Genomic DNA, 144,179 nt, shown 5'->3' with positions numbered 1-144,179 from the left:
CCACCTCAAAAGAGCGGCCAGACCACCCGTTCACCAGTGGGAAACTCTCTGCCCCGGCATACAAGATCTTAAGCCAATTCCCAAAAGTACTCGGTAAACCATATCTCAGGAGGACGGACCAGAGGTACTCGTGGTTCACCCGATCAAATGCTTTGGCCTGATCCAAGGACAGCAAGTACCCCTTCCAGAGACCCGCACTACTCCGCTCCACTGCCTCCCTGACACTGAGGACAGCACTTAAGGTGCTTCGGCCTGGAAAAGAGCAGTGCTGAGCCCCTGAAAGGAGCCGGGGTGCAAACTTCACCAGCTGATTAAACAGTATCTTGGCCAGAAGCTTCCTGTCCGTATTGAGAAGAGCTATGGGCCTCCAATTCTCAACACGGCTAGGATCTTTACCTTTTGAGAGAAGAATCAGGGCTGACCTCCTCATTGACTTCGGCAGAGTGCCCGAGGAGAGACACTCATTGAATACCTCAGTCAAGAGGGGAGCTAAAGACTCCTTAAAGGTCCTGTACCACTCGGATGTTAAGCCATCTGGACCTGGCGACTTCTTGGGGGCGAGCCCCTCGATCGCCAGTCTCACTTCCTCTTCCCTGATATCTTCTGCCAAAACATCAAGAGAGGGGTCTACCCCTGGCTCAGGAATGGTTTCAGCCAGGAAAACCAACATCCTGTCTCGATCTAGATCCTTCCTCCCCAAGAGGTGTGAGTAGAAGGATCTGACGACCTCCAGGATCCCTGATCTGGACCGATTCAGAGATCCTGTACTATCAACCAGTCCTGAGACTACTTTACTACTCACTGACATCTTACAGTTCTTGTAAGGGTCGGGCGAGCGGTACTTCCCGTAATCCCTCTCAAAAACCAAAGATGCGTGCCTATCGTACTGACACCTCATCAGCAAGGATTTCACTCTGGAGATATCCTCTCGGCTACCTCCAGTCGAGACAAGAAGCTCGAGTTTCCTCCTCAGACCCTGATACAGGCGATACCTATTCAGGGACCTGAGGCTCGAGAGCTGGCGGAAGAACCCCGCAACCCGCTTCTTGAATATCTCCCACCACTCTGACTTACTACTACAAAGGCCCAGTAAAGGTACCTGACTCTGAAGAAAATCCTCAAAGGACTGTCTTATCTCCGCTTCCTCCAGGAGGGACGAATTCAGCTTCCAATAACCTTTACCCATCCGGGGGGTCTCTAAAACATTCAAGGAAAACAAAATCAGACAGTAATCAGAGAACTCCACCTCAACCACGGACACTGCGGAAGAGACGGTTTCCTCCTTTAAATAAAACCTGTCTATCCTAGACCTGCGACTACCTTGATGATAGGTGAAACCTGCGTGGCCTGAGGGGCTCCGGATGTGGGCATCCTCTAGGCGAGCTTCCCTAACTATATTATTAAGGGCCACACTATCGCAATCTAGCGGACCGTTGGAGCCTCTCCTATCTTGGGACCTTGTGACATTATTGAAGTCCCCTCCAAAGATCACCAGCCGGCTAGTAAAAAGGAAGGGCTTAATCCTCATAAAGAGATTTTTACGGCCCAGCTTTGTTTGTGGGGCATAGATGTTTATGAGCCGGAGCTCTTGTCCCTTCATGAGGACATCTAAGATCAGGCACCTCCCCATTTCTAACTCAATAACCCGTCTGCATTCAACCGGAGCGGTAAAAAGGACCGCCACCCCACTATACGGCTCAGCCGCAAGAGACCAGTGGGAGGGCCCGCGCTTCCACTCTCTTCTGGCTTTCACCAGAGAGGCTAGATCTGACAACCTGGTCTCCTGTAAAAGGAAAATGTCGGCTTCAACACGGCCGAGAAAATTGAAGGCTGCGAATCTAGCCGTATCCGACTTTATACTGGTACAGTTAATAGATGCCAGCATCAATGGGGTGAGTGCCGCCATCATTGGTGATTGAGTTAGACGGCCACACCTTTACTTCTGCTTCCCCTTCTTTTTTGCCCCCTCACCCCTGAAGAAGAGGAAAGGGCAGGACCACTTTTCGACCTTTTCTTAGACTCTGATTGGTCCATGGGGTCCCCGTCTCCGTCCGGCCCCAGTCTAGCCCTGCCCTCCGAGGAAGGTGCCTCCGCAGGACAGGGCCCAGTTCCCCTCAGAGGCTCTCTCACCCTAGGCACCCCGCCCTCACCTTCCCCCTCCAAGGAGGGGGAGGAGATGGTATCGAGGACGAGGTACCGGTTTGACAGGTCAATCAGAGGGGGGGCAGTCAGGCTTCCGTTTTGGACCTGGCCCGTAGTACAAGGCTTAACAGAGGGCTCCGACCTCTTCTTTCTCCCTTTCCTTTTGCCCTTGTCTTTCTTTTTTGGCCTCTCCCCACTCTCCTCATCCACACTTTCATAGTGGGAGGAATCGGAAGGGTCGGCCATATTGCCTTCCTCTCTGCGCAGCCTCCTGATCTCCTCATTCAGCACATTCGCCCCCAGAGCTTCAGTGGTTACAGGGCCAGCTTCAGGACCAGGGGCCGGAGCTACCCCAGTCACCTGGGCACTCTCCAGCTCCCTACTCCTCCTACGAGTTTCCTCCCGCCTTAGTTTGGCGGGGCCCTTTATCCTCGTCACTAGCCCTGTTGCGCCCCCATCCCTGCTCGTACCCTCCCCAGCCGAGGCAACTTCACAGCTCCCCCCGGCCGGAGCAGTCGCAGCACGGGCAAAAGCACTCGGACAACGGCTGAAAGGGTGTCCCCGAGGACACCACACAGGTGGCACCGGATCTGCCTACAGGATGCGGCCAGATGACCCACCCCACCACACAAAGCACAGACCTGTACAGTACAGGCTGCGCTAAAATGGGTGGGGCTGCTGCACCTGTGACAGACCTTAGGCTGCCCCTGGTTGTAGACCTGGATCCTGTCACGTCCAAGGAAGGCGGCTGACGGAATGTGGGCAACTGTACTACCTGAACGTTTGAGTTTGACGGAAAACGTCCAGGCCCCGGACCAGATCCCGTGCTCATCAAAATTTTTTTTGGGCATGTCCGTCACATCCCCATATCGACCGAGTCAGGTCATGATGTCATAACAAGAAAGTGACTCATTACGGGTCAAAACTGTCACTTTCTTGACTGAGTTCTGACGGGAAATCGCCTTTACAGCAAAATCCCGCCAGCCGGGCTCGTTCTTCGCCACTTCGTAGTTTGACCAGAAGAGTTCGAGACCCTCCGGCAGAACGAAACTGACGTCAAACTCAGACGAACCGTAGTGGTGGATCAGGGCAAAGATGTCACTCGCCCTGAATTCCATCTGGAGGAGCTCAACCACTTTAGCGCGAGGTGGGCACGCATCCTCGCCCCTCCAAATCAGACGGACCACATTCCTACGGTTATTGTCCTGCCCGGGTGTCGGGAGGGACCAGACCACCTCCCCATTCTGCTCTCGGAAAGCCCCCAAACCGTGCCTCTCTATCCAGAAAGACAGGTCGACCTCACCCCTTCCATCTACCTGGATCGACCTGTCGCCCCTACGCAGAGCCTCCAGGAGGCGCTGTTGCAAGTAACCCCCGGGGCCGGACGGAGATGGGGACCCCACCGAATCCCAGCCGGACCAGACCCAGACCCAGGAGCACCATTCACACCACAACTCCCATCATCCATACCAGATGTTGCATTCACACCACCACTACTCCCACCACTACTCCCACCATCATTCACTCCACTGGCACTCCTCCCAATCACAACACTACCACCCCCATCATTCTCACAACCTGCACTCACTTCCTGCCTAACATATCCTGGGCTGGCTGGGACCTGTAGTACCGCCGGTTTTAATACAGGTTTTTTTGCTGGCTTAGCTGCCGCTGGGGTCAACGTTGATGGCTCCTCCTTCATAGGCGATGTTACCACCTGAGTCTGGGGCTGCCCCACCAGGCGCACCCCAGCTCCTCCCACAATGCCACCACTAGGCTTGCCGCTAGACCGCTCAGGCTCTGCTGATAACACTGACGCCCGGACACTCCCCCCCCTCACAGAGGAGTGCCCCGCTGCACCCACAGAAACCACAGTACTGGGGGGACCGCCCCCCGAGCACACGGACCGACCTTTCTCTGCTTCCGACGCCCGGACACTCCCCCCCCTCACAGGAGAGTACCCAGCAGCGTCGGTAGTGCCCACAGCACTCGGGGAACCGCCCCCCAAGCACATGGCAGCATAGCTATTCTCTGGCATTTGGACATGCCCCCCGCCACCCTGGGGCGTCCCAACAGCGCCAGAGTTGCCCAACATGAGCCCATCCTGCCCTTCCCTACCAGCAGGACGGATGGGCTTCACATCTATTGCATCCATAGCCATTTCAGACGCCATTCTATACCCCCCTTGCTGGCCCCGCTCCACCACAGGAACGGCGTCTTGCAGTTTGGGGGGCTCAGCAGCCTGAACCAGCTTTGCAGCTGACCCACACTGCTGGAAAGGTATGAACATGTACTGCACAGATTGTTGGGTCTTCTGCTTCTTTGCTTTACGCCTGACTTTTCCATCCTCGCACTGATCTTCACCGAAGGTGAAATTCTGGAGGTGGACTGGGGATTCCTGCATGACAATTGCCCTCAATAAACTCCCAGCCTCACTCTCCACATCGTCCTCCTCACTGTCAGTCACAGGGAGCGCCACTTGGGCCGGCTCTATGTAGCTGTCCTGGGTGTCACAGGGCATAGGAACAGACACAGCATCCTCCACCACATGCGCTCCTTCCTCTACCTTCTCCTTAACTCCTTCACTGCCATCCTCACTATCTTCACCGCCACTACTCTCCCCATCATCCACCTCAACCTCCACCTTACCTGGGGATTTCATGGCGGCAAACCTTTCATCATTTGCCAGCTTCTCTCTTAGGAGACCGCTGCCCTCCAGGATCTCTGCCTTCCTCTCCTCCAGCTTGGCAATCTGGGCTTTCAGGGCTGTGATCCTTTTCTTCAGCTCAGGCTTGCTTCTCCTGGACCCAGAGTTTGCCAGACTCTGAGTCCCACGCAGATCTTCTCTTGCAAGCCTGAGCTCTTTACTGCAGCGGTCGTATTCCGCAAAGCGCGCGGCCATGCGGGAGCAGTAGGTCTCACTTGATTCTTTGGGGCCTCTTTCAGCCCACATCTCCAAACTCTTCCTCCTTGTTTTCCTTCCACCACCAGATCTCTGGCTGGCACCCGTTGCCGGAGGAGCAGAGCTTGCATTGCTGCAGACTCTGCTGGATCTTCTGCCTCCGACTGGAACAATGGCTGTAGCAGTTTTCTCTCCACCCCCCGCCAGCCTTGAAGAACGGGGAATGGAGGCCTGAGGCTCCATGCAGGAAAGCTCTCCCAGGGAGCCTGCCACACCCCTGGGAAAGCCTTGATGTAAAATGCTGCTTCTCTGGAAGTCTGGAGCTCAAAAGAGACACACCCGACAGCTTCTCACACAGAACTCCTCTGGACTACAGGATGTGCTCTCTGCTGACACCTCTGTCCATGTCAGGAACTGTCCGGAGTAGGAGAAGTTTACTATGGAGATTTGCTCCTACTCACAGAGAGCACTGTAGTCAGACCGAAAAGAACTATACAACTTCCTCTATAGCATACGGCAGCTGATAAGTACTGTAAGGATTAAGATTTTTAAGAAGTAATGTACAAATATGTTTAAATTTCTGGCACCAGTTGATATAAAAAATTAAAAAAAATGTTTTCCCCCGGTGTACCCCTTTTACGTAACACCTGTAAATTCTGCACTACGAATATCAGCAGCCACTGAAGAGAGAGGTCATCCAACAACTGAAGTCCCAAAAAAATCTGCCACTAAATCCCTCAAGCAACTGTTCAGCCCCAGTCCAGAACCATCTGACCAGACCACAGGGACCAGTGTGGAGGAGAACAGAATGCCCTGGAAGGGAAAGCATTGGACTGTAGGGGCACATGACAGGGGGATTAGGCAGCGAGGAAAGGGTTAATGGGTTAGAGTGGGAGGTCCAAGGAGGAAAGGGAGGAGCTAGGTACAGGGGTCATAAGTAGGTAGGCAGGAAGTTAGGGCCAGTCGGGACACGAGGAGGAACGTGAGAAGAGCTCCCTACCTGATGGAGGACATGGACGCAATCTTGAGGCGAGTGAGGGAGGAGGCGCTGCTCCGTGGGCCCCAGTGGTTCGCGGAGCAGTTTCCGGGATTCGTGGCGCAGTCGGTGGGGGAGTCCGGGCCCTGGTCCAGCGGCCGGCGCTCTCGCCCTCCGAAGCGCCTTTCACCTGCGGCCTCTCCCTCTGCTAGACGCCGGCGGGTGAGCCCTTCGGCCGTTGCCGCCGGCGGGAGGTCCGTGGCGGCCAGCGGTGTGCTGTCGGGGAGAACGCCTGCCGGTTCGGATGCTGCGCTAGTGGGGACCGCGGGGCGTGCAGGCAGCGCGCCTCGCTCGCTGCAACGGGAGCGTGGTGCGGCGGCCTGCTCCCTGGGAGTGACGGTGATGGGGGAGCAGGCCAGGGGGAGGAGGACGACACGTGCCCCAGCTGACCCCGCCCCCCAGTCGGGGGGGCGGTCTCCTGCGGGCCTGGCAGTCACCCAGGCCTTGATTCATGCTGCACCTGCGGCCTCCTCCACTAGAGGGGGCAGGCGGCATACTAGATTGTCGCAGGCTGCTGCTGCTGCAGGGGGAGCTGCAGTGTACGGGGGAAATGAAATTAGCCCCGCCCCTAGCAATGCCAGCGGTGATGAGCTGCTGCTGGCTGATGGTCCTGCTGTTGCCCTGGACCCGTTGGCCAATCCCCTGCTTCCCCTCGGGGTCGCAGGCACGGAGGTTAGCGGGGACCGGAGTTCTTCGGCACATCGCGGATCGGGTTGACAGGTTGCTGGGCGGGGCTGGAGAGGACCCAGCAGTCATGGTACATATTGGCACCAATGACAAAGTAAGAGGTAGGTGGAGTGTCCTTAAAAATGATTCCAGGGACTTAGGCGGCAAGCTTAAGGCAAGGACCTCCAAGGTATTATTTTCTGAAATATTACCTGTACCACGAGCCACACCAGAGAGGCAGCGGGAGATCAGGGAGGTAAACAAGTGGCTCAGAAGCTGGTGTAGGAAGGAAGGGTTTGGGTTCATGGAGAACTGGGCTGACTTCGCTGTCGGTTACCGGCTCTACCGTAGGGACGGGCTACACCTCAATGGGGAGGGTGCAGCTGTGCTTGGGGAGAAGATGGCTAGAAGGGTGGAGGAGTGTTTAAACTAGGGACTTGGGGGGAGGGAACCTACAGCAAAGATGGGGAAGATAGTGTAGATAGAGAGGTGGGAATTATAAATGTACCTGGGGGTGGAGCGAAGGGAGGGGTTAGAATAGTTAATAGGAATAGGCTTCATAGGAAAATAAAACTTACACTCTTTAATCCCATTAACCCCAATAACATAAAGGATGGAAATGTAAAGTGTATGTTCACAAATGCCAGAAGCCTAGCAAATAAAATGGGGGAGTTTGAGGCCTTGATACTGGAGGAACATATTGATATAGTTGGGGTCACTGAGACATGGCTGGTGATATAGTTGGGGTCACTGAGACATGGCTGGACTCCTCGCATAACTGGGCTGTCAATCTGCAGGGGTTTACATTGTTTCGCAAGGATAGAATGAACAGAAAAGGTGGTGGAGTCTGTCTATATGTAAGAAGTGGTATGAAAGTCAGTGTGAACGATGCCATAGTGTGTGATGATTCTGAGGAGGTGGAATCACTGTGGGTAGAATTACAAAAGGAGGGAAATACTGAAAAATAATATTTGGGGTAATCTACAGACCCCCTAATATCACTGAAGAGATAAAAGTTCAGCTTCATAAACAAATAGAGAGGGCCGCCCGGGCAGGTACAGTGGTAATGGGAGATTTTAACTACCCAGATATAGATTGGGGTCCGGGGTTGGCTAAAACTACAAAGGGGAGAAAATTCCTAAATTTATTGCAGGATAATTTTATGGGCCAGTTTGTGGAGGACCCAACAAGAAGTGATGCCTTGTTGGATCTGATCATTTCCAACAACGCAGAGCTGGTTGGTAATGTAACTGTGCGGGAAAACCTTGGTAATAGCGACCGCAATATAGTTACTTTTTACTTAAAATGTATAAAACAAAGACAGGCGAGGAAGGCAAAAACATATAACTTTAAAAAGGCAAATTTCCCTGGGCTGAGAGCTGCACTACAGGACATAGACTGGGTGGAGGTGTTGTCCAATACTGATACAGAAGGTAAATGGGACATCTTTAAATAAACTCTAAATAAAAATACAGCTAAATATATACCAAAGGGGAACAACTATAAACCATTAAAACTAAATCCTACATGGCTGACAAATTATGTTAAAAGAGCAATAAACAACAAAAAAATAGCCTTCAAAAAATACAAATCTGATGGGTCAGCGATAACATTTAAACAGTACAAAGAGCTTAATAAAATCTGTAAAAATGTAATAAAAACAGCAAAAATTCAAAACGAGAGACAGGTGGCCAAAGAAAGCAAAACTAATCCTAAATATTTTTTTAGATATATAAATGCAAAAAAACCAAGGACAGAGCATGTAGGACCCCTTAATAATGATAATGGGGAGATAGTCACGGGCGATCAAGAGAAAGCGGAGCTACTGAATGGGTTCTTTAGTTCTGTATATACTATGGAAAAAGGAGCTGACATTGGCCAGGTCAGTGCTGGTAACACATCATGTACAGGTCAGTGCTGGTAACACATCATGTAATGTACTGAACTGGCTTAATGTAGAGATGGTACAAGGTAAGTTAAGTAATATAAATGTAAGCAAATCTACAGGGCCAGATGGACTACACCCAAGAGTTCTTAGAGAGGTAAGTTCAGTAATATCTGTACCCTTGTTCATGATATTTAGAGATTCTCTGGTGTCTGGTATTGTGCCAAGGGACTGGCGCAAGGCGAATGTGGTGCCAATCTTCAAAAAGGGCTCTAGGTCTTCCCCAGGAAACTCTAGACCGGTAAGTTTAACGTGCATTGTGGGTAAATTGTTTGAAGGACTTATAAGGGATTACATACAGGAATACATAGGGGATAATTGTATTATAAGTGATAGCCAGCATGGGTTTACTAAGGATAGAAGTTGTCAAACCAATCTAATTTGCTTTTATGAAGAGGTGAGTAGAAGCCTTGACAGAGGAATGGCTGTGGTTATAGTGTTTCTGGATTTTGCCAAAGCGTTTGATACTGTCCCTCATAGACGTCTGACAGGAAAGTTAAGGTCTTTGGGTTTGGAAATTTTAGTTTGTAACTGGATTGAACACTGGCTCGTGAATCGTACCCAGAGAGTGGTGGTCAATAATTCGTACTCTGATTGGTTCATTGGTTCACGGTTATTAGTGGTGTACCCCAAGGTTCAGTACTGGGCCCGCTGTTGTATAATTTATTTATCAATGATATAAAGGATGGTATTAACAGCTCTGTTTCTATCTTTGCAGATGACACCAAGCTTTGTAGCACAGTACAGTCTATAGAGGATGTGTATATAGAGGGGGGCTGTGTATATAGAGGGGGGGGGGGCTGTGTATATATAGAGGATGTGCATAAGTTACAAGATGGCTTGGATAGACTAAGTGTCTGGGCATCCACTTGGCAAATGAGGTTCAATGTGGATAAATGTAAAGTTATGCATCTGGGTACTAATAACCTGCATGCATCATATGTCTTAGGGGGGATTGAACTGGCAGAGTCACTGGTAGAGAAGGATCTGGATGTACTTGTAAATCACAGACTACAGAATAGCGCAATGTCAGGCTGCTGCTTCCAAAGCCAGCAGGATATTGTCATGTATCAAAAGAGGCATGGACTCAAGGGACAGGGACATAATACTTCCCCTTTATAAAGCATTGGTACGGCCTCACCTGGAGTATGCTGTTCAGTTTTGGTCGCCTGTACATAAAAGGGACACTGTGGAGCTGGAAAGGGTGCAGAGACGCGCAAATAAACTAATATGGGGCATGGAACATCTTAGCTATGAGGAGCGATTAAAGGAGTTACAATTGTTTAGTCTTGAGAAGAGACGTTTAAGGGGGGATATGATAAACGTATATAAGTATATTAATGGCCCATACAAAAAATACGGAGAAAAACTGTTCCAGGTTAAATCCCCCCAAAGGAAGAGGGGGCACTCCCTCCGTTTGGAGAAGAAAAACTTTAGTCTCAAGGGGCGACACGCCTTCTTTACCATGAGAACTGTGAACTTATGGAACAGTCTACCTCAGGAACTGGTCACAGCAGGAAAAATTTACAGCTTTAAAACAGGATTAAATACATTCCTGGAACAAAATAACATTAATGCTTATGAAGAAATATAAAATCCCATCCCTTCCCCAATATCGCGCCACACCCCTACCCCTTAATTCCCTGGTTGAACTTGATGGACATATGTCTTTTTTCGACCGTACTAACTATGTTACTATGTTACTATGATGCCGCTGTTGGGGGTGATTTGACTGGTGTTGCTGCATTTCGCACGGAGGTGGTTCTTCGGGTCCAGCCTCCTGTCGTCGATGTGAGCCGAGTCCGTGATGTCCGGAGCCGTCCCGCAGCTGGAGTTAGGGCCGCTGGTCCAGAGCCGGTGAGGTCGGGTGAGTACACCACTGTCTCCACTGCTGCGGGTTCAGGGGGGGTGGGGGGTTGGAGGGTTTGCAATATTTCGTAGATGGGTTGCAAGCGTTGCTGCGCAGTAGCGGGTTGTCTGCGGGTGGGTCGCCGGTACCTGTGTGGGGCGCAGCGTCTTTGTCCAAGGGGCTGGTGGATATATTCGGGGGTCCTGGGGTTGCTCGGGCGAGATCACCCCCGGTGGTGGGGGCGTCGGGATCCGGTGGGGGGGTTCGTTTGGCTGCTTCTGCTCGGGGGGAGGTGTACGTGTGTTTCGAGGGCCCCTTGGGTGCGCACCTTAAGGCTGAGGTGCGGGAAAAGATTTGGAAGCGGGAGTATGTGGATATTTTTTCGCTACTCCTGCTTGAAAAATTTCATCTGGACAGGGTTAGGCCGGATGAGTTGAAGCGTATGGAGAATGTTGAGGAGGAGGAGCGCCGGCGGTATCGGCTGATACCGCGGACCTTCTCCAACTGGCTTCAGGCGTTCGCTATTTTGGGCAGCGTTGTGGGAGAAAAGTCGCCGGAGCATTGCTCTGGTCTCTTTTGTTATTTGGACGCTGTTGGGGAGGCGTATTGGGTGTATGGGGGTTCGGCGTGGCTTCGGTACGACGAACAGTTTAGGCAGCGGATGGCGGTGTGCCATGATTTGAGGTGGGACCATAAGGACATAGGGCTGTGGATGCGGCTTATGGCGGCTCCACGCAGTGGGGGTGGCCTGCAGTCCTTTTGGGACAGCGCCGGAGGTGCAGGGCCGGGGTCAGGGTGGTCCGGGGGGGCTGGTAAGGGTGTTTGCTGGCAATTCAATGAAGGGAATTGCAAGTTCGGAGCAGAGTGCCGTTTTAAGCACGAATGCTCCGGGTGCGGAGTGGGTGGCCACGGGCTGTCGCGCTGTTTCCGGCGGGGTAAAGCCAACTTGGGGGAGGTTGATGCGAAGAGGGGCGACCCCGGTGCAGGTGGCAAGGATGGAGCCTTTCCTCGCCAAGTACTCAAATAGGGCGGCGGCGGAATTTTTGAGGGCGGGGTTTACGGAAGGATTCCGTATCCCCTTTGAGGGGGTTCTGGATGGGAATGGGGAGGTTAGGAATTTGGTCTCGGCTCTTGTCCAGCCAGATTTGGTGGAGGAGAAACTGATGAAAGAGGTGTCTTTGGGTCGGATGGCTGGTCCTTTTGACTTGCCTCCGTTGGTGGGCTTGAGGGTTTCCCCATTGGGTTTGGTTCCTAAAAAGGAGCCTAATAAGTTCCGCCTGATTCACCACCTTTCACATACTTCTGGAGGGTCGGTGAATGACGGCATTGACCCAGCTATCTGTGCTGTGACTTATACTTCTTTTGATGCGGCATTGGCGTGGGTCCGGAGGTACGGCCAGGGGGCCTTGTTGGCCAAGACGGACATTGAGGCCGCTTTCCGTCTGTTGCCGGTACACCCGGACAGTTTTGCGTTATTGGGGTGCTGTTTTGGAGGTTTTTTTTTTGTAGACATGTGTTTGCACATGGGCTGCTCAGTTTCATGTGCGTTTTTTGAGCAGTTTAGCTCCTTTTTGGAGTGGGTGGTGCGGGTAGAGTCGGGTTTGGATTCGGTTTTGCACTACCTTGATGACTTCCTGTTTTTGGGCCCGGCGGGGTCTAGGGTGTGTGCTATTTTACTACAGGAAATGGAGAGGGTGTCGGGCTGGTTTGGCGTTCTGTTGGCGCCTGACAAGACTGAGGGCCCGTCTACGTCGGTGAAGTTTTTGGGCATAGTGATCGACACTGTGGCCATGGAGTGCCGGCTGCCAGAAGATAAGCTGGGCGAGCTGAGGGAGGCGGTGGCGAGGGCGTGTCGGGTTCGGAAGCTGCAGCTGCGGGAGGTCCAGTCTTTGCTGGGGCGTCTCAATTTTGCGTGCCGGATCATGCCTATGGGGAGGGTTTTTTGCAGACGTCTCGCGGCGGTCACGGTTGGTGTTTCTCGGCCTAATCACTATGTGCGGTGTCCGGTGGGGTTGCGTGAGGACCTGAGGGTGTGGCAGGATTTTTTGGGTCGGTATAATGGGCGCTCTGTGGTGATGGGGAGGCCGGTATCGAGCGTTGACCTGGATCTGTATACCGATGCGGCTGGGGCCTGCGGGTTTGGGGCTTACCTTCAGGGTCAGTGGTGTGTGGAGGTATGACGGGAGACGGGGCTGACTAGGAACCTTGCATTCCTGGAATTGTTCCCGATCGTGGTTGCGGTGTTTGTATGGGGGGAGCTGTTTCGCAATAGGAATGTGTGCTTCCATTGTGACAACCTGGGGGTGGTTTTGGCTATCAACAACCAGACGGCGAGTTCTCCGCCAGTGGTCACGTTGCTGAGGCGATTAGTGTTGAGGGTGCTAGAGCTTAATTCTCAGGTGGTGGCGTTGCATGTGCCGGGGGTGGATAATTCGGTGGCTGACGCTCTCTCTCGCTTACAGTGGGACCGTTTACGGGAACTGGCGCCGGAGGCCGTGTCCGGAATTGCTGTGGCATCTGGTTTAGAGGTGGCGCTCGCTTTAGTCTGTCGGTCAGTAAGCCAGGCTACTTGGGCTTCTTATCGACGCTGGTGGTCGGACTGGGAGACGCTACTGGCACAGTTGTCGTTTATGGGCAGATTGGGAGGCGGCCCTATTGTATTATGTTGGTAGGCCGTTTTGCGAGGACGTGTCTCCGGCGGGGATTGGCCGTCGGATGTCGGCTTTTGCGTTCTGGTTCAAAGTTCGTGGTTTGCCGGACGTCTCTAAGTCGTTTTTGGTGCGTTAGGCACTGCGGGGGTTTCAGAGGGGGGCGGTGTCCAGGGATTCGAGGCGTTCTGTGACTTTTCCGCTTTTGTGTCGGTTGGGGACGGCGTTGGATGGGATTTGTATTTCGGATTACGAGCGTTGTTTGTTTTGATTGGCGTTTGTTTTGGCGTTTTTTGGGGCATTTCAGATGTTAGTTTGGAAGGTGGGGTTTTGCGCTCTTTGCTGCACCGTTCCAAAACGGATCAGGAGTGTCGTGGGGTTACTGTGCGTTTGGCGGCCTTACGGGGCTCGGCTATGTGTCCGGTTTTTTGCTATGCGGCTATTTTGGAGGTGAGGGTGGGGGTTGTGGGTCCTTTATTGGTACACGCAGACGGGAGTTTTTTATTGCGTTTTCAATTCGTGGGGTTTTTCGGAAGTGTTTGGCGGTGGTGGGTTGTGTGGCACGGGATTATTGCTCGCATGCGTTCCGCATTGGGGCGGCTACCGAGGCGTCTCGTTGGGGCTTGGGACCCGAGATCATTAGGCGGATTGGGAGGTGGGAGTCGGAGAGGTTTCAGTTGTATGTTCGTCCTCATTTGCTGTGATTGGTGTGTGTTGGGGGAGTGTGGTTTGTATTTTGTTATTGTTTTTTGTCTTTCAGGTGGCGGCCCGGGACTTGTGTGGATTATCGGCCACTCCTATGTGGTGAGGGGTGGGGTGCGGGCTGGTGTTCGTCCAGCGGGCCGGCAGTTGGGCTTGACGAGTTCGGCAGGTCAGGTCCACTGGTTGGGGAAGAGCGGAATGCAGAATTGTTGGCCAGGGTTCAGTTTTTTGTACACTTGGACAGAGCCCCCAACGACCTTGTCATACACCTAGGAGGGAATGATTTGGGTGTGATGAGTTCCCGGGATCTGACCCGGGACATCAAGCTGGACTTGATGCGATTGTGGTCGTCCTTTCCAGGCCTGATCATCGTGTGGTCTGAAATGGTGGCCAGGAGGAAATGGAGGCAGGCCAGGTCTGTGGTTGCCATTAATAGAGCACGGATTAAACTCAAATAGGTGGTGGGCTAATTCGTGGCCCGTAATGGTGGCCTGGTGGTGCGTCATAGAGAATTGGAGGGGAGCTCTTCAGAGTTCTTGGATGATGATGGCGTTCATCTGAATATTTTTGGTATGGATCTGTGGATCTTGGACATTCGGGAGGTGGTGGAGCGAGCACTTAGTCTGTGGTGGAACGGGGACAAGTGAGGAGTCACTTGTCGCCATTGTGGCAGTGGCAGGAGAGAGACCTGGAGGTACAAGTGGATGGCATGGAGGTGATGGGATACAGTGTGGAGGTGGGCTGGGAGCGGTCCCAGCCCGATGGAAAATTCTGCAAGGGAACATGGGTTCCCAGGATGGTTGGGGGGCCTCACAAAATGGTGCTCCTGTGCAGGCGCTAACGGCTAGGAGCAAGTGAGGCCCCATTCTAGCTTGGGCTCGGTAACAGTGCCTTCAGTGCCTCCTCCTGTATTAGGGACATGTTAATTGGTTAACTTATGTTAAGAATATTTTATTCAGGGCGTGGCTGGACACGCTAGAGAGAGGAAGCATGGTGTGAGAGCTCCCGCCGGACTGGACTGAAAACGGGCTAATCTGAAGGTTATGGGTGGTAGATCTCGTGCCAAACGGAAGAAGAAGCAACCTGCACCCACTGTGCCTCCTCTGAGCGGTATCGCCCGCTATTTCGCATCTCAGCCATCCGATCGGACCGACCAGCCTGTGGTGCTGCCTTCAGACGCCATTCCCCAACAACAGCAGTGCGAGGCGGGGAGAAGGAGTGAGCAGGCGCTCCATGCGGCGTCTGCATCAAGTGACCCCGCTGACAGTGCAGCTCACACGGCCTGCAGACAGAGAGAGACCGGCGACAATACACAGGACTCTGCTCCGGGCTTTGACAACGCGCCGTGCGCGATACTGGAAGTAAGTGCCGCCGCCTCCCTCCAGCACCAGTGCTCGGCTACCTCACGGCCTCCACTGCTGCCATCTCCTGCTGCGCCACAGCGTCCGGCACAGACCTGTGCCGTCCAGCACCCGGTCACCTACTGGTGCGGAACTGCACTTAACTTAGAGACTCCTTCCCCACTTACCTCCACATCCCTACCTGAGTGCTTATCTGCCTCTGTCAGACCACCAATGCCCGGGCATCAACCCACTAAGAAGCTAGGCCCTGCCATACAGCCTATATCCACCAACCTCTATGTGACACAGATAGGGATGGGATCCTCACAGTCTACTGATCACAAACCAGTAGGGCAGTCTGCAATACCTGCCTCCCCGGCTCCTGACCACAGCTTGATACCACAACCTGAACATCAGGTACTTCCTGCACCTGAATTTCGCCAGGGCTTGCAGCCTGAGTCCCCAACTCCCAATAATACATCACCCGACACAATAGCCTCCTCCATGGCTGCCGGTCCTGCCGCAATGAATCCACAGGCTGCTGGCCCCTCGCCATCCTTGCCGTCTCCTGCCACTGGCCAACACGTTTCACGTGAGATCCAGTATACGAATCCTGCATCTATGACACCTTTATTACCTACCTGCCAGGACTCGGGGAATGCCCAGCAGTCACAAGATGGCGATTGGAGGCTGGTTGAGAAACAACATAAATCGCAAGGGACTTTACGTACACCACCTGTACGCGGAGCGGCTGCGCCACCCCAGCTACCTGTGCTCCCAGAAAAGGTTCCTGGCCCTCCGGCATGCGACATCACTGACTGGGCCAATGAAATGTACTCTGATGGCTCCAACTCTGATAGAGACTCTCAAGACTCATCTGTGGATAGTGACGCCCCTGAGTACTGGGGTAAAAGTCCCCCTGCAAAGAAAAAATTATTCAAGACCCCGATGAAAGTGAGACATAATAAACGCCGCTCCTGTGACCATTCATCCTCTGAGGACTCTCATACTCCAACGGAGGATGCCCCTCATAGGTCTGCACCCTCTAGACAGCAGATGCCAGCCATAGCTGCCATGCTTCAGTCACATGTGCCGCCTCCTACCTTTCCACTTACTCCTGAGATGGCGCTCTCGACATTGCAGGGACACCCTGAATTGCAAGCACTCTTGACCCTGATCCCCACTAAAGCTGACTTGGCAACGCTGGCGACCGATCTCAAACTTGCTTGGAACCGTGACCTGGAACCCGTTAAGGCTGAGGTGTCTAACTTACATAAGAAGGTCCAGAGACTGGAGGATTTTTGCTCTACTACTACAACCCACCTCCAGAAACTACAGGAAGCCACAGAGAAATTGACATTACAGCAAATCCACACAATTGATCACTTGGACGATCTTGATAATAGGAATCGGCGCAATAATGTTAGGATCAAGGGCCTTCCGGAAACAGTTCTACCTCAGAACTTGCCAGATACATTGCAACGTCTCTTTAATGAACTACTAAAGAAACCGCCGTATTCGAACATAGAACTGGATCGTGCTCACAGGGCTCTCAAAGCGAAACATCCTGATCCGAAAAAGCCCTGTGATGTTGTCTGCAGAGTGCATCATTTTCTCCAGAAAGAGGCAATCCTGAGAGGTGCTAGACAGGTTAAAAACCTTTCCTATAATGGTTCCCCTATACAGATATACCCAGATCTTTCTCTACGGACCCTCCGTTTGAGAGCCTCCTTGAAACCGTTGCTGACTCTGCTACAAAATGCTAAAATTGTTTACAGATGGGGCTTCCCCTTCTCTCTGATTGCAAAGTATGGATCCAATATCTCTACGCTCAAGAGACCGGAAGATTTGCCTGCCTTCCTTGAAGCCTTCTGTCTCCCCCATGTCATTCTGCCTGAGTGGGAAGCCTTGTTCTTATCTCCCCCTTCCTGCTGCACCGCAAAACCATCCTGATCGATCTCCGAGAGACCGTCCATCCGAGGTCACCACAAGTGTCCCGCTGCAGCAAAGATCGAAACGTAAAACCTGAACTGCCTATCTGAGATATTAGTGTATTACCTCATATGTAGTTTAACACTGTCAAATGTGGTTGCATTATGTCACCGCAGATAGATTACTGATATTTCCTGTTAGTCTTATATTCTTTACTTGTTTATTTTATGTCTCCTTTGCTCCCATGGTACCCACTCTTCCTAAATATAATTTACTAACTGCACACATAATGCCCATAACCTACCAACTACCATTGTTCCCCTAATTTAGTTGCTACTGTTGTCACACTTAGCCCGTTTCATACTCGCCTCATCCCCTTAAGCGGGGATGAAGCTCTGACCTGTTACTCATAAGTCCAACCCAGGACCACTAAATGCTGTCCTTTCTGGCTTGTCTATCACGTTACCCCACTAGTATGTACATCTGACTGGTTCCGTTGGTACCTCTGACCCTTATGGTCTACTCCTTTAGTCCCTTTGCTTCTGTGTCTGTGCAGAAGCTTCTCTTCCCTTGCTTTCCTCCCTTTTCCCTTCCTCCCCACTTACTTGTGCTCTCTTCTATACGCAGACTTGAATACTCGGACACTTGCCTGACTGATGGGCTGGACCCTCCACCTGTCTACCAACGGTGTGGTGAATATTGGCATTTACACATTACATCTGATGGCGGTTGACCTTCACATTACTACCCTTAATGTCAAGGGTTTCAACACCCCCGAAAAGCGTGCCCAGACGTTGTTCTCCATTCATAAGCAAAGATCCCATATCATAGCTCTACAGGAAACACATTTTAAAAAAGGTCACCTCCCTACCATACCAACCAGGCACTACGATAAATGGATACATAGTGTTAACCCTGATTCCAGGACTAAGGGTGTATCCATAGTTTTTCACAGGACGCTTCCCATTACGATCCAGACCTCCCTAGTTGACACAGACGCTCGATTTGTCTTCGCCAATTGCCTCCTTGCGGGACGTAATCTGACGGTGGCCTCTATATACGCTCCGAACCATAACCAAATTCAGTTCTTACTGAAGACTTTGGAGAGACTCTCCTCCTTTGCCACGGGTCAGATTCTCCTGTGTGGAGACTTTAACACACCTCTATTCCCTCAGGTGGACACCTCATCAGGACACTCATACATCTCTCATAGTAAACTCAGGGCCCTTAGGCATAAGCTACATCTACTACAATTAATTGATACATGGAGAGCCTTCCATCCACAAGGACAAGATTATACCTTCTTCTCACACCCTAGACAAACATACAGTAGAATAGACTACATTCTCTGTTCACACTCCCTCCTCCCCTCTTTTACTTCTGTTACGATTGGTGTTGTCTCTATGTCTGATCATGCCCCAGTTCAGGGTACATTTACGCTTCCGACCTTGGCCAAGCCACATGCCTCTTGGAAGCTTAATAAGTCGTTGCTTTCTGATGCTCTTTGCATTCAGGAACTGAAATCGACGATTCCCCATTTTATTCAAGACCACTCGTCAGATCCGTCGTCACCGCTAATCAAGTGGGAAACATTGAAATGTGTCTTGAGGGGAGTTTTGATAAGGCATGGGGCTCGGCTGAAAAGGGAAGCCTCAGCTAAGCTGATGACATTATACCGAGAGCTGCACATCCTAGAGACACGGCACAAACAACACCAACAGGACTCAACTTACCGTGAACTCATCAGAGTCAGGAGTGATCTGTTAGAGACGCTCAACAAAAAACACTGCCACTATAGACAACTAACGGGTAGACTGTTCAATGAGTGGAGTAATAAATCGGGGAAGATGCTGGCGAAGGCCCTTAGGGCGACACGCTCGACCCTCTATGTCCCCTCCATTCGCACTCGATCAGGCACCCCTTCTTCCCTCACGCCGGAAATACTGGAAACTTTTCAGAAATATTATACAGACCTATATAACCTCCCTAAACCTACCGCTCTCTCCTCTCACACTGACACTCAACCCTCCTTACAGAATTACTTACATGAAACGGCATTGCCCATCCTAACTGCTGAATCTATCTCGGACTTGGAGGCTCAAATCACCCCTGAGGAACTCCACCTGGCGATATCGGCCCTACCTGTTGGTAAAAGTCCGGGACCAGATGGCTCTACTGCCACGTTCTATAAGACCCTCAGGGATGACCTGTCCTCCACACTCCTGCTGACTTTTAATGCTATCTCATCTTCCTCCTAAATCCCCCAGGCCTTCCTTGACGCATATATCACAGTCATTCCAAAAGATGGGAGGGACCCCCTGCAGTGCTCTAACTACCGACCAATATCTCTCCTTAACACTGACACAAAATTATTCGCGAAATTAATAGCAAATAGATTGGCACCCTACATGAGCTCCCTCATCCACCCGGATCAGGTGGGCTTTGTCCGCGGAAGGGAGGCAAGAGATAATACTCTATGAGCATTCTCTGCAGTGCATTGTGCTCGATTACACGCTTCTCCCCTATTCTTGCTCTCTCTGGACGCGGAGAAGGCCTTTGACCGGGTGGACTGGGAATTTTTGGGATCGACTCTGAGACAAATAGGTTTGGGCCCCCATATGTTTGCCAGAATCATGGCGCTGTATTCCTCACCCCAGGCTAGAATCAGAATCAATGGACAGCTGTCGGCTCCCTTTAGCATTCGCAACGGTACGAGGCAAGGATGCCCATTATCACCTATCCTTTATGTCCTATGCATGGAGCACTTGCTCAATGCAATACGCTCGAATCCAGATATAAGAGGCCTCTCCTCTCCCTCGTGCAGTTGCAAATGATCAGCGTTCGCTGACGATGTCCTTCTATTTCTCTCCTCCCCGCTCACTACCCTCCCTTCCCTCCTCTCCACCATAGCACAATATTCGGCTTATAGTAACTATGAACTGAACCCATCCAAAAGCGAAGCTTTGAATATCACACTGCCCTCCCAAATGATCACTCACATTTCTTCCACTTACCCTTTTAAATGGCAGAGGTCATCACTGAAATATCTTGGGATCCTAGTCCCTAGTGATCTGGCTAGCACTTTTCAATTAAATTTTCCCCCATTGTTCCACACCCTGAGAACTGACTTGTCGAAATGGGACAATAAAAACTTCTCATGGATTGGCAGGGTAAATATTTTTAAAATGAACATCCTACCCCGCTTACTCTATCTCTTTGCCTGTATCCCCTGTCATATCCCCCGTTCTTTCTTTAAAGACCTCTCTGCAATGCAGTCTCACTTTGTTTGGAGTAAGAAACATCCCCGCTTGGCAGGGAAGGTGCTTTATAGACGCAAGAGGGAAGGTGGCCTCGCACTGCCAGACTGCCTATCGTATTACAAGGCGATCATATTAGCCAGAATACTAGACTGCTACCACAGTCAGACTGCTAAGCAATGGGTTGTCTTTGAAAGAAATCTCTGTGGTGTGGATGCTAGGTCTACCTTGTGGACCAAAAGACTGCCCGCCCCCTTGCACCCACCTGACCATATACCCCCGGTAACACATTCAATACTGCGAGTACATCAGTCCTACCTGAAAAATACATCTCACTATTTCCAGGGTTGGCCCCCTTATGCCCCTGTTTGGCAATGTGCTCTTCCCTCCAGCGCAGACTTCTGCCACTTTCTTAACGCGTAAAAAGTCTGATTATGTCCTATTCTCTTCCTTACTGCAACCCACAGGCTTGAAATCCCTCTCCGACCTTTTGGGTGGAACTCAGCCTTCAACTATACATAGGTTCCAATATAGTCAACTTCTACACTTCTATAACACCAACAAAGCCGCACTCCGTCTTCATAGACAACTGACCCCCTTTGAAACCCTTTGTGCGGCCTCCGCTCCTGTCCCTCATGCAATCGGAACTCTCTATGCCCTGATCATAGGGGAACGCTCTGAAATTCCCCTGCCCTATCGAGTGGCATGGGAAAGGGAACTACAATGTTCTATTCCTGACAATGACTGGTCTCGTGCCCTGCTACATTGTCACAAATCTAGTATCTCATGCAAGGCACAAGAAACTAACTATAAAATCATCACGAGATGGTACAGAGTGCCGTCTCTTTTGGCGCAGATGTTCCCACAGGCTTCTGATGCATGTTGGAGGTGCGGACGCTCAAAAGGGACAATGTCCCATATCTGGGTGACATGCCCGACATTGAATACGTTTTGGACACAAGTTTTGTCTACCGTAAATAGGCTGACGACCCTTTCCATCGATAAGGACCCACGACCTATCTTCCTGTCCATATTCCCTAACACATGCCCCCGTCTGTCAGCCACTTTAGCACACTATTTACTTATCTCGGCTAGAGCTGTGATCCCTCGCCTTTGGAAATCTCCACTACCCCCGACCTACTCCTCATGGCTGAGGGAAGTTACCTATACTTGTAGGATGGAAGAACTCCGGGCAGACTCTACCCGACAGTTCGATAAATACCATGCTGTTTGGTCGCCTTGGCTATCCTATGTTGCCTCTCAGGAGTTCACTGATGATAACCTGGATCTGTCACCACGCACGCTCATCCCCCTCTGTCCAACTCCGCAATAGCTCACCCACAGTTGCTGTTTACTGCTTAGACAGGTGGAGAGGTTCAGTCCGAACAGGTAAGACTCTCTGCCATATTACACTAAGTCTGCTGCATCCTATCTCCCCCTCTTCGATTCTTCTACACCCCCCCTCCTTCCTCTATCCCCCCCTGTATCTTTTCCTCTCTCTCCCTCCTCTCCTCTCTTCCAGTTCCCTCTACCGCTATTGTGTTTCCTTTGTCTGCCCTGGTTCTCTGCTTCACTACTGGCGATGTTTGAATTTTCGCTAAAGTTATCGAATTTATACGTAGTTCTAAATCCTGTTAGCTACTCACAACCTCTGTTCTCTGGAGTTCATTTATGATGTGAGGCTCGGACTGCTGTAATGTTTAACTTCGCTGAGTGACCCAAACTCCTTGTTTACTTGAGCCATGTGGGCTTTGTTGCCTGACCAGTGTTGACACTTCTCATGTTGTAGTTTTCATTTTACCTTGTATGTTGAAAACCTTAATAAAACTTTACTTTGAAAAAAAAAAAAAAAGAATGTTTTATTCAATGTTATGTATGATGTTCATACAAGGTTGCCTTACAATGTTTTATTGTTATTTATTGTTTGATATTTAATAAAGGGGCTGCTGTGGCCTTGTTACCACCAACACTGTGTCTGTCATGTTTAAGGTAAGGGATTCCTCGTTACAAAGGGGGCTTCTGGGGGTTGGTGGATGGTAGGCTTTAGCAGCTATAATATCCCCTAGTCAAGGGTCCAGGCTGTAAAATAGAAGAACACCGGAGCAGCCAGATACACTGACTCTAAGGCTGAGCCTCATACTTCTACCGAAGCTGCAGAGTTATAGGGGAACTGTAAAAATGAAAGTACTACAACCCCCAGTGTGGTCCGTCTATGCCCCCCTAAGGGTCAGGGTTGGAGGAGGCACAGGTTGAACAGACACACTACAATGGGAGTTGTAGTACTGTAGTTGTTAAAGGAAAAAAAATGTTTTCATCAGGTTGCCCATAGCAACCAATCAGATTGCTTCTTTCATTCTTGAGAAGACCTCTGAAAAATAAAAGAAGTGATCTGATTGGTTGCTAAGAGCAACTGGACAACATTTCCTCTCCACAGGTACATTTTCCCGATTGTCTTCATATTTAGGATGAGAATCTACTGACAAAGTGAGTAGCCAACCATTTCTGGGCATAAAACTCTGTAAGAGACAGCAGTCTGGGGGCGTCTGTGGTGGACATGAAGGAAGGGGGGGGGCCAGGGAAATTGAGTTTTGACGTCTGCAGCGAGCGTTTCTCACTGAGCGACGGGTCTCATCCCAGTTATTGCAGGGGGACCCCCCACGATCAACTACTTATCCCATAACCCATGGATAGGGGATAAGTTAATTTTTGCCATAGTTCTCCTTTAATTGGCCAGAACACACCCAAAATCGGTCCCAGCCAAACATTGCTTCGTGTCCTGTCATTTCTCCCAGCTGTTCTTTTTCTACCTGCTTGTAAGGCATGCCTACACTCTCTAATTCCTTAAAGTGGTACTCCGCCCCTAGATATCTTATCCCCTACCTTAAGGATAGGACAAAAGATGACTGATCACTGGGACCCCCGCGATCTTCATGCAGCACCTGGCTTTCCAAATAATATATTTAGAACTCTGGGTTCTCGCCGTGCGGGTCGTGACCTCACGCCACGCCCTTTCCATTTATGTCTATGGGAGGTGGTGTGATGTCACAAGAAGGTGTGGCATGATGTCACGAATCCCACCACAGGAACCAGTGATCTAAACATACTATTTAGAATTTTGGTTGCTGCATGGAGATTGCTGGGGTCCCAGCAGCAGGATCCCCTTGATCAGACATCTTATCCCCTATCCTTTACATAGGGGATAAGATATCTAGAGGCGGAGTACCCCTTTAAGGGACAGTTCATGTACCCAAAAGTTGATCCTTTGCAACCGTATGACCCCTAGCAAGTTCCCTGCATGAGTCCCATTCATCAGAAAAAGGCTTGTGCATGGAACTTGCTGGGTGTTGTACGTTTGCCTCATAAACTGCACCACCCAGCACCAGTTGCCTCTCTCCGCATCGCATTATGCAGATCGTGCAGGAGAGCAGCTTTGGTCATCCATGTTTTGCTAACTCTATTTTCACACACAGAAATAAATAAATGAGTCGATCAAGTCAAAGAACAGTTTAAAAAAATGGGAACTTTATTTATAATTTATTAAAATGTTTGTGTAGGGGATTTTTTGTAACCTCCCATCACTCACAAAGAGCGGACAATAACTAATACTCAGGACAGGAAAAACCTCCAGAGGGGAGGAAACCTGTAGGGAATCCATGGCTACTGTATGGCCCTTCCTCTGGGCATACTAAAGGAGGTTACCTCTAGAATTTGGGCAAATGTTTCTGTGTATGTGCATGATTCCTAGGCCTGTGCCTTCATCCAACGTCTTGCTGTAGGTCCCGAAATGCTACTCCATGTCCTGGAAATAGTGCATCTAAGATAGGGGACAAAAAAGATAGATTATTTACATGTTTATCATAGAAATGCACATGGAACTGCACTAAAGACCTTTTGGACAAAACAATGTAACACTTACCAGTCACAGTCATGTGCATGACTTTGCATTCCCGTGTCCCTACACAGTGTCCAGCACCGGCCCCTCACTGATGAACAGGACCAGTGTTATTTCTGGGGCTATGCCTTCATCCAACGTCTTGCTGTAGGTCCGGAAATGCTACTCCATGTCCTGGAGATAGTGCATCTAAGATAAGAAAAAAAAGATAGATTATTTACATGTTTATCATAGAAATACACATGGAACTGCACTAAAGATCTTTTGGACACAACAATGTAACACTTACCAGTCACAGTCATGTGTATGACTTTGCATTCCCGCGTCCCTACACAGTGTCCAGCACCGGCCCCTCACTGATGGAGAATGAACAGGAGCCGTGTTATTTCTGCTCATTGCTGCTCTTTGGTGGACAATGGTTATGACATCACATGTGTGACACGCTGTTACCTCCTGGGAGTTCTATTTCAGTAGTGCTGCTCTCTGATTGGCTGAAAATCAAAAAAGCTTTCTAATATATTCTGTATGACTGTTATCTAAGGTTTTTGACAAATTTTATTAAAATGGCGCCACTCCCTGTGGGTGCGTTATATTTGTTTCTCCTAACCAGACATTCTGTATAAGTAATATCATTTGGTGGCCCCAACAGCCTGGGCCCATAGGTTTCTTACATAGATCAATGCTACTCCGGTAGGCTCAATGAGCAGCGCTGGCCGCCGGGACGTCTGACGAGTGACGTCCCTGACGTTGCGGTCTGGAGCGAAGGATGTCACTAGTCAGACGTCCCGGCAGCCATTGATTTAAAGTGGTCGTGGCTCCTGCTGCCAGTTCAAGATCAGACACCATGGCCCTAGATTGACATACTGCAACACCGATCCCCTGTGGCTGCCCACCTGTTGCAAAACTACAACTCTCAGCCTTCGGCTGTCAGGGCATGCTGGGAGTTGTAGCTTTGCAATAGCTGGACAGACGTCTGTCAAAATGGGGGAAAAAGCACCAAAAATAAAGCAATGTTGGCTTTGAAAAACACCATTTATATGTTGTTTTTAATCACAGCCTAAGCCTAGGGGGTGTCTTAGAGATTTATCAAAACCAGGGAAGAGGGAAAGTGGACCAGTTGCCCATAGCAACCAATCAGGTAGTTTCTTTCATTTTTAAAAAGGCCTCTGAAAAGTGAAAGAAGCGATCTGATCCACTTGACCTCTGCACACTTTTTCATACATCTGTCCCAATGTGTATTATTATTATCATCATCATCATCATCATCATCATCATCATTATTATTATTATTGTTATTATTATTATAGGAAGTGTTTTTTCTTTGGTGTTTTTCCCCCTCTGGCTTTTTTCATTACAAGTCATGTGATTCTTTCATCATTTGACTGAAGGATTTCTATAAAAAAAACAATTGTGAGAAAATAACCCCCCCCCCCCCCCCCCCAAAAAAAAAAAAACATGCTCTCGGCATCCCACAGATTTGATAGCCTAAAAACACCATAAAAGGATGAAGAATCGTTAATTTCTAACGATAATTTGTTTTCCCTTAGTCCTAACAGTAGCACAGATGGGGTATTCCACCCCCCGCGAACTGGTTAGGACAGATGGAAGTTTTATTGAACCTATTTAAACAATCAGTAAAGACACACCCACAACACCCTGTATAAGTAAGAGGGTCACCCTCTGTCCCATTGTGTAGTAACAAGAAGAACTAAAGGCAAACAATAGAAGAATATAACTTAACTAGGGAGGGAAAGTTGTGCTACTGTTAGGACTAAGGGAAAACAAATTATCGTTAGAAATTAACGATTCCCTTACGTCCTAACCAGTAGCACAGATGGGGAAATGGCAAGCAGAAACCCTATGAGGGAGGGCTCTCATGCCTGACGGCAGATAATACTTTCAGTCCAAATGAGGAGAAATCGGCCAATCTACTGTCAAGTCTGTAGTGGGTGATAAATGTGGAGAGTGAACTCCAGGAAGCAGCTTTGCATATATGTTCCAAGGGAACAAGACTCCTTTCCGCAAAGGAGGTAGATACAGACCTGGTGGAATGAGCTTTTACAAACTCAGGAGGCTCCTTACCTTGGGATACCATGGAAATACGAATGGCATCCTTTACCCATCTACTGATGGAGGGCTTTGAAGCTTTAAGACCTCTCTTGGGTCCTGAAAAGAGAATAAGCAGATTTTCATCCTTCCTAAACTCCAAAGATCTTCTTATATAGATCTGGAGACATCTCGAGATATCTAGGCAATGAAGAGCACTATCTTCATTGGAGGATGGAGGAGGAGAAAATACTGGCAGGGATATAACTTGATTAATATTTTGGAATGATGGAACTTTAGGTATAAAGGATGGCATAAATCTGAGTAACACTCGATCTGGCAAAAATTTGTATATGGTTCAAGTGCCGAGAGCGCTTGAAGTTCCCCAATCCTTTTGGCTGATGTGATTGCCAGTAAAAAAGTTATTTTAATGGTAACAAATTTCATGTCCACCTCCTCCAAGGGCTCAAAGGGGGGAGATGCTAACCCCTTGAGCACCATCGATAAGTCCCATGCTGGGACAGGTTGTATAATTGTAGGTTTTAACCTTGAGGATCCCCTCAAGAATGTTTTGACTAGTGGGTCTTGAGACAATGGTTTATTGAGAAAGGCAGAGATGGCTGATACCTGAACTCTGAGTGTGGAAGGAGATAGATTCTTGTCTAATCCCTCCTGGAGAAAGTTGAGAATTGTGGCAACAGCTGGATTCTGTCCAGGTAGTTGTTTCTTGGAGCACCAAGACTGAAAAGTTGTCCAAATTCTTTTATAGGCTCTGTTAGTGGACTCCACTCTGGAATGCGAGAAGGTATTCAAGACCGCACTAGAAAGCCCTTCTAGATGTGGAAGGGACTGGTCAACCTCCAGGCTGTCAGGTTGAACATTTGAATATTTGAGCTGCTGTGAGTGTCTACCGACACTAGTGCTTGCTCTTGGGGAAGCCTCCAGAATTGTCCCCGACTCATTTGCAAGAGTTGGGTAAACCAAGCTCTCTTGGGCCAAAATGGAATTATGGCTATGACAGAGGCTTGGTCCTGCCTGATTTTCATCAATACCCTTGGGATCAAGGAAATTGGAGGGAAGATGTAGGCCAGCCTGAACCTCCATGGGATTGAGAGAGCATCGATTGCTACTGGGTTGTCTTCCCTGTACAGGGAGCAAAATCTCACCACTTTGGTGTTGAACCTTGTTGCCATAAGATCTATTTCCGGCACACCCCACCTGAGTGATATTTGTTTGAATATCTCTGGATGGAGAGACCATTCTCCAGTTGAAAGTCCTCTGCTCAGGCGGTAGGCGATCACATTGAGGGATCCCCGAATGTGAACTGCCGACAGATGGGTTAGGTTCCTCTCTGCCCAATCCAAGATCAGACCCACCTCTCTGAGGAGGCTTTGTGATCGAGTGCCTCCCTGCTTGTTGATGTACAATACAGCCGTCATGCTGTCGGATTGGATCTTTACTGCTTTCCCTTGAAGAAGAGAAGCAAAGTGGAGGAGTGCTAATCTGATGGCTCGAATCTCGAGGAGATTGGAGGTTAACCCTCTCTCCTGTGGAGACCAAGATCCCCGCACTGACAGATCCAAGACATGTGCTCCCCAACCTACAAGGGACGCGTCGGTAGTAAGTATGATCCAAGAAGGTTGGATCATTGACTTGCCGACCTCGAGGTGAGACAACCATCTGAGAGAGGACCGGACTCGATAAGACAGGGAGTGGCACTTGTTTAGGCCCGAGGGCCTGAGATTCCATGTGGCGAGCACCTCTGATTGAAGAGGGCGTAGATGCCAAAGAGTCCAAGGAACCGCATCCACATAAGTCCCAACATCCGCATGAGAGTGCGAATGGATACTCTCCGGGGTACAGAGAGAAAAAGGGCCGATTCTTGAACCCGAGATTTCCTCTCGGGAGAGAGGTAAAGTGTCATGGAGATTGAGTCAACTATGAAGCCGAGGAACCTCACTGAGGTCGTTGGGAGGAAATTGGATTTGGCCCAATTGACTATCCACCCTAACTGGTGAAGGAAGGATACTGCTAGTTGCAGATGTTGGGACAGGATCGCAGAAGAAGGAGCTCTGAGGAGCCAATCGTCTAGGTAGGGAACGATGCTGAGCCCCTGGAGCCTTAGAGCAGCAACTACCGCTACCACCACTTTGGTAAATGTGTGTGGGGCCGAAGAAATTCCAAACGGGAGGGCTACAAACTGGAGGTGTTTTAGAACTCCCCCTACCTGAACTGCGATCCTTAGATATTTTCTGGATACCGGATGAATAGGAATAATAGATCCAGAGTAGCCAGGTAATCCCCTGGCGAGATGAGGTTGACCACAGATTGAACAGTTTCCATACGAAAGCGTTTGTGCTTTACATACTGATTGAGATATCTCAGATATATAATCATCCGCCAGTCTCCTGTTACCTTGGGAACTAGGAAGACTGGAGAATAAATTCCTGACCCCCGTTCTGCAAGAGGAACTTCCTCTAAGGCATTCTTCTGGATGTATTCCAGAATGTAAGTTTCTAGCGCCCCCTGTTTGATTGGTGAAAGAACTCTTGTCTCCACATAATTGGATGGGGGAATTGATTCGAGGTCTATCGAATAACCATCCGAGATTAATCTCAGGACCCAAGGGTCTTGAATGTGGAGGGACCAGGCGCTTAAAAAATGGTGAAGACGACCACCAACTGGAATCTGGGGGGCAGGATGGGAAACTGGAAAGGTCACCTCGGCAAGGAACCCAGAGCTTCGAAGAAGCCCGCAGTCAGAGCTTTCTGTTGTCTTTGGGGCCACGGGAGCGTTTTCCGCCCCGGCGTTGATTACCCCAGTCTCTCTGAGGCTTAGGTTGGGGGGCTGATCCGCCCCCAGAACGCCGCCCTCGACCACGAAAGGAGGAATAAGGGAGGAACTTGCCTTTCTTGTCAGAAAGTCCCTCCAAAATGCGGTCCAACTCAGCTCCGAAAAGAATGCCGGGTTCGTAAGGCATAGCACATAAGGTGTTCTTGGAAGAGTTGTCGACCTTCCAAGGTTTTAACCACAGAGGACGTCGTCCAGCGGAAGCCAGGGCCATAGACTTGGAGGCCAATTTAGGATGCTGGGTGGAAGCATCGCACAAAAAATCAACGGCCAGATTGGTCGTCTTGAAGGATGAAAGAATTTCATCCCTAGGAACCCCCTGGTCCAAATCTGCCTGGATGTTAGAAAGGCGGGTCTTTAAAAAGTTTGCTACCTCTGAGCAAGCTATCGCCACTGATGCAGACGCAGAAGCAGTGGAGTAGGAGCGCCTCATGGCACAGTCAGCCTTCCGATCCATTGGATCCTGCAAGGAAGACCCATCCTCAGCAGGGACTACTGTCCTCTTGGACAGTTTGGCAACTGCCATATCAACCTTAGGGACAGGGCCCCAGGAGGAAAGCTGAGATTCCTGTATAGGAAACATGGTCTTAAATCTTTTGGTTAAGACCGGACCCTTTTCAGTTTTTTTCCATTCCGTTCTAAGCATGGATAGAAGGGTATCATCCGCTTTAAAGACCCTAGGTCCCTTAGAGGCGGAGGTAGAGGCTTCCCCGGGATCAACATCCTGGTCCCCCGACCGGATGGATCTCAGAAGACGCTGGGTCTTTTCCAGCAGAAGGAAATAGGAGGCAGCGACCTCCTCATCCGAAGAGGAGGACTTGGAATCTTCTCTCTCCTGATCCACAGACGTCTCCATTCTGGGAGGTGAAGAAGGTCTGGCGCGTTTCTGAGAGACAACGTGTTTCAGCTCCTCAATAGAGGCTTGCATGGCCGACATGTTAGAGGAGACCCACACATACATATCTTGGACTGTAGGCTCAGTCTGGTGGGAAGGTAGAGACTTAGCCCTATAAGGAGGGCACCTGGAAAATTCATAATTATCCTCAAGGGGAGTATTGCAGTCATGGCAAGAGAGGTGCTTGCGCTTGGTGGATCTTTTTGCCAAGCCTTCACGATCCCCTGAGCCCTCGGTCGACATATCTAGATAAATATGAGAGGAGGATTAGATAATGTAGCGGCAAGAAAAAAATTGTGGCTAGCTAAAATATAATTTAAAATACCCAAAGTTCTCAGCAAGAGACCAGGTAAGAGATATATATAGGGAAACAGTAGTATCCGCAAGGATGCACTACTAAACTCAAAAAGACAGGACTGTGGAAGTACCAACAGCTCTGCGCTCTAGGAGGCTGAATGACAGCCTAGGGGGAGTTTAAATATCCCCCTGGCTGGCGCCAAAACAAGACTCCGCCCACAAGGCAGAGTTACAGGAGAGATAAAGAAATCTTGCTTAAAGAACAGGAAAAAAAGGAACCCTAAGTTAGAGGGTTATAGAAAGAGGCTCCCCGCTCGGTTTCGCCGTATTATTAGCAAAAACAGCGCAAAAAACCGAGCCGGGAAGCGAAGAGAGAAACAGGAAGTGACGTCAGACGCCGCTGACGCACTTCCGGCCGGGGCCGCGATTGGAGTCGCGGCTCCGTGGTACAGAAGCAGATGGGCGCAAACCATGCCCAAATTTGCAAGTAAGAAAGAACCCCCCCTACTCATATAACAGGAGTAAGGGGGTCACCATCTATCCCACTGTCCGGGAGGACAGAAAATAACACGATGGGACAGAGGGTGACCCTCTTACTTATACAGGGTGTTGTGGGTGTGTCTTTACTGATTGTTTAATTAGGTTCAATAAAACTTCCATCTGTCCTAACCAGTTCGCGGGGGGTGGAATACCCCATCTGTGCTACTGGTTAGGACGTAAGGGAAACCCCCATTAGTGTCTGGTGTTTCATATTACCCTATTGATTCCAACCTAACATGTGCCCGCAGCGAGCATGGTGTTTTTTATGACAAACACGCCAAGTGTAATCCCAGCTGAAATGAATGTTTTCACAATAGGTGTGAACAGGCTCCAGGCTGTACTAGATATATTTGCATAGTTGCGGCATACAGCACGTGCAGCATTTATGTGGCGGCTTTCCGCTGGCATATATGGCTTTCTGTGCTGGTGAATGCAGCCGGCACTTACTGGCGGTTTTTTCCTAGCTGCACAGTTTTGCACCACAACCACTCCGGCTGGGACCAGGCTGACCGATCTAATGACCAAGATGCCGCAGTGAACGGCTTTCTTTCTGTGAAAGTTCTGGCGAACTACAATACTCAGAAGAGGAGGAGCGCCATTGAGCTTTTGGAAAGAGAATTAGTTTGGAATGGTCAAGGCCATGTGCGTTTACAAAGCCCCCCGTGGTGCCAGAACAGTGGACCACCCCACATGTGACCCCATTTTGGAAACTACACCCCTCACAGAATTTAATAAGGGGTGCAGTGAGTATTTACACCCCACAGCTCTTTGGAACAGTGGGCTGTGCAAATGAAAAATTTAATTTTTCATTTTTACGGACCACTGTTCCAAAAATCTGTCAGACACCTGTGGGGCGTAAATGCTCATTGTACCCCTTATTACATTACGTGAGGGGTGTAGTTTCCAAAATGGGGTCACATGTGTCGGGGGTCCATTGTTCTGGCACCACGGGGGGCTTTGTAAACACATGTGGCCTTCAATTCCGGACAAATTTTCTCTACAAAATCCCAATGGCGCTCCTTCTCTTCTGAGCATTGTAGTTCACCCGCAGAGCACTTTAAATTCACATATGGGGTATGTTCTTACTCAGAAGAGATGGGGTTACAAATTTGGGGGGCTTTTTTCCTATTTTCCCTTGTGAAAATGAAAATTTTAGGGTAACACCAGCATTTTAGTGCTTTTTAGTATTTTTTTTTCATTTTCCCATCCAACTTTAAAGAAAATTCGTCAAACACCTGTGGGGTGTTCAGGCTCATTATACCCCTTGTCACGTTCGGTGAGGGGTGTAGTTTCCAAAATAAGGGTCACATGTGGGTATTTATTTTTTTGCGTTTGTCAGAACCGCTGTACAATCAGCCACCCCTGTGCAAATCACCAATTTAGGCCTCAAATGTACATGGTGCGCTCTCATTCCTGAGCCTTGTTGTGAGCCCGCAGAGCATTTTTTGCTCACATCTGGGGTATTTCCGTACTCAGGAGAAATTGCGTTACAAATTTTGGGGGTGTTTTTTTTCCTTTAACCGCTTGTGGAAATAAAAAGTATGGGGCAACACCAGCATGTTAGTGTAAATTTTTTTTTTTTTTTTTTTTACACTAACAGGCTGGTGTAGCCCCCAATTTTTCCTTTTCACAAGCGGTAAAAGGAAATAAAGACCCCCAAAATTTTAAGTGCAATTTCTCCCTAGTACGGAGATACCACATATGTGGCCCTAAACTGTTTCCTTGAAATACGACAGGGCTCCAAAGTGAGAGAGCGCCATGCGCATTTGAGGACTAAATTAGGGATTGCACAGGGGTGGACATAGGGGTATTCTACGCCAGTGATTCCCAAACAGGGTGCCTCCAGCTGTTGCTAAACTCTCAGCATGCCTGTATAGTTAGTGGCTGTCCAGAAATGCTGGGAGTTGTTGTTTTGCAACAGCTGGAGGCTCCGTTTTGGAAACCCTAACGTACAAGACGTTTTAAATTTTTTATTGGGGGGGGGGTGGGGACAGTGTAAGGGGGTGTACATGTAGTGTTTTACCCTTTATTATGTGTTAGTGTAGTGTAGTGTTTTTAGGGTACATTCACACTGGCGGGTTACGGTGAATTTCCCGCTAGGAGTTTGCGCTGCGGCAAAAAATTTGCCGCAGCCCAAACTTGAAGCAGGAAATTTACTGTAAACCTGTCTGTGTGAATGTACCCTGTACATTCACATGGGGGGGCAAACCTCCAGCTGTTTCAAAACTACAACTCCCAGCATGTACTGACAGACCGTGCATGCTGGTAGTTGTACTTTTGCAACAGCTGGAGGCACACTGGTTGGAAAACCTTCAGTTAGGTTCTGTTACCTAACTCAGTATTTTCCAACCAGTGTGCCTCCAGCTGTTGCAAAACTAATCACCGAAGGGCATGCTGGGAGATGTAGTTATGCAACAGCTGGAGGTACCCAACTACAATTCCCAGCATGCCGAGACAGCTGTTTGCTTTCTGGGCATGCTGGGGATTGCAGTTTTGCAACATCTGGAGAGCTACAGTTTTTTGACCACTGCACAGTGATCTCCAAACTGTGGACCTCCAGATGTTGCAAAACTACAACACCCAGCATGCCCAGACAACAAACAGCTATGTGAGCATGCTAGGAGTTGTAGTTTTGCAAGATCTGGAGGGATATAGTTCAGAGACCACTGTATAGTGGTCTCAAACTGCAGCCCTCCAGCTGTTGCAAAACTACATATTCCAGCATGCCCAAACAGTTGTCTGGGCATGCTGGGAGTTGCAGTTTTGCAACATCTGGAGGGCTACAGTTAGAGACCACAGTCTCAGACTGTAGCCCTCCAGATCAACTTACCGGCTTCCATAGGATCCCGGGAGCCGTCCTCTTAAGAAGCACATGACGCCGCCCGCCGATCAACGTCGCCGCAGCCTCCGGACGGGTAAGTGGACGTCGGCGCCCGGTCCCCTTCGGTTCCCCGTTCTGCTCCGCCTATTGTGGGTGGGCAGGACGGGGAAAATGAAAATTAACCCCCCCGCCCCCGGTCTGCTATTGGTCGTTGCCTCTGACGATCAATAGCAGACCAATATCAGGGATAGGAGGGGTGGCACCTCTGCCACCTCACTCCTATGCCTACAGGGGGATCGTGGGTGTCTTAAACAACTGCAATCCCCCTTCTATTCCGGGTCACCGGGTTACAATAGACCCGTATGACCCAGAATCGGCGCAAATCGCAAGTGTGAATTCACTTGCGATTTGCGCCGATCACCGATGGGGGGGGTGATGACCCCCCTGGGCATTTGCGCGGGGTGCCTGCTGATTGATATCAGCAGTCACCCCGGCCCGGTCCCCGCCCGGCGCGGACTGAAATTCCCACGGGCGTATGGATACGCCCTGGGTCCTTAAGTACCAGGACGTCAAAGCGTATCCATACGCCCTAGGTCCTTAAGTGGTTAAACACTAATCTTGAGGTTGGGGAAATTTGCCAGATTTGTAAATTATTTCTATTTAAAAATCTTAATCCTTCCAATACTTATCAGCTGCTGTATTCTACAGAGGAAGTTATTTTCTTTTTGGATTTCTTTCCAGCCTGACCACAGTGCTCTCTGCTGACACTCTTTTTTATTAGAAATATACAAAACTTATCAAATACAAAACACAAAGCAAGCTTAACCAGCTATAACATAAATAAGAAATACTCTAGAACCAAAAACAAAACCTCATAAACAAAACCCTGCCTAACCGGCCAGCCCAGCTTTACTAAGATACTAAAATACTAAGATATTAACCCCTTCCCGCAGAATGTCATATATATAAACGCCGGGTTGTGCAGTGCGTTCGCGCATCCCGACATTTATAAATGACATTCAGTTAACCCGGCGATGCGCAGCATCGCACGGGTTAACTGGCAGAAGTCCCGCTGTTTCCAGCAGGGGACAACTTCTGCTTCACCCCCAGGACCATCCATTGATGGTCCTGGTCAGCGATCACTGTGATTGGTCCCTGTGGACCAATCACAGTGATCTAGGGTGAAAGTTCAGATCCCCCGCACTGCCCGCCCCTGGAAGTCAGGTAGAACGGGGGACGATGGCTGCGGGGGCTCGCGGCATAGGTGGGGTAACACGCGGGGACCGGCGGCCTTACCCGAACCAGCGGTGGGACCGAGGAGCAGCGCGGGACCGGCCACGTGGACGAGCAGCGACGGGACCGGCAGGTAAGTACATGGTCCTCAAAAGCAGCAGTGAAGATCTTCACTGCTGCTTCTAGGAGTCTGAAAACTACAACTCCCAGCATGCCTAGACAGCCTTTGGCTGTCTGGGCATGCTGGGAGTTGTAGTTTTGCAACATCTGGAGGGCCCCAGTTTGGAGACCATTGTATAATGGTCTCCAATCTGTGCTCTTCCAGCTGTTGCAAAACTACAACTCCCAGCATGAACTGACTGTCCAGGCATGCTGGGAGTTTTTGTTCAGCAACATCGGGCCCTTCAGATGTTGCCGAACTACAACTCCCAGCATGCCCTTCAGCTGTCTGGGCATGCTGGGAGTTGTAGTTTTGCAACAACTGGAGACACACTGGTTGGGAAACATTGTCGGTTTCTAACTCAGTGTTTCCTAACCTGTGTGCCTCCAGCTGTTGCAAAACTATAACTCCCAGCATGCAGTATGCAACAGACCATGCATGCTGGGAGTTGTGGTTTTGCAACAGCTGGTGCACCTGCAGGGTACATTCACATGGGCGAGGCTTTTACAGTGGGTTTCTCGCTGCAAGTTTGAGATGCAGCAAATTTTGCGCTGGGAAACTCGCTGTAATCCCCCGCCCATGTGACTGTACCCTAAAAACACTACACTACACAACACAAAATAAAATAAAAAGTTAAAAACACTACATATACACATACCCCTACACAGCCCCCCTCCCCCAATAAGAACGTCCGGTACACCACTGTTTCCAAAGCAGAGCCTCCAGCTGTTGAAAAACAACAACTCCCAGTATTGCCGGACAGTCGTTGACTGTCCACGCATGCTGGGAGTTTTGCAACAGCTGGAGGCACCCTGTTTGGGAATCACTGGCGTAGAATACCCCTATGTCCACCCCTATGCAAATCCCTAATTTAGGCCTCAAATGCACATGGCGCTCTCACTTTGGAGCCCTGTCGTATTTCAAGGCAACAGTTTAGGGTCACATATGGGGTATTGCCGTACTCGGGAAAAATTGCATTACAAGGTTTGGGGGGTATTTTCTTCTTTAACCCTTCATGAAAAGGAAATGTTGGGGTCTACACCAGAATGTTAGTGTAAAAAATTTAAATTTTTTACACTAACATGCTGATGTTGCCCTATACTTTACATTTTCACAAGAGGTAAAAGGGAAAAAAGCCCCCCAAAATTTGTAATGCAATTTCTCATGACTACGGAGATACTCCATATGTGGGCGCAAAGTACTCTGGGGGCGCACAACAAGGCCCAGAAGGGAGAGCGCACCATGTACATTTGAGGTGATTTGCACAGGGGTGGCTGATTGTTACAGCAGTTTTGACAAACGCAAAAAAAACAAAACCCCACATGTGACCCCATTTCGGAAACGACACCCCTCAGGGAATGTAATGAGGGGTGCAGTGAGAATTTACCCCCACAGGTGTCTGACGGATCCTTGGAACAGTGGTCCGTGAAAATGAAAACTTGTACAGCCCACTGTTCCAAAGATCTGTCAGACACCAGTGGGGGGCAAATGCTCACTGTACCCCTTGTTACGTTCCTCAAGGGGTCTAGTTTCCAAAATGGTATGCCATGTGTTTTTTTTTGCTGTCCTGGCACCATAGGGGCTTCCTAAATGCGACATGCTCCCCGAGCAAAATTTGCTCTCAAAAAGCCAAATATGACTCCTTCTCTTCTGAGCATTGTAGTTCGCCCGTAGTGTACTTCAGGTCAACTTATGGGGTACCTCCATACTCAGAAGAGAAGGGGTTACAAATATTGGGGGGTATTTCCTGCTATTAACCCTTGGAAAAATGTGAAATTTGGGGGGAAATACACATTTTAGTGAAAAAAAATTATTATTTTTTTACATATGCAAAAGTCGTGAAACACCTGTGGGGTATTAAGGCTCACTTTATTCCTTGTTATGTTCCTCAAGGGGTCTAGTTTCCAAAATGGTATGCCATGTGAGGGTTTTTTGCTGTTCTGGCACCATAGGGGCTTCCTAAATGCAACATGCCCCCCAAAAACCATTTCAGAAAAACATACTCTCCAAAATCCCCTTGTCGCTCTTTCCCTTCTGAGCCCTCTACTGCGCCTGCCCAACACTTTACATACACATATGAGGTATGTGCTTACTCAAGAGAAATTGGGCTACAAATATAAGTATACATTTTCTCCTTTTACCCCTTGTAAAAATGCAAAAATTGGGTCTACAAGAACATGCGAGTGTAAAAAATGAAGATTGTGAATTTTCTCCTTCACTTTGCTTCTATTCCTGTGAAACACCTAAAGGGTTAAAATGATGACTGAATGTCATTTTGAATACTTTGGGGGGTGCAGTTTTTATAATGGGGTCTTTTGTGGGGTATTTCTAATATGAAGACCCTTCAAATCCACTTCAAACCTGAACTGGTCCCTGAAAAATAGTGAGTTTGAAAATTTTTGGAAAAATTGGAAAATTGCTGTTGAACTTTGAAGCCCTCTGGTGTCTTCCAAAAGTAAAAACTCGTCACTTCTATGATGCAAACATAAAGTAGACATATTGTATATGTGAATAAAATTTTTTTTTATTTGTAATATACATTTTCCTTACAAGCAGAGAGCTTCAAAGTTAGAAAAATGCAAAATTTTCAAATTTTTCATCAAATTTTAGGATTTTTCACAAGGAAAGGATGCAAGTTACCACAAAAATTTACCACCATGTTAAAGTAGAATATGTCACGAAAACACAATCTCGGAATCAGAATGATAACTAAAAGCATTCCAGAGTTATTAATGTATAAAGTGACAGTGGCCAGATGTGCAAAAAACGCTCTGGTCCTTAAGGCCAAAATGGGCTTGGTCCTGAAGGGGTTAAAATATGCCCAAAATATCTAATCAAACACTCACACGCTTACCGAAAATGAACATAAGAAAAATAAATAAATAAATAAAATAGCAAAACTTGGCTTGTCAAAATATAAACATAAAAGTTATCATTACCCGTCTATAACTCAAAACCATCCATACTTGGGAACACGCAACAAGAAAATTAAACAGAAAAGTAGCAAGCACACCTAAAAAAAAAAAAAATAAATAAATAAATAAAATAAAAAATAATTATTGTATGTTTTTTAACATTTTTTTTTATATATTTTTAAATTTTTTTTTACATTTTTTATATTTTTTTATCTATATATATATATATATATATATATTATTTTTTTTTCTCATATATTAAAATAAAAAATAATTAAAAAAAAAATTTACAAATTTTTTTTTTTATTGTAATAATAATAATCAAAATAATCATATCACACATACATTCACTTACAAAATGTTCAAATTAACTGGATGCTCTATCCGGGACTAATGGAAATACCAAAGAAAACATAAAACAGACCAAATAACTGAAATAAACAAAATAAACCACATATCAACACAACAACTGGTCCGGCTACCATAACGCTATAACATGAAACAATATGAAACAATATAGAAATAACACAATATAGGTACAAAATTACTAAATTTACTATATAAATAAAATATAATATAAACAAAATATATGCACTACAGAAAACACCTACAAAATCAATAGAAAACCCTAGGAAAAACCCTACACTAAAACTGTACCCTCACCCACACCCCGGTCATCAGAGTTCCTACACTTCAAATTGTCCCTCACATATAGCTTCCCCTGAAAGCAGCGCCAGGCCAAGTCCCAAAACTTCTGGGGGATCCTTTTCATGTTTAAAAGGTACAACCCCACCCTCAGATCCCGACCTGGGCAGTCCCTGAGCTCCAGAGGCTTCTGAAAGTGGGTCAACAGAACCCGTTTGTCAAGGAACTGCCTTGACTGGGTCCTGATCTCCCACACTCCCAGACCCCACCGACGTATCGCCTTCAGAGTCAGGGTAGCGTAAGCCGGAAGATATCCATGGGGCGTACGGAGGTCCTTCACTTGCCCTCCTGTATCCCATTCCTGGAAGAAAGGCCGAAACCATTCCCTGCAGGAGAGTACCCACGGAGAAGCCCTCTCTGACCAGAGGTTTGAGATGTTAGCTTTCAAGAAGGTGTTGGTTAAGAACACCACAGGGTTTACCATAGATAAACCCCCTAGTCTCCTCGTGCGGTACGTAACCTCCCTCTTGACTAGGTTCATCCTGTTTCCCCATAACAGTTGGAAAAACAGGCTGTAGATTCTAATGTAGTAAGCTTCTGGCAAGATACATACACTGCCCAGATAGATAAACAAGGGGAGCAGGTACGATTTGATCAGGTGTACCCTTTCCCTGAGGGTCATAGACCAACCCTTCTATTGGTCCACCTTCTGAGCGGCATCCTGGAGCTTACCATCCCAGTTTTTGGTTGGATAATCATCCTGGCCGAATATGATGCCCAAAACTTTTGCTGACTCTTGGGGCCCAGGAAGAGTGTCCGGGAGATCAAATGTGGGATCTCCCCCTCCCAGCCAGAGACTCTCACACTTATCCCGGTTGATCTTAGACCCAGATGCCTCCGAGTAGCGGTCCACTTCCGACATCACCACATCGACCTCCTCTCGCGAGGAGACAAAAATAGTGACATCGTCAGCGTATGCCACCACTCTCTGGGCGACATCCAGCTCCGCCAGACTCATCCTGACTCCCGCCAACGGCCCACAATCTACCCTCCGGACGAAGGGATCGATCGCAAACACGTATAAAAGCAGGCTCAAAGGACAACCCTGACGGACTCCGGACCCCACCTCAAAACAGCGGCCAGACCAACCGTTCACCAGTGGGAAACTCTCTGCCCCTGCATACAAGATCTTAAGCCAATTAACAAAAGTACTCGGTAAGCCATATCTCAGGAGGACGGACCAGAGGTACTCGTGGTTCACCCGATCAAACGCTTTGGCCTGATCCAGGGACAGCAAGTACCCCTTCCAGAAACCCGCACTACTCCGCTCCACTGCCTCCCTGACACTAAGGACCGCACTTAAGGTGCTTCGGCCTGGAACAGAGCAGTGCTGAGCCCCCGAAAGGAGCCGGGGTGCAAACTTCACCAGCCGATTAAACAGTATCTTAGCCAGAAGCTTCCAGTCCGTATTGAGAAGAGCTATGGGCCTCCAATTCTCAATACGGCTGGGATCTTTACCCTTTGACAGAAGAATCAGGGCTGACCTCCTCATTGAATTCGGCAGAGTGCCCGAGGAGAGACACTCATTGAATACCTCAGTCAAGAGGGGAGCTAAAGACTCCTTAAAGGTCCTGTACCACTCGGATGTTAAGCCATCCGGACCTGGCGACTTCTTAGGGGCGAGCCCCTCGATCGCCAGTCTCACTTCCTCTTCCCTGATTTCTTCTGCCAAAACATCAAGAGAGGGGTCTACCCCTGGCTCAGGAATGGTTTCAGGCAGGAAAGCCGACATCTTGTCTTGATCTAGATCCTTCCTTCCCAAGAGGTGCGAGTAGAAGGATCTGACGACCTCCAAGATCCCTGATCTGGACCGATTCAGAGATCCTGTACTATCAATCAGTCCTGAAATGACTTTACTACTCACTGACATCTTACAGTTTGTGTAAGGGTCGGGCGAGCGGTACTTCCCGAAATCCCTCTCAAAAACCAAAGATGCGTGCCTATCGTACTGACACCCCATCAGCAAGGATTTCACTCTGGAGATATCCTCACGGCTACCTCCAGTCGAGACAAGAAGCTCGAGTTTCCTCCTCAGACCCTGATACAGGCGATACCTGTTCAGGGACCTGAGGCTTGAGAGCTGGCGGAAGAACCCCGCAACCCGCTTCTTGAATATCTCCCACCACTCTGACTTACTACTACATAGGCCCAGTAAAGGTACCTGACTCTGAAGAAAATCCTCAAAGGACTGTCTTATCTCCGCTTCCTCCAGGAGGGATGAATTCAGCTTCCAATAACCTTTTCCCATCCGGGGGTCTCTGAAACATTCAGGGAAAACAAAATCATACAGTGGTCGGAGAACTCCACCTCAACCACGGACACTGCGGAAGCTACGGCTTCCTCCTTTAAATAAAACCTATCTATCCTAGACCTGCGACTACCTTGATGATAGGTGAAACCCGTGTGGCCTGAGGGGCTCCGGATGTGGGCGTCCTCTAGGCGAGCTTCTCTAGCTATGCCAATCAGTGCCACACTATCGCAAGTCAGCGGACCATTGGAGCCTCTCCTATGTTGGGACCTCGTAACATTATTGAAGTCCCCTCCAAAGATCACTTGCCGACTCGTAAAAAGAAAGGGCTTAATCCTCATAAAGAGATCTTTACAGCCCCGCTTAGTTTGCGGGGCGTAGATGTTAATGAGCCGGAGCTCTTGTCCCTTCATGAAGACATCTAAGATCAGGAACCTCCCCATTTCTAACTCAATAACCCGTCTGCATTCAACAGGAGCAGTAAAAAGGACCGCCACCCCACTATACGGCTCAGCCGCAAGAGACCAGTGGGAGGGACCGCGCCTCCACTCTCTTCTGGCTTTTACCAGGGAGGCTAGATCTGACAACCTGGTCTCTTGCAAAAAGAAAATGTCAGCTTCAACACGGCCGAGAAAATCAAAGGCTGCGAATCTAGCCGTATCTGATTTTATGCTGGCACAGTTAATGGATGCCAACGTCAGTGGGGTGAGTGCCGCCATCCTGGGTGATTGAGTTAGATGGCCTCAACCCTTAAACCTTCTTCCTCTCCTTCCCTCCACCCCCATCTGAATCGGAGGAAGACCCTTTGCCTCTTTTTAAACTCAGGGATATATCCATCCGAGGATCTTTACCTCCAGCATCTGGTGTTACCTCAGCCCCTGAGGAAACTGCCCCAGAGGAAGGAGGCTCCGCACCTCCTGGAGGCCGCACTGCCTCCGGACCCTCGAGAAGAGGAGGGGAGATGGTATCCCCAAGGGCCTCATATCGATTTGAAAGGACGATCAGAGGGTCAGAGACTGAGTTGTTCCTTCTATGGTCTGAGGCTACAACTGAAGAGGAGGACGGTGCTGCCTTACTCTTATCCTTCTTCTTCCTCCTCTTCTTCTTTTCCTGGCCACCATTTACTGTCTGCCCCTCCTTCTCCTGCTCATCCACAGTTTCGGATTCAGAGGCATGACTGGAGGAAGGAGCATCTTGACCTTCTTCCCTACGCAGTCTCCCTATCTCCTCATCCAGTTCGGCCCCACCCAAAGCCTCAGAGTTATTCTGACCTCCTTCTGAGCCAGTGTCTGGAGTGGGACCCCGAGCCACCCCTGGCACCTGGGCATTCTCAAGGGCCCTCTCCAACCTGCGCTTCTCCTCTCGCCTCCGCATAGAGGGGGTCTTATGTTTTTCCTTCACTGGCTTTGGTGCCCCCTCTCCTCCACTAGTCCCCTGCTGGGGCAACCGTTAGGCTCTCCCCAGCCGGGGCGGTCACAGTGTTAGAGAACGAGCGTGGACACCGGCTGAATGGGTGACCTAGGTCACCACACAAGTTACACCGAATCTGCCCACAGGTGGCCGCCAGAGGACCCACCCCACAGCAGAGGGCGCATATCTGCTGAGTGCAGTTGGCACTAAAGTGGTTTAGGTCAATACACCTGTGACACAGCCTCGGCTGCCCCTGGTAGAAGATCTGAATCCTGTCGCGTCCCAGAAAGACGGCCGAAGGGATGTGGGTGACCGTGTTCCCTGAACGCCTGAGACGAACGGAAAACGTCCAGGCCCCAGACCATATATTGTGCTCATCAAAGTTCTTCCGGGGGACGTCCGTCACCTCCCCGTACCTGCCCAGCAAGGTCATAATGTCATAACAAGAAAGTGACTCATTACGGGTCAAAACGGTCACTTTCTTTACCATACTCTGGCGAGATACCGCTTTTACAGCGAAATCTCGCCATCCGGGCTCGTTTTTCATCAGCTCATAATTAGAGCAAAAGAGATCTAGTCCTTCCGGCCTAACAAAGCTGACGTCAAACTCGGAGGAGCCGAAGGGGTGAATCAGGTCAAAGATGTCTCCAGCCCTGAAACCCATCTGGAAAAGAAGCTCCACCACCACCACGCATCTTCGCCTTTCCAGACCAAACGGGCCACATTCCTGCGACCTACCTCCTGCCCGGGTGTCTGAAGGGACCAGACGGCCTACCCATTCCTCTCTCAGAACGCTCCCAGACCATGTCTCTCCACCCAAAAAGACAGGTCCATCTCCTTTCCCTCTACCTGGAGCGTCCTTTCTCCTTTCTTTAGTGCCTCCAGGAGGCGCCGTTGCAACTGACCTTCACCAGATGCAGGAGGTAAAGATCCTACTGAACCCCCAGCCGCCACACTTGCATAACTCCTGACGACCGGGGGGGCAGCCGGACCAGACACCGTCCCTACATCCCCGCCTAGGCCACCTGTACTGCCACAAAAGCCACTCTTATTCCTACCATCCACACCACGACTACTACTCTCATTCACATCACTACTCCTCCCATCTGCACCACTACCACTCCTCCCATCTACACCACTACCACTCCTCCCATCTGCACCACTACCACTCCTCCCATTTGCACCACTACCACTGCCACATACACCCCTCTCATCCACAGCACTACCACTCCCATCTTTCACACACCTTGTATTAACATTGCTTTTATTGACAGTATTTTTGGGATCAGCAGCTGCTTCACCCACTACCTCTGGGCTGGCCTGGACATGCTTTAGCTTGGCCTTTTTGTACATTCTCAGGTCACCGGCGGCTGCCATTGTCGGCGACGCTGACTCCTCCTCCATTCGAGATGTTACCGCCGACATCACCTCCCGAAGCTGAGGCTGCCCCTCCGGGCGCAACTTCATCCCTCCTCGTGCCACTGATGTGCAGGGACTCCCCTCTCTCACAGGGGAGATCCCTGCAGTGTCCGCGCCACACACTGTGCCCAACCGCACGGGCTCAGCAGCAGGTTCTGACACCTGGATGCTCCCCCCCTCTCAGGGGAGTGCCCCGCAGCACCGACACTACTAGCAGCGCCCAGGGGACCGCCCCCCGAGCAGAAGATCTCACCACACACCTCAGGCGAATGGACACTCCCCCCCCCTCTCAGGGAAGTGCCCCGCAGGGCTAGTAACATTGCCCACAATACTCGGGGAACCGCTCCCCTTGCAAACTGCCGCATAACTATTGCCCACCATTAGCCCGTCCTGCTCTTCCCTACCAGCAGGACGCGTGACTGTAGCACCTGCGGCCATGTTGGATGAAGCACTGTACCCCCCGTGCTGGTCCCGTTCCACAGCAGAAGCGGGATCTGGCAGGTTGGGAGGCCCAGCAGCCTGAATCAACTTTTCAGGTGGCCCAGACTGCTGGATTGGAAAGAAAACAAACTTTATCTGCTCCTCAGCCTTTTTCTTCTTCTTCTTTTTTTTCCCTCTTCCTCCCCTCAGGGCCCAGGTCCTTGCCAAAACTGCAATTTTCCAGACGGGTGGGTGTCTCCTGCATCACTATGGCCCGCAGGAGCCCCCCACAGACCAGTCCACTGTCACCGCCATCACTACTGTCACTTTCCTCAGAGGTGGCTGGTAAGGCGACTTGGGCAGGGTTGATGTAATCTGCACTCGGGGTGACAGAGATCTTAGGGGTATACGGGGTATCACACACATCCCCCTCACTCTCATCTCCCTCACTGCCGCCATCTCCCTCACCACCTTCCTCCATCTTCTCCTCTGTGACACACAAGCACTCTTCCTCCCCCTGACTATCCTCTTCCTCCTTCACAGGTGTACGCATGGTTTTATAGCGGTCTTCATTCTTTAATTTTTCTTTAAACATGCCTGCACCCTCTACAATCAGCATTCGGGCTCTCACCACCTCCTGCTCCTCTGCCGTCAGCTGACACACCCTGGCAGCGAACCTTGCCCTCATGGCCTTGGCAGAGTTATCTGTTTGGTAGCGAGCAAACTTCAGGTCTTCCCTTATGATTTTCAGCCTTTTTCCCAGCTACTCATATTCTACTAGATTTGCCTGCATGCGGGAACCGAAAGTAGCTAGCGACTCCCTGGGACCCTTCACCCCCATTGCTGGGGTTCCATAGTATCAGACACAGTCCCCGAAGACATAACCATAAGCTTCTTACTGGACGCCTTGCGGTTTCCATCGACGGACGGGGGAGTGGGCTCCACATTACTGCGGAGCCTGCTGGATCTTCTCACCCTGTCCTGGAAATCGGCCTTAGCTCTCTCACTCCCACCCCCCTCCTGCCTAGTTCGAGGGGTGGAAGTCTGGGGCTCCATAGCAGGAGGCTCTCCCAAGGAAGCTGCCCCCCTCCTGGGGAAAAGGCTGCAGGAAACACTGCTTCAATCCTCTCTCTCTGGAAAACTCTAGAAGTCAGACACACCCAACAGCTGCTGTGTTCCACAGGAAGTGCTCTCTGCTGACACCTCTGTCCATGTCAGGAACTGTCCGGAGTAGGAGAAGTTTACTATGGAGATTTGCTACTACTCACAGAGAGCACTGTAGTCAGACCGAAAAGAACTATACAACTTCCTCTGTAGCATACGGCAGCTGAGCTACTGTAAGGATTAAGATTTTTAAGAAGTAATTTACAAATCTGTTTAACTTTCTGGCACCAGTTGATTTAAAAACATAAAATAAAATAATGTTTTCCCCCGGAGTACCCCTTTTATGTAACACCTGTAAATTCTGTACTACGAATATCAGCAGCCACTGAAGAGAGAGGTCATCCAACAACTGAAGTCCCAAAAAAATCTGCCACTAAATCCCTCAAGCAACCGTTCAGCCCCAGTCCAGAACCATCTGACTGGACCACAGGGACCAGTGTGGAGGAGAACAGTGTCCAGGCTGTAAAACAGAAGAACACCGGAGCAGCCAGATACACTGACAATAAGGCTGAGCCTCATACTTCTACCGAAGCTGCAGAGTTATAGGGGAACTGTAAAAATGAAAGAACTACAACCCCCAGTGTGGTCCGTCTATGCCCCCCTAAGGGTCAGGGTTGGAGGAGGCACAGGTTGAACAGACACACTACAATGGGAGTTGTAGTACTGTAGTTGTTAAAGAAAAAAAAGATGTTTTCATCAGGTTGCCCATAGCAACCAATCAGATTGCTTCTTTCATTCTTGAGAAGACCTCTGAAAAATAAAAGAAGTGATCTGATTGGTTGCTAAGAGCAACTGGACAACATTTCCTCTCCACAGGTACATTTCCCCGATTGTCTTCATATTTAGGATGAGAATCTACTGACAAAGTGAGTAGCCAATCATTTCTGGGCATAAAACTCTGTAAGAGACAGCAGTCTGGGGGCGTCTGTGGTGGACATGAAGGAAGGGGGGGGTCCAGGGAAATTGAGATTTGACGTCTGCAGCGAGCGCTTCTCACTGAGCGACGGGTCTCATCCCAGGTATTGCAGGGGGACCCCCCACGATCAGCTACTTATCCCATAACCCATGGATAGGGGATAAGTTAATTTTTGCCATAGTTCTCCTTTAATTGGCCAGAACACACCCAAAATCGGTCCCAGCCAAATATTGCTTCGTGTCCTGTCATTTCTCCCAGCTGTTCTTTTTCTACCTGCTTGTAAGGCATGCCTACACTCTCTAATTCCTTAAAGTGGTACTCCGCCCCTAGATATCTTATCCCCTACCTTAAGGATAGGACAAAAGATGACTGATCACTGGGACCCCTGCGATCTTCATGCAGCACCCGGCGTTCCAAATAATACATTTAGAACTCTGGGTTCTCGTGGTGCGGGTCGTGACCTCACGCCACGCCCTTTCCATTTATGTCTATGGGAGGTGGTGTGATGTCACAAGAAGGTGTGGCATGATGTCACGAATCCCACCACAGGAACCAGTGATCTAAACATACTATTTAGAATTTTGGTTGCTGCATGGAGATTGCTGGGGTCCCAGCAGCAGGATCCCCTTGATCAGACATCTTATCCCCTATCCTTTACATAGGGGATAAGATATCTAGAGGCGGAGTACCCCTTTAAGGGACAGTTCATGTACCCAAAAGTTGATCCTTTGCAACCGTATGACCCCTAGCAAGTTCCCTGCATGAGTCCCATTCATCAGAAAAAGGCTTGTGCATGGAACTTGCTGGGTGTTGTACGTTTGCCTCATAAACTGCACCACCCAGCACCAGTTACCTCTCTCCGCACCGCATTATGCAGATCGTGCAGGAGAGCAGCTTTGGTCATCCATGTTTTGCTAACTCTATTTTCACACACAGAAATAAATAAATGAGTCGAACAAGTCAAAGAACAGTTTAAAAAAAGGGGGAACTTTATTTATTATTTATTAAAATGTTTGTGTAGGGGATTTTTTGTAACCTCCCATCACTCACAAAGAGCGGACAGTAACTAATACTCAGGACAGGAAAAACCTCCAGAGGGGAGGAAACCTGTAGGGAATCCATGGCTACTGTATGGCCCTTCCTCTGGGCATACTAAAGGAGGTTACCTCTAGAATTTGGGCAAATGTTTCTGTGTATGTGCATGATTCCTAGGCCTGTGCCTTCATCCAACGTCTTGCTGTAGGTCCGGAAATGCTACTCCATGTCCTGGAGATAGTGCATCTAAGATAAGAAAAAAAAGATAAATTATTTACATGTTTATCATAGAAATACACATGGAACTGCACTAAAGACCTTTTGGACAAAACAATGTAACACTTACCAGTCACAGTCATGTGCATGACTTTGCATTCCCGTGTCCCTACACAGTGTCCAGCACCGGCCCCTCACTGATGGAGAATGAACAGGAGCCGTGTTATTTCTGCTCAGTGCTGCTCTTTGGTGGACAATGGTTATGACATCACATGTGTGACACGCTGTTACCTCCTGGGAGTTCTATTTCAGTAGTGCTGCTCTCTGATTGGCTGAAAATAAAAAAAGCTTTCTAATATATTCTGTATGACTGTTATCTAAGGTTTTTGACAATTTTTATTAAAATGGAGCCACTCCCTGTGGGTGCGTTATATTTGTTTCTCCTAACCAGACATTTTGTATATGTAATATCATTTGGTGGCCCCAACAGCCTGGGCCCATAGGTTTCTTACATAGATCAATGCTACTCCGGTAGGCTCAATGAGCAGCGCTGGCCGCCGGGACGTCTGACGAGTGACGTCCCTGACGTTGCGGTCTGGAGCGAAGGATGTCACTAGTCAGACGTCCCAGCAGCCATTGATTTAAAGTGGTCGTGGCTCCTGCTGCCAGTTCAAGATCAGACACCATGGCCCTAGATTGACATACTGTAACACCGATCCCCTGTGGCTGCCCACCTGTTGCAAAACTACAACTCTCAGCCTTCGGCTGTCAGGGCATGCTGGGAGTTGTAGCTTTGCAATAGCTGGACAGACGTCTGTCAAAAGGGGGGAAAAGCACCAGAAATAAAGCAATGTGGGCTTTGAAAAACACCATTTATATGTTGTTTTTAATCACAGCCTAAGCCTAGGAACAAACACAATTCTTGTTTGATGTTTTGGGTTTTTTTTGCAAAAAAAAACAAACATCAAAATCTTCCCCCTCATTTCTTTTCTCAGCTATCTTTGTTATTTTTGCTAAAAGCACTGGGGGGGGGGAGGGGGGGGTGTCTTAGAGATTTATCAAAACCAGGGAAGAGGGAAAGTGGACCAGTTGCCCATAGCAACCAATCAGGTAGTTTCTTTCATTTTTAAAAAGGCCTCTGAAAAGTGAAAGAAGCGATCTGATTGGTTGCTATGGGCAACTGGTCCACTTGACCTCTGCACAGGTTTTCATACATCCGTCCCAATGTGTATTATTATTATCATCATCATCATCATCATCATCATCATCATCATCATCATCATTATCATCATCATCATCATCATCATCATTATTATTATTATTATTATTATTATTATAGGAAGTGTTTTTTCTTTGGTGTTTTTTTTCCTCTGGCTTTTCTCATTACAAGTCATGTGATTCTTTCATCATTTGACTGAAGCATTTCTATAAAAAAAAATAGTGAGAAAATACCCCCCCCCCCAAAAAATAAACATGCTCTCGGCATCCCACAGATTTGATAGCCTAAAAACACCATAAAAGGATGAAGAAACCCCCATTAGTGTCTGGTGTTTCATATTACCCTATTGATTCCAACCTAACATGTGCCCGCAGCGAGCATGGTGTTTTTTATGACAAATACGCCAAGTGTAATCCCAGCTGAAATGAATGTTTTCACAATAGGTGTGAACAGGCTGCAGGCTGTGCTAGATATATTTGCATAGTTGCGGCATACAGCACGTGCAGCATTTATGTGGCGGCTTTCCGCTGGCATATATGGCTTTCTGTGCTGGTGAATGCAGCCGGCACTTACTGGCGGTTTTTTCCTAGCTGCACAGTTTTGCACCACAACCACTCCGGTTGGGACCAGGCTGACCGATCTAATGACCAAGATGCCGCAGTGAACGGCTTTCTTTCTGTGAAAGTTCTGGCGAACTACAATGCTCAGAAGAGGAGGAGCGCCATTGAGCTTTTGGAAAGAGAATTAGTTTGGAATGGTCAGGGCCATGTGCGTTTACAAAGCCCCCCGTGGTACCAGAACAGTAGACCCCCCCATATGTGACCCCATTTTGGAAACTACACCCCTCACAGAATTTAATAAGGGGTTCAGTGAGTATTTACACCCCACAGCTCTTTGGAACAGTGGGCTGTGCAAATGAAAAATTTAATTTTTCATTTTCACGGACCACTGTTCCAAAAATCTGTCAGACACCTGTGGGGCGTAAATTCTCAATGTACCCCTTATTACATTACGTGAAGGGTGTAGTTTCCAAAATGGGGTCACCTGTGTCGGGGGTCCATTGTTCTGGCACTATGGGGGCTTCAATTCCGGACAAATTTTCTCTACAAAATCCCAATGGCGCTCCTTCTCTTCTGAGCATTGTAGTTCACCCGCAGAGTACTTAAAATTCACATATTGGGTATTTTCTTACTCAGAATAGATGGGGTTACAAATTTGGGGGGGCTTTTTTCCTATTTTCCCTTGTGAAAATGAAAATTTTAGGGTAACACCAGCATTTTAGTGAAAAAATATTTTTTTTTTCATTTTCCCATCCAACTTTAAAGAAAATTTGTCAAACACCTGTGGGGTGTTCAGGCTCATTATACCCCTTGTCACGTTCGGTGAGGGGTGTAGTTTCCAAAATAGGGTCACATGTGGGTATTTATTTTTTTGCGTTTGTCAGAACCGCTGTACAATCAGCCACCCTTGTGCAAATCACCAATTTAGGCCTCAAATGTACATGGTGCGCTCTCATTCCTGTGCCTTGTTGTGAGCCCGCAGAGCATTTTTTGCTCACATCTGGGGTATTTCCGTACTCAGGAGAAATTGCGTTACAAATTTTGGGGGTGTTTTTTCCTTTTACCGCTTGTGGAAATAAAAAGTATGGGGCAACACCAGCATGTTAGTGTAAATTTTGTTTTTGTTTTTTACACTAACAGGCTGGTGTAGCCCCCAACTTTTCCTTTTCACAAGCAGTAAAAGGAAAAAAAGACCCCCAAAATTTGTAGTGCAATTTCTCCCGAGTACGGAGATACCCCATATGTGGCCCGAAACTGTTTCCTTGAAATACGACAGGGCTCCAAAGTGAGAGAGCGCCATGCGCATTTGAGGACTAAATTAGGGATTGCACAGGGGTGGACATAGGGGTATTCTACGCCAGTGATTCCCAAACAGGGTGCCTCCAGCTGTTGCTAAACTCTCAGCATGCCTGGACAGTTAGTGGCTGTCCAGAAATGCTGGGAGTTGTTGTTTTGCAACAGCTGGAGGCTCCGTTTTGGAAACCCTGCCGTACAAGACGTTTTTAATTTTTTATTGGGGGGGGGGGGACAGTGTAAGGGGGTGTACATGTAGTGTTTTACCCTTTATTATGTGTTAGCGTAGTGTAGTGTTTTTAGGGTACATTCACACTGGCGGGTTACGGTGAATTTCCCGCTAGGAGTTTGCGCTGCGGCAAAAAATTTGCCGCAGCCCAAACTTGAAGCAGGAAATTTACTGTAAACCTGTCTGTGTGAATGTACCCTGTACATTCACATGGGGGGGGGGGCAAACCTCCAGCTGTTTCAAAACTACAACTCCCAGCATGTACTGACAGACCGTGCATGCTGGTAGTTGTACTTTTGCAACAGCTGGAGGCACACTGGTTGGAAAACCTTCAGTTAGGTTCTGTTACCTAACTCAGTATTTTCCAACCAGTGTGCCTCCAGCTGTTGCAAAACTACAATTCCCAGCATGTACTAATCACCGAAGGGCACGCTGGGAGATGTAGTTATGCAACAGCTGGAGGTACCCAACTACAATTCCCAGCATGCCGAGACAGCTGTTTGCTTTCTGGGCATGCTGGGGATTGCAGTTTTGCAACATCTGGAGAGCTACAGTTTTTTGACCACTGCACAGTGATCTCCAAACTGTGGACCTCCAGATGTTGCAAAACTACAACTCCCAGCATGCCCAGACAGCAAACAGCTATGTGGGCATGCTAGGAGTTGTAGTTTTGCAAGATCTGGAGGGATATAGTTCAGAGACCACTGTATAGTGGTCTCAAACTGCAGCCCTCCAGCTGTTGCAAAACTACTTATTCCAGCATGCCCAAACAGCTGTCTGGGCATGCTGGGAGTTGCAGTTTTGCAACATCTGGAGGGCTACAGTTAGAGACCACAGTCTCAGACTGTAGCCCTCCAGATCAACTTACCGGCTTCCATAGGATCCCGGGAGCCGTCCTCTTCAGAAGCACATGACGCCGCCCGCCGATCAACGTCGCCGCAGCCTCCGGACGGGTAAGTGGACGTCGGCGCCCGGTCCCCTTCGGTTCCCCGTTCTGCCCCGCCTATTGTGGGTGGGCAGGATGGGGAAAACGAAAGTTAACCCCCCCGCCCCCGGTCTGCTATTGGTCGTCCCCTCTGACGATCAATAGCAGACCAATAGCAGGGATAGGAGGGGTGGCAGGGGGATCATGGGTGTCTTAAACAACCGCAATCCCCCTTCTATTCCGGGTCACCGGGTCACAATAGACCCGTATGACCCGGAATCGGCGCAAATCGCAAGTGTGAATTCACTTGCGATTTGCGCCGATCACCGATGGGGGGGTCTGATGACTCCCCTGGGCATTCGCGCGGGGTGCCTGCTGATTGATATCAGCAGTCTCCCCGGCCCGGTCCCCGCCCAGCGCGCGGCGGGGACTGAAATTCCCAGGGGCGTATGGATACGCCCTGGGTCCTTAAGTACCAGGACGTCAAAGCGTATCCATACGCCCTAGGTCCTTAAGTGGTTAAACACTAACCTTGAGGTTGGGGAAATTTGCCAGATTTGTAAATTATTTCTATTTAAAAATCTTAATCCTTCCAATACTTATCAGCTGCTGTATTCTACAGAGGAAGTTATTTTCTTTTTGGATTTCTTTCCAGTCTGACCACAGTGCTCTCTGCTGACACTCTTTTTATTAGAAAAATACAAAACTTATCAAATACAAAACACAAAGCAAGCTTAACCAGCTATAACATAAATAAGAAATACTCTAGAACCAAAAACAAAACCTCATAAAGAAAACCCTGCCTAACCGGCCAGCCCAGCTTTACTAAGATACTAAAATACTAAGATATTAACCCCTTCCCGCAGAATGTCATATATAAACGCCGGGTTGTGCAGTGCGTTCGCGCATCCCGACATTTATAAATGACATTCAGTTAACCCGGCGATTCCAGCAGGGGACAACTTCTGCTTCACCCCCAGGACCATCCATTGATGGTCCTGGTCAGCGATCACTGTGATTGGTCCCTGTGGACCAATCACAGTGATCTGGGGTGAAAGTTCAGATCCCCCGCACTGCCCGTCCCTGGAAGTCAGGCAGAACGGGGGACGATGGCTGCGGGGGCTCGCGGCATAGGTGGGGGAATACGCGGGGACCGGCGGCCTTACCTGAACCAGCGGTGGGACCGAGGAGCAGCGGCAGGACCGGCCACGTGGACGAGCAGCGCCGGGACCGGCAGGTAAGTACATGGTCCTCAGAAGCAGCAGTGAAGATCTTCACTGCTGCTTCTAGGAGTCTGAAAACTACAACTCCCAGCATGCCTAGACAGCCTTTGGCTGTCTGGGCATGCTGGGAGTTGTAGTTTTGCAACATCTGGAGGGCCCCAGTTTGGAGACCATTGTATAATGGTCTCCAATCTGTGCTCTTCCAGCTGTTGCAAAACTACAACTCCCAGCATGAACTGACTGTCCAGGCATGCTGGGAGTTTTAGTTCAGCAACATCTGGCCCTTCAGATGTTGCCGAACTACAACTCCCAGCATGCCCTTCAGCTGTCTGGGCATGCTGGGAGTTGTAGTTTTGCAACAACTGGAGACACACTGGTTGGGAAACATTGTTTCTAACTCAGTGTTTCCTAACCTGTGTGCCTCCAGCTGTTGCAAAACTATAACTCCCAGCATGCAGTATGCAACAGACCATGCATGCTGGGAGTTGTGGTTTTGCAACAGCTGGTGCACCCCCCCCCCCCCCCCCCCCGTGAATGTACAGGGTACATTCACATGGGCGAGGCTTTTACAGTGGGTTTCTCGCTGCAAGTTTGAGATGCAGCAAATTTTGCGCTGGGAATCTCGCTGTAATCCCCCGCCCATGTGACTGTACCCTAAAAACACTACACTACACAACACAAAATAAAATAAAAAGTTAAAAACACTACATATACACATACCCCTACACAGCCCCCCTCCCCCAATAAGAACGTCCGGTACACCACTGTTTCCAAAGCAGAGCCTCCAGCTGTTGAAAAACAACAACTCCCAGTATTGCCGGACAGTCTTTGACTGTCCACGCATGCTGGGAGTTTTGCAACAGCTGGAGGCACCCTGTTTGGGAATCACTGTTTGGGAATGTCCACCCCTATGCAAATCCCTAATTTAGGCCTCAAATGCACATGGCGCTCTCACTTTGGAGCCCTGTCGTATTTCAAGGCAACAGTTTAGGGTCACATATGGGGTATCGCCGTACTCGGGAGAAATTGCGTTACAAGGTTTGGGGGGTATTTTCTTCTTTAACCCTTCATGAAAAGGAAATGTTGGGGTCTACACCAGAATATTAGTGTAAAAAATTTAATTTTTTTACACTAACATGCTGATGTTGCCCTATACTTTACATTTTCACAAGAGATCAAAGGGAAAAAAGCCCCCCAAAATTTGTAACGCAATTTCTCCTGACTACGGAGATACTCCATATGTGGGCGCAAAGTACTCTGGGGGTGCACGACAAGGCCCAGAAGGGAGAGCGAACCATGTACATTTGAGGTGATTTGCACAGGGGTGGCTGATTGTTACAGCGGTTTTGACAAACGCAAAAAAAACAAAACCCCACATGTGACCCCATTTCGGAAACGACACCCCTCAGGGAATGTAATGAGGGGTGCAGTGAGAATTTACCCCCCACAGGTGTCTGACGAATCTTTGGAACAGTGGTCCGTGAAAATGAAAACTTGTACAGCCCACTGTTCCAAAGATCTGTCAGACACCAGTGGGGGGCAAATGCTCACTGTACCCCTTGTTACGTTCCTCAAGGGGTCTAGTTTCCAAAATGGTATGCCATTTGTTTTTTTTTGTTGCTGTCCTGGCACCATAGGGGCTTCCTAAATGCGACATGCTCCCCGAGCAAAATTTGCTCTCAAAAAGCCAAATATGACTCCTTCTCTTCTGAGCATTGTAGTTCGCCCATAGTGCACTTCAGGTCAACTTATGGGGTACCTCCATACTCAAAAGAGATGGGGTTACAAATTTTGGGGGGTATTTTCACATATTAACCCTTGCAAAAATGTGAAATTTGGGGGGAAACACACATTTTTGTGGAAATTTTTTTTATTTTTATTTTTACATATGCAAAAGTCGTGAAACACCTGTGGGGTATTAAGGCTCACTTTATTCCTTATTATGTTCCTCAAGGGGTCTAGTTTCCAAAATGGTATGCCATTTGTTTTTTTTTGTTGCTGTCCTGGCACCATAGGGGCTTCCTAAATGCGACATGCTCCCCGAGCAAAATTTGCTCTCAAAAAGCCAAATATGACTCCTTCTCTTCTGAGCATTGTAGTTCGCCCATAGTGCACTTCAGGTCAACTTATGGGGTACCTCCATACTCAAAAGAGATGGGGTTACAAATTTTGGGGGGTATTTTCACATATTAACCCTTGCAAAAATGTGAAATTTGGGGGGAAACACACATTTTTGTGGAAATTTTTTTTATTTTTATTTTTACATATGCAAAAGTCGTGAAACACCTGTGGGGTATTAAGGCTCACTTTATTCCTTATTATGTTCCTCAAGGGGTCTAGTTTCCAAAATGGTATGCCATGTGTTTTTTTTTGCTGTTCTGGCACCATAGGGGCTTCCTAAATGCGACATGCCCCCCGAGCAAAATTTGCTCTCAAAAAGCCAAATATGACTCCTTCTCTTCTGAGCATTGTAGTTCACCCGTAGAGTACTTCAGGTCAACTTATGGGGTACCTCCATACTCAGAAGAGAAGGGGTTACAAATATTGGGGGGTATTTCCTGCAATTAACCCTTGGAAAAATGTGAAATTTGGGGGGAAACACATTTTAGTGAAAAAAAATATTTTTTTTTTTACATATGCAAAAGTCGTGAAACACCTGTGGGGTATTAAGGCTCACTTTATTCCTTATTACGTTCCTCAAGGGGTCTAGTTTCCAAAATGGTATGCCATGTGTTTTTTTTTTTGCTGTTCTCGCACAATAGGGGCTTCCTAAATGCGACATGCCCCCCGAGAAAAATTTGCTCTCAAAAAGCCAAATATGACTCCTTCTCTTCTGAGCATTGTAGTTCGCCCGTAGTGTACTTCAGGTCAACTTATGGGGTACCTCCATACTCAGAAGAGAAAGGGTTATAAATATTGGGGGGTATTTCCTGCTATTAACCCTTGGAAAAATGTGAAATTTGGGGGGAAATACACATTTTAGTGAAAAAAAATAATTATTTTTTTACATATGCAAAAGTCGTGAAACACCTGTGGGGTATTAAGGCTCACTTTATTCCTTGTTATGTTCCTCAAGGGGTCTAGTTTCCAAAATGGTATGCCATGTGAGGGTTTTTTGCTGTTCTGGCACCATAGGGGCTTCCTAAATGCAACATGCCCCCCAAAAACCATTTCAGAAAAACATACTCTCCAAAATTCCCTTGTCGCTCTTTTCCTTCTGAGCCCTCTACTGCGCCCGCCCAACACTTTACATACACATATGAGGTATGTGCTTACTCAAGAGAAATTGGGCTACAAATACAAGTATACATTTTCTCCTTTTACCCCTTGTAAAAATGCAAAAATTGGGTCTACAAGAACATGCGAGTGTAAAAAATGAAGAGTGTGAATTTTCTCCTTCACTTTGCTTCTATTCCTGTGAAACACCTAAAGGGTTAAAATTATGACTGAATGTCATTTTGAATACTTTGGGGGGTGCAGTTTTTATAATGGGGTCTTTTGTGGGGTATTTCTAATATGAAGACCCTTCAAATCCACTTCAAACCTGAACTGGTCCCTGAAAAATAGTGAGTTTGAAAATTTTGGGAAAAATTGGAAAATTGCTGCTGAACTTTGAAGCCCTCTGGTGTCTTCCAAAAGTAAAAACTCGTCACTTCTATGATGCAAACATAAAGTAGACATATATGTGAATAAAAAAATGTTTTATTTGTAATATACATTTTCCTTACAAGCAGAGAGCTTCAAAGTTAGAAAAATGCAAAATTTTCAAAATTTTCATCAAATTTTAGGATTTTTCACAAGGAAAGGATGCAAGTTACCACAAAAATTTACCACCATGTTAAAGTAGAATATGTCACGAAAACACAATCTCGGAATCAGAATGATAACTAAAAGCATTCCAGAGTTATTAATGTATAAAGTGACAGTGGTGTCACGATTCGGCTGGGTGGAGGTGGATCCTCTGTGCCAGAGAGGGATTGGCGTGGACCGTGCTGGTGGACCGGTTCTAAGTTGCTACTGGTATTCACCAGAGCCCGCCGCAAAGCGGGATGGCCTTGCAGCGGCGGTAGCAACCAGGTCGTATCCACCAGCAACGGCTCAACCTCTCTGACTGCTGAAGATAGGCGCGGTACAAGGGAGTAGACAAGAACAAGGTCGGACGTAGCAGAAGGTCAGGGCAGGCAGCAAGGATCGTAATCAGGGGCAACGGCAGGAGGTCTGGAACACAGGCTAGGAACACACAAGGAAACGCTTTCACTGGCACAATGGCAACAAGATCCGGCGAGGGAGTGCAGGGGAAGTGAGGTATAAATAGGGAGTGCACAGGTGAGAATACTGATTAGGCCTGCTGCGCCAATCAGTGGCGCAGCGGCCCTTTAAATGGCAGAGACCCGGCGCGCGCGCGCCCTAAGGAGTGGGGCCGCGCGCGCCGGGACAACACAGACGGGGAACGGGTCAGGTACGGGAGCCGAGATGCGCATCGCGAGCGGGCGCGTCCCGCATCGCGAATCGCATCCCGGCTGGGAGTAATATCGCAGCGCACCCGGTCAGCAGGTCTGACCGGGGCGCTGCGAATGAGAGAACGCTGTGAGCGCTCCGGGGAGGAGCGGGGACCCGGAGCGCTCTGCATAACAGTACCCCCCCCCCTTGGGTCTCCCCCTCTTTTTGGAGCCTGAGAACCTGAGGATAAGACTTTTGTCCAGGATGTTGTCCTCAGGTTCCCAGGATCTCTCTTCTGGGCCACAGCCCTCCCAATCCACCCAAAAATTTTTTTTTCCTCTGATCGTCTTGGAGGCCAGAATCACCTTCACGGAGAAGACGTCAGAAGAACCGGAAACAGGAGTGGGAGAAACAAGTTTGGGAGAGAAGCGGTTAATGATGAGTGGTTTAAGGAGAGAGACATGGAAGGCATTGGGAATACGAAGAGAAGGAGGAAGAAGGAGTTTGTAAGAGACAGGGTTAATCTGGCACAAGACTTTGAAAGGACCAAGATAGCGTAGTCCCAGTTTGTAACTGGGGACACGAAAGCGGACATATTTAGCGGAGAGCCATACCTTGTCTCCGGGAGCAAAAATGGGGGGAGTTCTTCTTTTCTTATCGGCAAATCTTTTCATCCGGGATGAAGCCTGTAAAAGAGAATTTTGGGTCTCTTTCCATATGGTGGAAAGATCACGAGTCACTTCATCCACAGCGGGCAAACCAGAGGGCAAGGGGGTAGGGAGGGGGGGAAGAGGGTGACGGCCGTACACCACGAAAAATGGGGACTTAGCAGAAGACTCTGAGATTCTGAAGTTGTATGAGAACTGATTAATTCTTTCTACTTGCCCATTGGATTGGGGATGATAAGAAGAAGAGAAGTTTAGTTTAATCTTGAGCTGTTTACAGAGGGCCCTCCAGAATTTAGACACGAATTGGACGCCTCTATCCGAGACGATCTGCGTGGGCAAACCGTGAAGACGAAAAATGTGTACAAAAAATTGTTTTGCCAACTGAGGCGCTGAAGGAAGACCAGGAAGAGGAATAAAATGTGCCATCTTGGAAAATCGATCAACGACCACCCAAACAACAGTGTTGCCACGGGATGGGGGTAAGTCTGTAATAAAGTCCATACCAATCTGTGACCAAGGCTGTTCGGGGACAGGCAGAGGATGAAGGAGACCAGCAGGCTTCTGGCGAGGAGTCTTATCCCGGGCACAGACAGTACAGGCCCGCACAAAATCAACAACATCCGTCTCCAGAGTCGGCCACCAATAAAAACGAGAGATGAGTTGCAAGGATTTTTTGATGCCCGCATGGCCTGCAAGGTGGGAGGAGTGTCCCCATTTGAGAATCCCGAGACGCTGGCGTGGAGAAATGAAGGTCTTCCCTGGAGGAGTTTGCCTGATGGAGGCTGGAGAAGTGGAGATCAGACAGTCAGGAGGAATGATGTGTTGCGGAGAGAGCTCTACTTCAGAGGCATCCGAGGAACGAGAGAGGGCATCGGCCCTAATGTTCTTGTCGGCAGGGCGAAAATGAATTTCAAAGTTAAAACGGGCAAAGAACAACGACCACCTGGCCTGGCGAGGGTTCAGCCGTTGGGCAGACTGGAGATAGGAGAGATTCTTGTGATCAGTGTATATGATAACTGGAAATTTTGATCCCTCCAGCAGATGCCTCCATTCCTCAAGCGCCAATTTAATGGCCAGTAGTTCTCGATCCCCGATGGAGTAGTTCCTCTCCGCCGGAGAAAAGGTCCTAGAAAAAAAACCACAAGTAACAGCATGCCCGGAAGAATTTTTTTGTAGAAGGACAGCTCCAGCTCCCACTGAGGAGGCATCTACCTCCAATAGAAAGGGTTTAGATGGGTCAAGTCTGGAGAGCACGGGAGCAGAAGAAAAGGCAGACTTGAGATGTTTAAATGCGTCTTCCGCTTGGGGAGACCAGGACTTGGGATTGGCATTTTTCATGGTTAAAGCCACGATAGGAGCCACAATAGTGGAAAAGTGTGGAATAAATTGTCTGTAATAATTGGCGAACCCCAAAAAACGTTGGATAGCACGGAGTCCGGAGGGGCGTGGCCAATCTAATACAGCAGCTAGCTTATCTGGGTCCATTTGTAGTCCCTGGCCAGAAACCAAGTACCCTAGGAAAGGAAGAGATTGACATTCAAAGAGACATTTCTCCATTTTGGCATAAAGTTGATTGTCTCGAAGTCTCTGAAGAACCATGCGGACATGCTGGCGGTGTTCTTCTAAGTTGGCAGAAAAAATCAGAATATCGTCCAGATAAACCACAACACAGGAATATAAGAGATCACGAAAAATTTCATTAACAAAGTCTTGGAAGACAGCAGGGGCGTTGCACAGGCCAAAGGGCATGACCAGATACTCAAAGTGTCCATCTCTGGTGTTAAATGCAGTCTTCCATTCGTCCCCCTCCCTGATGCGGATGAGATTATAAGCACCCCTTAAGTCCAGTTTGGTAAAGATGTGGGCACCTTGTAGGCGATCAAAGAGTTCCGAGATAAGAGGTAGGGGGTAGCGGTTCTTTACCGTGATTTTATTAAGTCCGCGGTAATCAATGCAAGGACGTAGGGAGCCATCTTTTTTGGACACAAAAAAAAATCCAGCTCCGGCAGGAGAGGAGGATTTGCGGATAAACCCCTTTTTTAAATTTTCCTGGATGTACTCTGACATGGCAAGAGTCTCTGGAGCAGACAGAGGATAGATTCTGCCCCGTGGTGGAGTAGTACCCGGGAGGAGGTCAATAGGAGGACAGTCATAAGGCCTGTGAGGAGGTAAAGTCTCAGCTTGCTTTTTGCAGAACACGTCAGCATAGTCCATATAAGCCTTAGGAAGACCGGTTACAGGGGGAACCACAGGGTCACGGCAGGGAGTACTGGGAACCGGTTTAAGACAGTCCTTGAGACAAGAAGTACCCCAATTCTTGATTTCTCCTGTGGACCAATCAAGGGTTGGGGAATGGCGTTGAAGCCACGGTAATCCAAGAAGAATTTCGGAAGTGCAGTTGGAGAGGACCAAAAATTCAATTTTTTCGTGATGAGGTCTGATGCACATTAGGAGAGGTTCCGTGCGGTAACGCACGGTACAGTCCAGTCTTTCATTGTTAACAGAATTGATGTAGAGGGGTCTGGCGAGACTGGTCACCGGGATGTTGAACCTGTTGATGAGAGAGGCCAAAATAAAATTTCCTGCAGATCCGGAATCCAAGAAGGCCATAGTAGAGAAGGAGAAGGTAGAAGAAGATATCCGCACAGGCACAGTAAGGCGTGGAGAAGCAGAGTTGACATCAAGAACTGTCTCACCTTTGTGCGGAGTCAGCGTACGTCTTTCCAGGCGGGGAGGACGGATAGGACAATCCTTCAAAAAGTGTTCGGTACCGGCACAGTACAGGCACAGATTCTCCATGCGGCGTCGTGTCCTCTCTTGAGGTGTCAAGCGAGACCGGTCAACTTGCATAGCCTCCACGGCGGGAGGCACAGGAACGGATTGCAGAGGACCAGAGGAGAGAGGAGCCGGGGAGAGAAAACGCCTCGTGCGAACAAAGTCCATATCCTGGCGGAGCTCCTGACGCCTTTCGGAAAAACGCATGTCAATGCGGGTGGCCAGATGAATAAGTTCATGCAGGTTAGCAGGAATTTCTCGTGCGGCCAGCACATCTTTAATGTTGCTGGATAGGCCTTTTTTAAAGGTCGCGCAGAGGGCCTCATTATTCCAGGATAATTCGGAGGCAAGAGTACGGAATTGGATGGCATACTCGCCAACAGAAGAATTACCCTGGACCAGGTTCAGCAGGGCAGTCTCAGCAGAAGAGGCTCGGGCAGGTTCCTCAAAGACACTTCGAATCTCCGTGAAGAAGGAGTGTACAGAGGCAGTGACGGGGTCATTGCGGTACCAGAGCGGTGTGGCCCATGACAGAGCTTTCCCAGACAGAAGGCTGACTACGAAGGCCACCTTAGACCTTTCAGTAGGAAACTGGTCCGACATCATCTCCAAGTGCAGGGAACATTGCGAAAGAAAGCCACGGCAAAACTTAGAGTCCCCATCAAATTTATCCAGCAAGGATAATCGTAGGCCGGAAGCGGCCACTCGCTGCGGAGGAGGTGCAGGAGCTGGCGGAGGAGATTGTTGCTGGAGTTGTGGTAGTAGCTGCTGTAGCATCACGGTCAGTTGAGACAGCTGGTGGCCTTGTTGCGCTATCTGTTGCGACTGCTGGGCGACCACCGTGGTGAGGTCGGTGACAACTGGCAGTGGGACTTCAGCGGGATCCATGGCCAGATCTACTGTCACGATTCGGCTGGGTGGAGGTGGATCCTCTGTGCCAGAGAGGGATTGGCGTGGACCATGCTGGTGGACCGGTTCTAAGTTGCTACTGGTATTCACCAGAGCCCGCCACAAAGCGGGATGGTCTTGCAGCGGCGGTAGCAACCAGGTCGTATCCACCAGCAACGGCTCAACCTCTCTGACTGCTGAAGATAGGCGCGGTACAAGGGAGTAGACAAGAGCAAGGTCGGACGTAGCAGAAGGTCAGGGCAGGCAGCAAGGATCGTAGTCAGGGGCAACGGCAGGAGGTCTGGAACACAGGCTAGGAACACACAAGGAAACGCTTTCACTGGCACAATGGCAACAAGATCCGGCGAGGGAGTGCAGGGGAAGTGAGGTATAAATAGAGAGTGCACAGGTCAGAATACTGATTAGGCCTGCTGCGCCAATCAGTGGCGCAGCGGCCCTTTAAATCGCAGAGACCCGGCGCGCGCGTCCTAAGGAGCGGGGCCGCGCGCGCCGGGACAACACAGACGGGGAACGGGTCAGGTACGGGAGCCGAGATGCGCATCGCGAGCGGGCGCGTCTCGCATCGCGAATCGCATCCCGGCTGGGAGTAATATCGCAGCGCACCCGGTCAGCAGGTCTGACCGGGGCGCTGCGAATGAGAGAACGCTGCGAGCGCTCCGGGGAGGAGCGGGGACCCGGAGCGCTCGGCGTAACAAGTGGTCAGATGTGCAAAAAACGCTCTGGTCCTTAAGGTCAAAATGGGCTTGGTCCTGAAGGGGTTAAAATATGCCCAAAATATCTAATCAAACACTCACACGCTTACCGAAAATGAACATAAGAAAAATAAATAAATAAATAAAATAGCACAACTTGGCTTGTCAAAATATAAACATAAAAGTTATCATTACCCGTCTATGACTCAAAACCATCCATACTTGGGAACATGCAACAAGAAAACTAAACAGAAAAGTAGCAAGCACACCTAAAAAAAAAAAAATAAATAAATAAAATAAAAAATAATTATTGTATGTTTTTTTACATTTTATTTTTTTATATATTTTTTAATTTATTTTTTACATTTTTTATATTTTTTTAATCTATATATATATATATATATATATATATATATATATTATTTTTTTTTCTCATATATTAAAATAAAAACTAAATAAATAAATAAATAATAAAAAAAAAAATATTACAAAATTTTTTTTTTTATTGTAATAATAATAATAAAAATAATCAAAATAATCATATCACACATACATTCACTTACAAAACGTCCAAATTAACTGGATCCTCTATCCGGGACTAATGAAAATACCAAAGAAAACATAAAACAGACCAAATAACTGAAATAAACAAAATAAACCACATATCAACACAACAACTGGTCCGGCTACCATAACGCTATAACATGAAACAATATGAAACAATATAGATATAACACAATATAGGTACAAAATTACTAAATTTACTATATAAATAAAATATAATATAAACAAAATATATGCACTACAGAAAACACCTACAAAATCAATAGAAAACCCTAGGAAAAACCCTACACTAAAACTGTACCCTCACCCACACCCTGGTCATCAGAGTTCCTACACTTCAAATTGTCCCTCACATATAGCTTCCCCTGAAAGCAGCGCCAGGCCAAGTCCCAAAACTTCTGGGGGATCCTTTTCATGTTTAAAAGGTACAACCCCACCCTCAGATCCCGACCTGGGCAGTCCCTGAGCGCCAGAGGCTTCTGAAAGTGGGTCAACAGAACCCGTTTGTCAAGGAACTGCCTTGACTGGGTCCTGATCTCCCACACTCCCAGACCCCACCGACGTATTGCCTTCAGAGTCGGGGTAGCGTAAGCCGGAAGATATCCATGGGGCGTACGGAGGTCCTTCACTTGCCCTCCTGTCTCCCATTCCTGGAAGAAAGGCCGAAACCATTCCCTGCAGGAGAGTACCCACGGAGAAGCCCTCTCTGACCAGAGGTTTGAGATGTTAGCTTTCAAGAAGGTGTTGGTTAAGAACACCACAGGGTTTACCATAGATAAACCCCCTAGTTTCCTCGTGCGGTACGTAACCTCCCTCTTGACTAGGTTCATCCTGTTTCCCCATAACAGTTGGAAAAACAGGCTGTAGATTCTAATGTAGTAAGCTTCTGGCAAGATACATACACTGCCCAGATAGATAAACAAGGGGAGCAGGTACGATTTGATCAGGTGTACCCTTTCCCTGAGGGTCATAGACAAACCCTTCCATTGGTCCACCTTCTGAGCGGCATCCTGGAGCTTACCATCCCAGTTTTTGGTTGGATAATCATCCTGGCCGAATATGATGCCCAAAACTTTTGCTGACTCTTGGGGCCCAGGAAGAGTGTCCGGGAGATCAAATGTGGGATCTCCCCCTCCCAGCCAGAGACTCTCACACTTATCCTGGTTGATCTTAGACCCAGATGCCTCCGAGTAGCGGTCCACTTCCAACATCACCACATCGACCTCCTCTCGCGAGGAGACAAAAATATTGACATCGTCAGCGTACCCCACCACTCTCTGGGCGACATCCAGCTCCGCCAGACTCATCCTGACTCCCGCCACAATCTACCCTCCGGACGAAGGGATCGATCGCAAACACGTATAAAAGCAGGCTCAAAGGACAACCCTGACGGACTCCGGACCCCACCTCAAAACAGCGGCCAGACCAACCGTTCACCAGTGGGAAACTCTCTGCCCCTGAATACAAGATCTTAAGCCAATTAACAAAAGTACTCGGTAAGCCATATCTCAGGAGGACGGACCAGAGGTAATCGTGGTTCACCCGATCAAACGCTTTGGCCTGATCCAGGGGACAGCAAGTACCCCTTCCAGAAACCCGCACTACTCCGCTCCACTGCCTCCCTGACACTAAGGACCGCACTTAAGGTGCTTCGGCCTGGAACAGAGCAGTGCTGAGCCCCCGAAAGGAGCCGGGGTGCAAACTTCACCAGCCGATTAAACAGTATCTTAGCCAGAAGCTTCCAGTCCGTATTGAGAAGCGCTATGGGCCTCCAATTCTCAATACGGCTGGGATCTTTACCCTTTGACAGAAGAATCAGGGCTGACCTCCTCATTGAATTCGGCAGAGTGCCCGAGGAGAGACACTCATTGAATACCTCAGTCAAGAGGGGAGCTAAAGACTCCTTAAAGGTCCTGTACCACTCAGATGTTAAGCCATCCGGACCTGGCGACTTCTTAGGGGCGAGCCCCTCGATCGCCAGTCTCACTTTCTCTTCCTTGATTTCTTCTGCCAAAACATCAAGAGAGGGGTCTACCCCTGGCTCAGGAATGGTTTCAGCCAGGAAAGCCGACATCTTGTCTTGATCTAGATCCTTCCTTCCCAAGAGGTGCGAGTAGAAGGATCTGACGACCTCCAAGATCCCTGATCTGGACCGATTCAGAGATCCTGTACTATCAATCAGTCCTGAAATGACTTTACTACTCACTGACATCTTACAGTTTGTGTAAGGGTCGGGCGAGCGGTACTTCCCGAAATCCCTCTCAAAAACCAAAGATGCATGCCTATCGTACTGACACCCCATCAGCAAGGATTTCACTCTGGAGATATCCTCATGGCTACCTCCATTCGAGACAAGAAGCTCGAGTTTCCTCCTCAGACCCTGATACAGGCGATACCTGTTCAGGGACCTGAGGCTCGAGAGCTGGCGGAAGAACCCCGCAACCCGCTTCTTGAATATCTCCCACCACTCTGACTTACTACTACATAGGCCCAGTAAAGGTACCTGACTCTGAAGAAAATCCTCAAAGGACTGTCTTATCTCCGCTTCCTCCAGGAGGGACGAATTCAGCTTATAATAACCTTTTCCCATCCGGGGGGTCTCTGAAACATTCAGGGAAAACAAAATCATACAGTGGTCGGAGAACTCCACCTCAACCACGGACACTGCGGAAGCTACGGCTTCCTCCTTTAAATAAAACCTATCTATCCTAGACCTGCGACTACCTTGATGATAGGTGAAACCCGTGTGGCCTGAGGGGCTCCGGATGTGGGCGTCCTCTAGGCGAGCTTCTCTAGCTATGCTAATCAGTGCCACACTGATAGAATTGGGTAGAGGAGACTCCATTTTTGTGTTCAAAGACTCCATTTTGTATGAAGACTTGATTATTCTCGGTCTAAGTGACTGCATTCTATCTTTCTTGTTTTTTTCTACATAACAAACTTTAAACTTTTGAACTAAAAGACGATGGGCATCTTATCTTCAAGAATGCAGACCCTCTTATCTTTTTCTACCCCAGATGTGTCCTTGAAACAATGGTTCATTATATTTGAGCTTAACCCCTTAATGACGCAGGACGTATATTTACGTCCTGCGCCGGCTCCCGCGATATGAAGCGGGATCGCGCCGCGATCCCGCATCATATCGCGTCGATCCCGGCGCTAATCAACGGCCGGGACCCGCGGCTAATACCACACATCGCCGATCGCGGCGATGTGCGGTATTAACCCTTTAGAAGCGGCGGTCAAAGCTGACCGCCGCTTCTAAAGTGAAAGTGAAAGTGACCCGGCTGCTCAGTCGGGCTGTTCGGGACTGCCGCGGTGAAATCGCGGCGTCCCGAACAGCTGATCGGACACCGGGAGGGCTCTTACCTGCCTCCCCGGTGTCCGATCGACGAATGACTGCTCCGTGCCTGAGATCCAGGCAGGAGCAGTCAAGCGCCGATAATGCTGATCACAGGCGTGTTAATGCACGCCAGTGATCAGCATAGGAGATCATTGTGTGCAGTGTTATAGGTCCCTATGGGACCTATAACACTGCAAAAAAAATGTAAAAAAAAGTGTTAATAAAGGTCATTTAACCCCTTCCCTAATAAAAGTTTGAATCACCCCCCTTTTCCCATAAAAAAAATAAAACAGTGTAAAAAAAATAAAAAATAAACATATGTGGTATCGCCGTGTGCGTAAATGTCCGAACTATAAAAATATATAATTAATTAAGCCGTACGGTCAATGGCGTACGCGCAAAAAAATTCCAAAGTCCAAAAAGCGTATTTTGGTCACTTTTTATACCATTAAAAAATGAATAAAAAGTGATCAAAAAGTCCGATCAAAACTAAAATCATACCGATAAAAACTTCAGATCACGGCGCAAAAAATGAGTCCTCATACCGCCCCGTACGTGGAAAAATAAAAAAGTTATAGGGGTCAGAAGATGACATTTTAAACGTATACATTTTCCTGCATGTAGTTATGATTTTTTCCAGAAGTGCGACAAAATCCAACCTATATAAGTAGGTATCATTTTAACCGTATGGACCTACAGAATAATGATAAGGTGTAATTTTTACCGAAATATGCACTGCTTAGAAACGAAAGCCCCCAAAATTTACAAAATGGCGTTTTTTTTCCGATTTTGTCGCACAATGATTTTTTTTTCCGTTTCGCCGTGCATTTTTGTCACTGCAAAGTAGAATTGGTGACGCAAAAAATAAGCCATAATATGGATTTTTAGGTGGAAAATTGAAAGGGTTATGTTTTTTAAAAGGTAAGGAGGAAAAAACGAAAGTGCAAAAACGGAAAAACCCTGAGTCCTTAAGGGGTTAAGCAATGTATATTTTGTATTTAACTTTCTTCTTACTATGTGAAAGATTTATGGTTTTCCTGTGTTTGTACAATGTAAAGCTTACTGAGCACGCCTTACTGAAAATGGGCTATATAAGAAAATACACTGCAAGAGGGCAGGCCAGTTCTGCCTTCAGCTTACAGAGACAACACATGTGTTTGTATCGTGATTTTGAATGGCAGGTAGTGTTGGAAGGAACGTTGGGTGACTGCAGCCCCATACAGGCTTTCCACACACAAATTGGGCATCTGCCGACAGAAGACGTCTCGGCCTTTGGGGTCGAACCTAACACACACTATCGCAAGTCAGCGGACCATTGGAGCCTCTCCTATCTTGGGACCTCGTGACATTATTGAAGTCCCCTCCAAAGATCACTTGCCGACTCGTAAAAAGAAAGGGCTTAATCCTCATAAAGAGATCTTTATGGCCCCGCTTAGTTTGCGGGGCGTAGATGTTAATGAGCCGGAGCTCTTGTCCCTTCATGAAGACATCTAAGATCAGGCACCTCCCCATTTCTAACTCAATAACCCGTCTGCATTCAACAGGAGCAGTAAAAAGGACCGCCACCCCACTATACGGCTCAGCCGCAAGAGACCAGTGGGAGGGACCGCGCCTCCACTCTCTTCTGGCTTTTACCAGGGAGGCTAGATCTGACAACCTGGTCTCTTGCAAAAAGAAAATGTCAGCTTCAACACGGCCGAGAAAATCAAAGGCTGCAAATCTAGCCGTATCTGATTTTATGCTGGCACAGTTAATGGATGCCAACGTCAGTGGGGTGAGTGCCGCCATCCTGGGTGATTGAGTTAGATGGCCTCACCCCTTAAACCTTCTTCCTCTCCTTCCCTCCACCCCCATCTGAATCGGAGGAAGACCCTTTGCCTCTTTTTAAACTCAGGGATATATCCATCCCAGGATCTTTACCTCCAGCATCTGGTGTTACCTCAGCCCCTGAGGAAACTGCCCCAGAGGAAGGAGGCTCGGCACCTCCTGGAGGCCGCACTGCCTCCGGACCCTCGAGAAGAGGAGGGGAGATGGTATCCCCAAGGGCCTCATATCGATTTGAAAGGACGATCAGAGGGTCAGAGACTGAGTTGTTCCTTCTATGGTTTGAGGCTACAACTGAAGAGGAGGACGGTGCTGCCTTACTCTTATCCTTCTTCTTCCTCCTCTTCATCTTTTCCTGGCCACCATTTACTGTCTGCCCCTCCTTCTCCTGCTCATCCACAGTTTCGGATTCAGAGGCATGACTGGAGGAAGGAGCATCTTGACCTTCTTCCCTACGCAGTCTCCCTATCTCCTCATCCAGTTCGGCCCCACCCAAAGCCTCAGAGTTATTCTGACCTCCTTCTGAGCCAGTGTCTGGAGTGGGACCCCGAGCCACCCCTGGCACCTGGGCATTCTCAAGGGCCCTCTCCAACCTGCGCTTCTCCTCTCGCCTCCGCATAGAGGGGGTCTTATGTTTTTCCTTCACTGGCTTTGGTGCCCCCTCTCCTCCACTAGTCCCCTCCCCCGCTGGGGCAACCGTTAGGCTCTCCCCAGCCGGGGCGGTCACAGTGTTAGAGAACGAGCGTGGACACCGGCTGAACGGGTGACCTAGGTCACCACACAAGTTACACCGAATCTGCCCACAGGTGGCCGCCAGAGGACCCACCCCACAGCAGAGGGCGCATATCTGCTGAGTGCAGTTGGCACTAAAGTGGTTTGGGTCGCCACACCTGTGACACAGCCTCGGCTGCCCCTGGTAGAAGATCTGAATCCTGTCGCGTCCCAGAAAGGCGGCCGAAGGGATGTGGGTGACCGTGTTCCCTGAACGCCTGAGACGAACGGAAAACGTCCAGGCCCCAGACCATATATTGTGCTCGTCAAAGTTCTTCCGGGGGACGTCCGTCACCTCCCCGTACCTGCCCAGCAAGGTCATAATGTCATAACAAGAAAGTGACTCGTTACGGGTCAAAACGGTCACTTTCTTTACCATACTCTGGCGAGATACCGCTTTTACAGCGAAATCTCGCCATCCGGGCTCGTCCTTCCGGCCTAACAAAGCTGACTTCAAACTCGGAGGAGCCGAAGGGGTGAATCAGGTCAAAGATGTCCCCAGCCCTGAAACCCATCTGGAAAAGAAGCTCCACCACCACCACGCATCTTCGCCTTTCCAGACCAAAAGGGCCACATTCCTGCGACCTACCTCCTGCCCGGGTGTCTGGAGGGACCATACGGCCTACCCATTCCTCTCTCGGAACGCTCCCAGACCATGTCTCTCCACCCAAAAAGACAGGTCCATCTCCTTTCCCTCTACCTGGAGCATCCTTTCTCCTCTCTTTAGTGCCTCCAGGAGGCACCGTTGCAACTGACCTTCACCAGATGCAGGAGGTAAAGATCCTACTGAACCCCCAGCCGCCACACTTGCATAACTGACGACCGGGGGGGGCAGCCGGACCAGACACCGTCCCTACATCCCCGCCTAGGCCACCTGTACTGCCACAAAAGCCACTCTTATTCCTACCATCCACACCACTACTACTACTCTCATTCACACCACTACTCCTCCCATCTGCACCACTACCACTCCTCTCATTCACACCACTACCACCCCTCCTCTTCACTCCACTATCACCACTTGTTACGCTGAGCGCTCCGGGTCCCTGCTCCTCCCCGAAGCGCTCGCGGCGTTTCTCTCCCTGCAGCGCCCCGGTCAGACCCACTGACCGGGAGCGCTGCACTGACATTGCCGGCGGGGATGCGATTCGCATAGCGGGACCCGCCCGCTCGCGAATCGCATCCCAAGTCACTTACCTGTCCCGGTCCCCGGCTGTCATGCTCTGGCGCGCGCGGCTCCGCTCTCTAGGGCGCGCGCGCGCCAGCTCTCTGAGATTTAAAGGGCCAGTGCACCAATGATGGTGCCTGGCCCAATCTTCCTGATTAGTTTCCACCTGTGCACTCCCTACTTATACCTCACTTCCCCTGCACTCCCTTGCCGGATCTTGTTGCCTTGTGCCTTGAGAAAGCTTCTCTGTGTTACCTCTACTGTGTTCTTGACCATCTGCTATCACCATTGACTACGAATCTAGCCGCCTGCCCCGACCTTCTGCTACGTCTGACCTTGCTCTTGTCTACTCCCTTGTACCGCGCTTATCTCAGCAGTCAGAGAGGTTGAGCCGTTGCCAGTGGATACGACCTGGTTGCTACCGCCGCTGCAAGACCATCCCGCTTTGCGGCGGGCTCTGGTGAATACCAGTAGCAACTTAGAACCGGTCCACTGACACGGTCCACGCCAATCCCTCTCTGGCACAGAGGATCCACCTCCAGCCTGCCGAATCGTGACAGTAGATCCGGCCATGGATCCCGCTGAGGTTCCCCTGCCAGTTGTCTCTGACCTCACCACGGTGGTCGCCCAGCAATCCCGACAGATCGCCCATCTAAGTCACCAGCTGTCGGAAGTGTCCACCATGGTACAGCAACTTCAGTCGCAGCTACAGCATCTGCAACAGCAGCTACCATCTCCTCCACCAGCTCCTGCACCTTCTCCGCAGCGAGTGGCCGCTCCTAACCTCCGCTTGTCCCTGCCGGACAAATTTGATGGGGACTCTAGACTCTGCCGCGGTTTTCTGTCGCAATGTTCCCTTCATTTGGAGATGTTGTCGGACCAATTTCCTACAGAACGGTCGAAGGTGGCTTTCGTGGTCAGTCTCCTCTCTGGGAAGGCTTTGTCTTGGGCCACACCGCTCTGGGACTGCGATGACCCTGTCACCGCCTCTGTACACTCCTTCTTCTCTGAGGTTCGCAGTGTCTTCGAGGAACCAGCCCGAGCTTCTTCTGCCGAGACTGCCCTGCTGAACCTGGTCCAGGGTAATTCTTCAGTAGGCGAGTACGCCATCCGATTTCGTACTCTCGCTTCCGAATTATCTTGGAACAACGAGGCTCTCTGCGCGACCTTTAAAAAAGGCCTATCCAGTAACATCAAAGATGTGCTGGCCGCACGAGAGATTCCTGCCAACCTGCATGAACTTATCCATTTGGCCACCCGCATTGACATGCGTTTTTCAGAAAGACACCAGGAACTCCGCCAGGAAAAAGACCTTAATCCCTGAGCACCTCTCTCTCGGTATCCCTTGCAATCTACCCCTGTGCCTCCCGCCGAGTAGATCAGTCTCGCCTGACTATTGAAGAGAGGTCTCGCCGTAGGGATAAAAATCTATGTCTGTACTGCGCTAGTACCGAACATTTCTTGGTGGATTGCCCGATTCGTCCTCCACGTCTGGAAAATGCACGCACGCAACCTGCTCATGTGGGTCTGGTGTCTCTGGGTACGGAGTCTGCTTCTCCATGTCTCACTGTGCCCGTACGGATTTCTCCTTCTGCCAACTCCTCCTTCTCTGCCGTGGCCGTCTTGGACTCTGGTTCTTCTGGAAATTTTATTCTGGCCTCGTTGCTTGATAGGTACTGCATCCCGGTAACCCGTCTCATCAAGCCGCTCTACATTGCTTCAGTCAATGGAGTCAAGTTGAACTGCACTGTGCGTTATCGCACAGTGCCTCTGCTTATGAACATTGGACCACATCTCGAAAAGATTGAATTTTTGGTTTTGCCCGGCTGCACATCTGAAGTCCTTCTCGGTCTGCCATGGCTCCAGCACCATTCTCCCACCCTTGACTGGACCACCGGGGAGATCGAGAATTGGGGTCCTGCTTGCCGCAAGAAATGCCTCACGTCTGCTCCCAGCCCCGTCTGTCGGGCCTCAGTGTCCCCTCCTGTGCCTGGTCTCCCCAAGGCCTATCAGGACTGTGCCAAGCCTCACCCTCTGCCCCCCCTCCACATTCCCACTCCTTCTGACCGGTCTGCCCAGGACTTCACTGTCCCCCAGAAGGAGACTCTACAATCGCTCCCAATGTCCTCGTCCCAGGTGGAGCGACATCCCGACAAAAAGAGGGGGAGACCTAAGGGGGGGGGGGGTACTGTTACGCTGAGCGCTCCGGGTCCCTGCTCCTCCCCGAAGCGCTCGCGGCGTTTCTCTCCCTGCAGCGCCCCGGTCAGACCCGCTGACCGGGAGCGCTGCACTGACATTGCCGGCGGGGATGCGATTCGCATAGCGGGACGCGCCCGCTCGCGAATCGCATCCCAAGTCACTTACCTGTCCCGGTCCCCGGCTGTCATGCTCTGGCGCGCGCGGCTCCGCTCTCTAGGGCGCGCGCGCGCCAGCTCTCTGAGATTTAAAGGGCCAGTGCACCAATGATGGTGCCTGGCCCAATCTTCCTGATTAGTTTCCACCTGTGCACTCCCTACTTATACCTCACTTCCCCTGCACTCCCTTGCCGGATCTTGTTGCCTTGTGCCTTGAGAAAGCTTCTCTGTGTTACCTCTTCTGTGTTCTTGACCATCTGCTATCACCATTGACTACGAATCTAGCCGCCTGCCCCGACCTTCTGCTACGTCTGACCTTGCTCTTGTCTACTCCCTTGTACCGCGCTTATCTCAGCAGTCAGAGAGGTTGAGCCATTGCCAGTGGATACGACCTGGTTGCTACCGCCGCTGCAAGACCATCCCGCTTTGCAACTTAGAACCGGTCAACTGACACGGTCCACGCCAATCCCTCTCTGGCACAGAGGATCCACCTCCAGCCTGCCGAATCGTGGCACCACTCTTATTCACTTCACTGCCACTCCTCCCAATCACTCCACTACCACTCCTCCCATCTGCACCACTACCACTCCTCTCATTCACTCCACTATCACCACTCTCATTCACACCACTACCCCTCCTCCCATCCACAACACTACCACTCCTCCCATCTACACCACTACCACTGCTCCCATCTACACCACTACCACTCCTCCCATCTGCACCACTACCACTCCTCCCATCTGCACCACTACCACTCCTCCCATCTGCACCACTACCACTCCTCCCATTTGCACCACTACCACTGCCACATACACCCCTCTCATCCACAGCACTACCACTCCCATCTTTCACACACCTTGTATTAACATTGCTTTTATTGACAGTATTTTTGGGATCAGCAGCTGCTTCACCCACTACCTCTGGGCTGGCCTGGACATGCTTTAGCTTGGCCTTTTTGTACATTCTCAGGTCACCGGCGGCTGCCATTGTCGGCGACGCGTACTCCTCCTCCATTTGAGATGTTACCGCCGACATCACCTCCCGAAGCTGAGGCTGCCCCTCCGGGCGCAACTTCACCCCTCCTCGTGCCACTGATGTGCAGGGACTCCCCTCTCTCACAGGGGAGATCCCTGCAGTGTCCGCGCCACACACTGTGCCCAACCGCACGGGCTCAGCAGCAGGTTCTGACACCTGGACGCTTCCCCCCCTCTCAGGGGAGTGCCCCACAGCACCGACACTACTAGCAGCACCCAGGGGACCGCCCCCCAAGCAGAAGATCTCACCACACACCTCAGGCGCCTGGACACTCCACCCCCTCTCAGGGAAGTGCCCCGCAGGGCTAGTTACAATGCCCACAATACTCGGGGAACCACTCCCCTTGCAAACTGCCGCATAACTATTGCCCACCATTAGCCCGTCCTGCTCTTCCCTACCAGCAGGACGCGTGACTGTAGCACCTGCGGCCATGTTGGATGCAGCACTGTACCCCCCGTGCTGGTCCCGTTCCACAGCAGAAGCGGGATCTGGCAGGGTGGGAGGCCCAGCTGCCTGAATCAACTTTTCAGGTGGCCCAGACTGCTGGATTGGAGAGAAAACAAACTTTATCTGCTCCTCAGCATTTTTCTTCTTCTTCTTTTTTTTCCTCTTCCTCCCCTCAGGGCCCAGGTCCTGGCCAAAACTGCAATTTTCCAGACGGGTGGGTGTCTCCTGCATCACTATGGCCCGCAGGAGCCCCCCACAGACCAGTCCACTGTCACCGCCATCACTACTGTCACTTTCCTCAGAGGTGGCTGGTAAGGCGACTTGGGCAGGGTTGATGTAATCTGCACTCGGGGTGACAGAGGTCTTAGGGGTATATGTGGTATCACACACATCCCCCTCACTCTAATCTCCCTCACTGCCGCCATCTCCCTCACCACCTTCCTCCATCTTCTCCTCCGTGACACGCAAGCACTCTTCCTCCCCCTGACTATCCTCTTCCTCCTTCACAGGGGTACGCATGGTTTTATAGCGGTCTTCATTCTTTAATTTTTCTTTAAACATGCCTGCACCCTCTACAATCAGCATTCGGGCTCTCACCACCTCCTGCTCCTCTGCCTTCAGCTGACACACCCTGGCAGCGAACCTTGCCCTCATGGCCTTGGCAGAGTTATCTGTTTGGTAGCGAGCAAACTTCAGGTCTTCCCTTATGATTTTCAGCTTTTTTCCCAGCTACTCATATTCTACTAGATTTGCCTGCATGCGGGAACCGAAAGTAGCTAGCGACTCCCAGGGACCATTCACCCCCCATTGCTGGGGTTCCATAGTATCAGACACAGTCCCCGAAGACATAACCATAAGCTTCTTACCGGACGCCTTGCGGTTTCCAGCGACGGACGGGGGAGTGGGCTCCACATTACTGCGGAGCCTGCTGGATCTTCTCACCCTGTCCTGGGAATCGGCCGTAGCTCTCTCACTCCCACCCCCCTCCGGCCTAGATCGAGGGGTGGAAGTCTGGGGCTCCATAGCAGGAGGCTCTCCCAAGGAAGCTGCCACCCTCCTGGGGAAAAGGCTGTAGGAAACACTGCTTCAATCCTCTCTCTCTGGAAAACTCTAGAAGTCAGACACACCCAACAGCTGCTGTGTTCCACAGGAAGTGCTCTCTGCTGACACCTCTGTCCATGTCAGGAACTGTCCGGAGTAGGAGAAGTTTACTATGGAGATTTGCTACTACTCACAGAGAGCACTGTAGTCAGACCGAAAAGAACTATACAACTTCCTCTGTAGCATACGGCAGCTGATAAGTACTGTAAGGATTAAGATTTTTAAGAAGTAATTTACAAATCTGTTTAACTTTCTGGCACCAGTTGATTAAAAAAAATAAAATAAAATAATGTTTTCCCCCGGAGTACCCCTTTTACGTAACACCTGTAAATTCTGCACTACGAATATCAGCAGCCACTGAAGAGAGAGGTCATCCAACAACTGAAGTCCCAAAAAAATCTGCCACTAAATCCCTCAAGCAACCGTTCAGCCCCAGTCCAGAACCATCTGACTGGACCACAGGGACCAGTGTGGAGGAGAACAGTGTCCAGGCTGTAAAACAGAAGAACACCGGAGCAGCCAGATACACTGACAATAAGGATGAGCCTCATACTTCTACCGAAGCTGCAGAGTTATAGGGGAACTGTAAAAATGAAAGTACTACAACCCCCAGTGTGGTCCGTCTATGCCCCCCTAAGGGTCAGGGTTGGAGGAGGCACAGGTTGAACAGACACACTACAATGGGAGTTGTAGTACTGTAGTTGTTAAAGAAAAAAAAATGTTTTCATCAGGTTGCCCATAGCAACCAATCAGATTGCTTCTTTTATTCTTGAGAAGACCTCTGAAAAATAAAAGAAGTAATCTGATTGGTTGCTAAGAGCAACTGGACAACATTTCCTCTCCACAGGTACATTTCCCCGATTGTCTTCATATTTAGGATGAGAATCTACTGACAAAGTGAGTAGCCAACCATTTCTGGGCATAAAACTCTGTAAGAGACAGCAGTCTGGGGTCGTCTGTGGTGGACATGAAGGAAGGGGGGGGGGGTCCAGGGAAATTGAGATTTGACGTCTGCAGCGAGCGCTTCTCACTGAGCAACGGGTCTCATCCCAGTTATTGCAGGGGGACCCCCCACGATCAGCTACTTATCCCATAACCCATGGATAGGGGATAAGTTAATTTTTGCCATAGTTCTCCTTTAATTGGCCAGAACACACCCAAAATCGGTCCCAGCCAAATATTGCTTCATGTCCTGTAATTTCTCCCAGCTGTTCTTTTTCTACCTGCTTGTAAGGCATGCCTACACTCTCTAATTCCTTAAAGTGGTACTCCGCCCCTAGATATCTTATCCCCTACCTTAAGGATAGGACAAAAGATGACTGATCACTGGGACTCCCGCGATCTTCATGTAGCACCCGGCGTTCCAAATAATATATTTAGAACTCTGGGTTCTCGTGATGCGGGTCGTGACCTCACGCCACGCCCTTTCCATTTATGTCTATGGGAGGTGGTGTGATGTCACAAGAAGGTGTGGCATGATGTCACGAATCCCACCACAGGAACCAGTGATCTAAACATACTATTTAGAATTTTGGTTGCTGCATGGAGATTGCTGGGGTCCCAGCAGCAGGATCCCATTGATCAGACATCTTATCCCCTATCCTTTACATAGGGGATAAGATATCTAGAGGCAGAGTACCCCTTTAAGGGACAGTTCATGTACCCAAAAGTTGATCCTTTGCAACCGTATGACCCCTAGCAAGTTCCCTGCATGAGTCCCATTCATCAGAAAAAGGCTTGTGCATGGAACTTGCTGGGTGTTGTACGTTTGCCTCATAAACTGCACCACCCAGCACCAGTTACCTCTCTCCGCACCGCATTATGCAGATCGTGCAGGAGAGCAGCTTTGGTCATCCATGTTTTGCTAACTCTATTTTCACACACAGAAATAAATAAATGAGTCGAACAAGTCAAAGAACAGTTTAAAAAAAGGGGAACTTTATTTATAATTTATTAAAATGTTTGTGTAGGGGATTTTTTGTAACCTCCCATCACTCACAAAGAGCGTACAGTAACTAATACTCAGGACAGGAAAAACCTCCAGAGGGGAGGAAACCTGTAGGGAATCCATGGCTACTGTATGGCCCTTCCTCTGGGCATACTAAAGGAGGTTACCTCTAGAATTTGGGCAAATGTTTCTGTGTATGTGCATGATTCCTAGGCCTGTGCCTTCATCCAACGTCTTGCTGTAGGTCCCGAAATGCTACTTCATGTCCTGGAAATAGTGCATCTAAGATAGGGGACAAAAAAGATAGATTATTTACATGTTTATCATAGAAATACACATGGAACTGCACTAAAGACCTTTTGGACAAAACAATGTAACACTTACCAGTCACAGTCATGTGCATGACTTTGCATTCCCGTGTCCCTACACAGTGTCCAGCACCGGCCCCTCACTGATGAACAGGACCAGTGTTATTTCTGGGGCTATGCCTTCATCCAACGTCTTGCTGTAGGTCCGGAAATGCTACTCCATGTCCTGGAGATACTGCATCTAAGATAAGAAAAAAAAGATAAATTATTTACATGTTTATCATAGAAATACACATGGAACTGCACTAAAGATCTTTTGGACACAACAATGTAACACTTACCAGTCACAGTCATGTGTATGACTTTGCATTCCCGCGTCCCTACACAGTATCCAGCACCGGCCCCTCACTGATGGAGAATGAACAGGAGCCGTGTTATTTCTGCTCATTGCTGCTCTTTGGTGGACAATGGTTATGACATCACATGTGTGACACGCTGTTACCTCCTGGGAGTTCTATTTCAGTAGTGCTGCTCTCTGATTGGCTGAAAATCAAAAAAGCTTTCTAATATATTCTGTATGACTGTTATCTAAGGTTTTTGACAATTTTTATTAAAATGGCGCCACTCCCTGTGGGTGCGTTATATTTGTTTCTCCTAACCAGACATTCTGTATATGTAATATCATTTGGTAGCCCCAACAGCCTGGGCCCATAGGTTTCTTACATAGATCAATGCTACTCCGGTAGGCTCAATGAGCAGCGCTGGCCGCCGGGACGTCTGACGAGTGACGTCCCTGACGTTGCGGTCTGGAGCGAAGGATGTCACTAGTCAGACGTCCCAGCAGCCATTGATTTAAAGTGGTCGTGGCTCATGCTGCCAGTTCAAGATCAGACACCATGGCCCTAGATTGACATACTGCAACACCGATCTCCTGTGGCTGCCCGCCTGTTGCAAAACTACAACTCTCAGCCTTCGGCTGTCAGGGCATCCTGGGAGTTGTAGCTTTGCAATAGCTGGACAGACGTCTGTCGAAAGCGGGGAAAAAGCACCAAAAATAAAGCAATGTGGGCTTTGAAAAACACCATTTATATGTTGTTTTTAATCACAGCCTAAGCCTAGGAACAAATACAATTCTTGGGGGGGGGGGGGGGGGGGGGTGGTGTCTTAGAGATTTATCAAAACCAGGGAAGAGGGAAAGTGGACCAGTTGCCCATAGCAACCAATCTGGTAATTTCTTTAATTTTCAAAAGACCTCTGAAAAGTGAAAGAAGCGATCTGATTGGTTGCTATGGGCAACTGGTCCACTTGACCTCTGCACAGGTTTTCATACATCTGTCCCAATGTGTATTATTATTATCATCATCATCATCATCATCATCATCATCATCATCATCATTATCATTATTATTATTATTATTATTATTATTATTATAGGAAATGTTTTTTCTTTGGTGTTTTTTTTCCTCTGGCTTTTCTCATTACAAGTCATGTGTTTCTTTCATCATTTGACTGAAGGATTTCTATAAAAAAAAAAATTGTCAGAAAATACCCCCCCAAAAATAAAAAATAAAACATGCTCTCGGCATCCCACAGATTTGATAGCCTAAAAACACCATAAAAGGATGAAGAAACCCCCATTAGTGTCTGGTGTTTCATATTACCCTATTGATTCCAACCTAACATGTGCCCGCAGCGAGCATGGTGTTTTTTATGACAAACACGCCAAGTGTAATCCCAGCTGAAAGCGTTAATTTTTTACGTAAATTTGTTTTCCCTTAGTCCTAACAGCAGCACAAGTGGGGTGTTCTGCCCCTGTGAAGCTGGCAGGACGGTGGAATTTTTAATTCCGCCCAAGTAATTAAAGACTTAATTAGACCCCATATAAGGCCTCCTCCCTTAGGCCACATTGCTTAATAACAAGTAAAACAAAACAATTTGGGCGGGAAAATTTGTGTGCTGCTGTTAGGACTAAGGGAAAACAAATTTACGTTAAAAATTAACGCTTCCCTTACGTCCTAACCAGCAGCACAAGTGGGGACTTAGCAAGTAACAACACAAATAGGGAGGGACTACTGCAGAGTGGCACTTAGGATTGATTGTCCGAAGGCCAACTCTTCCGATCGTTTGGCATTAACCCTGTAATGACTAATAAATGTATTATGCGTACTCCAGGAGGCAGCAGCGCAGACTTGTTCTAGAGGAACAGCTTTTCTTTCTGCAAAAGAAGTAGAGACTGCCCTAGTGGAATGGGCAGTGACAAAGGCAGGAGGAGCTAACTCCTGGGCTACAAAAGCCTCCCGGATTGCCTCTTTAATCCATCTACTCAGAGAGGGTTTAGAGGCTTTAAGACCTTTGTTCTTCCCAGAAAAGGAAACAAGAAGGTGCTCCGATCTTCTAAATTCTCCAGTTCTTGAGAACTTGTAAATTCTGAGGATTCTTGAAATGTCCAGAGTATGGTCAGCAGCTTCCTCGGGAGAGGATGGATTAGGACACAGAACTGGAAGGGATATAGCTTGATTGATGTTGGAGAACGTCGGGACCTTAGGAACAAAGGTGGGCAAAAATCTCAACAGGACTCTATCCTGGAGAAAAAGCGTATAAGGCTCGAAAGCCGAAAGGGCCTGAAGCTCGCCAATCCTTTTGGCTGAGGTTATGGCCAATAAGAAGGTGACTTTAAGGGACAAATTAAAGTCGACTTCTTCCAGAGGTTCAAAGGGGTGTGAGCATAACCCCTTAAGAACAATAGTCAAATCCCATTTGGGAATGGGTCTGAGAACTGTGGGTTTAAGTCTTTCAGCTCCCTTAAGGAATCTTCTGATTAGGGATTCTTGTGATAAAGATCTGCCTAAAAAGGCAGAGAGCGCTGAAACTTGAACCCTCAAAGTGGATGGGCTAAGACCCTTGTCAAGGCCATCCTGAAGGAAACGTAAAATTGCAGAAAGAGGAGGATCTGAGGTTACTACCTCTTTCGTAGCACACCATCGAAGGAAAATCTTCTTTATCCTAGAATAGACTTTGTTTGTAGACTCTGCTCTAGAGTGTGCAATAGTTCTCAAGACCTCCGCAGGAAGCCCACTACTTAGTAGGGTCCTGTCAATCTCCAGGCTGTCAGATTGAGTCTCCTCAGACCTAGGCAGGAGCCTGTGTTGTGAGACACAAGGTTCTGCACGTGGGTAAGCCTCCAATAACACCCCTGACTCATCCTCATGAGTTGGGTGAACCAGGACCTCTTGGGCCAGAATGGTATGATGGCAATCACTGAGGTCTGGTCTTGCCTGACTTTCATCAATACCCTTGGTATCATGGAAAGTGGAGGGAATATGTAGGCCAGCCTGAACCTCCACGGAATGGACAGAGCGTCTATCGCCACTGGATTGTCCTCTTTGTAAAGAGAGCAAAACTTGTTCACCTTGGCGTTTAGACGAGTTGCCATGAGATCTTTCTCTGGCATACCCCACCTTAGGGTTATCTTCTTGAAGATGTCTTCGTTCAGGGACCATTCCCCTTGGACCGGAAGCCCACGACTTAGACGATCTGCCACTATGTTGAGATCCCCCTTGATGTGGACTGCAGAAAGGTGGGTTAGATTGAGCTCTGCCCAAGAAAGAATTAGTCCGGTCTCCTTGAGGAGCACTTGGGACTTTGTGCCACCCTGTCTGTTGATGTAAGCCACCACAGTGGTGTTGTCTGACCGAACTCTTATCGCTTTCCCTAGAATAAGGGGTGCGAAATGGAGAAGAGCTAGACGAACTGCTCTCAGTTCTCTCATGTTGGAGGAGAGAAGTCTCTCCTCTGGGTTCCAAGTACCCTGTACTGGATTCTCGTCCAGATGGGCTCCCCAGCCCAGAAGGGAGGCGTCCGTGGTTAAAGTGATCCACTGAGGTTGAATCAAGGACTTCCCATCTGTCAGATTCGTCCACCATCTGAGAGATGCACGGACCTCGGTCGACAGGTTGCACTTTTTGTCCAACCCTCTGGGGTTGCGATTCCAGACCTTCAAGACTTGATCTTGGAGAGGCCGGAGGTGCCATAGGGCCCAGGGGACTGCCTCTGCAGACGCTTACATATGACCCAACATCTTCATTAGAGTTCTGATGGGAACCTTGCGAGGGACCATCAAAAACTCGGCGGCTCTTATGACTCGATCTTTCCTTTCTGGAGTGAGGGATAGAGTCATCTGAGAGGAGTTCAGGACAAACCCCAGAAACTTCCTTGAGGTGGACGGGTTGATTTATGATTTCTCCCAATTTATAAGCCAGCCCAAGCGCTGGAGAAAATCTAGAGCCAGATGAAGATGAGACTGTAGAACGTCTAGAGTAGCGGCTTTTAGAAGCCAGTCATCTAGATAAGGAATGATCTCTAGACCTTTTAGTCTTAGAGCAGAGACCACTGGAGCCACCACCTTTGTAAAGGTGTGGGGGGCTGAAGTGATGCCGAAAGGCAGAACAGCGAACTGGAAATGCTTTACCATACCGTTTATGGTGACAGCAACCCTCAAATATTTCCTGTGAGCAGGAAAAATAGGAACATGCAGGTAAGCATCCTTCAAGTCGATGGTAACCATGAGATCTTGAGGGTCCAGGATACTGACTACTGAGCGAATGGTTTCCATCCTGAACCGCCTTTTCCTTATGAAACAGTTCAAAAAGCGAAGATCTATGATCATACGCCAGTCGCCTGATGGTTTCGGCACCAGAAATATTGGGGAATACACCCCTGACCATCTTTGGTCGGGGGGAACTTCTTCTAGTGCATGTTTCCCCACGTACTGTAGGACAGAGTCCTCTAGAATAACCTGTTTTAACTGAGGAAGTAGCTTTGTTAAAACAAATTTCCTTGGAGGAGGGGAAATGAAATCTATTTTGTACCCCGACTGAATGACATCCAGAACCCAAGGATCCTGGATTTCTTGCATCCAGGTTGACAGAAACGAACTTAAACGTCCTCCGACCGGAGGGGGATTGGTAGATAGCTTCTCTACCTGAACTTCCCGAGGGGAAGGGAGAGGGGAAACGTTGGTGGACCTTAGTGGAGAGTCATAGCTCGGCCTTACGGTCTTTACCGCGGCCGCGTCCTCCACCACGCTTTTGAGTAGACTGGCGTCTCTGGGATCTGGAAGGGCCCTGGAACTTCCCCCCCTTGGATCTACCCTTGCCCCGAAAGGACTGTACAGGTAGGCATTTGCCTTTTTTATCCGCAAAACCCTCCATGATTCGGTCTAACTCAGACCCAAAGAGCCAATTAGGCTCAAAGGGCATCCCACAGAGGTTGAACTTTGAGGTATTATCAACTACCCAGGGACGCAACCACAGGGGGCGCCTGCTTGCGGATGAGAGTGCCATGGACTTGGCAGCAAGTTTGAGGTGCTGTTGGGATGATTCGCATAAGAAGTCTACCCCAAGGAGTAGCGTTTTGAAGCTGTCCAGAATATCCTCCCTAGCAACATTACTTTCAATCTCAGACTGAATGCGTTGTACGCGTTCTTTGACATAGTCCGCAACCTCACTTGAAGCGACAGCCACCGAGGCAGATGCTGAGGCCGCCGAATAGTTGCGTCTTAGAAGGGAGTCCACCTTCCTGTCAAGGGGGTCCTGGAGGTTACTGCCATCATCTGCAGGAACTAGAACCCTCTTGGACAGCTTGTTAACAGCCATATCCACTTTTGGCGGTGGCATCCAGGATTCCGACTCAGCTTCTGATAGAGGAAACATCAGCTTGAACCTCCGGGTAACAACAGCAGGCTTGTCTGGGTGCTTCCACTCGGCTTTCATCAGTTTCCTAAGTGTATCATCCACTTTGAAAACCAGAGGTCCTCTAGAGGTGGATGTAGAGGCTTCCCCTTGATCAACATCCTGATCCCTTGATCGGATGGATCTAAGCAATCTCTGCGTCTTTTCCACAGGAAAAAGAGGCGGAGAGATCACTTCCTCTACTGACTGTTCCGACTGATCGCCCACGGACATAACGGAATCCTCCACGACAGATGGAGGACCAGACTCGGTCCTAGGCCTCTTAGGGACAAAGGAATTCTTGATCTCGTTGATAGAATTTCCCATGAATTCTTTCATCCAGATGAACATGTCCTGGACTGTAGGTTCAGCTGGATTAGCGGGTGGACGACATCCAGGACACCTGTTATATTCATAGGAATCAGGCAGTGGAGTACCACAGTCAGCGCAAGTTAGATGGCGCTTCTTTGAAGCAGACTTGCGACTACCAGCATGTGTATCACTCGACGGAGGAGTGGACATAGTTCTGGAATTAAAACAATAGGTTAGAAAGACACCAGAACTGTTACCATTGCAGCGCAAATGGAAAAAGAGTACCTATTGAAAAATAGACAAGCTCTTTTACAAAACCCAAGAATAGCAGGAACCACACAAGTGTAGTCAAGCTAGCAAGGCAGCAAGAGGCCAAATGAAGGCCAGTACTGCCTTAAATAGGGGAGAGGGCGGCAATTTTAAAAATAGCCCCGCAACATTTTTGCTCTGAGCCCCTTCCTTACCTTGGAAGGGGCAAGTAACTAATATATTAAGTAAAAATAATAGTTAAAACTAGCGCTCATTGCGCCAGAAGGCTCCAATGCCGGACCGGAAGTCGTCAGATGACGCACTTCCGGTCCGCGGCTCCGCACACAGCAGAGGACCGGAGCGAGACAGCGGTGCTGCCGGAAAGGTAAGGGCGGAATGCCCGAGTAGCAGAGGGATCGGAGGATCCCTGAACCATAGAGGGCGGCGCTCAGCGCCGCCTGAACAAAGAAAATGAACTGTATCTACGAACCCGGACCGAAGTCCCGGGTCATAGAAACAGAGTCTGAAAAAACTCAGCTGGGGCAGCGCCAAACAACGCCGCCCAGGCTGACAGAAAAGAAGGGGCAGCAAGCTGCAACCCTGCTAGAAAAAAACAAACCCTTCTCCACATAAAAGAGGGGGAAGGGAAAACTCCATGCAGGCTCTGCTAAAAATCCAGAGCCTGCACCGTCCTGCTGTCCTGCACAGGACAGAAATAAAGCAATGTGGCCTAAGGGAGGAGGCCTTATATGGGGGTCTAATTAAGTCTTTAATTACTTGGGTGGAATTAAAAATTCCACCGTCCTGCCAGCTTCACAGGGGCAGAACACCCCACTTGTGCTGCTGGTTAGGACGTAAGGGAATGAATGTTTTCACAATAGGTGTGAACAGGCTGCAGGCTGTGCTAGATATATTTGCATAGTTGCGGCATACAGCACGTGCAGCATTTATGTGGCGGCTTTCCGCTGGCATCTATGGCTTTCTGTGCTGGTGAATGCAGCGGGCACTTACTGGTGGTTTTTTCCTAGCTGCACAGTTTTGCACCACAACCACTCCGGTTGGGACTAGGCTGACCGATCTAATGACCAAGATGCCGCAGTGAACGGCTTTCTTTCTGTGAAAGTTCTGGCGAACTACAATGCTCAGAAGAGGAGGAGCGCCATTGAGCTTTTGGAAAGAGAATTAGTTTGGAATGGTCAGGGCCATGTGCGTTTACAAAGCCCCCCGTGGTGCCAGAACAGTAGACCCCCCACATGTGACCCCATTTTGGAAACTACACCCCTCACAGAATTTAATAAGGGGTGCAGTGAGTATTTACACCCCACAGCTCTTTGGAACAGTGGGCTGTGCAAATGAAAAATTTAATTTTTCATTTTTACGGACCACTGTTCCAAAAATCTGTCAGACACCTGTGGGGCGTAAATTCTCAATGTACCCCTTATTACATTATGTGAGGGGTGTAGTTTCCAAAATGGGGTCACATGTGTCGGGGGTCCATTGTTCTGGCACTATGGGGGCTTTGTAAACACATGTGGCCTTCAATTCCGGACAAATTTTCTCTACAAAAATCCCAATGGCGCTCCTTCTCTTCTGAGCATTGTAGTTCACCCGCAGAGCACTTTAAATTCACATATGGGGTATGTTCTTACTCAGAAGAGATGGGGTTACAAATTTGGGGGGGCTTTTTTCCTATTTTCCCTTGTGAAAATGAAAATTTTAGGGTAACACCAGCATTTTAGTGAAAAAATATATATTTTTTCATTTTCCCATCCAACTTTAAAGAAAATTCGTCAAACACCTGTGGGGTGTTCAGGCTCATTATACCCCTTGTCACGTTCGGTGAGGGGTGTAGTTTCCAAAATAGGGTCACATGTGGGTATTTATTTTTTTGCGTTTGTCAGAACCGCTGTACAATCAGCCACCCCTGTGCAAATCACCAATTTAGGCCTCAAATGTACATGGTGCGCTCTCATTCCTGAGCCTTGTTGTGAGCCCGCAGAGCATTTTTTGCTCACATCTGGGGTATTTCCGTACTCAGGAGAAATTGCGTTACACATTTTGGGTTTTTTTTTTTCCTTTTACCGCTTGTGGAAATAAAAAGTATGGGGCAACACCAGCATGTTAGTGTAAACATTTTTATTTTTTTACACTAACAGGCTGGTGTAGCCCCCAACTTCTCCTTTTCACAAGCGGTAAAAGGAAAAAAAGACCCCCAAAATTTGTAGTGCAATTTCTCCCGAGTACGGAGATACCCCATATGTGGCCCTAAACTGTTTCCTTGAAATACAACAGGGCTCCGAAGTGAGAGAGCGCCATGCGCATTTGAGGACTAAATTAGGGATTGCACAGGGGTGGACATAGGGGTATTCTACGCCAGTGATTCCCAAACAGGGTGCCTCCAGCTGTTGCTAAACTCTCAGCATGCCTGGACAGTCAGTGGCTGTCCAGAAATGCTGGGAGCTGTTGTTTTGCAACAGCTGGAGGCTCCATTTTGGAAACCCTGCCGTACAAGACGTTTTAAATTTTTTATTGGGGGGGGGGGGGGGGACAGTGTAAGGGGGTGTATATGCAGTGTTTTACCCTTTATTGTGTGCAAGTGTAGTGTAGTGTTTTTAGGGTACATTCACACTGGCGTGTTACGGTGAATTTCCCGCTAGGAGTTTGCGGTGCGGCGAAAAATTTGAAGTAGGAAATTTACTGTAAACCTGTCCGTGTGAATGTACCCTGTACATTCACATGGGGGGGCAAACCTCCAGCTGTTTCAAAACTACAACTCCCAGCATGTACTGACAGACCGTGCATGCTGGGAGTTGTACTTTTGCAACAGCTGGAGGCACACTGGTTGGAAAACCTTCAGTTAGGTTCTGTTACCTAACTCAGTATTTTCCAACCAGTGTGCCTCCAGCTGTTGCAAAACTACAACTCCCAGCATGTACTAATCACCGAAGGGCATGCTGGGAGATGTAGTTATGCAACAGCTGGAGATATCCAACTACAATTCCCAGCATGCCGAGACAGCTGTTTGCTTTCTGGGCATGCTAGGAATTGCAGTTTTGCAACATCTGGAGAGCTACAGTTTTTAGACCACTGCACATTGATCTCCAAACTGTGGACCTCCAGATGTTGCAAAACTACAACTCCCAGCATGCCCAGACAACAAACAGCTATGTGGGCATGCTATGAGTTGTAGTTTTGCAAGATCTGGAGGGATATAGTTTAGAGACCACTGTATAGTGGTCTCAAACTGCAGCCCTCCAGTTGTTGCAAAACTACATATTCCAGCATGCCCAAACAGCTGTCTGGGCATGCTGGGAGTTGTAGTTTTGCAACATCTGGAGGGCTACAGTTAGAGACCACAGTCTCAGACTGTAGCCCTCCAGATCAACTTACCGGCTTCCATAGGATCCCGGGAGCCGTCCTCTTCAGAAGCACGTGACGGGTAAGTGGACGTCGGCGCCCGGTCCCCTTTGGTTCCCCGTTCTGCCCCGCCTATTGTGGGTGGTCAAGACGGGGAAAGTGAAAGTTAACTCCCCCGCCCCCGGTCTGCTATTGGTCGTCCCCTCTGACGATCAATAGCAGACCAATAGCAGGGATAGGAGGGGTGGCAACCCTGCCACCTCACTCCTATGCCTACAGGGGGATCGTGGGTGTCTTAGACAACCGCAATCCCCCTTCTATTTCGGGTCACCGGGTCACAATAGACCCGTATGACCCGGAATCGGCGCAAATCGCAAGTGTGAATTCACTTGCGATTTGCGTCGATCACCGATGGGGGGGGGGTCTGATGACCCCCCTGGGCATTTGTGCGGGGTGCCTGCTGATTCATATCAGCAGTCACCCCGGCCCGGTCCCCGTCCGGCGCGCGGCGGGGACTGAAATTCCCACGGGCGTATGGATACGCCCTGGGTCCTTAAGTACCAGGACGTCAAAGCGTATCCATACGCCCTAGGTCCTTAAGTGGTTAAACACTAACCTTGAGGTTGGGGAAATTTGCCAGATTTGTAAATTATTTCTTTTTAAAAATCTTAATCCTTCCAATATTTATCAGCTGCTGTAATCTACAGAGGAAGTTATTTTCTTTTTGAATTTCTTTCCAGTCTGACCACAGTGCTCTCTGCTGACACCTCTGTCCATGTCAGGAACTGTCCGGAGTAGGAGAAGTTTACTATGGAGATTTGCTCCTACTCACAGAGAGCACTGTAGTCAGACCGAAAAGAACTATACAACTTCCTCTATAGCATACGGCAGCTGATAAGTACTGTAAGGATTAAGATTTTTAAGAAGTAATTTACAAATCTGTTTAACTTTCTGGCACCAGTTGATATATATATAAAAAAAAAAAAAAATGTTTTCCCCCGGAGTACCCCTTTTACGTGACACCTGTAAATTCTGCACTACGAATATCAGCAGCCACTGAAGAGAGAGGTCATCCAACAACTGAAGTCCCAAAAAAATCTGCCACTAAATCCCTCAAGCAACCGTTCAGCCTCAGTCCAGAACCATCTGACCGGACCACAGGGACCAGTGTGGAGGAGAACAGAATGCCCTGGAAGGGAAAGCATTGGACTGTAGGGGCACATGACAGGGGGATTAGGCAGCGAGGAAAGGGTTAATGGGTTAGAGCGGGAGGTTCAAGGAGGAAAGGGAGGAGCTAGGTACAGGGGTCATAAGTAGGTAGGCAGGAAGTTAGGGCCAGTCGGGACACGAGGAGGAACGTGAGAAGAGCTCCCTACCTGATGGAGGACATGGACACGATCTTGAGGCGAGTGAGAGAGGAGGCGCTGCTCCGTGGGCCCCAGTGGTTCGCGGAGCAGTTTCCGGGATTCGCGGCGCAGTCGGTGGGGGAGTCCGGGCCCTGGTCCAGCGGCCGGCGTTCTCGCCCTCCGGAGCGCCTTTCACCTGCGGGCCTGGCAGTCACCCAGGCCTTGATTCATGCTGCACCTGCGGCCTCCTCCACTAGAGGGGACAGGCGGCATACTAGATTGTCGCAGGCTGCTGCTGCTGCAGGGGGAGCTGAAGTGTACGGGGGAAATGAAATTAGCCCCGCCCCTAGCGATGCCAGCGGTGATGAGCTGCTGCTGGCTGATGGTCCTGCTGTTGCCCTGGACCCGTTGGCCAATCCCCTGCTTCCCCTCGGGGTTGAGGGCACGGAGGTTAGCACATCGCGGATCGGGTTGACAGGTTGCTGGGCGGGGCTGGAGAGGACCCAGCAGTCATGGTACATATTGGCACCAATGACAAAGTAAGAGGTAGGTGGAGTGTCCTTAAAAATGATTCCAGGGACTTAGGCGGCAAGCTTAAGGCAAGGACCTCCAAGGTAGTATTTTCTGAAATACTACCAGTACCACGAGCCGCACCAGAGAGGCAGCGGGAGATCAGGGAGGTAAACAAGTGGCTCAGAAGCTGGTGTAGGAAGGAAGGGTTTGGGTTCATGGAGAACTGGGCTGATTTCGCTGTCGGTTACCGGCTCTACCGTAGGGACGGGCTGCACCTCAATGGGGAGGGTGCAGCTGTGCTTGGGGAGAAGATGGCTAGAAGGGTGGAGGAGTGTTTAAACTAGGGACTTGGGGGGAGGGAACCTACAGCAAAGAGGGGGAAGAAAGTGTAGATAGAGAGGTGGGAGTTATAAATGTACCTGGGGGTGGAGCGGAGGGAGGGGTTAGAATAGTTAATAGGAATAGGCTTCATAGGAAAATAAAACTTACACTCTTGAATCCCATTAACCCCAATAACATAAAGGATGGCAATGTAAAGTGTATGTTCACAAATGCCAGAAGCCTAGCAAATAAAATGGGGGAGCTTGAGGCCTTGATACTTGAGGAACATATTGATATAGTTGGGGTCACTGAGACATGGCTGGTGATATAGTTGGGGTCACTGAGACATGGCTCGACTCCTCGCATGACTGGGCCGTTAATCTGTAGGGTTTACATTGTTTCGCAAGGATAGAATGAACAGAAAAGGTGGTGGAGTCTGTCTGTATGTAAGAAGTGGTATGAAAGTCAGTGTGAACGATGCCATAGTGTGTGATGATTCTGAGGAGGTGGAATCACTGTGGGTAGAATTACAAAAGGAGGGAAATACTGAAAAAATAATATTTGGTGTAATCTACAGACCCCCTAAATATCACTGAAGAGATAGAAGTTCGGCTGTATAAACAAATAGAGAGGGCCACCCGGGCAGGTACAGTGGTAATAATGGGAGATTTTAACTATCCAGATATAGATTGGGGTCCGGGGTTGGCTAAAACTACAAAGGGGAGAAAATTCCTAAATTTATTGCAGGATAATTTTATGGGCCAGTTTGTGGAGGACCCAACAAGAAGTGATGCCTTGTTGGATCTGATCATTTCCAACAACGCAGAGCTGGTTGGTAATGTAACTGTGCGGGAAAACCTTGGTAATAGCGACCACGATATAGTTACTTTTGACTTAAAATGTAGAAAACAAAGACAGGCGGGGAAGGCAAAAACATATAACTTTAAAAAGGCAAACTTCCCTGGGCTGAGGGCTGCACTACAGGACATAGACTGGGTGGAGGTGTTGTCAAATACTGATACAGAAGGTAAATGGGACATCTTTAAATAAACTCTAAATAACTATACAGCTAAATATATACCAAAGGGGAACAACTATAAACGATTAAAACTAAATCCTACATGGCTGACAAATTATGTTAAAAGAGCAATAAACAACAAAAAAATTGCCTTCAAAAAATACAAATCTGATGGGTCAGCGATAAAATTTAAACAGTACAAGGAGCTTAATAAAATCTGTAAAAATGTAATAAAAACAGCAAAAATTCAAAACGAGAGACAGGTGGCCAAAGAAAGCAAAACTAATCCTAAATATTTTTTTAGATATATAAATGCAAAAAAACCAAGGACAGAGCATGTAGGACCCCTTAATAATGATAATGGGAAGGTTGTCACAGGCGATCAAGAGAAAGCGGAGCTACTGAATGGGTTCTTTAGTTCTGTATATACTATGGAAAAAGGAGCTGACATTGGCCAGGTCAGTGCTGGTAACACATCATGTACAGGTCAGTGCTGGTAACACATCATTGTCACGATGCCGGCTGGCAGGTAGTGGATCCTCTGTGCCAGAGAGGGATTGGCGTGGACCGTGCTAGTGGATCGGTTCTAAGTCACTACTGGTTTTCACCAGAGCCCGCCGCAAAGCGGGATGGTCTTGCTGCGGCGGTAGTGACCAGGTCGTATCCACTAGCAACGGCTCAACCTCTCTGGCTGCTGAAGATAGGCGCGGTACAAGGGAGTAGACAGAAGCAAGGTCGGACGTAGCAGAAGGTCGGGGCAGGCAGCAAGGATCGTAGTCAGGGGCAACGGCAGGAGGTCTGGAACACAGGCTAGGAACACACAAGGAAACGCTTTCACTGGCACGATGGCAACAAGATCCGGCAAGGAAGTGCAGGGGAAGTGAGGTGATATAGGGAAGTGCACAGGTGATCACACTAATTGGAACCACTGCGCCAATCAGCGGCGCAGTGGCCCTTTAAATCGCAAAGACCCGGCGCGCGCGCGCCCTAGGGAGCGGGGCCGCGCGCGCCGGGACAGGACCGACGGAGAGCGAGTCAGGTACGGGAGCCGGGGTGCGCATCGCGAGCGGGCGCTACCCGCATCGCGAATCGCATCCCGGCTGGAGGCGGTATCGCAGCGCCCCGGGTCAGTGGATCTGACCGGAGCGCTGCAGTGAGGAGAGTGTAGCGAGCGCTCCGGGGAGGAGCGGGGACCCGGAGCGCTCGGCGTAACAGTACCCCCCCCCTTGGGTCTCCCCCTCTTCTTAGAGCCTGAGAACCTGAGGAGCAGACTTTTGTCTAGGATATTGTCCTCAGGTTCCCAGGATCTCTCTTCTGGACCACAGCCCTCCCAATCCACTAAAAAAAAGATTTTCCCTCTGACCTTTTTGGATGCCAGAATCTCTTTGACGGAGAAGATGTCCGAGGAGCCGGAAACAGGAGTGGGAGGAACAGATTTGGGAGAGAAACGGTTGATGATAAGTGGTTTAAGAAGAGAAACGTCAAAGGCATTAGGAATACGAAGAGAAGGAGGAAGAAGAAGTTTGTAAGAGACAGGATTAATCTGGCACAAAATTTTGAAAGGACCAAGATAGCGTGGTCCCAACTTGTAGCTAGGGACACGGAAGCGGACATATTTAGCGGAGAGCCATACCTTGTCTCCAGGGGAAAAAATGGGAGGAGCTCTTCTTTTCTTATCCGCGAACTTCTTCATGCGTGATGAAGCCTGTAAGAGAGAATTTTGGGTCTCTCTCCATATGATGGAAAGATCACGAGAAATTTCATCCACAGCGGGCAGACCAGAGGGCAAGGGGGTAGGGAGGGGGGGAAGAGGGTGACGGCCGTACACCACGAAAAATGGGGATTTGGAGGAAGATTCAGAGACTCTGAAGTTATACGAGAATTCGGCCCATGGTAGAAGATCTGCCCAGTCATCCTGGCGGGAGGAAACAAAATGTCGTAAATAATCACCCAAGACCTGGTTAATTCTTTCTACTTGTCCATTGGATTGAGGATGATATGCAGAAGAAAAATTTAATTTAATCTTGAGTTGTTTACAGAGAGCCCTCCAGAATTTAGACACGAATTGGACGCCTCTATCCGAGACGATCTGCGTAGGCAACCCGTGAAGACGAAAAATGTGTACAAAAAATTGTTTAGCCAACTGAGGCGCTGAAGGAAGACCAGGAAGAGGGATGAAATGTGCCATTTTGGAGAATCGATCAACGACCACCCAAATAACAGTATTGCCACAGGAAGGGGGTAAGTCAGTAATAAAATCCATACCAATCAGAGACCAAGGCTGTTCGGGGACAGGCAGAGGATGAAGAAAACCAGCGGGCTTCTGGCGAGGAGTCTTATCCCGGGCACAGATAGTGCAGGCTCGCACAAAGTCCACAACATCCGTCTCCAGAGTCGGCCACCAATAGAAGCGAGAGATGAGTTGCACAGATTTCTTGATGCCCGCATGACCTGCGAGATGAGAGGAGTGACCCCATTTGAGGATTCCGAGGCGTTGGCGTGGAGAAACAAAGGTCTTTCCTGGAGGAGTTTGCCTGATGGAGGCTGGAGAAGTGGAAATCAGGCAGTCAGGAGGAATGATGTGTTGCGGAGAGAGTTCAACTTCAGAAGCATCCGAGGAACGAGAGAGAGCATCGGCCCTAATGTTCTTATCGGCAGGCCGAAAGTGAATTTCAAAATTAAATCGGGCAAAGAACAGAGACCACCTGGCCTGGCGAGGATTCAGCCGTTGGGCAGACTGGAGGTAGGAGAGGTTCTTGTGATCGGTGTAAATAATAACTGGAAATCTTGATCCCTCCAGCAGATGCCTCCATTCCTCAAGTGCTAATTTAATGGCTAGAAGCTCTCGATCCCCGATGGAGTAGTTCCTCTCCGCCGGAGAGAAGGTCCTAGAAAAAAACCCACAAGTAACAGCATGCCCGGAAGAATTTTTTTGTAGAAGGACAGCTCCAGCTCCCACTGAGGAGGCATCAACCTCCAATAGGAAGGGTTTAGATGGGTCAGGTCTGGAGAGCACGGGAGCCGAAGAAAAGGCAGACTTGAGCCGTTTAAAGGCGTCTTCCGCTTGAGGAGGCCAAGACTTGGGATCGGCATTTTTTTTGGTTAAAGCCACGATAGGAGCCACAACGGTAGAAAAATGTGGAATAAATTGCCTGTAATAATTGGCGAACCCCAAAAAACGTTGGATAGCACGGAGTCCGGAGGGGCGTGGCCAATCTAAGACGGCAGAGAGTTTGTCTGGATCCATTTGTAGTCCCTGGCCAGAGACCAAGTATCCTAGGAAAGGAAGAGATTGGCATTCAAACAGACATTTCTCTATTTTGGCATAGAGTTGATTGTCACGAAGTCTCTGAAGAACCATACGGACATGCTGGCGGTGTTCTTCTAGATTGGCAGAAAAAATCAGGATATCGTCCAGATATACAACAACACAGGAGTATAAAAGATCACGAAAAATTTCATTAACAAAGTCTTGGAAGACGGCAGGGGCGTTGCACAGGCCAAAGGGCATGACCAGATACTCAAAGTGTCCATCTCTGGTGTTAAATGCCGTTTTCCATTCATCCCCCTCTCTGATGCGGATGAGATTATAAGCACCTCTTAAGTCCAGTTTGGTAAAGATGTGGGCACCTTGGAGGCGATCAAAGAGTTCAGAGATGAGGGGTAGGGGGTAGCGGTTCTTAACCGTGATTTTATTAAGACCGCGGTAGTCAATGCAAGGACGTAGAGAGCCATCTTTTTTGGACACAAAGAAAAATCCGGCTCCGGCAGGAGAGGAGGATTTACGGATAAAGCCCTTTTTTAAATTTTCCTGGACGTATTCAGACATGGCAAGAGTCTCTGGGGCGGACAGAGGATAAATTCTGCCCCGGGGTGGAGTAGTGCCCGGGAGGAGGTCGATAGGACAATCATAAGGCCTGTGAGGAGGTAGAGTCTCAGCTTGTTTTTTGCAAAAAACATCCGCAAAGTCCATATAGGCCTTAGGGAGACCGGTTACAGGAGGAACCACAGAGTCACGGCAAGGGTTACTGGGAACCGGTTTTAGGCAGTCCTTGGAACAAGAGGGCCCCCAACTCTTGATCTCCCCAGTGGACCAATCCAGGGTTGGGGAATGAAGTTGAAGCCAGGGAAGTCCAAGGAGAATTTCAGAAGTGCAATTGGGGAGGACCAAAAGTTCAATCTTCTCGTGATGAGATTCGATGCACATTAGAAGGGGCTCCGTGCGGAAACGTATGGTACAGTCCAATCTTTCATTGTTTACACAATTGATGTAGAGGGGTCTGGCGAGACTGGTCACCGGGATGTTGAACCTGTTGACGAGAGAGGCCAAAATAAAATTTCCTGCAGATCCGGAGTCCAAGAAGGCCATAGTAGAGAAGGAGAAGGCAGAGGCAGATATCCGCACAGGCACAGTAAGACGTGGAGAAGCAGAGTAGACATCAAGGACTGTCTCACCTTTGTGCGGAGACAGCGTACGTCTTTCCAGGCGAGGAGGACGGATAGGACAATCCTTCAGGAAGTGTTCGGTACTAGCACAGTACAGGCAGAGATTCTCCATGCGGCGTCGTGTCCTCTCTTGAGGTGTCAGGCGAGACCGGTCGACCTGCATAGCCTCCACGGCGGGAGGCACAGGAACAGATTGCAGGGGACCAGAGGAGAGAGGAGCCGGGGAGAAGAAACGCCTCGTGCGAACAGAGTCCATATCTTGGCGGAGCTCCTGACGCCTTTCGGAAAAACGCATGTCAATGCGAGTGGCTAGGTGAATGAGTTCATGTAGATTAGCAGGGATTTCTCGTGCGGCCAGAACATCTTTAATGTTGCTGGATAGGCCTTTTTTAAAGGTCGCGCAGAGGGCCTCATTATTCCAGGATAATTCTGAAGCAAGAGTACGGAATTGTACGGCATACTCGCCAACGGAAGAATTACCCTGGACCAGGTTCAACAGGGCAGTCTCAGCAGAAGAGGCTCGGGCAGGTTCCTCAAAGACACTTCGAATTTCCGAGAAGAAGGAGTGTACAGAGGCAGTGACGGGGTCATTGCGGTCCCAGAGCGGTGTGGCCCAAGACAGGGCTTTTCCAGACAGAAGGCTGACTACGAAAGCCACCTTAGACCTTTCAGTGGGAAACTGGTCCGACATCATCTCCAAGTGCAGGGAACATTGGGAAAGAAAGCCACGGCAAAACTTAGAGTCCCCATCAAATTTATCCGGCAAGGATAGTCGTAGACCAGAAGCGGCCACTCGCTGCGGAGGAGGTGCAGGAGCTGGCGGAGGAGATGATTGCTGAAGCTGTGGTAGTAACTGCTGTAGCATAACGGTCAGTTGAGACAGCTGTTGGCCTTGTTGCGCTATCTGTTGTGACTGCTGGGCGACCACCGTGGTGAGGTCAGCGACAACTGGCAGAGGAACTTCAGCGGGATCCATGGCCGGATCTACTGTCACGATGCCGGCTGGCAGGTAGTGGATCCTCTGTGCCAGAGAGGGATTGGCGTGGACCGTGCTAGTGGATCGGTTCTAAGTCACTACTGGTTTTCACCAGAGCCCGCCGCAAAGCGGGATGGTCTTGCTGCGGCGGTAGTGACCAGGTCGTATCCACTAGCAACGGCTCAACCTCTCTGGCTGCTGAAGATAGGCGCGGTACAAGGGAGTAGACAGAAGCAAGGTCGGACGTAGCAGAAGGTCGGGGCAGGCAGCAAGGATCGTAGTCAGGGGCAACGGCAGGAGGTCTGGAACACAGGCTAGGAACACACAAGGAAACGCTTTCACTGGCACGATGGCAACAAGATCCGGCAAGGAAGTGCAGGGGAAGTGAGGTGATATAGGGAAGTGCACAGGTGATCACACTAATTGGAACCACTGCGCCAATCAGCGGCGCAGTGGCCCTTTAAATCGCAAAGACCCGGCGCGCGCGCGCCCTAGGGAGCGGGGCCGCGCGCGCCGGGACAGGACCGACGGAGAGCGAGTCAGGTACGGGAGCCGGGGTGCGCATCGCGAGCGGGCGCTACCCGCATCGCGAATCGCATCCCGGCTGGAGGCGGTATCGCAGCGCCCCGGGTCAGTGGATCTGACCGGAGCGCTGCAGTGAGGAGAGTGTAGCGAGCGCTCCGGGGAGGAGCGGGGACCCGGAGCGCTCGGCGTAACAATCATGTACAGGTCAGTGATGGTAACACATCATGTAATGTACTGAACTGGCTTAATTTAGAGATGGTACAAGGTAAATTAAGTAATATAAATGTAAGCAAATCTCCAGGGCCAGATGGACTACACCCAAGAGTTCTTAGAGAGGTAAGTTCAGTAATATCTGTACCCTTGTTCATGATATTTAGAGATTCTCTGGTGTCTGGTATTGTGCCAAGGGACTGGCGCAAGGCGAATGTGGTGCCAATCTTCAAAAAGGGCTCTAGGTCTTCCCCGGGAAACTATAGCCCGGTAAGTTTAATATTCATTGTGGGTAAATTGTTTGAAAGACTTATAAGGGATTACATACAGGAATACATAGGGGATATTTGTATTATAAGTGATAGCCAGCATGGGTTTACTAAGGATAGAAGTTGTCAAACCAATCTAATTTGCTTTTATGAAGACGTGAGTAGAAGCCTTGACAGAGGAATGGCTGTGGATATAGTGTTTCTGGATTTTGCCAAAGCATTTGATACTGTCCCTCATAGACGTCTGACAGGTAAGTTAAGGTCTTTGGGTTTGGAAATTTTAGTTTGTAACTGGATTGAACACTGGCTCATGGATCGTACCCAGAGAGTGGTGGTCAATAATTCGTACTCTGATTGGTTCACGGTTATTAGTGGTGTACCCCAAGGTTCAGTACTGGGCCCGCTGTTGTATAATTTATTTATCAATGATATAGAGGATGGTATTAACAGCTCTGTTTCTATCTTTGCAGATGACACCAAGCTTTTTAGCACGGTACAGTCTATAGAGGATGTGTATATAGAGGGGGGCTGTGTATATAGAGGGGGGGCTGTGTATATATAGAGGATGTGCATAAGTTACAAGATGACTTGGATAGACTAAGTGTCTGGGCATCCACTTGGCAAATGAGGTTCAATGTGGATAAATGTAAAGTTATGCATCTGGGTACTAATAACCTGCATGCGTCTTATGTCTTAGGGGGGATTAAACTGGCAGAGTCACTGGTAGAGAAGGATCTGGGTGTACTTGTAAATCACAGACTACAGAATAGCGCAATGTCAGGCTGCTGCTTCCAAAGCCAGCAGGATATTGTCATGTATCAAAAGAGGCATGGACTCAAGGGACAGGGACATAATACTCCCCCTTTATAAAGCATTGGTACGGCCTCACCTGGAGTATGCTCTTCAGTTTTGGTCGCCTGTACATAAAAGGGACACTGTGGAGCTGGAAAGGGTGCAGAGATGCGCAAATAAACTAATATGGGGCATGGAACATCTTAGCTATGAGGAGCGATTAAAGGAGTTACAATTGTTTAGTCTTGAGAAGAGACGTTTAAGGGGGGATATGATAAACGTATATAAGAATATTAATGGCCCATACAAAAAATATGGAGAAAAAATGTTCCAGGTTAAACCCCCCCAAAGGACGAGGGGGCACTCCCTCCGTCTGGAGAAGAAAAACTTTAGTCTCAAGGGGCGACACGCCTTCGTTACCATGAGAACTGTGAACTTATGGAACAGTCTACCTCAGGAACTGGTCACAGCAGGAAAAATTAACAGCTTTAAAACAGGATTAGATACATTCCTGGAACAAAGTAACATTAATGCTTATGAAGAAATATAAAATTCCATCCCTTCCCCAATATCGCGCCACACCCCTACCCCTTAATTCCCTGGTTGAACTTGATGGACATATGTCTTTTTTCGACCGTACTAACTATGTTACTATGTTACTATGATGCCGCTGTTGGGGGTGATTTGACTGGTGTTGCTGCATTTCGCACGGAGGGGGTTCTTCGGGTCCAGCCTCCTGTCGTCGATGTGAGCCGAGTCCGTGATGTCCGGAGCCGTCCAGCAGCTGGAGTTACGGCCGCTGGTCCAGAGCCGGTGAGGTCGGGTGAGTACACCACTGTCTCCACTGCTGCGGGTTCAGGTGGGGTGGGGGGGTTGGAGGGTTTGCAATATTTCGTAGATGGGTTGCAAGCGTTGCTGCGCAGTAGCGGGTTGTCTGCGGGTGGGTCGCCGGTACCTGTGTGGGGCGCAGCGTCTTTGTCCAAGGGGCTGGTGGATACCGCGGACCTTCTCCAACTGTCTTTAGGCGTTCGCTATTTTGGGCAGCGTTGTGGGAGAAAAGTCGCCGGAGCATTGCTCTGGTCTCTTTTGTTATTTGGACGCTGTTGGGGAGGCGTATTGGGTGTATGGGGGTTCGGCGTGGCTTCGGTACGACGAACAGTTTAGGCAGCGGATGGCGGTGCGCCATGATTTGAGGTGGGACCATAAGGACATAGGGCTGTGGATGCGGCTTATGGTGGCTCCACGCAGTGGGGGTGGCCTGCAGTCCTTTCGGGACAGCGCCGGAGGTGCAGGGCCGGGGTCAGGGTGGTCCGGGGGGGCTGGTAAGGGTGTTTGCTGGCAATTCAATGAAGGGAATTGCAAGTTCGGAGCAGAGTGCCGTTTTAAGCACGAATGCTCCGGGTGCGGAGTGGGTGGCCACGGGCTGTCGCGCTGTTTCCGGCGGGGTAAAGGCAAATTGGGGGAGGTTGATGCGAAGAGGGGCGACCCCGGTGCAGGTGGCAAGGATGGAGCCTTTCCTCGGCAAGTGCCCAAATAGGGCGGCGGCGGAATTTTTGAGGGCGGGGTTTACGGACGGATTCCGTATCCCCTTTGAGGGGGTTCTGGATGGGAATGGGGAGGTTAGGAATTTGGTCTCGGCTCTTGTCCGGACAGATTTGGTGGAGGAGAAACTGATGAAAGAGGTGTCTTTGGGTCGGATGGCTGGTCCTTTTGACTCGCCTCCGTTGGTGGGCTTGAGGGTTTCCCCATTGGGTTTGGTTCCTAAAAAGGAGCCTAATAAGTTCCGCCTGATTCACCACCTTTCACATCCTTCTGGAGGGTCGGTGAATGACGGCATTGACCCAGCTATCTGTGCTGTGACTTATACTTCTTTTGATGCGGCATTGGCGTGGGTCCGGAGGTACGGCCAGGGGGCCTTGTTGGCCAAGACGGACATTGAAGCCGATTTTCGTCTGTTACCGGTACACCCGGACAGTTTTGCGTTATTTGGGTGCTGTTTTGGAGGGGTTTTTTTTTGTAGACATGTGTTTGCCCATGGGCTGCTCAGTTTCATGTGCGTTTTTTGAGCAGTTTAGCTCCTTTTTGGAGTGGGTGGTGCGGGTAGAGTCGGGTTTGGATTCGGTTTTGCACTACCTTGATGACTTCCTGTTTTTGGGCCCGGCGGGGTCTAGGGTGTGTGCTATTTTACTACAGGAAATGGAGAGGGTGTCGGGCTGGTTTGGCGTTCTGTTGGCGCTTGACAAGACTGAGGGCCCGTCTACGTCGGTGAAGTTTTTGGGCATAGTGATCGACACTGTGGCCATGGAGTGCCGGCTGCCAGAAGATAAGCTGGGCGAGCTGAGGGAGGCGGTGGCAAGGGCGTGTCGGGTTCGGAAGCTGCAGCTGCGGGAGGTCCAGTCTTTGCTGGGGCGTCTCAATTTTGCGTGCCGGATCATGCCTATGGGGAGGGTTTTTTGCAGACGTCTCGCGGCGGTCACGGTGGGTGTTTCTCGGCCTAATCATTATGTGCGGTTACTGGTGGGGTTGCGTGACGACCTGAGGGTGTGGCAGGATTTTTTGGGTCGGTATAATGGGCGCTCTGTGGTGATGGGGAGGCCGGTATCGAGCGTTGACCTGGATCTGTATACCGATGCGGCTGGGGCCTGCGGGTTTGGGGCTTACCTTCAGGGTCAGTGGTGTGTGGAGGTATGACGGGAGACGGGGCTGACTAGGAACCTTGCATTCCTGGAATTGTTCCCGATCGTGGTTGCGGTGTTTGTATGGGGGGAGCTGTTTCGCAATAGGAATGTGTGCTTCCATTGTGACAACCTGGGGGTGGTTTTGGCTATCAACAACCAGACGGCGAGTTCTCCGCCAGTGGTCACGTTGCTGAGGCGATTAGTGTTGAGGGTGCTAGAGCTTAATTCTCAGGTGGTGGCGTTGCATGTGCCGGGGGTGGATAATTCGGTGGCTGACGCTCTCTCTCGCTTACAGTGGGACCGTTTCCGGGAACTGGCGCCGGATGCCGTGTCCGGAATGGCTGTGGCATCTGGTTTAGAGGTGGCGCTCGCTTTCGTCTGTCGGTCAGTAAGCCAGGCTACTTGGGCTTCTTATCGACGCTGGTGGTCGGACTGGGAGACGCTACTGGGACAGTTGTCGTTTATGGGCGCCCCTGCAGATTGGGAGGCGGCCCTATTGTATTATGTTGGTAGGCCGTTTTGCGAGGACGTGTCTCCGGCGGGGATTGGCCGTCGGATGTCGGCTTTTGCGTTCTGGTTCAAAGTTCGTGGTTTGCCGGACGTCTCTAAGTCGTTTTTGGTGCGTTAGGCACTGCGGGGGTTTCGGAGGGGGGCGGTGTCCAGGGATTCGAGGCGTCCGGTGACTTTTCCGCTTTTGTGTCGGTTGGGGACGGCGTTGGATGGGATTTGTATTTCGGATTACGAGCGTTGTTTGTTTTGATTGGCGTTTGTTTTGGCGTTTTTTGGGGCATTTCGGATGTTAGTTTGGAAGGTGGGGTTTTGCGTTCTTTGCTGCGCCGTTCCAAAACGGATCAGGAGGGTCGTGGGGTTACTGTGCGTTTGGCGGCCTTACGGGGCTCGGCTATGTGTCCGTTTTTTTTGCTATGCTGCTTTTTTGGAGGTGAGGGTGAGGGTTGTGGGTCCTTTATTGGTACACGCAGACGGGAGTTTTTTATTGCGTTTTCAATTTGTGGGGGTTTTTCGGAAGTGTTTGGCGGTGGTGGGTTGTGTGGCACGGGATTATTGCTCGCATGCGTTCCGCATTGGGAAGGCTACAGAGGCGTCTCGTTGGGGCTTGGGACCCGAGATCATTAGGCGGATTGGGAGGTGGGAGTCGGAGAGGTTTCAATTGTATGTTCGTCCTCATTTGCTGTGATTGTTGTGTGTTGGGGGAGTGCGGTTTGTAGTTTGTTATTGTTTTTTGTCTTTCAGGTGGCGGCCTGGGACTTGTGTGGATTATCGGCCACTCCTATGTGGTGAGGGGTGGGGTGCGGGCTGGTGTTCGTCCAGCGGGCCGGCAGTTGGGCTTGACGAGTTCGGCAGGTCAGGTCCACTGGTTGGGGAAGAGCGGAATGCAGAATTGTTGGCCAGGGTTCAGTTTTTTGTACACTTGGACAGAGCCTCCAACGACCTTGTCATACACCTAGGAGGGAATGATTTGGGTGTGAGGAGATCCCGGGATCTGACCCGGGACATCAAGCTGGACTTGATGCGATTGTGGTCGTCCTTTCCAGGCCTGATCATCGTGTGGTCTGAAATGGTGGCCAGGAGGAAATGGAGGCAGGCCAGGTCTGTGGTTGCCATTAATAGAGCACGGATTAAACTCAAATAGGTGGTGGGCAAATTCGTGGCCCGTAATGGTGGCCTGGTGGTGCGTCATAGAGAATTGGAGGGGAGCTCTTCGGAGTTCTTGGATGATGATGGCGTTCATCTGAATATTTTTGGTATGGATCTGTGGATCTTGGAGATTCGGGAGGTGGTGGAGCGAGCACTTAGTCTGTGGTGGAACGGGGACAAGTGAGGAGTCACTTGTCGCCATTGTGGCAGTGGCAGGAGAGAGACCTGGAGGTACAAGTGGATGGCATGGAGGTGATGGGATACAGTGTGGAGGTGGGCTGGGAGCGGTCCCAGCCCGATGGAAAATTCTGCAAGGGAACATGGGTTCCCAGGATGGTTGGGGGGCCTCACAAAATGGTGCTCCTGTGCAGGCGCTAACGGCTAGGAGCAAGTGAGGCCCCATTCTAGCTTGGGCTCGGTAACAGTGACTTCAGGTCCTCCTCCTGTATTAGGGACATGTTAATTGGTTAACTTATGTTAAGAATGTTTTATTCAGGGCGTGGCTGGACACGCTAGAGAGAGGAAGCATGGTGTGAGAGCTCCCGCCGGACTGGACTGAAAACGGGCTAATCTGAAGGTTATGGGTGGTAGATCTCGTGCCAAACGGAAGAAGAAGCAACCTGCACCCACTGTGCCTCCTCTGAGCGGTATCACCTGCTATTTCGCATCTCAGCCATCCGATCGGACCGACCAGCCTGTGGTGCGGCCTTCAGACGCCATTCCCCAACAACAGCAGTGCGAGGCGGGGAGAAGGAGTGAGCAGGCGCTCCACGCGGCGTCTGCATCAAGTGACCCCGCTGACAGTGCAGCTCACACGGCCTGCAGACAGAGAGAAACCGGCGACAATACACAGGACTCTGTTCCGGGCTTTGACAATGCGCCGTGCGCGATACTGGAAGTAAGTGCCGCCGCCTCCCTCCAGCACCAGTGCTCGGCTACCTCACGGCCTCCACTGCTGCCATCTCCTGCTGCGCCACAGACCTCTGCCGTCCAGCACCCGGTCACCTACTGGTGCGGAACTGCACTTAACTTAGAGACTCCTTCCCCACTTACCTCCACATCCCTACCTGAGTGCTTATCTGCCTCTGTCAGACCACCAATGCCCGGGCATCAACCTACTAAGAAGCTAGGCCCTGCCATACAGCCTATATCCACCAACCTCTATGTGACACAGATAGGGATGGGATCCTCACAGTCTACTGATCACAAACCAGTAGGGCAGTCTGCAATACCTGCCTCCCCGGCTCCTGACCACAGCTTGATGCCACAACCTGAACATCAGGTACTTCCTGCACCTGAATTTCGCCAGGGCTTGCAGCCTGAGTCCCCAACTCCCAATAATATATCACACGACACAATAGCCTCCTCCATGGCTGCCGGTCCTGCCGCAATGAATCCACAGGCTGCTGGCCCCTCGCCATCCTTGCCGTCTCCTGCCACTGGCCAACACGTTTCACGTGAGATCCAGTATACGAATCCTGCATCTATGACACCTTTATTACCTACCTGCCAGGACTCGGGGAATGCCCAGCAGTCACAAGATGGCGATTGGAGGCTGGTTGAGAAACGACATAAATCGCAAGGGACTTTACGTACACCACCTGTATGCGGAGCGGCTGCGCCACCCCAGCTACCTGTGCTCCCAGAAAAGGTTCCTGGCCCTCCGGCATGCGACATAACTGACTGGGCCAATGAAATGTACTCTGATGGCTCCAACTCTGATAGAGACTCTCAAGACTCATCTGTGGATAGTGACGCCCCTGATTACTGGGGTAAAAGTCCCCCTGCAAAGAAAAAATTATTCAAGACCCCGATGAAAGTGAGACATAATAAACGCCGCTCCTGTGACCATTCATCCTCTGAGGACTCTCATACTCCAACGGAGGATGCCCCTCATGGGTTTGCACCCTCTAGACAGCAGATGTCAGCCATAGCTGCCACGCTTCAGTCACATGTGCCGCCTCCTACCTTTCCACTTACTCCTGAGATGGCGCTCTCGACATTGCAGGGACACCCTGAATTGCAAGCACTCTTGACCCCGATCCCCACTAAAGCTGACTTGGCAACGCTGGTGACCGATCTCAAACTTGCTTGGAACCGTGACCTGGAACCCGTTAAGGCTCTACTACTACAACCCACCTCCAGAAACTACATGAAGCCACAGAGAAATTGACATTACAGCAAATCCACACAATTGATCACTTGGACGATCTTGATAATAGGAATCGGCGCAATAATCTTAGGATCAAGGGCCTTCCGGAAACAGTTCCACCTCAGAACTTGCCAGATACATTGCAACGTCTCTTTAATGAACTACTAAAGAAACCGCCGTATTCGAACATAGAACAGGATCGTGCTCACAGGGCTCTCAAAGCGAAACATCCTGATCCGAAAAAGCCCCGTGATGTTGTCTGCAGAGTGCATCATTTTCTCCAGAAAGAGGCAATCCTGAGAGGTGCTAGACAGGTTAAAAACCTTTCCTATAATGATTCCCCTATACAGATATATCCAGATCTTTCTCTACGGACCCTCCGTTTGAGAGCCTCCTTGAAACCGTTGCTGACTCTGCTACAAAATGCTAAAATTGTTTACAGATGGGGCTTCCCCTTCTCTCTGATTGCAAAGTATGGATCCAATATCTCTACGCTCAAGAGACCAGAAGATTTGCCTGCCTTCCTTGAAGCCTTCCGTCTCCCCCATGTCAGTCTGCCTGAGTGGGAAGCCTTGTTCTTATCTCCCCTTCCTGCTGCACCGCAAAACCGTCCTGATCGATCTCCGAGAGACCGTCCATCTGAGGTCACCACAAGTGTCCCGCTGCAGCAAAGATCGAAACGTAAAACCTGAACTGCCTATCTGAGATATTAGTGTATTACCTCATATGTAGTTTAACACTGTCAAATGTGGTTGCATTATGTCACCGCAGATAGATTACTGATATTTCTTGTCTTTATAGCTTGTCCTCATATGGTCACTGTTTCTTGGCCTGTTAGTCTTATGTTCTTTACTTGTTTATTTTATGTCTCCTTTGCTCCCATGGTACCCACTCTTCCTAAAAATAATTTACTACCTGCACACATAATGCCCATAACCTACCAACTACCATTGTTCCCCTAATTTAGTTGCTACTGTTGTCACACTTAGCCCGTTTCATACTCGCCTCATCCCCTTAAGCGGGGATGAAGCTCTGACCTGTTACTCATAAGTCCAACCCAGGACCACTAAATGCTGTCCTTTCTGGCTTGTCTATCACGTTACCCCACTAGTATGTACATCGGACTGGTTCCGTTGGTACCTCTGACCCTTATGGTCTAGTCCTTTAGTCCCTTTGCTTCTGTGTCTGTGCAGAAGCTTCTCTTCCCTTGCTTTCCTCCCTTTTCCCTTCCTCCCCACTTACTTGTGCTCTCTTCTATACGCAGACTTGAATACTCGGACACTTGCCTGACTGATGGGCTGGACCCTCCACCTGTCTACCAACGGTGTGGTGAATATTGGCATTTACACATTACATCTGATGGCGGTTGACCTTCACATTACTACCCTTAATGTCAAGGGTTTCAACACCCCCGAAAAGCGTGCCCAGACGTTGTTCTCCATTCATAAGCAAAGATCCCATATCATAGCTCTACAGGAAACACATTTTAAAAAAGGTCACCTCCCTACCATACCAACCAGGCACTACGATAAATGGATACATAGTGTTAACCCTGATTCCAGGACTCAGGACGCTTCCCATTACGATCCAGACCTCCCTAATTGACACAGACGCTCGATTTGTCTTCGCCAATTGCCTCCTTGCGGGACGTAATCTGACGGTGGCCTCTATATACGCTCCGAACCATAACCAAATTCAGTTCTTACTGAAGACTTTGGAGAGACTCTCCTCCTTTGCCACGGGTCAGATTCTCCTGTGTGGAGACTTTAACACACCTCTATTCCCTCAGGTGGACACCTCATCAGGACACTCATACATCTCTCATAGTAAACTCAGGGCCCTTAGGCATAAGCTACATCTACTACAATTAATTGATACCTGGAGAGCCTTCCATCCACAAGGACGAGATTATACCTTCTTCTCACACCCTAGACAAACATACAGTAGAATAGACTACATTCTCTGTTCACACTCCCTCCTCCCCTCTTTTACTTCTGTTACGATTGGTGTTGTCTCTATGTCTGATCATGCCCCAGTTCAGGGTACATTTACGCTTCCGACCTTGGCCAAGCCACATGCCTCTTGGAAGCTTAATGAGTCGTTGCTTTCTGATGCTCTTTGCATTCAGGAACTGAAATCGACGATTCCCCATTTTATTCAAGACCACTCGTCAGATCCGTCGTCACCGCTAATCAAGTGGGAAACATTGAAATGTGTCTTGAGGGGAGTTTTGATGAGGCATGGGGCTCGGCTGAAAAGGGAAGCCTCGGCTAAGCTGATGACATTATACCGAGAGCTGCACATCCTAGAGACACGGCACAAACAACACCAACAGGACTCAACTTACCGTGAACTCATCAGAGTCAGGAGTGATCTGTTAGAGACGCTCAACAAAAAACACTGCCACTATAGACAACTAACGGGTAGACTGTTCTACGAGTGGAGTAATAAATCGGGGAAGATGCTGGCGAGGGCCCTTAGGGCGACACGCTCGACCCTCTATGTCCCCTCCATTCGCACTCGATCAGGCACCCCTTCTTCCCTCACGCCGGAAATACTGGAAACTTTTCAGAAATATTATACAGACCTATATAACCTCCCTAAACCTACCGCTCTCTCCTCTCACACTGACACTTAACCCTCCTTACAGAATTACTTACATGAAACGGCATTGCCCATCCTAACTGCTGAATCTATCTCGGACTTGGAGGCTCAGTTCACCCCTGAGGAACTCCACCTGGCGATATCGGCCCTACCTGTTGGTAAAAGTCCGGGACCAGATGGCTATACTGCCAAGTTCTATAAGACCCTCAGGGATGACCTGTCCTCCACACTCCTGCTGACTTTTAATGCTATCTCATCTTCCTCCTCAATCCCCCAGGCCTTCCTTGACGCATATATCACAGTCATTCCAAAAGATGGGAGGGACCCCCTGCAGTGCTCTAACTACCGACCAATATCTCTCCTTAACCCCTTAAGGACTGAGCCCTTTTTCACCTTAAGGACTCGGCCATTTTTTGCAAATCTGACCACTGTCACTTTAAACATTAATAACTCTGTAATGCTTTTAGTTATCATTCTGATTCCGAGATTGTTTTTTCGTGACATATTCTACTTTAATGTAGTGGTAAAATTTTTTGGTAACTTGCATCCTTTCTTGGTGAAAAATCCCAAAATTTGATGAAAAATTTGAAAATTTTACATTTTTCTAACTTTGAAGCTCTCTGCTTGTAAGGAAAATGGATATTCCAAATAATATTTTTTTTATTCACATATACAATATGTCTACTTTATATTTGCATCATAAAATTGATGAGTTTTTACTTTTGGAAGACACCAGAGGGCTTCAAAGTTCCGCAGCAATTTTCTAATTTTTCACAAAATTTTGAAACTCGCTTTTTTTCAGGGACCAGTTCAGGTTTGAAGTGGATTTGAAGGGTCTTCATATTAGAAATACCCCATAAATGACCCCATAAAAAAAAACTGCACCCCCGAAAGTATTCAAAATGACATTCAGTAAGCGTTTTAACCCTTTACGGGTTTCACAGGAATAGCAGCAAAGTGAAGGAGAAAATTCACAATCTTCATTTTTTACACTCGCATGTTCTTGTAGACCCAATTTTTGAATTTTTGCAAGGGGTAAAAAGGAGAACATTTTTACTTGTATTTGAAACCCAATTTCTCTCGAGTAAGCACATACCTCATATGTCTATGTAAAGTGTTCGGCGGGCGCAGTAGAGGGCTCAGAAGGGAAGGAGCGTCAAATGGTTTTTGGGGGGCATGTCACCTTTAGGAAGCCCTATGGTGCCAGAACAGCAAAAACCCCCACATGGCATTCCATTTTGGAAACTAGACCCCTCGGGGAACGTAACAAGTGGTAATGTGAACCTTAATACCCCACAGGTGATTCACAACTTTTGCATATGTAAAAAAATATATATTTTTTTACCTAAAATGCTTGGTTTCCCTAAAGTTTTACATTTTTAAAAAGGGTAATAGCAGAAAATACCCCCCAAAATTTGAAGCCCAATTTCTCCCGATTCAGAAAACACCCCATATGGGGGTGAAAAGTGCTCTGCTGGCGCACTACAGGTCTCAGAAGAGAAGGAGTCACATTTGGCTTTTTTGAAGGAAATTTTGCTCTGGGGGCATGCTGCATTTAGATAGCCCCTATGGTGCCAGGAGAGCAAAAAAAAACCACATGGCATACCATTTTGGAAACTAGACCCCTCAGGGAACGTAACAAGGGGTAAAGTGAACTTTAATACCCTACAGGTGTTTCACGACTTTTGCATATGTAAAAAAAATAAAAAAAATGTACCTAAAATGCTTGGTTTCCCAAATAATTTACATTTATACAAAGGGTTAAAGCAGAAAATACCCCCCAAAATTTGAAGCCCAATTTCTCCCGATTCAGAAAACACCCCATATGGGGGTGAGAAGTGCTCTGCTGGCGCACTACAGGTCTCAGAAGAGAAGGAGTCACATTTGGCTTTTTGAAAGCAAATTTTGCTCTGGGGGCATGCCGCATTTAGGAAGCCCCTATGGTGCCAGGACTGCAAAAAAAAGCCCACATGGCATACCATTTTGGAAACTAGAGCCCTCGGGGAATGTAACAAGGGGTTAAGTGAACCTTAATACCCCACAGGCGTTTCACGACTATTGCATATGTAAAAAAAATAAAAAATTTTTACCTAAAATGCTTCTTTTCCCAAAAACTTTACATTTTTAAAAAGGTAAAAGCAGAAAATATCCCCCAAAATTTGAAGCCCAATTTCTCCCGAGTACGGCGATACCCTATATGTGACCCTTAACTGTTGCCTTGAAATACGACAGGGCTCCAAAGTGAGAGCGCCATTTGCATTTGAGGCCTAAATTAGGGATTGCATAGGGGTGGATATAGGGGTATTCTACGCCAGTGATTCCCAAACAGGGTGCCTCCAGCTGTTGCAAAACTCCCAGCATGCCTGGACAGTCAACGGCTGTCCGACAATACTGGGAGTTGTTGTTTTGCAACAGCTGGAGGCTCCGTTATGGAAACAGTGGCGTACCAGACGCTTTAATTTTTATTGGGGAGGGGAGGGGGGCTGTGTAGGGGTATGTGTATATGTAGTGTTTTTTTTACTTTTTATTTTATTTTTTGTGTTAGTGTAGTGTAGTGTTTTTAGGGTACAGTCGCACGGGCGGGGGTTCACAGTAGTTTCTCGCTGGCAGTTTGAGCTGTTGCAGAAAATTAGCTGCAGCTCAAATTTGCAGCCCGATACTTACTGTAAGCCTCCGCCCATGTGAGTGTACCCTGTACATTCACATTGGGGGGGACATCCAGCTGTTGCAAAACTACAACTCCCAGCATGCGCTGACAGACTGTACATGCTGAGAGTTTTAGTTTTGCAACAGCTGTAGGCACACCGGTTATGTATCACGGAATTTGTGACCTTACTCAGTATTTCAAAACCAGTGTGCCTCCAGCTGTTGCAAAACTACAACTTCCAGCATGTACGGTGCATGGTGTAATGTGACTGCTGGGAGTTGTAGTTTGCAACAGCTGGAGGCACACCAGTCGTGAAACACTGAGTTAGATAAAAAAAAAACTCTAAGTTTCACAACCAGTGTGCCTTCAGCTGTTGCAAAACTACAACTCTCAGCAGTCACCGACAGCCAACGGGCATGCTGGGAGTTGTAGTTATGCAACCAGCAGATGCACCACTACAACTCCCAGCATGCACTTTAGCTGTTTGTGCAAGCTGGGAGTTGTAGTTATACAACAGCTGAAGGTACACTTTTCCATAGAAAAAATGTGCCTGCAGCTGTTGCAAAACCATAAGTCCCAGCATGCCCATAAGGGAATGCTGGGAGTTGTGGTGGTCTGCCTCCTGCTGTTGCATAACTACAGCTCCCAGCATGCCCTTTTTGCATGCTGGGAGCTGTTGCTAAGCAACAGCAGGAGGCTGTAACTCACCTCCTGCTGCTGCTCCGTCGCAGGACTGTCCCTCGCCTCCGCCGTCGCTCCTGGGGCCCCGATCCCAACATGGATGCCGGGGATCGGGGTCCCCAGCACCCGGGGTCGTCTTCCCGCACCCGCTCACGCCCTCCGGAAGAGGGGCGGAGCGGGTGCGGGAGTGACACCCGCAGCAGGCGCCCTGATTGGTCGGCCGGTAATCCGGCCGACGAATCAGGGCGATCGTGAGGTGGCACCAGTGCCACCTCACCCCTGCAGGCTCTGGCTGTTCGGGACCGTCAGAGACGGCCCCAAACAGCCAGTAATTCCGGGTCACCGGGTCACTGGAGACCCGATTGACCCGGAATCGCCGCAGATCGCTGGACTGAATTGTCCAGCGATCTGGGGCGATCGCCGACATGGGGGGGCATAATGACCCCCCTGGGCGATATGCCGGGATGCCTGCTGAACGATTTCAGCAGGCATCCGGCTCCGGTCCCCAACCGGCTAGCGGTGGGGACCGGAATACCCACGGGCGTATGGATACTCCCTGCGTCCTTAAGGACTCGGGATGCAGGGCGTATCCATACGCCCTGCGTCCTTAAGAGGTTAACACTGACACAAAATTATTCGCGAAATTAATAGCAAATAGATTGGCACCCTACATGAGCTCCCTCATCCACCCGGATCAGGTGGGCTTCGACCGCGGAAGGGAGGCAAGAGATAATACTCTATGAGCATTCTCTGCAGTGCATTGTGCTCGATTACACGCTTCTCCCCTATTCTTGCTCTCTCTGGACGCGGAGAAGGCCTTTGACCGGGTGGACTGGGAATTTTTGGGATCGACTCTGAGACAAATAGGTTTGGGCCCCCATATGTTTGCCAGAATCATGGCGCTGTATTCCTCACCCCAGGCTAGAATTAGAATCAATGGACAGCTGTCGGCTCCCTTTAGCATTCGCAACGGTACGAGGCAAGGATGCCCATTATCACCTATCCTTTATGTCCTATGCATGGAGCACTTGCTCAATGCAATACGCTCGAATCCAGATATAAGAGGCCTCTCCTCTCCCTCGTGCAGTTGCAAATGCTCAGCGTTCGCTGACGATGTCCTTCTTTTTCTCTCCTCCCCGCTCACTACCCTCCCTTCCCTCCTCTCCACCATAGCACAATATTCGGCTTATAGTAACTATAAACTGAACCCATCCAAAAGCGAAGCTTTGAATATCACACTGCCCTCCCAAATGATCACTCACATTTCTTCCACTTACCCTTTTAAATGGCAGAGGTCATCACTGAAATATCTTGGGATCCTAGTCCCTAGTGATCTGGCTAGCACTTTTCAATTAAATTTTCCCTCATTGTTCCACACCCTGAGAACTGACTTGTCGAAATGGGACAATAAAAACTTCTCATGGATTGGCAGGGTAAATATTTTTAAAATGAACATCCTACCCCGCTTACTCTATCTCTTTGCCTGTATCCCCTGTCATATCCCCCGTTCTTTCTTTAAGGACCTCTCTGCAATGCAGTCTCACTTTGTTTGGAGTAAGAAACATCCCCGCTTGGCAGGGAAGGTGCTTTATAGACGCAAGAGGGAAGGTGGCCTCTCACTGCCAGACTGCCTATCGTATTACAAGGCGATCATATTAGCCAGAATACTAGACTGCTACCACAGTCAGACTGCTAAGCAATGGGTTGTCTTTGAAAGAAATCTCTGTGGTGTGGAAGCTAGGTCTACCTTGTGGACCAAAAGACTGCCCGCCCCCTTGCACCCACCTGACCATTTACCCCCGGTAACACATTCAATACTGCGAGCACATCAGTCCTACCTGAAAAATACATCTCACTATTTCCCGGATGGCCCCCTTATGCCCCTGTTTGGCAATGTGCTCTTCCCTCCAGCGCAGACTTCTGCCGCTTTCTTAACGCGTAAAAAGTCTGATTATGTCCTATTCTCTTCCTTACTGCAACCCACAGGCTTGAAATCCCTCTCCGACCTTTTGGGTGGAACTCAGCCTTCAACTATACATAGGTTCCAATATAATCAACTTCTACACTTCTATAACACCAACAAAGCCGCACTCCGTCTTCATAGACAACTGACCCCCTTTGAAACCCTTTGTGCGGCCTCCGCTCCTGTCCCCCATGCAATCGGAACTCTCTATGCCCTGATCATAGGGGAACGCTCTGAAATTCCCCTGCCCTATCGAGTGGCATGGGAAAGGGAACTACAATGTTCTATTCCTGACAATGACTGGTCTCGTGCCCTGCTACATTGTCACAAATCTAGTATCTCATGCAAGACACAAGAAACTAACTATAAAATCATCACGAGATGGTACAGAGTGCCGTCTCTTTTGGCGCAGATGTTCCCACAGGCTTCTGATGCATGTTAGAGGTGCGGACGCTCAAAAGGGACAGTGTCCCATATCTGGGTGACATGCCCGACATTGAATACGTTTTGGACACAAGTTTTATCTACCGTAAATAGGCTGACGACCCTTTCCATCGATAAGGACCCACGACCTATCCTCCTGTCCATATTCCCTAACACATGCCCCCGTCTGTCAGCCACTTTAGCACACTATTTACTTATCTCGGCTAGAGCTGTGATCCCTCGCCTTTGGAAATCTCCACTACCCCCGACCTACTCCTCATGTCTGAGGGAAGTTACCTATACTTGTAGGATGGAAGAACTCCGGGCAGACTCTACCCGACAGTTCGATAAATACCATGCTGTTTGGTCGCCTTGGCTATCCTATGTTGCCTCTCAGGAGTTCACTGATGATAACCTGGATCTGTCACCATGCACGCTCATCCCCCTCTGTCCAACTCCGCAATAGCTCACCCACAGTTGCTGTTTACTGCTTAGACAGGTGGAGAGGTTCAGTCCGAACAGGTAAGACTCTCTGCCATATTACACTAAGTCTGCTGCATCCTATCTCCCCCTCTTCGATTCTTCTACACCCCCCCTCCTTCCTCTATCCCCCCCTGTATCTTTTCCTCTCTCTCCCTCCTCTCCTATCTTCCAGTTCCCTCTACCACTATTGTGTTTCCTTTGTCTGCCCTGGTTCTCTGCTTCACTACTGGCGATGTTTGAATTTTCGCTAAAGTTATCGAATTTATACGTAGTTCTGAATCCTGTTAGCTACTCACAACCTCTGTTCTCTGGAGTTCTTTTATGATGTGAGGCTCGGACTGCTGTAATGTTTAACTTCGCTGAGTGACCCAAACTCCTTGTTTACTTGAGCCATGTGGGCTTTGTTGCCTGACCAGTGTTGACACTTCTCATGTTGTAATTTTCATTTTACCTTGTATGTTGAAAACCTTAATAAAACTTTACTTTGAAAAAAAAAAAGAATGTTTTATTCAATGTTATGTATGATGTTCATACAAGGTTGCCTTACAATGTTTTATTGTTATTTATTGTTTGATATTTAATAAAGGGGCTGCTGTGGCCTTGTTATCACCAACACTGTGTCTGTCATGTTTAAGGTAAGGGATTCCTCGTTACAAAGGGGGCTTCTGGGGGTTGGTGGATGGTAGGCTTTAGCAGCTATAATATCCCCTAGTCAAGGGTCCAGGCTGTAAAATAGAAGAACACCGGAGCAGCCAGATACACTGACTCTAAGGCTGAGCCTCATACTTCTACCGAAGCTGCAGAGTTATAGGGGAACTGTAAAAATGAAAGTACTACAACCCCCAGTGTGGTCCGTCTATGCCCCCCTAAGGGTCAGGGTTGGAGGAGGCACAGGTTGAAAAGACACACTACAATGGGAGTTGTAGTACTGAAGTTGTTAAAGAAAAAAAAAAATGTTTTCATCAGGTTGCCCATAGCAACCAATCAGATTGCTTCTTTCATTCTTGAGAAGACCTCTGAAAAATAAAAGAAGTGATCTGATTGGTTGCTAAGAGCAACTGGACAACATTTCCTCTCCACAGGTACATTTCCCCGATTGTCTTCATATTTAGGATGAGAATCTACTGACAAAGTGAGTAGCCAACCATTTCTGGGCATAAAACTCTGTAAGAGACAGCAGTCTGGGGGCGTCTGTGGTGGACATGAAGGAAGGGGGTCCAGGGAAATTGAGTTTTGACGTCTGCAGCGAGCGCTTCTCACTGAGCGACGGGTCTCATCCCAGGTATTGCAGGGGGACCCCCCACGATCAGCTACTTATCCCATAACCCATGGATAGGGGATAAGTTAATTTTTGCCATAGTTCTCCTTTAATTGGCCAGAACACACCCAAAATCGGTCCCAGACAAACATTGCTTCGTGTCCTGTCATTTCTCCCAGCTGTTCTTTTTCTACCTGCTTGTAAGGCATGCCTACACTCTCTAATTCCTTAAAGTGGTACTCCGCCCCTAGATATCTTATCCCCTACCTTAAGGATAGGACAAAAGATGACTGATCACTGGGACCCCCGCGATCTTCATGCAGCACCCGGCGTTCCAAATAATATATTTAGAACTCTGGGTTCTCGCCGTGCGGGTCGTGACCTCACGCCACGCCCTTTCCATTTATGTCTATGGGAGGTGGTGTGATGTCACAAGAAGGTGTGGCATGATGTCACGAATCCCACCACAGGAACCAGTGATCTAAACATACTATTTAGAATTTTGGTTGCTGCATGGAGATTGCTGGGGTCCCAGCAGCAGGATCCCCTTGATCAGACATCTTATCCCCTATCCTTTACATAGGGGATAAGATATCTAGAGGCGGAGTACCCCTTTAAGGGACAGTTCATGTACCCAAAGGTTGATCCTTTGCAACTGTATGACCCCTAGCAAGTTCCCTGCATGAGTCCCATTCATCAGAAAAAGGCTTGTGCATGGAACTTGCTGGGTGTTGTACGTTTGCCTCATAAACTGCACCACCCAGCATCAGTTACCTCTCTCCGCACCGCATTATGCAGATCGTGCAGGAGAGCAGCTTTGGTCATCCATGTTTTGCTAACTCTATTTTCACACTCAGAAATAAATAAATGAGTCCATCAAGTCAAAGAACAGTTTAAAAAAAGGGGAACTTTATTTATAATTTATTAAAATGTTTGTGTAGGGGATTTTTTGTAACCTCCCATCACTCACAAAGAGCGGACAGTAACTAATACTCAGGACAGGAAAAACCTCCAGAGGGGAGGAAACCTGTAGGGAATCCATGGCTACTGTATGGCCCTTCCTCTGGGCATACTAAAGGAGGTTACCTCTAGAATTTGGGCAAATGTTTCTGTGTATGTGCATGATTCCTAGGCCTGTGCCTTCATCCAACGTCTTGCTGTAGGTCCGGAAATGCTACTCCATGTCCTGGAGATAGTGCATCTAAGATAGGGGACAAAAAAGATAAATTATTTACATGTTTATCATAGAAATACACATGGAACTGCACTAAAGACCTTTTGGACACAACAATGTAACACTTACCAGTCACAGTCATGTGTATGACTTTGCATTCCCGCGTCCCTACACAGTGTCCAGCACCGGCCCCTCACTGATGGAGAATGAACAGGAGCCGTGTTATTTCTGCTCAGTGCTGCTCTTTGGTGGACAATGGTTATGACATCACATGTGTGACACGCTGTTACCTCCTGGGAGTTCTATTTCAGTAGTGCTGCTCTCTGATTGGCTGAAAATAAAAAAAGCTTTCTAATATATTCTGTATGACTGTTATCTAAGGTTTTTGACAATTTTTATTAAAATGGCGCCACTCCCTGTGGGTGCGTTATATTTGTTTCTCCTAACCAGACATTCTGTATAAGTAATATCATTTGGTGGCCCCAACAGCCTGGGCCCATAGGTTTCTTACATAGATCAATGCTACTCCGGTAGGCTCAATAAGCTGCACTGGCCGCCGGGACGTCTGACGAGTGACGTCCCTGACGTTGCGGTCTGGAGCGAAGGATGTCACTAGTCAGACGTCCCAGCAGCCATTGATTTAAAGTGGTCGTGGCTCCTGCTGCCAGTTCAAGATCAGACACCATGGCCCTAGATTGACATACTGCAACACCGATCCCCTGTGGCTGCCCACCTGTTGCAAAACTACAACTCTCAGCCTTCGGCTGTCAGGGCATGCTGGGAGTTGTAGCTTTGCAATAGCTGGACAGACGTCTGTTGAAAGGGGGGAAAAACACCAAAAATAAAGCAATGTGGGCTTTGAAAAACACCATTTATATGTTGTTTTTAATCACAGCCTAAGCCTAGGAACAAACACAATTCTTGTTTGATGTTTTGTTTTTGTTTTTTGCAAAAAAAAACAAACATCAAAATCTTCCCCCTCATTTCTTTTCTCAGCTATCTTTATGTTATTTTTGATAAAAGCACTGGGGGGGGGGGGGGGGTTTGTCTTAGAGATTTATCAAAACCAGAGAAGAGGGAAAGTGGACCAGTTGCCCATAGCAACCAATCAGGTAGTTTCTTTCATTTTTAAAAAGGCCTCTGAAAAGTGAAAGAAGCGATCTGATTGGTTGCTATGGGCAACTGGTCCACTTGACCTCTGCACTGGTTTTCATACATCTGTCCCAATGTGTATTATTATTATCATCATCATCATCATCATCATCATTATTATTATTATTATTATTATTATAGGAAATGTTTTTTCTTTGGTGTTTTTTTTCCCTCTGGCTTTTCTCATTACAAGTCATGTGATTCTTTCATCATTTGACTGAAGGATTTCTATAAAAAAAAATTGTGAGAAAATACCCCCCCAAAAATAAAAATAAAACATGCTCTCGGCATCCCACAGATTTGATAGCCTAAAAACACCATAAAAGGATGAAGAAACCCCCATTAGTGTCTGGTGTTTCATATTACCCTATTGATACCAACCTAACATGTGCCCGCAGCGAGCATGGTTTTTTTTTTATGACAAACACGTCAAGTGTAATCCCAGCTGAAATGAATGTTTTCACAATAGGTGTGAACAGGCTGCAGGCTGTGCTAGATATATTTGCATAGTTGCGGCATACAGCACGTGCAGCATTTATGTGGCGGCTTTCCGCTGGCATATATGGCTTTCTGTGCTGGTGAATGCAGCGGGCACTTACTGGCGGTTTTTTCCTAGCTGCACAGTTTTGCACCACAACCACTCCGGCTGGGACCAGGCTGACCGATCTAATGACCAAGATGCCGCAGTGAACGGCTTTCTTTCTGTGAAAGTTCTGGCGAACTACAATGCTCAGAAGAGGAGGAGCGCCATTGAACTTTTGGAAAGAGAATTAGTTTGGAATGGTCAGGGCCATGTGCGTTTACAAAGCCCCCCGTGGTACCAGAACAGTGGACCCCCCCACATGTGACCCCATTTGGAAACTACACCCCTCACAGAATTTAATAAGGGGTGCAGTGAGTATTTACACCCCACAGCTCTTTGGAACAGTGGGCTGTGCAAATGAAAAATTTAATTTTTCATTTTTACGGACCACTGTTCCAAAAATCTGTCAGACACCTGTGGGGGTAAATTCTCAATGTACCCCTTATTACATTACGTGAGGGGTGTAGTTTCCAAAATGGGGTCACATGTGTCGGGGGTCCATTGTTCTGGCACTATGGGGGCTTTGTAAACACATGTGGCCTTCAATTCCGGACAAATTTTCTCTACAAAATCCTAATGGCGCTCCTTCTCTTCTGAGCATTGTAGTTCACCCGCAGAGCACTTTAAATTCACATATGGGGTATGTTCTTACTCAGAAGAGATGGGGTTACAAATTTGGGGGAAGCTTTTTTCCTATTTTCCCTTGTAAAAATGAAAAATTTAGGGTAACACCAGCATTTTAGTGAAAAAATATTTTTTTTTTCATTTTCCCTTCCAACTTTAATGAAAATTCATCAAACACCTGTGGGGTGTTCAGGCTCATTATACCCCTTGTCACGTTCGGTGAGGGGTTTAGTTTCCAAAATGGGGTCACATATGGGTATTTTTTTTTTTTTTGCGTTTGTCAGAACCGCTGTACAATCAGCCACCCCTGTGCAAATCACCAATTTAGGCCTCAAATGTACATGGTGCGCTCTCATTCCTGAGCCTTGTTGTGCGCCCGCAGAGCATTTTACGCTCACATCTGGGGTATTTCCGTACTCAGGAGAAATTGCGTTACAAATTTTGGGGGTGTTTTTTTCCTTTTACCGCTTGTGGAAATAAAAAGTATGGGGCAACACCAGCATGTTAGTGTAAACATTTTTATTTTTTTACACTAACAGGCTGGTGTAGCCCCCAACTTTTCCTTTTCACAAGCTGTAAAAGGAAAAAAAGACCCCCAAAATTTGTAGTGCAATTTCTCCCGAGTACGGAGATACCCCATATGTGGCCCTAAACTGTTTCCTTGAAATACGACAGGGCTCCGAAGTGAGAGAGCGCCATGCGCATTTGAGGACTAAATTAGGGATTGCACAGGGGTGGACATAGGGGTATTCTACGCCAGTGATTCCCAAACAGGGTGCCTCCAGCTTTTGCTAAACTCCCAGCATGCCTGGACAGTCAGTGGCTGTCCAGAAATGCTGGGAGCTGTTGTTTTGCAACAGCTGGAGGCTCCATTTTGGAAACCCTGCCGTACAAGACGTTTTAAATTTTTTATTGGGGGGGGGGGGGGACAGTGTAAGGGGGTGTACATGTAGTGTTTTACCCTTTATTATGTGTTAGTGTAGTGTAGTGTTTTTAGGGCACATTCACACTGGCGTGTTACGGTGAATTTCCCGCTAGGAGTTTGCGCTGCGGCGAAAAATTTGAAGTAGGAAATTTACTGTAAACCTGTCCGTGTGAATGTACCCTGTACATTCACATGGGGGGGCAAACCTCCAGCTGTTTCAAAACTACAACTCCCAGCATGTACTGACAGACCGTGCATGCTGGGAGTTGTACTTTTGCAACAGCTGGAGGCACACTGGTTGGAAAACCTTCAGTTAGGTTCTGTTACCTAACTCAGTATTTTCCAACCAGTGTGCCTCCAGCTGTTGCAAAACTACAACTCCCAGCATGTACTAATCACCGAAGGGCATTCTGGGAGATGTAGTTATGCAACAGCTGGAGATACCCAACTACAATTCCCAGCATGCCGAGACAGCTGTTTGCTTTCTGGGCATGCTGGGAATTGCAGTTTTGCAACATCTGGAGAGCTACAGTTTTTAGACCACTGCACATTGATCTCCAAACTGTGGACCTCCATATGTTGCAAAACTACAACTCCCAGCATGCCCAGACAACAAACAGCTATGTGGGCATACTAGGAGTTGTAGTTTTGCAAGATCTGGAGGGATATAGTTTAGAGACCACTGTATAGTGGTCTCAAACTGCAGCCCTCCAGCTGTTGCAAAACTACATATTCCAGCATGCCCAAACAGCTGTCTGGGCATGCTGGGAGTTGTAGTTTTGCAACATCTGGAGGGCTACAGTTAGAGACCACAGTCTCAGACTGTAGCCCTCCAGATCAACTTACCGGCTTCCATAGGATCCCGGGAGCCGTCCTCTTCAGAAGCACATGACGGGTAAGTGGAAGTCGGCGCCCGGTCCCCTTCGGTTCCCCGTTCTGCCCCGCCTATTGTGGGTGGACAAGACGGGGAAAGTGAAAGTTAACCCCCCTGCCCCCGGTCTGCTATTGGTCGTCCCATCTGACGATCAATAGCAGACCAATAGCAGGGATAGGAGGGGTGGCACCTCTGCCACCCCACTCCTATGCCTACAGGGGGATCGTGGGTGTCTTAGACAACCGCGATCTCCCTTCTATTTCGGGTCACCGGGTCACAATAGACCCGTATGACCCGGAATCGGCGCAAATCGCAAGTGTGAATTCACTTGCGATTTGCGCCGATCACCGATGGGGGGGGGGGGGGTGTCTGATGACCCCCCTGGGCATTTGTGTAGGGTGCCTGCTGATTCATATCAGCAGTCACCCCGGCCCGGTCCCCGGCCGGCGCGCGGCGGGGACTGAAATTCCCACGGGCGTATGGATACGCCCTGGGTCCTTAAGTACCAGGACGTCAAAGCGTATCCATATGCCCTAGGTCCTTAAGTAGTTAAACACTAACCTTGAGGTTGGGGAAATTTGCCAGATTTGTAAATTATTTCTATTTAAAAATCTTAATCCTTCCAATACTTATCAGCTGCTGTATTCTACAGAGGAAGTTATTTTCTTTTAGGATTTCTTTCCAGTCTGACCACAGTGCTCTCTGCTGACACTCTTTTTATTAGAAAAATACAAAACTTATCAAATACAAAACACAAAGCAAGCTTAACCAGCTATAACATAAATAAGAAATGGAGGGGCAAGCTGTGCATAACTAGCTTGCCCCCTGACTGGTGAGCAGTTAAGGGGTTAAGAAATGTACAGGCAAGGTTTTTAGCCCCCTCCCCCGCCTGTAAGACTTGTTGGTAACTATAGTGGTATGTCCCATGGGTGGGGGGGGAAGGAGTGCACCAATCAGGGGTTTAATAGTTTCCCGGGCTTTCAGAGGCCCTCCCCTGGATATTTATAGCTGTAGTGCCTCCCTTCCCCCCTCAATCTGCCCAGGAACCGGAGTTTTGTCTGCCGGTTGGTATGTATCTGCCCCTTATATTATGGCCCGGATGGAGCAGGAGGGTGAGGGTTGGCATGCTCGCTTGTGGCTAGCTGGCCTCCCCTCCTGTTGCACCCTGGCGTTGGGTTCGGGAGGCTGGCGGACCTCTCGCCCTCTCACAGTCCCGCTCTCCTTTGACACCCACCCCCCCCCCCCCCGTCCGCCTGTCCTGCCCGCCTGTCCTGCCCGTTCCTTTACTCCTCTTCCCTGCCCTTTTCCTTTAATCCTCTTCCCGTACCTTTAATCCTTTTCCTTGCCCGTTCCTCCAATCCACTTCTCTGCCCCTGGCCCGAGCCCTTTTGCCAGGCGTGCTCCTTATGTGCGCGCTTTGCCTCCTTCCCCGTTGCTGTCCCCTCCGTCTGCGGTGGCGGCCCCTGGGTTGCTGCGGCTGTTTTGTGTAGCCTTGCGCAAATGGACGTTTATTAACGTCCATTTGCGTGTTCCCAGCTATAATGCGCGCTCACAAGGCGAGCGCGCATCATAGCCGTCGGGTCCCAGTTGCTATTAGCAACCAGGACCCGTGCTAATGCCGGACATCGCCGATCGGGCAGATGTCCGGCATTACCTTTTCGGATGCGGCGATCAAAGTTGATCGCCGCATCTGAATGTATGTATAGGCGTCCCGGCTGCTCAGTCGGGCTGATCGGGACCATCGCGATTAAATCGCGATGTCCCGATCAGCTGGAACGCAGCAGGAGGGTCACTCACCTGCCTCCTGCGCGTCCGCTCGTGGATTGATTGCTCCAAGCCTGAAATTCAGGCTTGAGCAATCAATCACTGACAACCCAGATCATTGCCATGTTAATACATGGCAAGCGATCTGTGTGTGCAGTGTTGTGGCTCCCTATGGAGCTATAGCATTGCGCACAAAAAAAAAAAAAAAAAATAAATAAAAAATTAAACCCTTGCCATGATAAATGTTTGGATCACTCCTCCCCCCCCCCCTTTTTCCCCCATACATAGAAACATGAATTAAAATATAAATACATAACTAATAATAATTAAATAAATAAATAAAATAAAAACTGTATTACATCAAGCATGTATATGGTATCGCTAAAAAAAAAAATTACTTAATTAATTAATTTAAAAAACAAATAATTAAATAAATAAAAATTAAAAAAAAATTAAAAAAATTAAAAAAATTAAAATAAAAAAAAAGAAGAAAAAAAAATAAAAGAAAAATTACAATAAAAAAAAAAAAAAAATACAAACTGTGTAGATTTCAATACACAGGCACATGTGGTATTGCCACGTGCGTCAATGTCCGCACTATCAAGTTATATATCCTCATTTGATCCGAATTAAAAAATTAAATATATAAATTCTACAGTCCCATATAGCGTATTTTGGTCGCTTTTCATACCTATAAAAAAAAAAAAAAATAATAAATAAAATATATATATATATATATATATTTATATCGCAACTCTGTTTGACACGACAATTGTATCGCTGTAAACTTCGGATCACGGCGCATGGTTCAGGCAGCCACTGCACCCCAAACCCTCTCCGCTGCTGTCCCTCTTCCTGAGTTCTCTGCTGCTGGTTTCCCGGCGCCATTCCGGGCGGCGGCGGAGTACCCGCAACCAGGTGGTCTCCAGCGTGCCTTGTTCAACGCCTGCGGTGGTGAAGTGGTTCCTCCTGCTTTTGTGCCTTCTCCATCTTCTGGACTTAGTGAGTGTGCTGTTGCGGGGGGGCAGGGGGGGCTCTATTTTCGTGCCTGCCCTTGGTGCTTTGGCAGGGCAGTTGTCTTCAACTGGCTAGCTGGGTTGGTTCCCTCTCCTTCCCCGGTTAGTGTGCTTATGGCTGTTCTGGTAGTTTCCACCTATTGTTCTTGTGGGTTTGTTGGGTTTGGGTCTCGGATATAGGTGTATGTCTATGTTGGTCTCTGGTTGTGAGTTGGGTACGTCTCTTCTTGACGGGGTGCTTTGGTGTGGTATCAATTTCTGCGGTGCACGCTTAGGTGAGTGGTCTTTTGGCCTTACGCTCTGGATGACCGGGTTTTGTGGATTTAGCTCCTGAGGCTTGTTCCTTATCCTGAATCGGTGGCACCCAGTTACGGTTTTGTTTCTTTTGGTTTTCTCCCCCTTTGTTTGGTGTTTCTCTCCGTCACTAGTTGTAGTCCCTCTCCGCTGCTCTGTTTGTCCTAGTGTATTGTCTGATGTTTTCTCCTGTTTTGCTCCCGATCTTTGGTAGGCATGGGACTCCTGTATGTCGTGCTGGGTGCTTTAGCTGATGTGGCGGTGGGTAGGTTTCGCTTTGAGTCTCAGTTTGTCTTTCCTCGTGGTTTCTTTTGTTTGTGGTGATTTTCCGGAGGGGGATACTCATGTGCTCTACGCTTGTTGGGGTGTGGTTTGTTGCAGTCTTCCGCATGCCGCGTTGGCGTTGGTCTGCAGTTTTCCTGTGGACGGGGAGTGATTGCGTTTTCTCTGCTTTGGTTTCCTCGGGGCTCGCTAGGTGCCCCTGTTCCGGTCCTTGCTGGTTTACTGTAAGTTCCGCATGGAATATGGTTCTGGGCGGAGTTTTTTCCTGCAGGTTGTCTTTGGCCGCCGAGGGTGTCTGGTATTTGGGCCCCCGCATATGTGCCCCTGGTACGCTTTGGGCTGACATTTCGGTTGGTTGGGGTTTTTTCAAGGGTCATGCGGTGGCCTGGCCTGCTTTCAGTTCCCTGCACGGGGAGCTCGCTTTGTTCTCGGATGTGGCTGGTTTGGTCGGTTGTTGGTGTGGTGTTTGGTTTTCCAGTGGTGCTGTGGGGTGGTTTACCCCTGGGTCTTGGTAGTCAGTGGGTTTCTGCCATGTTTGGGGTTTTGTTTGTGCTTCTCCCTTGGTGTTGGTTGTGGGACTTTGGGTGCTTGCTTCGGCAGCTCATGTTCTAGGCTTGTAACGTTACTATGTGGGTTGCAAGTCCCCTGCGCTTGGTTGCGCGCTAATTTTGTGATGCTTTTCTAGTGTGTGATTTGAGTGATCGCGGGGCGTTTTTTTTCTTCCTGTGCTCTGTCTGTTGCATCTAGTGCTTCGCTGTTTGGAGTTACAATTTCTTTCAGGGCTATGCTCCCTGGGTCGGTATTGGGTGTTGACGCTTTGTCCTGTTTTCTCTGGCTGTAGTTCCGGAGGGTTGCTTGTGTGGCCGGCCCGTGGGTCATCGGGGAGAGTGGTGTAATTTGTGGTCCGCTTTGGTGGCTCCTGCGACTTGGTCGCGCTCACGGTACGGTACTTGCGAGTGGTTGGTGTTGGTGTGGAGGCCGGGATGTCTATCTACAGTCGTGGAGGGTCCCGGAGGTTCTAAAGGGTCTGTGGACAGGGGATAAAAACATAAAAAAAAAAAGAAAAAAGAAAAAAAAGTAATAAATAAATATTGGTTTCGGTACCTGGAATGCCCTTTGAAGTGACCTTACGAGGCTAATGTTTGATTTCCTGTTTCGTTTTAATAGGATGTGATAACGGAAGTTATCTGCTGTGTCACCTCTCCAAGGAGGTTCGAGATTTGGGCAGTATTCTCAGTGTATCCAAATAACATTCTGAGTATGTGATGTGGGATCTTCACCTGTTCATGTGAATCAGCTAAAAATGAAAATAAAATAAAAATAATAAATAATCTAAAAAAATAAATAAATAAAAAGTTGGGTGGCTTTCCCGCTGTGCTGCACGGCACATGGCAGGGGGTGATTTTCTTTCTGCTTTGCGGGTGGTGTATACATAGGGGCTGGGCCCGCGAGTGGGTGGCCTTGCTGTCGGCGACCGGTTTTTCCTATCTGTTTTTGGGTCGCTTAGTGGCGGCTGCAGGTTTTTGGTTGTCGCTTTTGCGTTGTTTTTCTGATCCGAGTTTTTGCGCTAGCTTTTTTCGGGGCTATGTGGATGGGGCACTTTTTCTTTCCCCTCGTCTCCTTCCATGGGACTTGGGTGTCTGTGTTTTTGGGTGCCTATTTTGTGCGTTTCATGGTAAAAGTTTAAAAAAAATAAAATAAAAAATAAAACTAATAAAGGCCCGTCGGTCCGAGACTGTTTAGGCGATCCGGGACACGCAGCTCGTGCTCCATGAGGGTCCGCGAATGACTGTTTTGTGAGTTCTGGATTTGCTCTCTTTTTGTATCGGGGCCGGCGGAGGTGGCTGGGTTTCCGGAGAGGGTAGCGCTGCACGACGGCCGCGGGCGATCTGCATGTTGTGTTGCTATATTCGCCCAGTTTGATGTTTCCCAGGTGTGTTTTTGTTTTGAGAGCGGCTTTCGAGGTGGTGCGAGTGCTGCAGCACCCTTCGGTGTATGGGCGAGTCTGAGAGATGAGTTCACACGGGTTATAAAAAAAAAAAAAAAAAAAAAAAAAAAAAATTTATAAAATTGGTCCTGGTGGCAGGTACCCGGATTTCCTGAAGAGGAAAAGTGTTGAGCGGATTTCCTGGAGAGGAAAAGTGTTGAGCGGATTTCCTGGAGAGGAAAAGTGTTGAGCGGATTTCCTGGAGAGGAAAAGCGCTGAGCGGATTTCCTGGAGAGGAAATGTGTTGGGTGTGCTGGGGGGCTGGAGGTGGCCCCAGGTGTTGGCTATCCACTATCTCTTGGGTGGGGGTCGGAGCCCAGTGTAGGGCTAACTGGTCTCCTCCGTGGCGGTAAGAAGACGGTGAAAGCGGGGTCAACCCGGGGTAGACCTCCACACAGGACGGTGTGGCAGCACCTCTCGGGTTGGTAAGAAGCCAATCGGTGTCTTTGTTACAGTTAAATTGTTATTTATATAAGTAATTTTATAAATAAAGCTGTGGCCGATCCCCACCCACGGAAAAGTTAAATTGTTGTTGTGTCAGTTATTATTTAAGTATTTATTGTAGTAAGGGGGAGGGGTAGTTATAGCCTGCTAGGAGCTAATTGTGTCTCAGCAGTCTGGAGGGGCAAGCTGTGCATAACTAGCTTGCCCCCTGACTGGTGAGCAGTTAAGGGGTTAAGAAATGTACAGGCAAGGTTTTTAGCCCCCTCCCCCTTCTGTAAGACTTGTTGGTAACTATAGTGGTATGTCCCATGGGTGGGGGGGGAAGGAGTGCACCAATCAGGGGTTTAATAGTTTCCCGGGCTTTCAGGGGCCCTCCCCTGGGTATTTATAGCTGTGGTGCCTCCCTTCCCCCCTCAATCTGCCCAGGACCCGGAGTTTTGCCCTCCCTCCCTCCCTTTTTGTATCTCTGTTTATTGTAAGTCACAGCTTGGTGGTAAGAAGACGGTGAAAGCGGGGTCAACCCGGGGTAGACCTCCACACAGGACGGTGTGGCAGCACCTCTCGGGTTGGTAAGAAGCCAATCGGTGTCTTTGTTACAGTTAAATTGTTATTTATATAAGTAATTTTATAAATAAAGCTGTGGCCGATTCCCACCCACGGAAAAGTTAAATTGTTGTTGTGTCAGTTATTATTTAAGTATTTATTGTAGTAAGGGGGAGGGGTAGTTATAGCCTGCTAGGAGCTAATTGTGTCTCAGCAGTCTACTCTAGAACCAAAAACAAAACCTCATAAACAAAACCCTGCCTAACCGGCCAGCCCAGCTTTACTAAGATACTAAAATACTAAGATATTAACCCCTTCCCGCAGAATGTCATATATAAACGCCGGATTGTGCAGTGCGTTCGCGCATCCCGACATTTATAAATGACATTCAGTTAAACCGGCGATGCGCAGCATCGCACGGGTTAACTGGCAGAAGTCCCGCTGTTTCCAGCAGGGGACAACTTCTGCTTCACCCCCAGGACCATCCATTGATGGTCCTGGTCAGCGATCACTGTGATTGGTCCCTGTGGACCAATCACAGTGATCTAGGGTGAAAGTTCAGATCCCCCGCACTGCCCGCCCCTGGAATTCAGGCAGAACGGGGGACGATGGCTGCGGGGGCTCGCGGCATAGTTGGGGGAACACGCGGGGACCAGCGGCCTTACCCGAACCAGCGGTGGGACCGAGGAGCAGCGCGGGACCGGCCACGTGGACGAGCAGCGACGGGACCGGCAGGTAAGTACATGGTCCTCAGAAGCAGCAGTGAAGATCTTCACTGCTGCTTCTAGGAGTCTGAAAACTACAACTCCCAGCATGCCTAGACAGCCTTTGGCTGTCTGGGCATGCTGGGAGTTGTAGTTTTGCAACATCTGGAGGGCCCCAGTTTGGAGACCATTGTATAATGGTCTCCAATCTGTGCTCTTCCAGCTGTTGCAAAACTACAACTCCCAGCATGAACTGACTGTCCAGGCATGCTGGGAGTTTTAGTTCAGCAACATCTGGCCCTTCAGATGTTGCCGAACTACAACTCCCAGCATGCCCTTCAGCTGTCTGGGCATGCTGGGAGTTGTAGTTTTGCAACAACTGGAGACACACTGGTTGGGAAACATTGTTTCTAACTCAGTGTTTCCTAACCTGTGTGCCTCCAGCTGTTGCAAAACTATAACTCCCAGCATGCACTAACAGACCATGCATGCTGGGAGTTGTAGTTTTGCAACATCTGGAGGGCCCCAGTTTGGAGACCATTGTATAATGGTCTCCAATCTGTGCTCTTCCAGCTGTTGCAAAACTACAACTCCCAGTATGCACTGACTGTCCATGAATGCTGGGAGTTTTAGTTCAGCAACATCTGGCCCTTCAGATGTTGCCGATCTACAACTCCCAGCATGCCCTTCAGCTGTCTGGGCATGCTGGGAGTTGCAGTTTTGCAACAACTGGAGACACACTGGTTGGGAAACATTGTCTGTTTCTAACTCAGTGTTTCCTAACCTGTGTGCCTCCAGCTGTTGCAAAACTATAACTCCCAGCATGCAGTATGCAACAGACCATGCATGCTGGGAGTTGTGGTTTTGCAACAGCTGGTGCACCCCCCCCCCCCCCCCCCCGTGAATGCACAGGGTACATTCACATGGGCGAGGCTTTTACAGTGGGTTTCTCGCTGCAAGTTTGAGATGCAGCAAATTTTGCGCTGTGAAACTCGCTGTAATCCCCCGCCCATGTGACTGTACCCTAAAAACACTACACTACACAACACAAAATAAAATAAAAAGTTAAAGACACTACATATAAACATATCCCAGTCATCAGAGTTCCTACACTTCTAATTGTCCCTCACATATAGCTTCCCCTGAAAGCAGCGCCAGGCCAAGTCCCAAAACTTCTGGGGGATCCTTTTCATGTTTAAAAGGTACAACCCCACCCTCAGATCCCGACCTGGGCAGTCCCTGAGCGCCAGAGGCTTCTGAAAGTGGGTCAACAGAACCCGTTTGTCAAGGAACTGCCTTGACTGGGTCCTGATCTCCCACACTCCCAGACCCCACCGACGTATCGCCTTCAGAGTCGGAGTAGCGTAAGCCGGAAGATATCCATGGGGCGTACGGAGGTCCTTCACTTGCCCTCCTGTCTCCCATTCTTGGAAGAAAGGCCGAAACCATTCCCTGCAGGAGAGTACCCACGGAGAAGCCCTCTCTGACCAGAGGTTTGAGATGTTAGCTTTCAAGAAGGTGTTGGTTAAGAACACCACAGGGTTTACCATAGATAAACCCCCTAGTCTCCTCGTGCGGTACGTAACCTCCCTCTTGACTAGGTTCATCCTGTTTCCCCATAACAGTTGGAAAAACAGGCTGTAGATTCTAATGTAGTAAGCTTCTGGCAAGATACATACACTGACCAGATAGATAAACAAGGGGAGCAGGTACGATTTGATCAGGTGTACCCTTTCCCTGAGGGTCATAGACCAACCCTTCCATTGGTCCACCTTCTGAGCGGCATCCTGGAGCTTACCATCCCAGTTTTTGTTTGGATAATCATCCTGGCCGAATATGATGCCCAAAACTTTTGCTGACTCTTGGGGCCCAGGAAGAGTGTCCGGGAGATCAAATGTGGGATCTCCCCCTCCCAGCCAGAGACTCTCACACTTATCCCGGTTGATCTTAGACCCAGATGCCTCCGAGTAGCGGTCCACTTCCAACATCACCACATCGACCTCCTCTCGCGAGGAGACAAAAATAGTGACATCGTCAGCGTACGCCACCACTCTCTGGGCGACATCCAGCTCCGCCAGACTCATCCTGACTCCCGCCACAATCTACCCTCCGGACGAAGGGATCGATCGCAAACACGTATAAAAGCAGGCTCAAAGGACAACCCTGATGGACTCCGGACCCCACCTCAAAACAGCGGCCAGACCAACCGTTCACCAGTGGGAAACTCTCTGCCCCTGAATACAAGATCTTAAGCCAATTAACAAAAGTACTCGGTAAGCCATATCTCAGGAGGACGGACCAGAGGTACTCGTGGTTCACCCGATCAAACGCTTTGGCCTGATCCAGGGACAGCAAGTACCCCTTCCAGAAACCCGCACTACTCCGCTCCACTGCCTCCCTGACACTAAGGACCGCACTTAAGGTGCTTCGGCCTGGAACAGAGCAGTGCTGAGCCCCCGAAAGGAGCTGGGGTGCAAACTTCACCAGCCGATTAAACAGTATCTTAGCCAGAAGCTTCCAGTCCGTATTGAGAAGAGCTATGGGCCTCCAATTCTCAATACGGCTGGGATCTTTACCCTTTGACAGAAGAATCAGGGCTGACCTCCTCATTGAATTCGGCAGAGTGCCCGAGGAGAGACACTCATTGAATACCTCAGTCAAGAGGGGAGCTAAAGACTCCTTAAAGGTCCTGTACCACTCGGATGTTAAGCCATCCGGACCTGGCAACTTCTTAGGGGCGAGCCCCTCGATCCCCAGTCTCACTTCCTCTTCCCTGATTTCTTCTGCCAAAACATCAAGAGAGGGGTCTACCCCTGGCTCAGGAATGGTTTCAGGCAGGAAAGCCGACATCTTGTCTTGATCTAGATCCTTCCTTCCCAAGAGGTGCGAGTAGAAGGATCTGACGACCTCCAAGATCCCTGATCTGGACCGATTCAGAGATCCTGTACTATCAATCAGTCCTGAAATGACTTTACTACTCACTGACATCTTACAGTTTGTGTAAGGGTCGGGCGAGCGGTACTTCCCGAAATCCCTCTCAAAAACCAAAGATGCGTGCCTATCGTACTGACACCCCATCAGCAAGGATTTCACTCTGGAGATATCCTCACGGCTACCTCCAGTCGAGACAAGAAGCTCGAGTTTCCTCCTCAGACCCTGATACAGGCGATACCTGTTCAGGGACCTGAGGCTCGAGAGCTGGCGGAAGAACCCCGCAACCCGCTTCTTAAATATCTCCCACCACTCTGACTTACTACTACATAGGCCCAGTAAAGGTACCTGACTCTGAAGAAAATCCTCAAAGGACTGTCTTATCTCCGCTTCCTCCAGGAGGGACGAATTCAGCTTCCAATAACTTTTTCCCATCCGGGGGGTCTCTGAAACATTCAGGGAAAACAAAATCATACAGTGGTCGGAGAACTCCACCTCAACCACGGACACTGCGGAAGCTACGGCTTCCTCCTTTAAATAAAACCTATCTATCCTAGACCTGCGACTACCTTGATGGTAGGTGAAACCCGTGTGGCCTGAGGGGCTCCGGATGTGGGCATCCTCTAGGCGAGCTTCTCTAGCTATGCTAATCAGTGCCACACTATCGCAAGTCAGCGGACCATTGGAGCCTCTCCTATCTTGGGACTTCGTGACATTATTGAAGTCCCCTCCAAAGATCACTTGCCGACTCGTAAAAAGAAAGGGCTTAATCCTCATAAAGAGATCTTTACGGCCCCGCTTAGTTTGCGGGGCGTAGATGTTAATGAGCCGGAGCTCTTGTCCCTTCATGAAGACATCTAAGATCAGGCACCTCCCCATTTCTAACTCAATAACCCGTCTGCATTCAACAGGAGCAGTAAAAAGGACCGCTACCCCACTATACGGCTCAGCCGCAAGAGACCAGTGGGAGGGACCGTGCCTCCACTCTCTTCTGGCTTTTACCAGGGAGGCTAGATCTGACAACCTGGTCTCTTGCAAAAAGAAAATGTCAGCTTCAACACGGCCGAGAAAATCAAAGGCTGCGAATCTAGACGTATCTGATTTTATGCTGGCACAGTTAATGGATGCCAACGTCAGTGGGGTGAGTGCCGCCATCCTGGGTGATTGAGTTAGATGGCCTCACCCCTTAAACCTTCTTCCTCTCCTTCCCTCCACCCCCATCTGAATCGGAGGAAGACCCTTTGCCTCTTTTTAAACTCAGGGATATATCCATCCCAGGATCTTTACCTCCAGCATCTGGTGTTACCTCAGCCCCTGAGGAAACTGCCCCAGAGGAAGGAGGCTCGGCACCTCCTGGAGGCCGCACTGCCTCCGGACCCTCGAGAAGAGGAGGGGAGATGGTATCCCCAAGGGCCTCATATCGATTTGAAAGGACGATCAGAGGGTCAGAGACTGAGTTGTTCCTTCTATGGTCTGAGGCTACAACTGAAGAGGAGGACGGTGCTGCCTTACTCTTATCCTTCTTCTTCCTCCTCTTCTTCTTTTCCTGGCCACCATTTATTGTCTGCCCCTCCTTCTCCTGCTCATCCACAGTTTCGGATTCAGAGGCATGACTGGAGGAAGGAGCATCTTGACCTTCTTCCCTACGCAGTCTCCCTATCTCCTCATCCAGTTCGGCCCCACCCAAAGCCTCAGAGTTATTCTGACCTCCTTCTGAGCCAGTGTCTGGAGTGGGACCCCGAGCCACCCCTGGCACCTGGGCATTCTCAAGGGCCCTCTCCAACCTGCGCTTCTCCTCTCGCCTCCGCATAGAGGGGGTCTTATGTTTTTCCTTCACTGGCTTTGGTGCCCCCTCTCCTCCACTAGTCCCCTCCCCCGCTGGGGCAACCGTTAGGCTCTCCCCAGCCGGGGCGGTCACAGTGTTAGAGAACGAGCGTGGACACCGGCTGAACGGGTGACCTAGGTCACCACACAAGTTACACCGAATCTGCCCACAGGTGGCCGCCAGAGGACCCACCCCACAGCAGAGGGCGCATATCTGCTGAGTGCAGTTGGCACTAAAGTGGTTTGGGTCACCACACCTGTGACACAGCCTCGGCTGCCCCTGGTAGAAGATCTGAATCCTGTCGCGTCCCAGAAAGGCGGCCGAAGGGATGTGGGTGACCGTGTTCCCTGAACGCCTGAGACGAACGGAAAACGTCCAGGCCCCAGACCATATATTGTGCTCGTCAAAGTTCTTCCGAGGGACGTCCGTCACCTCCCCGTACCTGCCCAGCAAGGTCATAATGTCATAACAAGAAAGTGACTCGTTACGGGTCAAAACGGTCACTTTCTTTACCATACTCTGGCGAGATACCGCTTTTACAGCGAAATCTCGCCATCCGGGCTCGTTTTTCATCAGCTCATAATTAGACCAAAAGAGATCTAGTCCTTCCGGCCTAACAAAGCTGACGTCAAACTCGGAGGAGCCGAAGGGGTGAATCAGGTCAAAGATGTCCCCAGCCCTGAAACCCATCTGGAAAAGAAGCTCCACCACCACCACGCATCTTCGCCTTTCCAGACCAAACGGGCCACATTCCTGCGACCTACCTCCTGCCCGGGTGTCTGGAGGGACCATACGGCCTACCCATTCCTCTCTCGGAACGCTCCCAGACCATGTCTCTCCACCCAAAAAGACAGGTCCATCTCCTTTCCCTCTACCTGGAGCGTCCTTTCTCCTCTCTTTAGTGCCTCCAGGAGGCGCCGTTGCAACTGACCTTCACCAGATGCAGGAGGTAAAGATCCTACTGAACCCCCAGCCGCCACACTTGCATAACTCCTGACGACCGGGGGGGCAGCCGGACCAGACACCGTCCCTACATCCCCGCCTAGGCCACCTGTACTGCCACAAAAGCCACTCTTATTCCTACCATCCACACCACTACTACTACTCTCATTCACACCACTACTCCTCCCATCTGCACCACTACCACTCCTCTCATTCACACCACTACCACCCCTCCTCTTTTTTTTTTTGCAATATGTTTTTATTCAACATTTTCAGAACAATACAGAAACATATCAGAAATAGCACGATCCCCACCTGGGAAAAATAATGGAACGCGATCCAACATACAATTCAACAACTGTCTTAAAAATGACAAATACTGAGGTGCTGTAGTGAAGTGATGTAGGATTCCCTCTCTCCCCAAGGATTCAATAAGCTTAATCCTTACAGTCTAAACTGAATCAGGAAGCTGTAATGCCCCTAGCGTCCCTTTCAATGATTCCGTAAGGTACCATGTGGTATGTCTAAAAGGATACACTATGTCTGCTACCTCCCGGGGATTATAGTGTGTAACAATAAACGGCGTCCACTTTTTGAAGAAACGTGCCGTGCCAGAGTTGCAATGGCGTTCAGCATCCAATCTGTCTACCCCTTAAAAGAACTTCAATTGAGCTATCAATAATTGCAGGTCCGGTACCCGGTCCTCCAACCACCGGAGAAACAAGCATCGGAGAGCAACCAGCAAGACCACATGTATTATTTTAGGGATCTTCTGGATCCCCGCCTGATCCTCCTCCGGAGGATGAAGCTGGTGAAATATAAGGGTCTGAATCTTAAAAGGAAGACTTACCCGCCAGTGGTCCCTGATGTAGGAGCAGACCGAGCGCCAGTAGCCAGCCGAGTGAGCACAGTCCCAGATCCCGTGAAAAAGATTTGTCATAGGTGTAAGACATTTGGGGCAGTGTGATCTTTGCCCGGCTTGGGGAGAACCTTAATGAAGGCTAGTTTTGCTCCCGGCGACAAGTTTCCACCAGACAGGACACTGTTAAAGTAAGCCGTCAGGGCAGGAGTGACCTGTTCAACTAGGGGTTTATAAAATTCCCCCGGATAACCGTCCGGTCCCGGGGCCTTCCCATTGGCTAGAGATCTGATAGCCCCCCTAACCTCTTCTACTGTGATGGCCATGTTCAGCTCCCGTCGTTGGTCCTCAGACAGCTTTGGGAGACTCACTTTGTCCAAAAAGTCCCGACCCTCAGAACCTACGTTAGGTGGAGCGGAGTACAAGTCCGCATAGTAAGCACCCAATAGAGCACTTACAGCCTTCGGATCTCTACTAATTTGACCCTGGGTGTCCTTCAGAGCAAGCACATGCGTGGACGAATGTGGGCCCTTCGCTAGTCTGGCCAGCAAGCGACCTGCCTTGTTTCCCTGTTTAAACAGCTGGAGATCATAATGTGAGCGATAAACTCGCTCCCTCCTGTCTAACCATAGTTCATAGTCGGCACGTGCTGTCTGCCATGCTAGTTTATTGGGGGGGGTCGAGGAGGATACAAACTTGGAATAGGCTGCAGCTAAGCGAGAGCTGGCGGCCGCATGTCCCTCTTGCGATTTACGTTTTAACGTGGAATGATAGGCCATTACTTTACCTCTCAGGACTACCTTGGCTGTCTCCCAGAAAAGGGCAGGGTCCCCTTCATGTTGGGCATTGTCAATTTGAAATTCCAGCCACCACCCCCGAAGAAGATCTTGAAAAGACTCATCCTTCGCTAAATAAGAAGGGAAGCGCCACAAAAAGTCAGTCCCCTTCGGGTGTGATTGCCGAAACTCCAACACTACGGGGGAGTGGTCAGAAATGATCAGGTCAGAGATGTCCGTTACAGTCACCCTCGGGCATAGGGAAGGGCTCACCATGAGGTAATCAATTCGGGACCAGGAATTGTGTGTATGGGAGTAGTGCGTATACTCACGACCGTCGGGATGAAAATGTCTCCAGGCATCCACCAAGCCTGTACTGGATAGAAACGGTTGCAGGACCCTGTCACTCTGTCGGATGGCCACTGGCGCCGATGTCGCCCCTCTCCTGTCCACCAGGGGATCCACCACCGAGTTCAGATCACCTCCAACCACCACCTGCAGACCTGCTGCACTAGTTAACTCATCTGTTAGGGAACGAAAGAAAGAGGCGTTATCTCCATTTGGTGCATATACATTATAGATAGCATAAGATTGCTCGCCATGTACTAAGGAAATATGGGAAAGACGTCCCGCATCATCATGGGTATGGGAGATCAAATGGTGTTGGAATGCTTTGTGTATCAGGATCAATACACCCGCCTTTCGGTCCACCGCCGGGGAACCATACACACTACCCACCCACAACTTCCTCATTCTAGGGAAATCGGTTGCGGTCAGATGTGTCTCCTGCAAAAGAACCACATCCGGCCTCAAGCGCTTAAGATATCGAAGGATGGACATTCTCTTTTGAGGTGATCTTAGACCCTTCACATTCCACGAAACAATTCTACACATCGTGAATACAGTGAGGAAGGGTAGTAGGAATGCACAGGGAGACGTAGGGACACAACACAAAAACCAACCCAAAGGAAACTCCCAGGACTATGGGCAGACAGGGGAAGAGCAGGCATCGCCAGCGCAAGTTATCGAAGTACCTCAGCACATGACAAGAGCTCGCAAAAGGGGAGCGCCACAGTAATCCTAAACCCTCCAACCTAGAGTGTGCCCCTGCTTGCGCAGCTTGTAAGAAAAAAACATTCAAATTATAAAAAAAAACAGGAAAAAACAATATTTGTAACTCCAACAGTGAGGGAAGCCCTGTGTGGAAAAATGGCAACCCCCTGACTGGATGTGGACCTCACTTTTTTCAGACATGAGAGGAGACAGGAACACCCCTCCCCACACCCACCCGTACACGTGGCCCCGCCCCACTCCCGAAACGTACCCATTAACGATATGCAAAGAACCGCCATGGCCCAATCTGATAATAATGGAACAGTCCCCTCAAAATACTATGGCCAATAACTCAAAATCTCAAGTCCCAAGAGTCAAGCACGGGGGATAAGGATGAACAATACCCGTTATACAGTGCAGTCTTATACTCTCAGCCATGGTATAAATGAGAACAGCTTCTATGATGGCTCCATGGATCAACTGCTCGGCAAGTCCGTACGTCCGTGTACTTTATCGGAAGCTGGGAGAAAAAAAAAAAATTAAGAAAAAAGAGAGGGGGGGGGGGGGGGTGTGGAAACAATAGCTGGAAGACCGGGATTCAGTCCGGTGACGAGGATCTGCTGCTACGGCTTCTGCTCCTCCGTCTTGGAGACTTCTTTCTCTTCCTTCCTTCTGCAGGGGATCGGTCCCTCCCCTCCTTACGACGAGCGGGTCTCTGTGCCAGGGGACCTTGATCTCTTGAGGGGTCTTGGCGGGTAGGTGAATGTCTGGGCTGTCTCTGGTGGTCCGCTAGCACATCTCGCAGTTCCGCCTCGGCTGCTGACGGAGTCTGGTAGGAGCGAAAAGATCCATCCGGCATGTGCACTTTTAATGTGGCTGGGTATTGCAGTTGAAAGCGGCGTTTGGTATTGTATAAGGCAGTGCAAACATTGCTGAAAGCTTTCCTTCTCTTCGCTACATCAGCCGAAAAATCTTCAAATATCAGCATCTTCTTGTTACGGAATGTCAGAGGTGTTGTGCGCTTTCGAAACGCTCTCAGGATGTTAACCTTGTCGTTGTAGTCGAGCAGTTTAAATATGACTTGACGCGGACGGCTATCTAAACTCGCCTTGGAAGCAACATTACGGTCAGGCAATTTGCCTATACGGTGTGCCCTCTCCACCCTGCACTTGTGTGGCAGACCCAGCGCCTTAGGTAGATCACTCTCGCAAAAATCTTGAAGATCCGCAGGAAGGAGCGACTCAGTAACGCCTACCAAACGCAGATTGTTGCGCCGCGAACAGTTCTCCAAATCTTCCAGCTTTACACTAACATAGCATAAATCTGTGTCCATTTGGCGCAATTTGGTAGCCAGGCCGCTGTTCTCATCCTCAAGCGCAACAATTCTATGCTCCATCTCGCCAATGCGGCCCTCCTGAGCGCCCAAATCTGTGCGTATCTGCGTTAGGGTGTCACGTATGGTATTTTCTAAAGTTTTCTGTATCGTTGGGGTGATGAGAGAAACTAGCGCTGCGGCCAGTGCCTGTAGATAAGGGTGGGCCGGTAAACCCCCCACAGAGGGTCCTGCGGCCATGGCATCTGAGAGCTGGACCCCCAGACCCGAGGACTCTGCAAGTTGAGAGAACAGGAGTTGGCTACCATTCACTTCCATTGCAGCAGAAAGAGAGGCGCCGTTTGTGGTCTCGTGCTGAGGGGTAGGGGGGCCCAGAAGGCGAAGGAGATGCGTGTAATCCAGAGACTGCCGTGCCCTGAGGTCCCTTGTGGACAAACTTATCCATGACCAGGCTGTTATGTCCGTATAAAGTCACTCCCTAAAGTCAGTGTGGGAATGCCCTGTTGCAATAACAGCTCAGCAGGGAACAGGGGAGAGTAGTCAGTGGTGGCTCAGAGGGGCCAAGATGGCGCTGAGGAGCGCTGTGCAGGGAGCCAGCTGAGTGCACCCGATGAGGGCCCCCTCTCCCCTCACCGGAGCTTGTCCTGGCTGCGGGCACCTGTTTTTGTGCTCACCGGGTTTTCCGCAGTCTTCCTCAGGCCGCCCAGCTGTATTCCCGGTCCTCTCTCCGGCACCGGCTATCTCAGTCAGCTATCTTCTGCTGCCTCCCGGACAGAGTTCCCGTCGCGGCTTCCGGAACTCCGGCCGAGATTAATGCGCTGCCCGGTACAGCACGGGGAGTGGGAGCTTCGCTGCTGGCTGATCTCCGTAGCGCTCACGGGGATGCAGGTTCGTGCAGGGACTGCTAGCGGGGCAAAGTCGCCCGGGACTGTGCCGTTCTGGGGTGTGGGGTACAGGAGCTCCGTCCCTCCGCTCCTCACATGGCCGCGCCGGAACCGGAAGTCACCACCCCTCCTCTTCACTCCACTATCACCACTCTTATTCACTTCACTGCCACTCCTCCCAATCAGTCCACTACCACTCCTCCCATCTGCACCACTACCACTCCTCTCATTCACTCCACTATCACCACTCTCATTCACACCACTACCACTCCTCCCATCTACACCACTACCACTGCTCCCATCTACACCACTACCACTCCTCCCATCTGCACCACTACCACTCCTCCCATCTGCACCACTACCACTCCTCCCATTTGCACCACTACCACTGCCACATACACCCCTCTCATCCACAGCACTACCACTCCCATCTTTCACACACCTTGTATTAACATTGCTTTTATTGACAGTATTTTTGGGATCAGCAGCTGCTTCACCCACTACCTCTGGGCTGGCCTGGACATGCTTTAGCTTTGCCTTTTTGTACATTCTCAGGTCACCGGCGGCTGCCATTGTCGGCGACGCTGACTCCTCCTCCATTCGAGATGTTACCGCCGACATCACCTCCCGAAGCTGAGGCTGCCCCTCCGGGCGCAACTTCACCCCTCCTCGTGCCACTGATGTGCAGGGACTCCCCTCTCTCACAGGGGAGATCCCTGCAGTGTCCGCGCCACACACTGTGCCCAACCGCACTGGCTCAGCAGCAGGTTCTGACACCTGGACGCTCCCCCCCCTCTCAGGGGAGTGCCCCGCAGCACCGACACTACTAGCAGCGCCCAGGGGACCGCCCCCCGAGCAGAAGATCTCACCACACACCTCAGGCGCCTGGACACTCCCCCCCCCCCTCTCAGGGAAGTGCCCCGCAGGGCTAGTAACAATGCCCACAATACTCGGGGAACCGCTCCCCTTGCAAACTGCCGCATAACTATTGCCCACCATTAGCCCGTCCTGCTCTTCCCTACCAGCAGGACGCGTGACTGTAGCACCTGCGGCCATGTTGGATGCAGCACTGTACCCCCCGTGCTGGTCCCGTTCCACAGCAGAAGCGGGATCTGGCAGGGTGGGAGGCCCAGCAGCCTGAATCAACTTTTCAGGTGGCCCAGACTGCTGGATTGGAGAGAAAACAAACTTTATCTGCTCCTCAGCCTTTTTCTTCTTCTTCTTTTTTTCCCTCTTCCTCCCCTCAGGGCCCAGGTCCTGGCCAAAACTGCAATTTTCCAGACGGGTGGGTGTCTCCTGCATCACTATGGGCCGCAGGAGCCCCCCACAGACCAGTCCACTGTCACCGCCATCATTACTGTCACTTTCCTCAGAGGTGGCTGGTAAGGCGACTTGGGCAGGGTTGATGTAATCTGCACTCGGGGTGACAGAGGTCTTAGGGGTACATGGGGTATCACACACATCCCCCTCACTCTCATCTCCCTCACTGCCACCATCTCCCTCACCACCTTCCTCCATCTTCTCCTCCGTGACACGCAAGCACTCTTCCTCCCCCTGACTATCCTCTTCCTCCTTCACAGGGGTACGCATGGTTTTATAGCGGTCTTCATTCTTTAATTTTTCTTTAAACATGCCTGCACCCTCTACAATCAGCATTCGGGCTCTCACCACCTCCTGCTCCTCTGCCTTCAGCTGACACACCCTGGCAGCGAACCTTGCCCTCATGGCCTTGGCAGAGTTATCTGTTTGGTAGCGAGCAAACTTCAGGTCTTCCCTTATGATTTTCAGCTTTTTTCCCAGCTACTCATATTCTACTAGATTTGCCTGCATGCGGGAACCGAAAGTAGCTAGCGACTCCCTGGGACCCTTCACCCCCCATTGCTGGGGTTCCATAGTATCAGACACAGTCCCCGAAGACATAACCATAAGCTTCTTACCGGACGCCTTGCGGTTTCCAGCGACGGACGGGGGAGTGGGCTCCACATTACTGCGGAGCCTGCTGGATCTTCTCACCCTGTCCTGGGAATCGGCCGTAGCTCTCTCACTCCCACCCCCCGCCGTCCTAGTTCGAGGGGTGGAAGTCTGGGGCTCCATAGCAGGAGGCTCTCCCAAGGAAGCTGCCACCCTCCTGGGGAAAAGGCTGTAGGAAACACTCTAGAAGTCAGACACACTCAACAGCTGCTGTGTTCCACAGGAAGTGCTCTCTGCTGACACCTCTGTCCATGTCAGGAACTGTCCGGAGTAGGAGAAGTTTACTATGGAGATTTGCTACTACTCACAGAGAGCACTGTAGTAAGACCGAAAAGAACTATACAACTTCCTCTGTAGCATACGGCAGCTGATAAGTACTTGTCACGATTCGGCTGGCTGGAGGTGGATCCTCTGTGCCAGAGAGGGATTGGCGTGGACCGTGCTGGTGGACCGGTTCTAAGTTGCTACTGGTATTCACCAGAGCCCGCCGCAAAGCGGGATGGTCTTGCAGCGGCGGTAGCAACCAGGTCGTATCCACCAGCAACGGCTCAACCTCTCTGACTGCTGAAGATAGGCGCGGTACAAGGGAGTAGACAAGAGCAAGGTCGGACGTAGCAGAAGGTCAGGGCAGGCAGCAAGGATCGTAGTCAGGGGCAACGGCAGGAGGTCTGGAACACAGGCTAGGAACACACAAGTAAACGCTTTCACTGGCACAATGGCAACAAGATCCGGCGAGGGAGTGCAGGAGAAGTGAGGTATAAATAGGGAGTGCACAGGTGAGAATACTGATTAGGCCTGCTGCGCCAATCAGTGGCGCAGCGGCCCTTTAAATGGCAGAGACCCGGCACGCGCGCGCTCTAAGGAGCGGGGCCGCGCGCGCCGGGACAACACAGACGGGGAACGGGTCAGGTACGGGAGCCGAGATGCGCATCGCGAGCGGGCGCGTCCCGCATCGCGAATCGCATCCCGGCTGGGAGTAATATTGCAGCGCACCCGGTCAGCAGGTCTGACCGGGGCGCTGCGAATGAGAGAACGCTGCGAGCGCTCCGGGGAGGAGCGGGGACCCGGAGCGCTCGGCGTAACAGTACTGTAAGGATTAAGATTTTTAAGAAGTAATTTACAAATCTGTTTAACTTTCTGGCACCAGTTGATTTAAAAAAATAAAATAAAATAATGTTTTCCCCCGGAGTACCCCTTTTACGTAACACCTGTAAATTCTGTACTACGAATATCAGCAGCCACTGAAGAGAGAGGTCATCCAACAACTGAAGTCCCAAAAAAATCTGCCACTAAATCCCTCAAGCAACCGTTCAGCCCCAGTCCAGAACCATCTGACCGGACCACAGGGACCAGTGTGGAGGAGTACAGGGTCCAGGCTGTAAAATAGAAGAACACCGGAGCAGCCAGATACACTGACTCTAAGGCTGAGCCTCATACTTCTACCGAAGCTGCAGAGTTATAGGGGAACTGTAAAAATGAAAGTACTACAACCCCCAGTGTGGTCAGTCTGTGCCCCCCTAAGGGTCAGGGTTGGAGGAGGCACAGGTTGAAAAGACACACTACAATGGGAGTTGTAGTACTGTAGTTGTTAAAGAAAAAAAAGATGTTTTCATCAGGTTGCCCATAGCAACCAATCAGATTGCTTCTTTCATTCTTGAGAAGACCTCTGAAAAATAAAAGAAGTGATCTGATTGGTTGCTAAGAGCAACTGGACAACATTTCCTCTCCACAGGTACATTTCCCCGATTGTCTTCATATTTAGGATGAGAATCTACTGACAAAGTGAGTAGCCAATCATTTCTGGGCATAAAACTCTGTAAGAGACAGCAGTCTGGGGGCGTCTGTGGTGGACATGAAGGAAGGGGGGGGTCCAGGGAAATTGAGTTTTGACGTCTGCAGCGAGCGCTTCTCACTGAGCGACGGGTCTCATCCCAGGTATTGCAGGGGGACCCCCCACGATCAGCTACTTATCCCATAACCCATGGATAGGGGATAAGTTAATTTTTGCCATAGTTCTCCTTTAATTGGCCAGAACACACCCAAAATCGGTCCCAGCCAAATATTGCTTCGTGTCCTGTCATTTCTCCCAGCTGTTCTTTTTCTACCTGCTTGTAAGGCATGCCTACACTCTCTAATTCCTTAAAGTGGTACTCCGCCCCTAGATATCTTATCCCCTACCTTAAGGATAGGACAAAAGATGACTGATCACTGGGACCCCCGCGATCTTCATGTAGCACCCGGCGTTCCAAATAATATATTTAGAACTCTGGGTTCTCGTGGTGCGGGTCGTGACCTCACGCCACGCCCTTTCCATTTATGTCTATGGGAGGTGGTGTGATGTCACAAGAAGGTGTGGCATGATGTCACGAATCCCACCACAGGAACCAGTGATCTAAACATACTATTTAGAATTTTGGTTGCTGCATGGAGATTGCTGGGGTCCCAGCAGCAGGATCCCCTTGATCAGACATCTTATCCCCTATCCTTTACATAGGGGATAAGATATCTAGAGGCGGAGTACCCCTTTAAGGGACAGTTCATGTACCCAAAAGTTGATCCTTTGCAACCGTATGACCCCTAGCAAGTTCCCTGCATGAGTCCCATTCATCAGAAAAAGGCTTGTGCATGGAACTTGCTGGGTGTTGTACGTTTGCCTCATAAACTGCACCACCCAGCACCAGTTACCTCTCTCCGCACCGCATTATGCAGATCGTGCAGGAGAGCAGCTTTGGTCATCCATGTTTTGCTAACTCTATTTTCACACACAGAAATAAATAAATGAGTCGAACAAGTCAAAGGACAGTTTAAAAAAAGGGGAACTTTATTTATAATTTATTAAAATGTTTGTGTAGGGGATTTTTTGTAACCTCCCATCACTCACAAAGAGCGGACAGTAACTAATACTCAGGACAGGAAAAACCTTCAGAGGGGAGGAAACCTGTAGGGAATCCATGGCTACTGTATGGCCCTTCCTCTGGGCATACTAAAGGAGGTTACCTCTAGAATTTGGGCAAATGTTTCTGTGTATGTGCATGATTCCTAGGCCTGTGCCTTCATCCAACGTCTTGCTGTAGGTCCCGAAATGCTACTCCATGTCCTGGAAATAGTGCATCTAAGATAGGGGACAAAAAAGATAGATTATTTACATGTTTATCATAGAAATACACATGGAACTGCACTAAAGATCTTTTGGACACAACAATGTAACACTTACCAGTCACAGTCATGTGTATGACTTTGCATTCCCGCGTCCCTACACAGTGTCCAGCACCGGCCCCTCACTGATGAACAGGACCAGTGTTATTTCTGGGGCTATGCCTTCATCCAACGTCTTGCTGTAGGTCCGGAAATGCTACTCCATGTCCTGGAGATACTGCATCTAAGATAAGAAAAAAAAGATAAATTATTTACATGTTTATCATAGAAATACACATGGAACTGCACTAAAGACCTTTTGGACACAACAATGTAACACTTACCAGTCACAGTCATGTGTATGACTTTGCATTCCCGCGTCCCTACACAGTGTCCAGCACCGGCCCCTCACTGATGGAGAATGAACAGGAGCCGTGTTATTTCTGCTCAGTGCTGCTCTTTGGTGGACAATGGTTATGACATCACATGTGTGACACGCTGTTACCTCCTGGGAGTTCTATTTCAGTAGTGCTGCTCTCTGATTGGCTGAAAATAAAAAAAGCTTTCTAATATATTCTGTATGACTGTTATCTAAGGTTTTTGACAATTTTTATTAAAATGGCGCCACACCCTGTGGGTGCATTATATTTGTTTCTCCTAACCAGACATTCTGTATAAGTAATATCATTTGGTGGCCCCAACAGCCTGGGCCCATAGGTTTCTTACATAGATCAATGCTACTCCGGTAGGCTCAATGAGGGGCATTTACTAATCTTTTACTATGTAGTCTGGTTTTTACCCTGTTTTTTTCTACTTCATTTTTGACTATGTGCGACAAATTTACTAAATTGTTGCACGGCATTAATAAATTTGGCACACATAGGCAAAAGTGGGAAATTTACTTCATGTAGTAGAAAAAATAGTCTGTTCCTTTTTCCAGCTGTCTGAATAGGTTTGGCTGCTGGTTTCCTTCTGAATCTTTTGTTTTTGAGTTTTTTTTTAGCTTTTTCACCACATCTAAATAATTCAATAACTACAGTGGTCCCTCAAGTTACAATATTAATTGGTTCCAGGAAAACCATTGTAAGTTGAAACCATTGTATGTTGAGACCATAACTCTATGGAAACGTGGTAATTGGTTCTAAAGGCACCAAAATGTCATCCAAAATAGGAAAAAGTGACAAAGAAAAATAAGTAGAACTAATATAGATAAAGCAAATCCTTACATATAAAAGTAAGAAAGATCTGCTGGGAGCTGTAAATCACTGTCTATGTCAGTGTTTCCCAAGCAGGGAGCCTCCAGCTGTTGCAAAACTATAACTCCCAGCATGCCTGGACAGCCAAAGGCTGTCCGGGCATGCTGGGAGTTGTAGTTTTGCAAAAGATGGGGCCACCCTGCTTGGCAAACACTGGTCTATGTAGAGGACAGGATCTTCTTCAGGGGTCCTGTACAGTACAGGCAATGTCCCAAACAAGTAATGGAGTCGCCCTCACCTGGTGTCCAAAAGAGCAGCTAACCCTGATACAGGTAAAGTGTACAGAACATGTAATACCAGACACCAGTCAGTGCATACACTTCAGTAATACAGGGGTTTTACCAGTGAATGCCCATTTTGATTGGTTGGTTCTTCCAGCCATTGACACGTTTTACAGATCTGGACTGTCTGTAGCATTGTATGTTGAGTCTGGTTTCAACTTACGATGGTCCAGAAAAGACCATTGTATGTTGAAACTATTGTATGTTGAGGCCATTGTAAGTTGAGGGATCACTGTAAATTGTAGTCATGGCTCAGAAGTGGTAAACGGCGTTTAGTGTGTGTGTGTGTGTTTATTACATTTTTTTAACACAGTTTTTTTCTCCCTAAATGTACTTACACTTTTTTTTTTTTTTGGTTACTTCTTCTACAGATCTGTGTATCCTGTGGACTCCTTCGGATTCGGTGGACTACTTCGATGACCAGCGTTTTTCTTTGCTTGATGTTAATAAAATGGTTAACGAGGGCTTGTGGGGGAGTGTTTTTTGTAATAAATTTTTTTTTAAACCTGTTGTGTTTGATTTTTATTTTACTTTACTAGACAGGCTTAGCAGTGGAAGCTGT

The 144,179-nt window shown here is 49.1% G+C and overlaps 3 long non-coding RNA genes across 5 annotated transcripts; all 3 read right to left on the bottom strand.

Annotated features, from left to right (window-relative positions):
* Positions 1–23,931: 23,931 nt before the first annotated feature.
* LOC130367641 (uncharacterized) lies at positions 23,932–47,747 on the bottom strand. Of its 2 annotated transcripts, none has more exons than XR_008892121.1 (3): positions 47,732–47,747; positions 24,336–24,500; positions 23,932–24,233 (listed from the first exon to the last, which is right to left on the bottom strand). It is a non-coding gene; the product is annotated as an uncharacterized LOC130367641 (long non-coding RNA). The 2 variants fall into 2 exon arrangements; XR_008892120.1 differs by lacking the exon at positions 47,732–47,747 and adding an exon at positions 24,601–24,731.
* Positions 47,748–77,057: 29,310 nt separating this feature from the next.
* LOC130367650 (uncharacterized) lies at positions 77,058–77,815 on the bottom strand. Its single transcript, XR_008892134.1, has 3 exons — positions 77,739–77,815; positions 77,474–77,638; positions 77,058–77,371 (listed from the first exon to the last, which is right to left on the bottom strand). It is a non-coding gene; the product is annotated as an uncharacterized LOC130367650 (long non-coding RNA).
* A 37,097-nt stretch (positions 77,816–114,912) lies between these two features.
* Positions 114,913–142,562, bottom strand: LOC130367642 (uncharacterized). Of its 2 annotated transcripts, none has more exons than XR_008892123.1 (3): positions 142,425–142,562; positions 142,160–142,324; positions 114,913–115,206 (listed from the first exon to the last, which is right to left on the bottom strand). It is a non-coding gene; the product is annotated as an uncharacterized LOC130367642 (long non-coding RNA). The 2 variants fall into 2 exon arrangements; XR_008892122.1 differs by lacking the exon at positions 114,913–115,206 and adding an exon at positions 141,761–142,057.
* Positions 142,563–144,179: the final 1,617 nt, after the last annotated feature.

The sequence above is a fragment of the Hyla sarda genome, chromosome 4 (assembly GCF_029499605.1).
Source record: "Hyla sarda isolate aHylSar1 chromosome 4, aHylSar1.hap1, whole genome shotgun sequence".
Taxonomy (NCBI): domain Eukaryota; kingdom Metazoa; phylum Chordata; class Amphibia; order Anura; family Hylidae; genus Hyla; species Hyla sarda.
The sequence above is the reverse complement of the archived record's forward strand: the minus strand, read 5'-3'. Positions and strand labels throughout refer to the sequence as shown.